This window comes from Ceratotherium simum, chromosome 14 (assembly GCF_057802395.1).
Source record: "Ceratotherium simum simum isolate JZ-2026a chromosome 14, ASM5780239v1, whole genome shotgun sequence".
NCBI classification, from domain to species: domain Eukaryota; kingdom Metazoa; phylum Chordata; class Mammalia; order Perissodactyla; family Rhinocerotidae; genus Ceratotherium; species Ceratotherium simum.
This window is the reverse complement of record NC_141913.1, coordinates 53,027,714-53,171,892: the sequence shown is the minus strand read 5'-3', so window position 1 is coordinate 53,171,892 and position 144,179 is coordinate 53,027,714. Positions and strand designations below refer to the sequence as shown.

The following is a 144,179-nucleotide window of genomic DNA, read 5'->3' as shown; positions in this document are numbered from 1 at the left end:
GGGCACTCCCACAGTCTGAGAAAGCATTTGTATGCACACTGGGCTGCTGTTGCCTCTTTTTACAGTCACCCTGAGGCATGTTTCCTCTTGCAGGTCCTTAGTGGTGTGGTGGGCACTCCCACAGGCCAGGAAAGCACTTGTGCATTTGCTCAGGGCTGCTACCACCTCTTCTTACACTTGCGCTGAGGTGCATTTCCTCTGGTGGGGCTGTGACAGGATGGTGGGTGCTCCCACAGACAAGGAAAGCATTTGCCTGTTGTCTGGGCTGTCCCTGTCTCCTTTTTGAGTAGCGCTTGCTGCTGTGAAAGGACCCACGACCTGGCTTACTGCTGCCAGAGAGGGGTAAGGGAATGGTCACCTATCCCCACTGCTTCTCAGGGACATAGTCCATCCACCTTCAGATGTATAGCTGCATGGGTCTTTCAGGCATCCTATTGTGCTGTTTGAGTATCCTGTGTTGGTCAATGAACGTCTATTTAGTTGTACTTCAGAGAGGAAGAGACAAAGGGAATAGCTCACTCTGCTATGTTGCTGATGTCCTAAATGCGGGATTTCTTATATGAAAAATTTGTAAAGACTCTGCATGTAGTTACCTTCCTGCAGGATAGATTTGACTGACAGGGAACTATAGTAGGGATGTGATATTGTGATTTGTAATAAGAAACATATATTTGGTCTTTGTCTAGTTTCTGGCGCAGATCTCCTACATCCCTTAGAATTTCCTAAATGACGAGAGCTATAAAAGTATCTTTTGTTATGTTACCGAGGTAACTTCTGGACCACACCCAAGGGTGGGGCTTGATTGCCAGTGGAGCCAACCATGTGATTAGAGGGTTGCAACATTCAGTCCTCCCCCTGCCCCAACCTGCAGGGAGGGGAGAGGGGCTTGAGATTGAGTTCAATCACCTGTGGCCAATTATTTAATCAATCATTGATCAATCAATCTTAATCAACCCCAAAATGACAGATTTGGAGAGCTTCTAAGTGAATATGTGGAGATCTGGGAGAGTGGTACTCTCAGAGAAGGTGTGGAAGATCCGTGCCCTTTTCCCATACCTTGTCTTATGCATCTCTTCCATCGGGCTGTTCTTGAATTATATCCTCTTATAATAAACGAGTAAATGTAAGTAAACTCTATTTCTGAGTTCTGTGAGTTGCTCTAGCAAATTAATTGAAGCTGGGGAGGGCATCTTGGGATCCTCTGATTTATAGCTAGTATGCTAGAGGTACTGGTAACAACCTGGGCTTGTGATTTGTATTCTGAGTTGAAGGGGGTGGTTGGAACCTCCAATCTGTAGCCAGTGGGTCAGAAGCACAGGCGATGACCTGGGCTTGCAACCAGTGTCTGAAGTGGAGGGCAATCTTGTGTAACTGGACCCTTAAACTATGGAATCTGATGCTATCTCTGGATAAATAGTGTCAAAATTGAGTTGAATTGTAGGACACACAGCTGGTGTCTGGAGAATTGCTTGGTGGTGGTGTAAGGAACCCCCCCAACATATACATTAGAATTGGGTCCAGAACCCAAATAGAGGGCTAATCTTCTCAGTTTACTTGGGGATTGAATTGATTCCAGGCTCATATGCAGTCTTTATACATCTAAAGATACCTCTGATTCACATTTACTCCAAAGTAAGAGCCCTCTCAGAGCACCAGTTGAGAATCTGGGACAATTATCAGTGTCCATCTTTACTAGAAGGTTCTGGATTCAAATTTATTTTTCAGCACTATTAAATTAGTAATGATTCTCTGTTGATTCTCAGTTCCTTTTCTGCTTGGCTGCTTAGCCCTTCTCCCTACAACTCCCTCCTAACAACTTAAGAATCTCAAATGCTTCCAGGATATCAAATGTCAAGATCAATTTTCTGAACCTCTCTCCTCTCCACATTCTTGCCATTTCAAACCCTACTTGTCTTGGAATCTGTGAACTCCAGGTGTTTATCACTATAGTTTGTGGGATTGCTGAAAGCTCTGCTAGTTTCTCTGCCCGTTGTAAATCACCATCTGACTGACTTTTCAGACTCTCTCCCTTTACAATAGTGTTAGAAAATACCCTGAAGAAAAAGAGATATACTGAATGCTGGGCTCACCTCAATGAGCTTACCTTCTCCCCAGAATCCTGATTCCTCAAGGGCTAAATGCCTTCCATCATGTTTATTTTTATTTGATGTATTTTAGTAGTTATCAGAGGAGCATGAGTATGCTACAAGCTACTCTGTCATAGCCAGTGTTACATTAGACTATAGAAATTTACCAGTGTTGTTCCTAAGGGCAGTATTAGCAAAATTCCTATCCTTCAATTGCTTTTTGAAGCAAATTTAAGTAGAAATACAAAATCAAATAATAGTAGCTGAATATAATCTTTAGATATAACTAACATTTATATCTGAACAGGTCATCTATATCTGATGTCTCCAAACTTCTAGGGTTATTGGAATTAAAGAACAAACATGCACCCTGTTTATGTCATCCCCAGGAGAGTTTACGAACAAATGATATGCAATGAGTTGACATAGTGTCACTTTAGTTTTCACCAACATGGAAAGTTCTACATGTGTATCAGTGAATGTGAGTTATAAAAAATTAGTCAGACCATTTTCAATAAGTGTTCCACAACTTTTATCTGTTTGAGATGGTTCATAAATACCAGACACCTATCAATCAAAAAGCTCCTTTGTAATGCCTTATTAAAATGAAGGAAGCTCCATCTGCACATGTGCGGGGGGCTGCAATTTTAACTTTCACTCAATGTCAATTTAATTTCAGTATCCTTCCCATACCCAGTTTATGGTTTGTACAAATTACAACATTGATGTGTTTGCTAGGGTAATGGTGATGATATGTCATTAATTCCCCAGAGCGTATCATATTTTCTGAACACATGGTGTAGGGAAGGTCACATTGAATTCATCCATTTTACACTCCTGAAAATAAGCCATCACCACTAAGCTACTATAATAGAGGAAGGATACAGAGCAAAACTGTGAGCGTGCTGTCATAATGAATATATTTATGTCTTCTATAACTTATCACAATTAGTTTGAGCTTAAATGATAACTTCACAGAATGTGGTTCTATTAAATTTTGATAATTAAAAAAAGTAGGAAAAAGAACAAAGAACATTGGCTAATAAACTTTTCTCAGTGTATTAACATACCTCTATACTTTGGTAAGAAAAAGACAAAGTGACCACTTGTGACGGGTTTTAAGTCTCAACAATAATAGGTTTCCTGCGATTTTCATAGAACTGCTAAGATTCTCTACTGGTCAGAGTCTAAATAGTGTATGCTTCAGAAATCTCTAGTACATCGCAACTCAGGATTTTGGAGGTCCTCGTTAGCTCAAACATAAGTCTAGTCTAAGCTCAATAAAGACAGTCTGTAAGGGATTATTCACATTAAGATGTCCCAAGGACATCATAAGTCAATATAATTCTTGCTAGGGGTCATACGTGTGCCCCTGCTTTCTCTAGTGATTATGTACTAAAATTCTTACTCAGATTTCCTGCCCAAGATTGAGGTGTGTGACCTTGAGATTACACTGTTTCTCACATCAGAAATCTCAGTCTCGGCCTCCAAGGTATTGCTTCCTTGCTCAGCTTCAGCCTTCAAGGAATTTCTGAAAATGGCAATGAATTCCAACCCCAATTTTTGAGAAAATGGAGTTAATTAGATGCAAGCAAATGAGGATGCAACAGGAGACCTATATTAGACGTGAGTGATGTCAGTAAAAACTACTTCTCTGTGACTGCTGTGATGAAGGTGGTGTCAGCATGGTGCTAGTGGCCACTAATATTCCTTTTGCTGTGTAGGTTTTCGCTTGTCATTATTTTTTCTGTATCTACCTTAATATGAGAAACCAGATGGTTAAATCAATGCAGCATTATTCTGCTGTTATCCGTGCTGTGTCACCACGGATAACTGTTTTCCAGGCCGTTAAGGCTTTGGCTGGGTCATGGGCGCTGTGGATGGGAACAATCCTTGGGCTCCGGTTTTGTGATGGCCAAGTTTTAGTTTTGTACTCAGAGTTGCCCTGTCTCAGCTTCAGCATTTCTTTTGACACTCAACCAAGGAAAGCCTGCCATTTACAGACAGAGACGCTGGTGCTGATGTCTCTTTGAGTGCCGAGGAGAGTTCCAAGATGACACAGAGGTGAAGGAAAGTGTCAGCTGAAACACAGAAGCCAAGGGCCAGGCATAAAAAAGAAATGATTGAAATGGTGGCTGACGTTTGGGAGAAAATAGAGTGACACGAGTAGGAATACAGTTTATTTCAGAAGCCCCCAGGTGGTGAGGTTATTTATCCCCCAGGTCCTAGTTTTGAGTCTGTGGTCAGGTATAGAGGATCAGGTGCTGGAGGGCATGGTTAGACTAAATCAGTGCTGGCTTTTAGGTTTTTTAGATGGGACCAAAACAGTTTTTAGTAAAGGTCTAAATACTAATAATGAGGCAATACCCTTCTGCATACTCTTCCCATGTCCCATGAGTTACAGGTTTTCCACTCTGACTGCTGGGGACACAATATATTCCCGGCCCTGTGTGAGCTTGTGTTCCTTGTGGGTGACTGTTTCTCTGGCAATAGGAAGTTTCCACTCACATACAATCTTACCAGTCCTCAGCTGAGATGTATGAGACCCTCCAGTCGGAAAATTGGGGCAATCATAGGGCTCGCCTCAGCTTCGCCTCTCTCTCAGGAATCTCTGTCCTGTTCTGCCTAACGCTTGATATCTGCAAACTCTTGTTACATAGATTTCTTCCTTATTTTTAGTTGTTGCGGATGTTACAAGAACCCAGCTCTTGTTGCCGTATCCTGGAAAATGCCATAGAACAGTTTAACATATTGCTATTTTGGCTCTAAAGCATTCAAACTTTCCACTTTCCCAGCTTTTAGTGATCTACATTATAAATATATCCAAGACCAAGACATATCATCTCTTTGAAAAAGAAATGGAAAATGTTATCTAAAAAATAATCTCTCTCTAAATCCTGCTTTTCAACATATATTTATTTACAATTCATTCATGTGATTTTAGGTTAGCTCATCCTCATTTGCTTTCTGAAATATACGAACGCATACATTTAATTTTTGACCAACGTTGTTTCCTTCTTTGTATTGCACGTAACATATACATCTACATTTCAATATAAATAATTCATATATCTAAATTAAATGGGTAGATAAAGCAATGAGTCCAAAACTATACATTTCTAAGCCTCTTTTAACTATCTAAAACATGGAATATCAATAAATGGGATCTTTAAATTATATGTTGTTTATATGAATCTTCTTTCCAGATTCATCACTCTACTATGTCTGTATCAATTTGTATATGAATAAAACACACATGGGAAACCTACGTCTCCGTTTTAGTTGCATAAATTTATTTTTCTGTATTATTTTTAGTATGCTGTATTTTCTTTCTTGATTATGCTCCTCAATAATATTATATCTTCCATTAAACATTTCATCTTATTCTTGAAAATAGTCTATTAAAATATCATACATGTGTGTATTTTCAAAGTTCCACCTAAAGGCAAAGAGAATACTGCTAATTGTTCAAATATTTAACTCCTAGTCTTTCTAAAAACAAAATATGTAACCATCTTATCCTTAGCATGATATATAAATGTAATTCCTTTTATAAAATCTTCATGTTCAAAGCCACTTACATTTACAAGATAAATCTCTTTGTAAACAGGGTATTTGAGTGATCAATTTTGAACTTTTCATACTGAACTTTTTTGTTTATTTAAGAAGTTGGGTTAAGTGGAATAACAATATATTGCTTATCTGTTTAAGAAATAACGTATACACTATATCATGAAGGAGATGTTACATCTCATCCTTCAGCCTGGAGCGGTGGCTCTTAAGCAGGAGTGATATTGCCTTGCAGAGGACATTTGCAATGTTCGGGGGCATATTTGGTTTTCATAACCAGAGAAGAGAGGATGCTACTGGCATCCGAACTAGTGGTGAGAGGGGCTGTTCAGCATTTGACAACACCCAGGGCAACTTCCACAAGAGAGACTTATTCAACCCCAAATGTCAAGAGCGCCGTGCTTGAGAACCCTAGCTTAGAACAAATAATTCTTAGTTCACAATCAGTTAGATATTTGATACCAAGTGACTAAGATAATTACTGTTTGCATGGAATTTACAGTTTAATAAATGCATTTAATATTCATTAATTTATGAATTTATCTTAGCCTTCTGAAGTAAATATTATATTGGTCTTTTACACTGAAGAAATATTACGGGAAACTGTATGCCAGTAAATTAAACACTTAGTTGAAAAGGAATAAGTCCTTGAGAAACACAAACCACAAAAATCAACTGAAGAAAAAATAAATAATTGAAATAGTTCTATATCTTTTAGAGAAATTTAATTCTTAGTTTAACTACTTCAAAGTATGAAAATTCTAGTACCATATAATTTCACAGGCAAATTCTGGTAATCAATTAATACAGAAATAAGCTAATTCTAAACAATCTTTTGCTGAATTTTGAAGAGGAAAGAACACTGATTTTATCTGATCATTATACTATTACTATAACTCAGTTGCATTATTTGAATGTTTTTTCAACATTTAAAAAAATTTCTCTTTGAATTTCTTTTTTAAATAGAGAGTAGTTTTAATCTTTTAAATAAATTTGTGGTTCCTATTTAATCATTGGAAAGCATCTAGATACAAGGTTTTAGTGAGTTGAATAATATTAACTGCCAAGCTTAAACTCACAACTTGGTCAAATTTAGAACAACATAACGAAATTAAACAAGTGATGAAAACATATTTGAATAAAAACGTTTTGTATGATCAATATTTTCACCATGTTTATTCTCATGTGTTTATGTATTTGATGTTGTAGCTCTTCAGCATCTGGGTTAATTTATAATTATATTATAGTTCTTGTGTGAAAAACATGGTCAAAAATTCTCTACATTTCCAATTTTTATTATAATGGGCACCAATAATGTTAAAGATAAAATACTGAAACCCAAAACTGTAAAACTCTGGTTTAAGATGAAATAGCTAACTGAAGAAAATTCCATACTAGAAACTTATTTCCTTAGATAACCTGAAACAACATTGATGACAACATTAATGAAAACACAAACAAGATCAACAATTCAGCCTTTTGGGTTTGTGAAAATTTATATCTTCTCAGCTACATTTGGAAAAATCTAAGTAATCTTCAGACTATTGTATTGGTTTTTGGTAACAGGCAAAGACAACTCTGCCCATTTATATAAAGTGATTTGATGTCACTCAATACAACTATTTTAATATGCATTCAATTTTAATCATTCTCTGAAAAAAATCTTTTTAGAATTTTGCTTACCACATGTATCCATCACAGTTGGAGTGGGAATGAGAAAATAAAGATACACAGCAATTTCAGGAAGTAGATTTAAGAAAGAACTGTGAGTGTACCTGTTGGCATGTGGATCTGACTAGATTCAAACAGAGCAGAGGTGAACTTGGTTTTTGAGAGAATTGAAATACCAAAATATCCACCACCACCACTTCCAAACCAACATAAACTGTGACTATTTCAGACTTAAAGTGTCCCTTTGGTCTCCAGGTGACTTGAAGCAGGAAATGGCCTGAGAAAGCTGCTTAGCCCCCATGAGAGTATATTCTCCAATTCCATTTAGACACGGTCAGGGAGAATAATGGATAAAAAGAAACTGCCAGAATGTGATGCCAACATCTGCAGAGAAAAATTGCCTGGTGATCCCCTCCTAGGGAGCAGAATTAAGACCTAACCTTGAGCATTTCCCACCTCCAGGGTAGGGACCCTTGCCATGCATGCATGGGAGAGTTCAGAATTGCTACATATCAGTGACAAGTCTGTGCATCTACTATTCTTTCCAAATCCAAGAGTGTATTGTGGGCTCTATACCTATTCCACCATTGCATATTGTTTGAGTTATGAGAAAACTTGTCTTTCTAATATGTAGGTCTCTAGACCAAGAGGAGCCACATCTGTGCATGATAAAAAAACAAAATCAGATATCACTCAAAGTTCCCAGAATTTGAGCTGGAACACAGTAACTGGATAGGAATTTTGCATTGTTCTCTAAAGGAATGAGCGAGTGTGTCTGCATATAGTAAGGAGAGGAACCCAGTACTTGGAGTACAAGCAGACATCCTGTGGTAGTCATTAGGGCTGTCCTCTAATATTACTGGGTTTCCTTCTAGGAACCTAATATGATTTCATTGCCCTGCTCCATTGAAGGCCCATAAAATGTGAGCAGAAGTGACATTTGTCAGGTCCAGGTGGAAATTTAAAGAACTAGTGGACAAACATCAGTCTTGCTTTACCTGGTCCTGACAGCAGGCATCAATTCAATATAGAATCTTCCCTGATAACTTGCGTTCTGGAGCAAATATACAGAAAGCAGAGTCCCAGCTAGAAAGAAATAATCATTTATTTTTAAGCCATTAAGGTTTTGCAATTTTTTTTTAATATTTTGTTTATTGCAGTAACATTGGTTTATAACATCGTAAGTTTTACAATTTTTTTAAACCACAGCCTGATTAAGTCTATCTTAACAGATGCAACCATTTACTGAAAATTACTCACATAACATAGAAAAAAACAAGTGTATATTTTTATATAACACTATTTTCCATGTTAATTAATTTAGGCATTAGTCATAGCCTATTAATAACTTTTTATCTAGAACATACCTCTTTAATTATCATTACATATAGAAGAAACTGTTAATGTATGACCCATTTTTTTTTTTTTTTGTAGTCCATATTAGGAAACATATAGTCAGAGTGAAGAAATTTTGTTAAATAAAAGAGGCAAATCATAGTGCACTGTGGACTCAAGTACAAAGAAGCAACCCTGGTCCTCTGTAAGGCAGTACAACTTTGCAAAAATGTTGAAACAATACATTTTGCATACTGTTTTCCCCAGTGACAGTGTTGTTTTTAGGCACAGAAACTACCTACATAGTGCATTTCCCATTTAAGTGTATTTCCCAGTGAGAAGCAATCAGTAAAGCAATTGTTATCCTGTTGCAAAATGCCTACCATGAGGTACAGAACAAAAAATATAGCTTGCATAGCAGCTATCAATTTTATTGGTGAAGAAAACAACTACTACTCATTGGTTTAGGTTAGAAATACTTTTGCTACAGAATTCCTTAACATGAAAATGTTCTTCTTGGGATTTTCTAGAGGATGTATTGAAATGGAAAAAAGTCAGTGCTCGGACATAAATTAGTCTCTACAAGTAGTTGCTTCCTAGGAACTGAATTTATTATTTATAATGTATAGTGAAAGCAAAAATTAATAAGACAGATCAAAACAGTGTTGATCAGTGAAGTTACATTTAGTTTATCAAGAGACTACGAGCTGTTTAATTAAAATGATTTTATACGTTTCTCTAATGAAATCATATGCCAAATAATATTTGAATTGACCAGATATTTAACATTAAAAACTCTTCAAATGCCCTTTGATTTAGTGTGTATTTATAATGGTTACATTTGAACGAGGTTGAGTTTCAGTAGCATTACATAAATTCATTCATATGAATGTAATTATATCTCAAATTTTAGTTTTTGCATAAACCAAACATCAATTTTATTTGAACATAAGTGAAAAATGTGCTTTGGTATTTTTTTCTCCACACCTTTGAAATAATTTTCTGGAGAATAATATTATTTTTGATCTTGTATCTTCACATTAGATGTAATGTTAATTTGGAAATAGTTAATAACAAGCCCAGAATGTTAGAAACCCTCAGAGCGCTTTATGTAGTATTATCCTGTACTGTTTCCTGGTGGGAATGCTCACATGGCCCCCTACCAACCTGATAAAGAGTAGCGTCATAGCTTGTTATACAGAACTGCCTTTATCATGTCTTATAAGCTTTCATATTTTTGATACTTTATTGAATATCCTGGATGCCATTAGAGCAATTTAATTCTTTATGCTGTCCAACTAAGTCAAGTGGCTCTTATTTAGTTGCAGAGTTCAAGTGCAAATATCCAAACTAATGAATTAAGACATTTATTCTCATATGCAGAAACTTTGCTTTGCATACCTTTGTGAAGTGCACTCTAATCATTTTAATATGAAGTGCAAGTTAAGTTGATAAAATTATCATTGACTGTCGAAAGAGTGCTTTTGACAATACTTGCCATCAAACAAAATTACAATAAATATACTTTTGTAGCATAGACAAAAACTTGGAAATAACAGAGCTGGGTCAGAAATGGAAGAAGCATAGGATGGCCTGCTTAGGAAAATCTAAGTGCTTGTCTCCCTAAGATTCAAGGAAAATTCCAAGTTTTTCAGATTCTCTAAGGTTATCATTTTTAAATTTTAATTCCATAGTAAAATTTCCCTTCAAATAAAGAGATATTCAGCTTATTCATCTGTTATTTTAGTCTTAAAGCAGGCTTAAGAGGCAACAGCCTTTACTACTTATTCTCCTCATGCTTCAGCAGAAAAAGAGTGTCACCCCAGCTGACACACGAGAGTTTTGGATGGACAGTGATGTTCAGCACCAGCAGAGAGCAAAGATAATAATGGTGGGAAGTCGCACTCTCTTAAGTGAGGATATATGTAAGATAGACAATGAAGAGAATACATTCTGATTACCCTTTTTTAGTCCATGCTGCTCTTATAATAAGTCAAATGATGATCAAGTCAATAACTTGATTTTACAAACATCAATATTATAAATACCAAAAATAATACTTGATAATTAATATTTATGATTCTCTGTACATTTTCGATAAGGCAAAAAGAAAAAAAAACAAAAAAAGGATAAAGGTCTTCCTGCAGATTATTTCAGTGTGATCATGATGGCCATGAGAATCCTCCATATAATCTCCCCCTGGTGAACATAGGTGACTGACGGTTCCTGCTAATACCCTCTGGAGTCTGGATTCACCACCACACTGGTGCCAAGTCCATGATGCCCTGAGGCTGCTCCCAGCCAGTGATTGACCATGACAGAGCTACCAGTACAGGCCCATTTTTATGAGACTCCGTTTACAGGCTGTTTTGAGTCAAAAACCCACCATGAGCTCAGCCAAAACTTTACCACAATGGTGCTGCAGTCTTAAATCTTTCCTATCCAGTCCTCCTTCCCTCCCAGTTTCCTTCACAGGCATCAGGCTTGCGTTGTGGTCTGACAGTTCTCCCTGGCTACTTCTAATTCCTCATGTTCCTCAGTCCTAGGCACTTCCCCCAATAAACTACTGCACATCTAGTCCCATCTTGTCATCTGCCTCTAAGAAGATGCAAACCAACACCATTACACATGTATATCCTCAGCAAACATCTGAAAGCTAACACCTTTCTTGACTTCTTATTAGCTACTGTTGATTCCAAATAATGCTAGCATAGATCAAAGCAAAGTGTTTGGTATATGATTGGTTTATTCACCGTAAAATATTTCAGTATACATAGTGTTATCTAAGTGTATGTTAGTTTCTTTATTCAATACTTCAACGATGTTTAGTTAAATTTTGAAATACCACTTCAGAAATCTATGCTTCAGACACGCTTAGTATCTAAAACAGCCTAAAAAGTAGCCCACACTCCAGAGATGGCCACAAACAGTGTTTTAAAAATTGCTATCAAAATCTGCACCAGAGGATTCCTTCATTAGCATGACAAAATTAAAGCACTATTTCAAAGGTTAAATGAGTTGGAAATGAATGGCATTCAAGATATGTGGTTTGCTAGGAGTATACAGCTATGTTGACCCTTGCAGGGACCAGATGTAAGATTGTTGTTAGCCCAGAAACTCAATGCCTTCTGAGAACTATTCCATGTTATAAGACTGTTCGGTCTCATGTACCACCACCCAAAAAATGTAATGGAAGGATCTCTCCTTATTTTACTGTAGTATTTCCTGGTTTTGCATTACAATATAATTGAGTTTGATTGGGTGTGAACCTTTCTTTCAGGTTATTACACGGCTTTTAAAGGGGAAAAGCCGTCTATGCAGATGCAACAGCAAATTCAAATGTGCTGAGGCAGCAGAGTGCCTGCAGTTGGCATGAAGAACAAGAGGGCAGTGGGGTTGGAGTGGAGTGAGCAAACAGGAATGTAGTAGATGAGGGGAAATAGTGTGTTTAAGTGGGTCATAGGTCCCTCTGGGGTCAAAGTTTGTTGGAATTAGGTAATGGAGAATTGTGAGATGGAAAGATAAATTGTGAAGTTTGGATAATGTAATGTTTGAAAATAACATCTTAAATAGGTAACAGTTATTGGTAATGGCAAATTCTAGGGTACAGTAAAAGGCTGACATACAGTGGAGAAGACTATTGGAGGAGAGGATTTCAAAGTACTAACATCATCTATGTAGAAATTATTAAAAATTGTGACATGAGTCTTCTTGAAGAAACCTGGGAAGTCTTGTTGGAGAGAGTAAAAGTCTAATAAGTTGAAATCTTCGAAATATGCGAAAAAGTGATCCAGGTTCTGTAGATGTAGTAAAGAGGATTAGTGCCTGGCATAGCTGAGGTCATAGGGTTAGACTGGCCTTGAGGAACAAGGAAGAGCTCATCCCTACTTGAGGCTTTCACTTCTAGAGGCGTAAGAAGAAAAAAGAATTGTCAAAGGCTACTTGGGAAGCAGTATGCTCAGGGAGAGCTCAGTTTAATTAGAGCAAGAAACTGAATAAAACGTTTATCGGATTTGGGGGAATTTTGCTGATGATTGGCTATTCGAGGAAGGACAATGGAAGGGGAGAGGTCTGTAGTGAAGAAAGTCAGGTAATAGGATCATCTGGGAGTCTTAGGGTTCTTATACTGTAAACAGGGTTCAATAGCAGTTGGGGTTAGACCTGATGACCCCCAGGCAGAGAGTGGTGCTGAGGTTGTCAGTGTGGTGGCAGGAAAATGAAGGGGTTGAGGTCTTTCCAAGCCATGTAGACATCTGGGATACCCTCTTCTTTCCTGACAATGGTCTTGTGGAGGCTGAAGGAGAGGCCTTCATCCAGAACATGAGATGTTCCAGGCTTTCTCTTCAGTCCTGCTATTGGAGACATAGAATCTAGGGTAGGAGTGGGCTTATTCATGTATCCCATACCCCCTCCTCTCACTGAAGGACATTTATAAAAAATAATCTCACGAAGTTTTAAAGCTAATTGGTTTGAATCAATTTACAACACCATTTAATCTTTCATAGCATTGGTAAGAAAAATATTTGCTTTTAGCAGAGGAAAAAGTGACAATTTGTAAGCATGAGCAAGGTGCCCGTAACAATTTTATTTATATTTTGTATTATAAATATATAGTTAATATTCACGTTATAAATATATAATAAATATTTATATGTTGAATATGTTGACATATTTGTGACAATTCTATCCATTTCACAGATAACAAAAACAATGAGGTGTCCTTAATTACATATCTTAAATGTGGAAGAACCACAGTTGAAATCTAATCATAACTTATTCCAATGCTTTTCTGCTCCTATATTTCAGAGATTGGTTAACCTACCTTTAGTCAATTCTCCAACTGTAGTTCTACATACTGACTTAGTCTTTAAATAGACAAAAAGCTGTTTTCAAGATAGTCATGGAAAAAGGCATGAATATATTCTTGAGGTTCTTTAGCTACTTGATGGGCAATGGACTTTATGTGAAAAATATTACTGACTCTCTTCCTTCACAAACATGGCGGTGATAAATGGCTTGCTTTTTTTTTTTTAAAGAAGAAAATATCCTAAAGAGAACTATTATAAGGGGAAAATGAAAGAAGGTCATAATGAGGTTCCTTGAAACACTTTAATATGTTACCACACTCTCACAGAACTACTGAAAATGATTTCTATGAAATACTTTTTGCAGGAGGCACTGATTTGTCAACTATTAATCAGTGCCCTAAGGACAGAAAGTTCCTTTGGTGAGTTATCTTGGATGGTCACTTTTGAAGGTTTACATTCCACATTATCATGTGAATGTTCTGAATTTTAACTTTTAGAACTAAACTTAAACATTTAAACTAAAATAACTGTTGTTGCACTTAGCAACATTTCCCTCTCAATCCTTAGTAATGTTTCCTCTAGTCTCTAAACCCCAATTTCACTCTGAATATTTTTTTTTCTTAAGATTAATTTAAAAGCAGTTGGAAAATATCAAGTTAAGAATTACTTTTAAAGTGCGTCTTGCCTCAGAAACACACTTGGCTGCTTTTTATGGCTGATCTTTAACATTGACTCCTTCAAGTCTGACTGACTACTGACTTCCACTAACCATACTACTATAACTTGGTCATATGATAAGAACCCAAAAGACAAAGTACCTTCTAGAAGAGAAATAATTTAAAAATATAGTCAATAGGGCATATGGTGGCATAGTGGTTAAGTTTGCGCACTCTGCTTCAGTGTCCTGGGGTTTGTGGGTTCAGATCCTGGGCACAGACTTACACGACTCATCAAGCCATGCTGTGGCAGCAACCCACATACAAAAATAGAGGAAGATTGGCATGGATGTCAGCACAGGGCCAATCTTCCTGACATTTATAAAGTTAACTAAAGATCTGAATAATCAATAGAATAGGGGTACATTTGAAATGAATTAAGAAATGCATTTTTTCATAGGTTTATCTTATATGCTTTAGTAGCAGTGTGACCATAATACATCTATAAGTGGCATAAATATAGTTGATTCCATGTAATAAACTTAATGTTTCATGTCATCACTTGGTTTTCATGTCATCACTTCCTAGGGTGTTATTGTCTTAGTTATCTTTATTGCACAATGCATTACTCCCAAAATTTGTGATTTAAAATAACCCACACCTATTATCTCACATTTCTGTGGGTCAGCAATCCAGGCATGATTTAGCTGGATGCTCTGCTTTAGGATCTCTTACAAGGCTGCAATTGAGGTGTTACCTGGAGCTGTGGTCTCATCTGAGGGCTTGATTAGGGAAGAGGCTCTTTTCAAGATGACTCATATGGTTGTTGGGAGGATTTAAGTCCTTAAGTACTGTTGAGCTGAGAGCTTCAGTTTTTCGCTGGCAGTTGGACAGAAGTTTCTCTCAAATCCGGCCACAGGAACCCCTCTAGTGTATTTCATCAGAGCATGCACACGAGGAGAGCCAGAGAGAGACTGCAAGCAAAAGAATGAGTGCTAGCAAGATGGAAACCACAGACTTTTGAAACCTAATAATGCAAGTAATATCCATTGCTTTTATCCTATTCTATTCATTAGAACTAGGTCACTGGGTCCAACCCACACCTAACAGGAGGAGATCACATGAAAGTGTGAATATCAAAATACTTGGCTCATTTGAAAGCTGCTTACCCCAGTTATCATCAAGGCACAAATATTTACTGAACATACTTCACTGTGTTACTGTTTCCTGACCCTTCAAAATGTAAGATCTAGTTAGATACAAATTAAAAGATATGTTACAATAAAAGGTAGTAGGTGATAATGCTATATGAGATACAAATAATAATCCCACTACTTCCAAACAGATGTTAGCTCAGGGCCAACCTTCCTCACACACACACACACACACACACAAAACAGAAAGTAAATGATCACCTTCAATACAATCAGAAAAAACAAATATTACTTTAACCAAGTCATATAGCAATATAGAATTAATAGATTCTTGTGAAGTGTATAAACTGTAGGTTATGTTGACTGGTTGGATCCAATAGTTCTTTTGAGATTTGAAGTCAATTTTCAGTTGGAGCTATAAGAATTTAGAGGATTTAGTCAAATCTTTTACAGTAGAGGATGTCATAGAAGCATGATTTATTATAAAAATTCTCCAGGTTCCATTAGGAGCATTTTTTGGCTCTATGTTCCAAGTAGAACCCATTACCGTCTCCTACAGCATGGCTTATTCTAGTGCTTGGTGCAGGTGTACATGGAACCTGTGTAGAATTTTGTGACTAAAGGCAAATTAGTTACCACAGGCAGTTGGATCTCTTGGGCCAGGGCTTATTCAGCACAGCTTTCCACTTTTCTTAAAATTCTTATAGCTGACTTGAAGTTCCTTGGGCATTCATAACTCTCCCCAAACGATCTTACACTTAGCCTCAGTGGATTTGGGCTATACTCAGTAGTTACAGAGCCAGGAACAGAGCCTCATGATAGGAAGACCAGTGAGGATTTTAGAAGAGAATATGAGTCTTAGCAACCATAGGACAATTATAAATCTTTAGAGACAGAGAGATGAGGTTTGAAATCTGTTGATGTCAATATACCAATTGTGTGATCTTGATCCATTTATTACCTTATCAAATTTCCAAGTTCACAAATAAAAAATAGGGGAAACTACCTGTGACATGACAAGGTGTGAATATGTAATGAAAACAATTTGTTGATTGTAAAGCCCTTAGTGTGGAGCCAGGCATATATTAAGTGCTAGATAGAAAGATAATTTATAATTAACATTGTTTTTGTCATTTTGTTGTTGTTAAATCCTCCACAGATGCACATGACAGCAATAACTTCTCCCATTTTACATGCTTTTCTTACATCGTGATGTCGTGTCACTTTGACACTCCTCCAATCAAGACTTGAGGGCCTGTGTTCAACTTCTTTGAATCTGAGCAAGTTTTTGACTTGGCAGAAAGGATGCTATGTGACCACTGATGCTAGTTCATAAAATGTGGTATATTTCTACCTTGATATTCTTGGATGTTTGCTCTTGGAACCCACTTGTCATACTGTGAGCTAGCCCAATCTAGAGCATGCAGAGAAATCACATGGAGAGACCATGTGTAAGTGTTACAGCAGACAGTCCAGATGTGTTTTAAGCTGAGAGCCAGCATCAACCATCAGATATGTAAGTGAGTGAGGATTGGAATAATTCCAGCCCCCAGCCATCCAGTCACCCTCAGCCTTTCTCACTGTGATCATTCTGAATTCCTGATCTACATAATCTGTGAGCATAATAAAATGATTGCTTTTTAAAACAACCTTTTAATCAACTCAAAATGGATTAAAGACTGGAATGTAAGACCTGAAACCACAAAACTCCTGGAAGAAAACATAGTGGGTAAGCTCCTTGACACCCGTCTTGGCAATGATTTTTTGGATTTGACACCAAAAGCAAAGGCAACAAAAGCAAAAATTTAAAAAGTGGGACTACATCAAATTAAAAAGCTTCTGCACAGCAGAGGAAACCATCAACAAAATGAAAAGGCAACCTACCAAATGGGAGAAAATATTTGAAAACTATAAATTAGATAAAAGGTTAATATATAAAATATATAAAACACTCAAAGAACTCAATAGCTAAAAAACAATCTGATTAAAAAATGGGCAAGGAATTAAACAGACATTTTTCCAAAGAAGACATATAAACGGCTGACTGTTACATGGAAAAGTGCTCGACTTGATTAGTCATCAGGGAAATGCAGATCAAAACCACAATGAGATATAACCTCACACCTGTTAGAATGGCTGTTATCAAAAAGACAAGAGATAATAAGTGTTGGTAAGGATGTGGAGAAGAAGGAACCCTTGTGCATAGTTGGTGAGAATATAAACTCGTGCAGCCCCTATGGAAAACAGTATGGAGATTCCTTGAAAAATTAAAAATAGAACTACTATATGATCCAGCAATCCTTCTTCTGTGCATTTATCCAAAGGATATGAAATCATTATCTCAAAACGATATCTGGACCCTAGTGTTCATTGCAGCATTATTTACAATAGCCAAAACATGGAAACAACCTAAATATCCCTTGAGAGATGAATGGATAAAAAAATGTGGTGTAGATATATATATATATATATATAGATATTCAGCTATAAAGAGAAAGAAATTCTGCCATTTGTGACATCATAGATGGACCTTGAAGGCATTATATGCTATGGGAAATAAGTCAGACAGAGAAAGACAAATACTGTATGATCTCATTTATATGAAGAATCTAAAAAAAACAAACTCATAGAAACAGAGAACAGATTGGTGGTTGCTAGAAGCAAGGATTGGGGGGTGAAGGAGTTCAAAATGTACAAACTTTCAGTTATAAGATAAATAAGTACTGGGGCTGTAGTGTACAGCATGATGACTATAGCTAACAATACTGTATTGTGTATTTGAAAGTTGCTAAATGAGTAGATCTTAAAAGTTCTCATCACAAGAAAAGTGTTCTTGAATAAAAATTGCTCCTCCTTGTGGTTGCCTCTGATTCGTGACAGCCGTCTATCGTTCAGTTTGTGTGCCATGCTTCAGATTTCCAAGTTCACGTGAGATCAGTGAGGACATGTGGCCTGACCTGTTAATACATCTTGTTCCTTTTCACTTACTACCCGATATAATGCCCAAATTAATTCAGTAATGGGAATAACATGCATTGGCTAGATGAGGCCTTCCCCTTTTCAGATTGTGTCTTATAGGATTTGTGAATTCCTCAAAGTACAAAAACGTCTTTGTTTCTCCATTTCTATTTACCATTGCAACCAACACCCACAGGGATGGTAGGAGGAAACAATTCTTGTAACTACCAGCCTCTATTCATTCTCTCCTGGTGCACTCAACACAGACAGGGGGATAAATGAAATATTACCCTAGTGTTCTAGTTACTTTTGCTGCATAAAAAAACACTCCACACTTAATGGCAGAAAACCTTTTTGTGTTTTTAAGAGAAAAAAACCAAAAAGACCCACAGTCCTCGTCACGCTAGCAAGTTTCCAAATTTCTTTGTTTAATTCTAGTTTCTGGCCATATGGCATGGCATTTTTACACAGTTTCAATCCAAGTGTAAATAGCATTTTCTAACCTAATAATATATCCTAAACATTTCCCTACGCTACTGCATAGGCTTCTCAGTGATAATTTTGAATGTCTCTAGAGCATTTTATTAAAAATATTATCATATAATACAGTAATCACATATTAAATCTAGAATACATAATTTCTCAGATACAAACAAAATATAATTCTAAAATCATGCTTTTACTCTTTTTCTTTCAACCCATTTTCTATTTCTTTTATGAAACTTTCTAAGTTAGGAGCAATAAAAAACTATTGTTTTGAAGTCATGTGGCTATATTTCAGGCTTTGAGTTTGGCTAAGTAAACAGAAATGCTGATATTTTCAGGACCCTTCAGGAAAACTAGCACTCTAGGTACACTGAATCTTCCATTCAACAAATATTGGTGTAAATCCTACAATCCAAAGATTTGGCTGACGTATTATAGAAGAGTAAAAAGTTAATTAGACATAGTCTTTCTCTTCCGGTTTGGCAGAAGTTAGTGTGGTATGAATTGACCACATCGTTTCCTCCTCCTAGGAATGCAGGGAGGCTACATTTCCCAGCCTCTCCTTCAACTATGTTGGCGCGGAGTAACAAAGTACTGACCAATGAATTTTGAGTGAAAGTGATATAAGCCACTTCCAGGCCTTGACCTTAAAAAAACAGTCCACAAAACAATCCATTTTCTCTTCCTTTTCTGCTATAAACTTAAGTCCTTGAAGTTTTCCAGAAAGCAGAGATACAAGATTGGAAGCAACCTGGATTCTTCAGTCAATGCCTGGAGAGCTGCTTAGGAGAGCTGTGTGAGAGCAAGAAGTAAAACCTCTATATGTAAAGGAGCCTAGTATTAAATACAATTACTGATAGATATTCTAATGCACTGCAGAATTGATGTGTAGCAATTCCTGTGTAGAAACAGAGCTGGAGAATTGGGAGCAGGGAGATTGCTCTTCAACATGGATATCAGATAAGGGTACCCGGAGAAGATGTCATTTGGGAGTGTATTTGGCAGATTTGGACACATAGAAATGGGATAAAAAGCATTGCAGATAGGTAACAGTATGAATAAAAACAGAATGTTGGAAAGCATGAGGCTTTTATTGAAGCTTCTAGGAGCTCAATCAGGCAATTGCAATGTGATATGTCTAGAAGTTGCAAATGTGGTATTGAATTTCAGAGTATATTTTTGTTTAGGATTTTCTAAACCTGAATGGGGTGCAATGAGAATTTTTAAGCAAGAGAGTGAATATATCAGAATTATAGTTAATGAAAATAATCTAATACCCCTGGGAGGAGTTACATAATTTGTGGGACCCAGTGAAAAATGAAAATATGGGGCCTTTTGTTCAAAGATTATTAAGAATTTAAAGATGACTACAGCAGAGCATTACACCAGGTATGGGGTCCTTCTAAGTAAAAGGCGCCTATGGGACTGCACAAGTCACTTGCTCAGGAAGCTGTGTCTGTATACCTTAGTCACTAGCTTTGGTGGGAAGGAGAATATGATGGGTTTAGGTGGAATTGCAACTAAGGGTAAAGTGTATAGATAGAAACTGCTCACAATGCTCAGAGAAAGAAGAGTGTTCGTTAGTGTGAAATTCTTTCATAAGTCACTAGGCATGGAAAATGCAGCCATCAATGTGAAAGGCAGTGTCTAAACATGAATGTTTCCTACTGGTGCAAAAGCATGTTTGTTTCCGATCCACACATAGGTCTTCTTCCTGTAGTTATTTATAGAATAAAACCCACAGCTTTAATACGAGGAAAAAAAGAAGAACCATATGCTGCAGGTATAATATAGAACCTATAATTTCAATATATTTGGATTTTGTATTGAATTACTTAGTTGATTGACAACGGAAATCCATTTCACTACTGTTTCACATACTCTTTTCAACTGTGTTCTAGTAAATTGGAAATTCTGTAACATTTATATGCAGGTCAGAATTTGTGAGAGGAGTTAGTTTATTCTATGGGATGTCCTCTAGATAACCCACTGGTGCCTCGGATAAAAGCCTCCATTATTTTCCCAGTGAGGCTGAATCTGTGAGGCTAGTCATCTTAACATCAAAATCTCCTTTTACTAAGAAAACAAAGTATTGAGAGGTTAACATACATGTCTATAAGAGTTTCTTTTGTGCTTTACGAGAGAATATTTAATTCATTTTTTGTTTCTTTCTATATTAGTCTTGCCATATTGTATTAAATGTGAATAATGCAAGAACTTAAAAATATAACTTGAGGTCAAATAAACATATAGTTCCTCCATATGTCCTCAATCAATCCTGAAAACAAATATGAGGTTGAGCATATAAATTGTTAAATGAACAGATGAGTTCAGAGGGAGCATGCTCTGGGCAGAGAAAAACATTATAAATATTAATATTTCGTATTGCCATATTGAAAACTCTTATGTTAGCAGATGGTCCCTTCTTTTTACATTTTAATTCAAAATATACTTAGAATACTTTTTTTGGTTGTCATGACATCTTTCATTTCTGTGTCAATCACTAATACACTCATTCTTTGATGGTGTCATGGTAGAATGAATAGAAAGAAATACAGAAACCGGAGGGCAGAATGATTTCCCTGTTTTTTACCGCAATACAAATTTTTTTTAATGTAAAAATAAAAGTCCCAGAAGCCTTGCATTTTATTAGAGTGGATTCAGGGGAACAATAACAGTGACATTTTTTCCTAGCATCTTGCAACATTGCTGAATATGATGATAAAACTGCCATGATAAGCAAAATGGTAGCCTTTTTGTCTTTTTATTCTTCAGTATGACAGGTTGACTTACAAATTTTTCTAATGCTACAGGTATGTGTACTCTCCATCAGTCTCTGACACGGCACATTTATCTCATCAAGATTGACAACAGTGTTATGTTTTGGTCAGCGATATTGAGACTTTTTGTTTGCTTTCTTTTTTTTCAAGACTCTTTTTTATAGCAGTTTTAGGTTCACAGCAAAATTGAGAGGAAGGTATAAACATTTCCCAGATAACCCCTGCACTCGCACATGCACAGCCTCCCCTGTTAGCAACATCCCCCACCAGACTAGTACATTTGTTACGATCGGTAAACCTACATTGACACATCATAATCACCCAAAGCCATAGTTTACATGAGGGTTCACTCTTGGTGTATCTTCTACGGGTTTGGACAAATGTATAGTGACATAGATCCATCATTATAATATCACAGAGTATTTTCATGCCCTAAAATTTTATTTGCTTTCTTAATGTGAATTAGAATAAATTCTGAAACTGAAGGCTATTTCTTCCTTATTTAGGATTTTCACTCTTTTTGTATTAACAAGAATATTGAGTATTTTCCTTTCAAAGTTAATTAGGAAAAAACATTGCTTTCTGTTCCTCTTCTACTCAGTTTTTTTTTTTTTTTTTTTTAACATTTAGGACATGGTTTTTTCACTGTTGTTACCAATATTTGCAATTAATTACAGCAGAATATTATCCTTTGCTATATTTGGAAGAACTGAGGATACTTTCCTATCTCACTGTATCCTCTCCACTTCTAGTGTCCTATTTTCGTAGTCCATTGTAAAAACACAAATGCTCCAGGGAGGAGTAGTACAAAAATGAATGAGTTCATTTATCCTTGAAAAAAGAGTTTTTTGTTCTCTTTGAAAGATGAGAATATACAAAGCATTGATGAGCTGGATGAGAAAGATTATATTAAAATCTAAGGAAATGCTCAAAAAAGAAGTTAGAAAGAGAACTAATGGCAACTGCTAATTGACAAGACTTGGGCCAGATGGTATGCTTGTAAAATTCTTATGCCAGACAGGATAGAACTGGGATTTATATTGTCAAATTAAAAATAATTCCAGACTTAGGTTAGGAGAGACTTTATTCAGAAGTAAGTCTATTGTAGTAGAAGTGTGCTCCGATTTCGGAAATATGCCACTGTCTCAAAATCAAATAGAAAAAGTCCTTTAAAAGAAAAAATTAAGTAAGAAGGGTTAAGGAAAGATTAGCAGATATTTTTCAGGAGAAGTTAGCCAGCTAATGGGTAACAACCAGTGGGGTCTGACAGGCAAAGCACCTTGCTGTAGTTAGCCAGTTTTTAGGAGAAGCTGACATGAGGTATGCTCCACTTTTTAGGTTTAGGGGCAAGCAGAGTCAGGGACCTGTAGGTAGGAGAGAAGTCCGACTGAAGTTTGGTCAAGACAAAATAGAGGGCAAGTGAGCAATTGTGAACACTTGGTCCATGCTTTTTCTTTATTTTAACAAAATCATTGTTTTTGAGAAAGGAAAATGCAAATTTTATGAGTTGAAGAGCTATCACTGCTTTGATAGTGTCACACAGTCCCCACTCTTGGCCACCTGGCTAGGCCTTTTAATCTCTAGGCCTGAAAAAAGGGACTGTGGTTGTGAGTCTCTTTGGAAATATTTTACATACTATAATTACAGTGTCTTCATCTGTTTTTTGTTTTCTGATTTTGGTTTAGTAAATAACCCAATCTTTCAAAATAGCCACACATGATGTGATTTTTAGAGGAAACTGTTAAAAAATAATTTGAATCGTGTTTGCTTATTTATGTTAAGGGCTGGAATTGGAATTTGACAGCATAGTACTCTACAAAGCCTCCAGGATACACACTCCAGAGGATTCTATTCACAGAATATTAACATGAAAGTGCTCCATGTAGTCAGTACTCAACCTGAAATACTGCATGCCGTAGTACTTTAGCTCTAATTGTAGCTACAATAGTGGGAGACTGTGTTTAAAGCAACAAAACTAGTTTCAGATCTAAGTAAATGGTACTTATTATCATTATTGTTATCGCTGTTCTAAAATTTACGTTATTAATATCTGTATCAAGATTTGTCTTCCATCTTTACTAAATAATTTACTAAAGATAATAATTTACTATTTTATAATAATTTACTAAAGAGAATCATTTGCAAGCAAACCACCTGTGTCTGTTCCATTTGCTCTTGCCTACTCATGCACATTTCTAACTCCTTATTCACCCTTTATAAAGTCTCCAAAGGTAGTAGATTAAGATTAAGGTACCTATATCATACTTACTGAGATTGAATTCTGATTTATCATCTACTCTTTGTACAACTTTGAGGAAGTTACTTGACCTCTCCAACCTGCAGACTACACAACCCTCACATGGGAAAGATACCTACCTAATGGGGCTGTTAAGAGGATTAGTTAAAATAATTATATGGAAGGAACATGGAAGAGTAGTTGAGGTAAAATAAACATTAGTTTATATTTTCCCTGTCTATAGGCTTGTATCATTTGCTGTATAAATATAGGCAAGTTTCAAGTGCCAGTAATTTAATCCAAGGTTAAATGGTTTGGCAAAATCTTCTGCAGATAACAATTATAAATTCTAAAATTAAAATATATATAGAATATAATACTATAATATATGTGTGTGTCCAATTTTTGTTATTGTGTATACATAATCTATTTAAAGCATGTGTGTGTGTGTGTGTGTGTGTGTGTGTGTGCCTGTGTGTGTAGCGATGTAAAGCTTTAAAATTCATTTGGTACAACACATTAGAAAATATTTTGAAATGAATGATAATACAAAACATGTCCAAATGAGTGGGAAATAGCTAAAGCAGAGCTTAGAGGAAAATTTATATTGCTTTAAATGTTCATATTGAAAAAGAATGAAAGTCTAAAATTAATGATGTAAATGGCCCTTTTAAGAAGCGCCCCTCCAAAAAACAGCAAATCCAACCCAAAGTCAGTAGAGAATAGTAAATAATAAAGATAAGAATGAAAATCAATGAAATAGAAACAATAGGGAAAATCAATGAAAACAAAGGCTGTTTTTTTTTAAGATTGGCAAAATTGATAAATCTATATCTATGATGAAGGAGACAAAGAGAGAGAAAATATAATTAATATTAATATTGGGTAATAAAAAGGGATCTCAGAAATTCTATAGATAGTAAATGAAAAATAAGGGTCTATTATGAAAAGCTCTATGCCAATAAATTTGACATCTTAAATGAACTGGACAAATTCCTCAAAGTATACAAATTATTCAATCTGAATCCAAAAGAAAGTATGAATAGTCTTATGTCCACTCACAGAATTTAATTCTTCATTTGACATTTACCCACAAAAAAAGTCATACCTATATAGGCACGAAATGACTGGTGATTTTTATCAAACATTTAGAAATAGATTGCGCCAAGCATAAACAAACTCTTTCAGAAAATAAAGAACGGTTAATCAATTGCCAACTCCTTATATTAGATCAGTATTACTCTGACAGCAAAACATAAAAAAATTACACAAGAAGAAAACTACATGGCATTAACATTGACAAAAATCCTTTACAAAATATTACCAAATGAAGTTTTAGTCCATATTGTACAAGCGGGGTTTGTCCTAGGTTTGCAAAGTTTGTTTTACATTGGAAAATTAATCAATGTAGCACATCATATTAAAAGAATAAAGGAAGATAATCATTTTATAATTTCAATAGAAGCGGGAAAAGTATCTGACAAGTTACACCATCCATTCATGATAAAAACTCTCTGCACATTAAGAATTGAAGGGAACATTTTCAACTTAATCTTGAAAAACTGAATGCTTTCCCCTTCGACAGTAACAGGTCAAGAATGTCCACTCATAACTTGTATTCCACTTTGCATTGAAATTCTTACCTAGTGCAATAGGGCATGGAAAAGAAATGAAGTAATCAAAGAGCTGAGGAGAAAAAATAAAATTCTCTTTACTCAAAAATTAACCATTTACATAGGAAATCCGAAGACATCTACAAAAAAAGTTACTATGCTTAATAAGTGAATTTAGCAAGGTTCCAATATATAATGTCAGAACTATGTAACCATTATAAATACAATCAACAACATATATTCAAGACCAAATTACAAAACATTGCTGAGATAAACTAAAGAAGTACAAATACATGGAGATTTATACCAAGTTCCAAGATTAGAAGATTTAGTGTTATATTTTCTATTATTCCCTTATTGATTATAAATTCAATGATACCCTTCCCTAAAAGACCATTCTCTTCTCTCCTTGTCTTTTTTGTTTTATTTTCTTCTCTTTCCATAAGCAAAACTTATTGCCCTCAACTGTCCTACTTCATTCTATTTCCTTTTGAATTGTGTCAGCCTTCTCACAATTGACCAATCAAGAAACTTGTGGAAAAACATTATACTTCTGTCTCTCATTTACCTACAATTAGTTAGCAAATCTCGAAGGACCTAAATAATAAATATCTTGACAAGTCATTTCCATGTGCTTTTCCACTGTCTTAATCCTGTATGTTTTACCATAATGCCTGTATGTTTTACCCATTTTGTGTGATAATTACTACAATAGACTCATAATTGCATATCCTGCCTTCACTCTTGAACATCACTCCTTTGCCAAAAATCACTTTCCTAAAATTCAGATATAGTCAAATTATCCTTTCTGAAAGACTTTAATGGATTCAGAATTAAAACAAACACGTCCATGAAATGAGTTATCAAGCCATGAGAAGATGTGGAGGGAACTTAAATTCATATTGCTGAGTGAAAGAGGCTGATCTGAAAAGGCTACATATTGTATGATTCCAACTATACAACATTCTGGGAAAGACAAAACCATAGAGACAGTAAAAAGATCAGTGGTTGCCAGGGGTAAAGGGGGAGAAAGGGATGAATAGGCAGAGAACAGAGGATTTTTAGGGCAGGGAAACTATTTTGTATGATACTGTAATGGTGGATACATGTCATTATACATTTGTCCAAATTCATAGAATGTACAACACCAAGAGTGAGCCCTAACGTAAACTATGGACTTTATGTGATAATGGGGTGTCCATGTAGGTTCATGGATTATAAGAAATGCACCACTCTGGTGAGGGATGTTGATAGTGGGAGAGCCCATGCATGTGTGGGGGCTGCAGGAATACAGGAACTATCTACTTTCTGCTGAATTTTCCTGTGAACCAAAAACAGCTCTAAGAAATAGTCTATTAAAAAAGATTTTGCACCTATATGTCTTCACATTTTTTTAAAATTTTTACTTCATTGTTAAGATACAAATTAGAAAACCTAGACACGCAATGAATGGTGTTTTATGGAAAAATATGCAGAGACCCATGCTGAGGATAGTATCTCAAACAAAATGTCTTGACGTCCTACATCAATATATATACATTAAATTAACTTGCATGTATATATTTAAGTAAATATACAATATTTAAGCTATCTTAAAAAAACCAATGTTTTATTCAACCATGTTAATTCATTGACCCACTGACAGACAAGATCATGCAGAATAAGATGATTTCTTCTGTGTAGATTTTTGTGTATTTATGTGTGTTTATACATGTATTTTTCTATTGATCAAATACATGTAATTTAATTTTCAAGTAATCTATGCTATAAATGTTAACTAAAAGTCGTTACATCGCATGAATATAAAGTACGAGTTGGTAAACTTCCTGTAAATGTCTGGATAGTAAATATTTTAGGTTTTGTAGGTCAACAGTCTTTGCGGAGCTACTCAACTCTGCCTTTATAACACGAAAGCAGCTACAGATAATTTGGACAATACATAAACAAATGAGAATGAGTAAGTTCCAATAAAATACTTTTTTTAAATAAAAACAGAAGGTGGGGTGGATCTGGCACATGGGCTTCTTGAGTTTGCAGATCCTGACGTTGAGAAAGATTGTCATTTAATTACTATTAAAACATTACCAATTTTCAATAACTAGTTTTCATTAATTTAAATATATACCATTTAAGAAGGGTTTTTCATTTTTATAGATATATGCAAAATCTTTCATAAAATGCAGAAATATCTTAAAGACAGCATTATTTTTCAGGGAACATTAGCAACATACAGAACATCTAGTTTTACCACACAGCTCACTCTGCAAATAAGCTGTTATGTTCTAAAATTCTCCCATGATAAGCTCTTGATTAATAACACATATTTCACATTTCATAACATACTCAGTGGAGGTTGACATTCCTCATTTCCCAAGTGATGCTACTGTTTGATGCTAAAAAGCTGTTCGTGCTTTTCATTTTCAAGAAATAGTTGGTCAGAGTCTTATTTGTCTTTGTTCAACTATAACCTCTAACACAATGTTTTGCAAAAATAAAGATGATAGATGATTGACTGATAAGTAGATCAAGAGCTAGGGGTCAAGAGTGAAAATTCTCCATTTCTGTGACTGTACTTCTGAATTCCAGTACTTTAAATAGTTTGCTTATGTATTGCCATTACTCAAATACATTTTTTTTTAGAACGAGGACTTTTGTTATTTATGTATTTTTTCACTGCCAATTTCCTCTATCATGGAGTTTATGCTGTAGTTTAATCAAACAGAATTATTGCTTGGATGCAGAGCTCTAGAGCAAGGTCTGCTCATACAAGAAAACAGTAACAAAACAAAACAAAAAGTAAAAGAAATTAAAAGAAGAAAATATTGATATATGTGAACAGATAAATTTTAATTATATCACACCAATGGCTGCTGCAACTAGAATTTAAAAGATAAATCTTCTAAGACCATACAAAATGTTGCCATATTCAATAGAATGTTTCTTTACTGGGAGCCAAGTTTTACTGATTTTGACAAAAAAGGATTTGCCATTGCTTGAAGTGTATGGATTAACTAGTGTTTTGTTTATTGTTGATTTTGTTTTCATTATGCATTTTATTTTCCCCTATTTATCATTGTGATATATGCTCACTCTTACAAAAAAGAAAATACAGCAAATAGGACTATTAGAAAGGAATAACAACTAAAGATCATCCATAGAGAAAATTATTATTTTTATTATCCGCTTTTAAAAGAGGTATTTTCACACATGTCTATAGTGAATACTGCTGATTACCAACTAGATTCAACTACCCCACCCTAGTTGGTGAAATTAATCTATTTCTCCATCTAGTACTCTTTACTCCCAAGTGCAGGAATGGCTTAGTGGGTCTAAGTTTTCTTCTTTGGCATAATTTGCTCAAATATGGACAAATAATTATTTTTGTCAATAAGACAAAAAGGGAGTGCTTTAGGGGCTCTTAGGAAAAAATTACTTACTCTTAAGCACAAGAAGAAAGCAAATGAACCTGGATAACTGATTGCAGTGTGAAGCCACTGGATCAACTCCTTTAACTCTCTATGCATGTGTCACATTTCTTCATTGTTTAAGCTGTTTTCTTGATTTTGTTTTGTTGTGTTGTCTGTATCATAGCCAAAAGGATCCTAATTGATACAGTGATATCATACAATTAATACATTTTCAAATTTTTCTGTCTTGATATATCATGAGTTTTTTTCAAAACCATTCATGAATATAATTTTAATTTGAGAACTAGTGTGGTGATGAGGATGTGACTGTAGGTCCCATCATCCTGACCACAGCGATTGGATTAAGCCTCTATATGTAATTGAAGGCAGCTGGATAGTCTATGTTGTGAACTATGTGGACCTGGACTTTCTCATTAAAGGTTTATCTTCAAGGTATGGGTTATCTGAAAAAAATTTGGCTTTCATCTTCTTCCTACTGTTAGATCTGACCTTCCTCAGCTTGTCCAGTCATCAGTGAGTCAATAGATTTACACTCCTTAATTGTCTGGTTTAAAAGAAGAAATCGGTGGCTCTTCAGAGCATCGATGAATTACAATATTTTAATTCAAATCTCTATTACCTTAATACAATGCTGGCTTGAATGCTTCTGAAACTTCAAGCTCCGTTCCTCTGCCTGCTGGCAGATGACATTTGCAGAATTCCCCCAGATTTCATGGGAAAGCTGACCACTGTTTACCAGAACGATTCTGTGTAGTTATGAAACAGCATCTATGTCTCAGGAATTGTCCACCCTCCTTCACGTTTATTCTATGGTGTGGAGACCTCCACTAACTCTTACTGTAATGGCTTTGACTCTCATATTCTCATATGAATAGTAGTGTACTTAATTCCAAGACTCTCCATTCTTACACAGTCATGTTTCATTCACTATTCAAAATTTCTTTTTCTTCCCATTCCTTGAAAAAAACTTCATGTACTTTTCTCCTGCTGTGAGGAAAATGCAGTAGAAGTAACCCCTAGGCTTATTTGATGACTAGTCCCCTCAGTCCAGCCAAGCCTACATTTTTGGTTGTGGCGTAGATGTACAGGCTTGCTGGGTTCCAGCCATCTGCTGTTAATCACTTCTCATCCCCCAGGGAGGACAAACATTTCTTAAGTAATTTAAACTACTTTGTGCCTATACTAAAATTAAATCTAGTTGGTCACTTTACATAAGTGTTTTATAACAGAGCGTCCATTTAATGAAATCATAAATTGCTGTTAATGGTATTCTATGTAAAACATATAGTTCCAAACTGTACATTCTTTAGAAAATTTAATCCTGTCTCAGCATAGTTTCTACAGTCTTGATTGTCCTTTTAGTAGCATTATAACAATCAATGTAGCAAATGCTGACCCTTGCTTGCTCTCTTATGACATAAAATAAGCCCTTGGGACATTATGTTGAACATGCACCCTCAGGTTGAAAAATGTAACAGCAATCCAAAGTGGAGCTGCATTGTGTTTTAAGGCAGGAAACAATATCCCATAAAATGTTAGAGTCTTACTTAAACACTAGAACGTGGATGAATCTAGAGGACATTATGTAAGAGAAGTTAGTCATTCACAGAAGGCTAAATACTGCATGATTCTCGTTAGACGTGGTATTTAAATTAGTCTAACTCATAGAAGCAGAGAGTAGAATGATGGTTGACAGGGCGTGGGGGGTGGGAGAAATGGTAGTTGTTGAAAAATAAGCATAAAGTTTTAAAGATGAGTATGTTCTACAAATCTGCTGCACAACATAGTGCCTACAGTTGACAATATGGTACTGTGCACTTCAGAATTTGTTGAGGGTAGATCTCATGTCAAATGTTCTTACTATGATTAAAAAGCAGCTGATGGGACAAAGCCCATTTTTTTTTTTTTTTTGGTTTTGTTGCATGTTACAGAGGCATCTGACATTTATTTAGCCAATGGTAATGAATAAAATTTGGTTTTCATGAAATCAAAAATGAAGTAAGCATACATCAGACATCACATAATCTATGTAGTTCTCACCAGCGTTAGTCATAATCCCTCTCCCACCATCCTTCCCTTGTTATGATAGGAAAGCCATGAACATGCATATAGTTCCAATACTATAGGACTCAAGTATATTTCTGAGATTTGAGGCTGTCTCTTCACTATAATTGCGCATGTAAATCTTAAAAATAATAAGTTTTAATGACATCAATCATAGTTTTAGACACTGTTGACATTTTTCTAACCTCTCTCTGATTAGGTTCAAAATGATTTTTAACTAAAAACAGCTTGAATAAACAGCATAGAGCTTAATATTATGTACTTTCTAATAAATAACAATAACTTCATAAAAAATCTAATTATAACTTTACTAAAATAAGTATATTTAGGTAATAAACAAATCATGGAAGAGAAGAGGATTATAATTTAGACATTGCCCTCTTTTTCTGTATTTTACTTGATTCCTAAGCAGCAAGACTGAATTAAGAAGCAGCCAGAAGGCAGAGACACACAGTGGAAAAGTGCTTCTCTTTTTAGTAACTTTTGTGCCCGCTTTAAATTGATCATTTGTTTCATCAGCTAATCTCCGAGCAGAGGGCATGTCCTCTCCACTTGCAGAATTCTCTTACATAAGCTGAATTCACTCCTTATCAACTCAAAGCCAATAAGTACTTTATTTTCTTTTGCTTGTAGTTAGGAAAAAGAAAAAAAAAAAGATAATGAGCTCATACTACTTGCCGGAGCTGCCTGCATTTTAATCCCAGACTATGAACGAACGTCAGAATGCCCTTATGATATTTTACACAAAAGACTCAGTGTTCAGGGCTCTGCTCAGAGAACCCGAAATAGCATTCAGTGAGCAGTGACATACTGAGTGTCATGGTACTAAAAGCGCAAGCTCCTGCAGCTCAGAGCAATGTGGCACATGCAAGGTTTGATGAGAAGCCTGTGAAGCAAAATAAGAACAGTCTCTGCTACTATTCCTCACGTGTTTGTCACCAATTTTGCATTTCAATTTTTGCAGAACTCGTAGAACTTGAAGATACACAGGTAAGATTGTGATCATCGGGCATCTATTGAATGATATAAATTATCTCAATGAATATAAGGCCAAAAAGTGCTTGAAAAGCTCTTTTCTAGTTTGTTTCATAAGAAAAAAAAATTCTGAAAGTTTTTAAACTGTGACATGTATGTTGAACTTTGTCTAAAACAAATATTTGTGAGAATAATTCACCATCTCTACAATTCAGATTGAGGAAATTAAAAGTTGCTTATATCTAGAACATTTAAAATGTTAAGCTTCTTGGCAGGAATGTATCACCACTGCATCTTTTCCTTCCCCAGGATTTCGTTTTTTAATTTATCACGTATTTACCTCTGTACTATGAGATGCTATGAACGATAAAGGTGTCAACCTTAAAGATGTGAGAAAAATATTTATTTTTAATATAATAAACTATTTGTTTCTCAGTAAATGATATTCAGTATGGAGCTTTCTGCATATGTGAATAAAACTAAATGCTTCTCTGAAAGATAATCTATTATCAAAGTTGGCATATAATTATTTTATTTTCTTCCTCGTTGCTAAGTTTTCTATCAAACTTTTTATTGAGATTTGAAAATTCTTAAAGTGAAAAAACTTAAATAATTAAGAATGTTATGGTAATAATACTAGTTGAGCTAGTAAACTATTGAGCATATTATGAAAACATACATATTCAAACATGTACATATTAATTTGCAATATTTTATATGTATTATATGTAATAAGAAGGCTAATTCATCAAATATGAAAGACGCAAATATGAAAGTGTAAATTAAGAAAATGCAAAATGTGAAAGACACAATTTTGTTTCACTTCTAAAATGTTACAAATAATTTTAATTGGGTTACTAATTTTAACAAAAATTTTCAGTGTAAGTTTGCCAAAGGGATTTAGTAAATCTGAAACTAGGATATAAAAAAAGAGCTAGCAACAAAAATATCTACATAGAATGGCAAATGTTTACTTAATACTATATAAATTTATATTTTAGCTTTATGAATATTTTTTGAATTAATATATCTGTAGAGAAGACTGTATTTATATGAAATATTTTCAAGTTTAGTAATATATATTTATATTTTGGATGTATTTGCCATATCAAGTAATGTAATAAAATAATATACATTTCTTTGATATTCTTCATTCCAAATTCTAAATACTTTAGATGTTTAAGTATCACAAGTATGCAAATATACATACCTATAATTTTTAATTTGAAAATATTTAAATTTCAATATAATGTTAACATTTCTGTTTACCAAATTTTGTAACCAATAAAAGTATTTCCAATAAAGAATAAACACTACAAAATTAAAAGACTAGAATTATTCAACTTTTTAAAATAACCAGTTTATGAAATCTAGAAATCAGCTGACCTCTTATTCTTTGTATGTGTTTTCTGATTTACCAAGGCTTTTTAACAATGACTGAAATGTATCAGATCATTATGTAAATTATATCTCCATTTTACAGTCTCAATTTTAGTAAGTTCTTTACTTGTGCCCTAATGAAATAGTTATACTTTTATGCTTAAACACATACACACACACACACACAAACACACACAATTTGTAAAAGTCTTAAGACATATATTATCTACTTATATTTTTTGTTTTGTTTTCTGCTTTGGAATCTTTCCAAGGTACTTATCCCCAGGAAATATGTCTTTTTTTAATTAAATCCATTCAATTATCATAAATTGAGGATGGTTTAAAATGATGTGCACAAATACCTCCCATGCATTCTTAAGAAACCTGACCCATCTTTAGGAATTTGTCATAATATAGCTACATAAAATTTGATAAATGATAATTTATAACTAGATATAAATTGATAACTGAAATTTTTGCCACTTCCGCTCTTAACATGAACCTTTTAAATATTATGTCATATTTAAAGTGTTATAGAGTAGTATTTAATATGTTATTGAGTAGTAATGCAATAGGAATAAATGTTTTACATGGTTTAAAAGACATATTGAGGGGCTGGCCTGGTGGTCTAGTGGTTAAATCTGAGTACTCTGCTTCAGCGGCCCGGGGTTCGCAGGTTCTGATCTCGGGTGCAGACATACGCACCACTTATCAAGTCATGCTGTGGCAGATGTCCCACATATAAAGTAGAGGAAGATGGGCATGGATGTTAGCCCAGGGCCAATCTTCCACAGCAAAAGGGGGAGGATTGGCAACAGATGTTAGCTCATGGCTAATCTTCCTCAGCAGAAAAAAAAGACATATTGGTCTTTTCAAATACCTTTCTTTAGAGCACCATGCTGATGAATATGAGAAAATGGAACTTTTATATTTTATTGTCATGACGATTTCCTTTAATATCCATGATCTTCCAATACCTGTATCTTTGCTTTGGCATAACATATTAAGGATGAAACATGAACAAATATGGAACTTAACAACACCATATGAATCCTTTCTCTCTGGCAATACTGGCTGACAGCTCACAGATTTGAGAAATGAGTTACTTTTGCCAAAGTGACCAGAAAGATGTTTGACACTTTTTTTGAAAACCCATACTATTAGAGAGTTTGTTACCAACTCTCATCACCATCCAATTCAGAGAATCCAGCTAAAATGCTCTAAAACCCACCTTTCCATAACTTACAACAAATTAATTTCATTTTGAAATGATGCATGCCCTCTTGAAAGTTCTGATATGACCCAGGAAGTGAATTCTTATCTCACTCTAAAAAGCAAAAACCAGTCTAGAATTCGTAAAGCAGAAATATTTTTGTCAGAAATTTGTCTCATTAATTACTGCATAAAAGACATTCAGAATCATCAAAGAATGTCTTAAAGTTAAAGCAAAGTATATAATTTTCAGAGACTCTGCTTTGGGTTATGAAGTCTAATTAGAAATGTTATTATAGGACAGTGACTTATCAACATACAGGATCAGTATATCCTCACTTGATCTGTTCCTTAATTCTAAAAACTTATGAAATAAATGAACTTACAAATAAATTTTCAGGATAGTATATTAAAGTGGGAATAATTTTGGCACATCAGTTACGGCTTAAAATAACCTAGGTAATTTTCTCTAAGTGCAAAATTTGAAAATGTCATTCCTGTGGAAATGAGCAAATTAGACATAAATCATAGGAAAGGAAACTGTCACCATTTTTCTGCCTTTAAGTTAGATTGTAGCTAAATTGTTTCTGAGAGTTTGCCATCTATTTTATTCTTAAAAATCTCTAGTTGAGAGTCTATGACCTCCTTTGATAAAGAGATACTACCAACAAATTCAGAGACAAACATAAAATATAGCTAGAACACTAAAAAAGATAAAGAGAAAAGGATATAGATGCATCTTTTTGAATTTTTAACAGTATTGTTGTTCGCTATTAAGCAAATACTTCTTGACGGTACTTGAAATTGCTCTTGCACTAGTAACGTAAAATATAACCCTTTCCCTTTAGTGTTAGATGAAAAATAAAGGCGCCGTAACATCACTTTCCAGTTGGATATAAATTCCCTGCTTCTAAATAAGACTTTTGTGTTTGGGGCTATATAGGACATTGGTTTCTCGATTTGACTTAAAATTTATTAGTAATAATTTATTACTAGTAAAAATTTTATTACTAGTAAAAATTTATTAGTAATAAATAAGCATATACATTTGCACACACACAGATACATATGTCTATATATTTGTCTGTATATTTGTATGTATATATATATGTCTATATATTTGTCTATGAACATTATTTCAAATTTATATATATACTCATTTGATAATTTTAAGACCACAAAATTATTAGTTAAAATGTTATGCTATTTTATTTCACAATGTGTGGATTTAATCAAGTCACTTATTATGAAATTTAAACTATTTTAAAGATATGAAACAATGTTGCCATTGTGTATGAATGTCTGTATATGTTTATGAATTTTTAAACTAATGTTTATAACATAGCTCTTAACTCATAAATATAATTTTTATGGGATGATGTGACATTGCATTATAATGATATCATTGAGCTTTGGTTGGAAAAAAAGGGACAAGCAATACACATTTAAAGCTGTATGTATGTGAGTTACATATTGCAAATCTTAGCAAGATATTAATTAGCTGCTTTCTACATATTATGAAAAAAAATAATGTTATAGTCGCCAGATTAAAAAAAAATAAGGTGAGGAATTATTTCATACAAGAACATCATCCCTTTCCACAGAATATATTAGGTCTCCCTACCCATTGACAAATTGCAGTGGCTCATAGTCCGCATAATTTAAATTTCTAGAAGAAAAGAGACATTTATTCACTCAATAATTCACTGTCATTCATCCAGATTATAATGAATGCTTCTACACTTAAGCAGTAAAAGAAAGCATGTTTATCTTCTCTGGTATCAATTACAAAGGAATCAAAAACTTAAAGAAGATAGCATATCTTACTTTCTAAATCCATTTTGTACCTCAAATTAACTATATTCATAATGGTTTTCCTTCCTTAAATCTCTCTATCTTTTTAACCCATCCCATCTCTTAGAGGTATACTTTTGCTGTTTTCTAGGTTTAACATCTCTGTTTTAATTTTTCCTGTAAACATTTTATTTGAAACTCAAGCAATGTACCCAAATTTCATATTTTGGGAATTATAGAGTAAGAATGTATTTACTCTATAAGCATGCCATTCACATTAAAGGGATTTAAAAATCTCTGTTATGAGACGTTTCCAATATTACCTTTACTAAAGTACATTACTTGGTCATTCTTTATACATAGCTAATAGCAGAAAATCATGAAATGATATCCCCAAAATGTAGAATAATTGCATTAAACAGTCTGTTGAACTAGTCCATCTGGTTTCAAATTTTATCTTTTAAATATTTTTATGACTACATACTCTGACTAAACTCAACAAAATAAACTTTAAAAATGAGGGCATAGTCATTTTGTTATTTTAACTTAGTATTCAGAAAAAACATAAAACAAGTGATGCAGATTTTTTGCTTTAATACTTTGTGTAAGAGAAACTAAAGAAACATTGAGTTTTATATTATACATTTTGAAGTTAAAATAATACATATTTTGGAGGATTATTTATTCAAAAATATTTTGTGTCCAAATAATAATATATTCTCATTTATTTTTTAAAACATGTCCTTCGAAATGTACATTCCATGCAAGGATCCAAAATTTATTATAATTTTACTCCAAAATTTTTGTAAGTAAATATTTTAATAGTAAAGTGAACTCTTTATGAATTCAATTTTTTCAGTTTTGGAATTGATTTGAGTATCATTTTAACACATGGAATGTTTTGAGAGATTATGATTTTAATTTTCTGAATTTATTTTTCACTCAAGTCATAGGGAAGCATAAGGACATAATGATAATTATATTATTATTATTTACTTATATACTATTATTATTATTCATGGTAAAAAACAGAATTTGTTGAGTGGTTATTTTGCTGCTTGGTTTATTATTTTCTTTGCAACAACATCTTTGCTTGTTATTGCTCATTTAATTGTCCTATAAATGAGCTCTCAAACACTGTATTTTCTATCTTAAAAAAATTCTTCATTTACTCTAACCCCCCAGTCCAGAGATCTCACATCTCTGCTTTCCCTCTGTTAGCAACTTCTTTGAATGAGTCATCTACCCTTGGAACTCAATTCTCAACCTCTAGTTGCTTTCAATCCACTCTCTTCTGATTCCTGAGAACGTTCCTAAACCTTCTCTTCAGCTATTCACCAAGATGTACTAGTTGTTTGTTTTTTTGTTTTTTTAATTGACAAATGGTCTAAGAAACCAAATCTGAGCAGTTAAGGTGCACATTAGTCCGGGTGATAAAGTTACCGCTGATATTTTGGTGGTCATTTTTAGTGACAGGTCAGGAAAAATATCTATTGTTATGTTCATTTGTTAACACTGATTTTTCTAATTAAATAAAACTCACTATGGAACTCTACTTTCCTGATTGCATGAGACTTGTCAACTACTAAGTCTTTCTACTACACAACTATCTATCATTGCATAATCCTGTCCACTTCTTTAACGTGTAATAGAGCGTATATGTCAAAAATTACTCAACTAGCTCCAACAATTAGGTTTCCAATTTTTTACAATAAAAAAATGCATTGGTAAATGTTTTCTTTTTGTACCAGAATTTTCTAAATATAAATTTATTTCTTTAGGATAGAGTATCATAAGTGAGTTTAGTAGAAATATGGTCTGAAATCTTTAATGCTCCTGAAACATATTTTCTAATTTCGTAATATCATTTCAATTCATTTTACTTGTTTGAGACACAATTCATAACAAGACATTGTGGATTAAGAACTTGGAGGTTATAGAAGGTAGTGTGTATATTTAAGAGACTTAAGAGGTAGAATAGACCATAGATGAAGCTTCAATATGTATGGGAGGTAAAGTGAAGAAAATATTAAAGGGGAGGTCCTTATACAAGTGAGAGTTTTTGAGTGGACGCTGGTTTTATTCAGTGAAAGAAAGAACATAGTGATGACATGGAACAGGGGATGAAAGATGATAATTTCTATGTGGGACGTGGATTTTGAAATGTCTCTTGGAAAGTAGATCTACAGATCAGGAAAGAGATAAATAAGGACTGTTGAGAATGCTTTGCAACGCTTCGGCATATAGGTATTAATTGAAGCCATAAAATCTGGAGGTAATATCCCATGTATACAATGAGCAAAAAATTTTTTATGAATGGAACTTCAGAATTTAAGAAATAGGACAGTAAAGAGGAACAGAGATTCACGAGGTGAAAGAAGAGGACAAATGTGTGGAGCTTTGCAAGCCAAAAAAGGGGGAATGTAAAAAGAGAATGGGATTATGGTGAAGGCAACAATGTGCCATACTACTCTGAAGTTGTTTTCAAAAAAGAGAGAAAAGTATTATTGAATTTTGTTAAAGAAATAAAAGGGATCCCTCTTGACCTTGATGGATTGGTTGCACTGTAGTATTGGGGGAAAAAACCAGACTGCATTTTTCTGTAGATTGAATGAGAGAATGTGGGGACAGTGGATGGACATTTATTCTGCAACAATATTTCCCTTCCATTTCTTTGAGATCTACTTATAGATGTTGTGCCTTTTGAATTAATCCTCTAATGTCCTGATCTTTTCTATCCTATTTTCTATATACATGCCTTGTTTTTCTATTTCTTAGAGATTTTCTCAAATTCATCTTTCAAAATCCCCTCTTGCCCCACCTTTTTAAAAAAAGAGTCAGGAGTTACATTTTCTGTTCTCTAACTAGTCTTCTTCAGAGCAAGCTATACTGCTTTCATGGAGAAATCTTCTCTTATTTCTCTAAGGAGTTTTGTTAATTTCTTTGGTTCTCTACCACTCCAGAAACATTTGTTTCTGCTTTTTATTTTTTTAGTTACGTTTATGCTTTGTATTTGTTTTGAACTTTTTCTTTCAACCGGAGTCCTTCCCCAAATGGAACTTCATTTATATATAAGAGTAAGAAACATAAAAATTGTTTAGAAAGTCTCTTTTTAGATGAGTGAGGAATGGAGTCTGAATATTGTTGGACTTTATCAGATATTTTTTCCATTACTGACTAAGGTGATTAATTGATTTAAAGATCCCTAAATATCATTTTGGCTTTTCACTTGACGATATATATTTCTTCATTAAAGAAAGTTGATAGGTAGGTAGGTAGATAGATAGATAGATAGATAGATAGATAGATAGATAGATAGATAGATAGATTGATTGATGGATAGATAGATACATAGATGGAAAGATTGATTTCAATTTACAAGTTGATAGAAATCAACTTTTTAAAATCTTTATTTAGTTATGACAATGGCAATATGTGGTAATAGTTTTAACTTTCTGACATCTCTAAAGTGTCTTAGGTCCTATAATTATTTTTTTTTTTATTTTACTGAGGTTACATTGGTTTATAACATTCTGTAAATTTCAGACATACATCATTATATTTTGGTTTGTGTATAGACTGCATCATATTCACCACCAAAAGTCTAGTTTTCATCTGTCACCATACATATGTGACATTTTATCCCTATTGCCCTCCTCCCTCCCCCTTCACTTCAGCTAACCACCAATCTGTTCCACTTATCTATATGTTTGTCCGTTTATCTTCCACATATGAGTGAAACTGTACAGTATTTCTTTGTCTATCTCTGACTTATTTCCATTAGCATTAATACTCTCAAGGTCTATCCATGTTGTCACAAACGGCACAATTTCATCTTTTTTATGGCTGAGTATTATTTCATTGTATATATATACACATATATACCCATTCATCCATTGATGTGCACTTGGGTTGCTTCCACTTCTTTGTTATTGTGAATAATACTGTAATGAACATAGGGATGCATATATCTTTTTGAATTACTGTTTTCATTTTCTTTGGATAAATACCCAGAAGTGGAATGCTGAATGATATCGTAGTTCTATTTTTAATTTTTTGAGATATCTCCTTCCTGTTTTCCATAGTTGCTGCATCAGTTTGCAATCCCACCAGTTTGCAGCATGTCAGGGTTCCCTTTTTTTCCACATCCTCCCCAATACTTATTATTTCTTGTCTTTTTGGTAATAGCCGTTCTGACCTGCGTGAGGTGATATCTCACTGTGATTTTGATTTGCATTTCCCTAATAATTAGGGAATAATTATGTCATGTGTTGACCATCTGTATATCTTCTTTGGGAAAAAATGTCTGTTCATATCCTCTGCCTATTTTTTGATCAGGTTGTCTGTTTTATGTCATTGAGTTGTATGAGTTCTTTATGTATTTTGGCTATTAATCCTTTATCGGATATATGATTTGCAAATAATTTCTCCCAGTTGGTGGGTTGTTTTTTCATTTTGTTGTTGGTTTCCATTGCTATGCAGAAGCTTTTTAGTTTGATGTAATTTTTGTAAACAAAAATTATTTGTTTATTATTTCCTTTGTTCCCTTGCCTAAGGAGACATTGTATTCAAAAAGATACTGTTAAGACCAATGTCAAAGAGCGTACTGCCTATGTTTTCTTTCAGGAGTTTTACGGTTTCGGGCCTTATATTCAAGTATTTAATCCATTTTGAGTTAATTTCTGTATGGTGTAAGATAATGGTCTACTTTCATTCTTCTGAATGTGGCTGTCCAGTTTTCCCAGCACGATTTATTCAAAAGACTTTCCTTTCTTCATTGTATGTTCTTGGCTTCTTTGTGGAAGATTAACTGTCCATAAGTGTGTGGTTTTATCTCTGGGGTCTCAATTCTATTCCATTATCTGTGTGTCTGTTTTTCTGCCAGTACCATGCTATTTTGGTTACTATAGCTTTGTAGTATATTTTGAAATCAGGGAGTGTGATACATCCAGCTTTGTTCTTTTTTCTCATGATTGCTTTAGCTATTTGGGGTCTTTTGTTGTTCCATATAAATTTTAGAATTCTTTATTCTATTTCTGTGAAAAACATCATTGGGATTCTGATTGGCATTGCATTAAATCTGTGCATTGCTCTAGGTAATATGGGCATCTTAACAATGATTGTTCTTTGAAACCATGAGCATGGAATATCTATCCATTTCTTTATGTTTTCAATTTTTTTCAATAATGTCTTACAGTTTTCAGTGTATAAGTCTTTCACCTCCTTCGTTAAATATATTCCTAGGTATTTTATTCTTTTTGTTGTAGTTGTAAATGGGATCATATTCTTGATTCCTCTTCCTGCTAGTTTTTTGTTAGTGTATAGAAGTACAACTGATTTTTTTACGTTGATTTTGTACCCTGCAACTTTACTATATTTATTAATTATTTCTAACAGTTTTTTGGTGGATTATTTAGGATTCTATCTATATATAATCATGTCATCCACAGACCTCTTCCTTTCCCATCTGGATACCATTTCTTTCTTTTTATTGCCTAATTGTTCTGGCGAGGACTTCCAATACCATGTTGAATAAGAGTGGCAAGAGTGGACATCCTTGTTTCTGTTCTTAGAGGAATAGCTTTCAGTTTTTCACCACTGAGAATGATGTTGGCTGTTGGTTTGTCATACATGACCCTTATTATGTTGAGGTACTTTCCTTGTATACCCAGTTTACTGAGAGTTTTTATGATAAATGGATGTTGGATCTTATCAAATGCTTTCTCTGTGTCTATTGAGATATTCATGTGATTTTTATTCTTCATTATGTGGTGTATCACATTGATTGATTTGTGGATGTTGAACCATCCCTGCATCCTTGGAATAAATCCCACTTGTTCATGGTGTATGATCCTTTTAGTGTATTGTTGTATTTGATTTGCTAATATTTTGTTAAGGATTTTTGCATCTATGTTCGTCAGTGATATTGACCTGTAATTTTCCTATTTTGTGTTGTCCTTGTCTGGTTTTGGTATCAGGGCAATGTTGGCTTTGTAAAATGAGTTAGGAAGCATCCCACACTCTTCAATTTTTTGGAAGAGTTTGAGAAGGATAGATATTAAATCTTTGATTGTTTGTTAGAATACACCAGAAAAGCCATCTGGTCCTGGACTTTTGGTTTTGGGGAAGTTTTTGATTAATTTTTCCATCCCTTTACTTGTGGTTGGTCTATTCAGATTCTCTGTTTCTTCTTCATTTAGTTTTGAGAGGTTACATCATTCGAAGAATTTATTCATTTCTTCTAGATTACCCGATTTGTTGGCATATAGCTTTTCATAGTATTCTCTTATAAGCCTTTGTATTTCTGTGGTGTCCATTGTAATTTCTGTTCTTTCATTTTTGATATTATTTATTTGAGCCTTCTCTCTTTTTTTCTAAGTGAGTTATCTAAGGGTTTGTCAATTTTAATTATCTTTTCAGAGAACCAGCTCTTGATTTCATTTATCCTTTCTATTGTTTGTTTACTCTCTATTTCATTTATTTCTGCTTTGATTTTTATTATTTCCTTCCTTCTACTGACTTTGGGCTTTGCTGTTCTTTTTCTATCTCTTTTAGATATAGTGTTAGATTGTTTATTTGAGATTTTTCTTACTTTTTTGAAGTAGGCCTGTATTGCTATAAACCTCTTTCTTAGTTTCGCTTTTGTTGCATCCCATAAGTTTTGTTATGTTGTGTTTCATTTTCATTTGTCTCCAGATATATTTTAATTTCTCCTTTGATTTCTCCATTGATTCTATAGTTGTTCGGTAGCATGTTCTTTAGTCTCCACATATTTGACACTTTCCTAGCTTTTTTATTGTAATTGATTTCTAGTTTCATAACATTATGGCCAGAAGAGATGTTTGATATGATAATAATCTTAAATTTTTCAAGGTTTACTTTCTTTCCCAGCATATGGTCTATCTTTGAGAATGTTCCATGTGCACTTGAGAAGAATGTGTATTCTGCTGGTTTTGGATGGAATGCTCTATATATATCTATTAAGTCCATTTGCTCTAGTGTTTCATTTAAGGCCGCTGTTTCCTTGTTGACTTTCTGTCTGGATGATGTACCTATTGACATAAGTAGGGTGTTAAGGTCCCCTACCTAATAATAAGTTGCCATCAATTTCTCCCTTTAGGTATGTTAATAGTTGCTTTATGTACTTTGTTGCTTCCATGTTAGGTGCATATATATTAATAAGTGTGTTCTTGGTGGAATGTCCTTTTTATTATTATATAATGTCCATCTTTGTCTTTTGTCATCTTTTTTGGCTTAAACTTTATTTTGTCTGATATGAGTGTGGCTACATCTGCTTACTTTTGGTTGCCTTTGCTTGGAGTATTGTCTTCCATCCCTTCACTCTGAGCCTATGTTTGTCTTTAAAGCTGAGATATGTCTCTTGGGGGCAATATACTGTTGGGTCTTGTTTTTTAATCCATCCAGTCACTCTATGTCTTTTGATTGGTGAATTCAATCCATTTGCATTTAGAGTGATTATTGACATATGAGGACTTACTACAGCCATTTTATCTTTTGTTTTATGGTTCTTCTATATTTCCATAGTTTCTTTTTCCTTGTATTTCTGTCTGCCATTTCAGTTTGGTGGTTTTCTGTGATGTTTTTCTCAGTTTCCTATTTATTTATGTTTTGTCACTCTGCTCTGATTTTTTGTTTAGTGGTTACCATGAGGTTTGTATAAAAGATCTCATAGATGTGATAGTCCTTTTTCTGCTGATAGCATCTTATCTCTGTTAGCCTATGCAAGATCCATCTTTTTTCCTCTTCCCCTTCTATGATTTTGTTGTTACAAATTAGCCTTTTTTGTCTTTTGAATTTGTGACCAAATTGAAGTGATTATAGTTATTTTAGATGCTTTCTTTCCCTTTAGCCTTTATGTTATAATTAAGTGTTTTTACTAACCTATTCTGATACAGAGTTGCAATCTTCTAATCTGTCTATCTATTTATCACCTTGTTCAAAGCTTTGTAAACCTTTGCCTTTTTTATTCAGGTAGGATGGCTCCTTTCAACATTTTTTATAAGGCAGTTCTAGTGGTAGTGAACTCCCTCAGCTTTTGTTTGTCTGGAGAAGGCTTTATTTCTTCTTCATATCTGAGGGATAACTTTGCTGGATACAGTATTCTTGGCTGATAGTTTTTGTCTTTCAATATTTTGAATATATCATTCCACTGTCTCCTAGTCTGTACAATTTCTGCTGAGAAATCCACTGATAGGCTGATGGGCCTTCCTTTATAAGTTGTTTTCTTCTCTCTGGCTGTTGTCTATGTTCTTTCTTTGCCATTGACTTTTGACAGTGTTAATGTAATGTGCCTTGTAGAAGGTCTTTTTACATTGAGATACTTAGGAGTTCTTTTGGCTTCATGTACTCATATAGCCAGTTCCTTTCCCGGGTTTGGGAAGTTCTCATCAATTATTTCTTTGAAAAAGCTCTCTGCTCCTTTCTCCCTCTCTTCTTCTTCTGGGATACCCATTATCCTTATGTTGCTTTTCCTAATTGAGTTGGATATTTCTTGTAGAATTTCTTCATTTTTTAAAAATCTTAGTTCTCTCTCCTCTTCCACCTGAATCATTTCTAGATTTCTATCTTTGAGCTTGCTATATCTTCTTGCTAATTCCATATGATCTGTTCTATTTTCAATGCTTTCTACTTTCTTTTTCATCTCATCAATTGTTTTCTTCATCTCCAGAATTTCCGTCTGGTTTTTTTTGTTTGTTTGTTTAGAGTTTCAATCTCTTTGGTGAAGTATTCTCCCTTAATTTTATTTCTGAGCTCACTGAACTGTATTTCTGAGTTTTCTTATAATTCTTTGAGTTCTTCATGACAGCTATTTTGAATTCTCTGTCATTTAGATTGTAATCTTGTGACTTCAAGTTTGGTTTCTGGAGACTTGTCATTTTGTTCTGATCTGCTGTGCTACTGTAGCTCTTCATGGTACTTGATGAGTTGATCCTCTGCCAGCACATTTGTGATTGTAAACACTTTTCTTTTTTAGTAAGGCTTTTGTTACTTTGGTTTTGAGCTGCTTCTGGTTTTATTTGAGTGCCTGCACTTTCCACCCTCCACTGCCTCTGCCAGAGGCATTGACCGTGCCCTTCTTTTGTTTCTTGTGCTTCTCATGTTGCTGGTGCCTTTCTGCTTGTGACGTCACTGCAGTCTCAGGTTTCACCACCAGGGTCACCAGTCTGCGAGCAATTCTGCTGCTCCTGGGGTCGCCTGGGTCTTGTTCCCCTACTGGCTCTCTATGGGTTCTCCCTGCCCTATGCACCACCTGTGCTTGTGTTCCTGGGTTGTCTGGACTACTGGCAGCACTGCTGCAAGGGCTGCTGAATTCATTGGTGTCGCTGTTGCTTCCAGGGGCCTGGTGTCCTATATGCAGCCCCTGCTGCTGGTAGATCCGATGTCAAGGGTGCCCCACTCCAGCCAGGAAAATCCACATTTTGGAAGCTGTCCTCACTGCTGGAAAGACCAGTGCCACTGCCAGGGGAAGGGAGGGAGCTGGGTCACTAGTTCTGCTTTGTGTCTTGAATCCTCAGGACTTGTGTGCCACTTGCCACTGTGGGGGCAGGGGAAGGGGCTAATCTTCATGTGTCATGTCTTCCCTTACAGCCTCTGTTCTCCAGCATGAGTGCCAGTGTGAGGATCTGTGTTTTGGATCACCACCACCAGAGGAGGGGGAGGGAGCTGTTCCTTTAGTTCCACTGCTTCCCAGATGTCCAGTCCACCCACGTTCAGATCTATAGATACGTGGATCTCTCAAGCATTGTGGCATGCTGTGCAGGGAGTCCTTTGTTGGTCAAGGAATGTCAGACTGGTTCTAACTTAGAGGAGAGAGATAAACAGAGCAACTCACTCTGCCATGATGTTGATCAGGTCTTATAACTATTTATGGCACATTTCTACTCTTGTCTTCTGCCAAATCCTGGCATTTCACATAATAGAAACTGTACAAATTAACCTTGAATGTATAAACCTGAAATCATTTGTAGACAGTCTGTTGCAAATATTTTTGATTTTCAGTTTCCCTGACTTGGAAGAAGCTCTTTTCTGCATGATTTAAACAGTATTCATGTTGATAGTTGATTTTGTTTGCTTTATGATTCTTGTAGCAATGGGGACTTACTAGTGATTCTATTATGCCCTCTAGGAACAGTTTAGAATTTTCCAAATAAATCTATTGTAAATATTTACATAAATGGCATGATTTTTTATTTATTCTTTATTTTTTTAATTTTTTTGTGAGGAAGATCAGCCCTGAGCTAACATCCATGCCAATCCTCCTCTTTTTGCTGAGGAAGACCGGCTCTGAGCTAACATCTATTGCCAATCCCCGTCTTTTTTTCTCCCCAAAGCCCCAGCAGATAGTTGTATGTCATAGTTGCACATCCTTCTAGTTGCTGTAGGTGGGACGCGGCCTCAGCATGGCCAGAGAAGAGGTGCATCTGTGCGCGCCCAGCATCCCAACCCAGGCCGCCAGTAGCGGAGTGTGAGCACTTAACCGCTAAGCCACGGGGCCAGCCCCAATGGCATGTTTTTATGGTATTATAATAATTAACTTTACTGAACATTTGCTATGTTCCAGGTATAGCTCCAGTTATTTTTATGTGACTTATCACCATGTACCTAGTTAGGCATGTTATCTCATTTTGCATTTGGGGAAACTCGATTGAGAGTGTTGATGTACTTTGACCAGAGTCATACAGCTATGATATTATAGAGGTACAAATCTTTAAATTTTATACAAATTCTTCTTAATGGTCAGCATTAATTTAATATTATTAGATGAGGATTTAAATAAGTAACATAGTTAAGAAAAAGAACCAGATGGAAATTATACAGTTCATTTAATTTAATTCTTTACTTCATGACATACCTTTGTCCACTATTACATATTATTGGTTTGTATTATTTATAATAATTATTTAGGATTATTATAAATGATTTGGCAGGTATAAAGGTCCTACTGCATAATCAGGTCTATAAAGTAAAAGTCAATCTGAGAATCAGTACAAGTTGTTCACTTGAAGAGAGAGAAAACAAGATAAGGTGGGAGATATGGACTTGGAATATCCAAAATGGCCATGTCCTGGTCCTCCAGCTTACAGAGCAGTCTCCATATATGTGTTTATGTAACACAAGGTGTGCACAAGACCAACTAAACTGTGGGAAAATATGATAAATTCTATTTATATTTATGTTTTACACCATTCTTTTGCATTTCAATTTTGAGTATGTTTTATAAAATATCTATATAGTGGCAAAAGTTGTAGAAGTAAATGATTAATGTATAAATACATATGCAAATATCAGTGTTCACCCTAACCTTTTTTTCTGATGGGAGTGTAAAATACGAAAATTTTGGAAAATACTGCTTTAGAAATAAACCCCAGCCAATATCCACATATATATTTCTTTTCCAAAATGGTATCCACGTTCCAGAAAATAGTTTCTGCAAAGACATGGGTGAAGGGGACTGACTCTGGAGAGAGCAAACTTCTCGGATTTAACTCCAATCTCACCAATTACTACATGGCTAAACAAAGCTGGTTAACTTCTATGTGCTCATTGTTTGCATTGATAAAATAGCAACAATAATAGAACATATACTATAGAATTGTTGTAAGACAAATTAATTAAAGAATGGCATACTTTTTGTACAGTAATAATCATGGAGTAAGCACTCAATATATGTTAGATAAGATGATAATGGTGGTGATGACGATGGTCTCCTTGGACTGCCTTAGAATTAGCTTTGGAGCTTGTCAAAAATACCTAACTGATGAATCAGAAGCTGAGGATTGGGGAATCCACATTTTATGCAGCTTTTCAGTCGATTCTAATGTAGAATAAGGTGTGTAAATTATTTCGCAGACATTGAGGAATTGAACTAATCAAGTTATTGTTTACTTTACACTTATTTAAAGATCAAGAGATTCTCCACATGCATAATAAAAATTTAAAAGTAGAGGAAAAATGTAATCGGCTCCAGCATTAAATAATAATATTGTCATGTTTGCTCGTATTTTAAAATAATAATTATTACTACTATCGTCACATAAAGTGCTTTTGCATGATGGCTGAAATGCTTTTAATACTTCACCCAGTTCGTCTGAACTAGATACTCTATGACTCTGTGATACTATTTTATGAATTTTTAAGTTTTGCATTGATTCCACACATATACAAACACACATTTGAAGAAAAATAAATTATTGTTGCAGGATTGGAATTGGAAAGAATTTTTGGATCCAGTGTTTGTTTATATCTAGAAGACTTATTGTCCTGTGAAGTAGAATGCATTTATCTGCATTTAGTTTGTTAATACCTGAAATGAATAAAAAGGGGAAATTGTGATTAAAAGCACACATACACACACACAAGCAAAATAGCAGAGTGTATAACTTTAAAAATGTTTCCATTCACTAAGATTTGGGTCTTTAAAAAAATCATGTTTATACTGTGCCGTTTTCAACAAAATTATATTTTCCACACCATTTGGCAGTGGTGCTTACTAAGTATTGCTTTTGATGGTAGAATAAATTTATAGATATTATAGTTATAAAAAATATGCACTGAAAACAATTGATAAAGAAAGGAACATTTGGATGATATATTTGAGTAGGTATTATGTAGCTACTAATACAACATCATCAAAAATTGTCAAATAAAGTAAAACTGTGTCTTTATTTACTATAGTAAACAGTGGCTAAAAAAGATTTTCAACAAGTAAAATATAAAATAATATCTTCACAATGGAAATTGAAGATAAAATAAATAAATGTTGTAATAAATCCTTGAGACAGCAGGATACATTGTTGGTAAGAAGAAAAATATTTTTTTCCTTTACCTTGGTCTCTATGGTGATATATAAGTTCAGTTAGCCAGATACTATTTATGGGATGAAAATAACTAACTGGTAATGCTTTAGGAGAAAAAATGCCTAACTTTAAATAATTTTATGATTGTGGAATTTCCCACTCTTTACATGTGGTAACTGATGGTTTTGTCAAACGGGCATGATTTATTTAATGGTTCATGAAATCTTCAAAAGTGTACCTTATTCATCAATCTTTAGTAAAAGTTTTTACTTTTCTAAATTGTTTTCTAGTTATTGTTAGCATTGAAAATCATTATTTGTTGGTTCTATACTATCTGAAAGCTGTGAATTCATTAAGATTAGACTGATAATGAAGGGAACCTGAGATATAGTTTCTAATCAGTGATTCAGTGGTATATCAACATGAATTTCACTTTAGTCTTCAACCTATGTGAATTTCATACACACACAAACACACGCAACACATGTCTGGAAATAAATACAATGTTCTATTTGTTTAGACATAATTTTTATTTGTGTATATAATGCAACTTTGGTTATATAATGCAACTTTGGTTACTTCTCTTCATAAAAATGAGTCAAATCCAACTAATTATAAAGATAAAATCTACTTGGGACCAATGAACAAATAAGTCCACTTTCATATAACGTAATACAATACAACATAATATCATGATCCAAATCGTGACAATTCCTCAATTCAATTTACGTAAATATGCTATCCCAATGCCAAACAAAGACAGTGTAGGGAAGAAATAGTAGAACAATTTTTCATCTAATATTAGCTTGAAATCATCATATGCTATATATCTTATCTTATATACTATATATCTTATAATGTATATTCTACATAGCATGTTTATACTATCTACAATAGATCATAACATATATACATAGATTATACTTTATGTATTATTAAGTTTTTATTATTTTTTTTATGTATATGTACAAAGTCGTGTGTATATATTAGGAATTCAAGAATGGCTCAGTATTATTGAATCTATTCACTCTATTTAGACTACATGTTATCAGATCAGATAAAAGAAAGAAACTACATCGTAACCTCAATTCATAATCTCAATTAAAAAGAGACACATATTCATAACAAAAATTCTTTGAAAACTAGGAACAGAAAGTAACTTATCTAGCCTAATAAAATATATATGACGAAACCCACTATATATCTTACTTAATGTGTAAACGCTGAAAGCCTTCCTATGTGAAGACAAAGAGAAAAGTGAGAATTTTGGAATTTTGTGTGTGTGTGTATGTATGCATGCATGTAATGTACTTTTAAATTATTTGTTATTTGGCATTGTTAAAAAAGGACAACCCTTGGCTGCTGCCCACCCATAATAATTCTACTCATTCTTCCTGAACCAAATAAGTTGAATTGAATCCATTAGTTAGGTAATCCTTGGGAGGTTATAATTTAGGAATTTGGGTTAGTGGGCAGGGGAGATGTGGTTAGAAAGGAAGAAATAGAGTTACTATTACTCATACAGAATCAAGGAACAATTAGAACTAATGGGAGAGTGATATACTGGATACAAGAAAATATACTGTATACAAGAAAAATGAAATAAATATATTATCATCAATCTTAAAAGTGTAATTGTTAAAATGGTGTAACCCAAAAAAGCAAAAGAAACTCTGAAGTATCAAGGAATGACTATCACATAAATGATCAAACCTGAATGAAAAATATAAAAGAAAAACCATATTGAAAGATGCTTTTTAAAACTGAATAAATGGAGAGATGCTCAAAAATCAAGAAAATATTCAACATGATAAAAATAGAGACAAATTTTCCCTTAATGAGTCTATAACATCAAGAAAATTCCAACCAAATATTCAGATTTTTTTTCATATAATCTTAGAAGCTGATGTTAAAATGTATACAAAATGTTAAAGAACCATAATAGCCAAAGAATTTTGAAGAAAAAAAAAAATGCTAGTAGATCTAGATAAATATAATAATAGTAATACATATACATATATAAATGTGGTAATTAAAATTGTGTCAGTCTACACAGAAAAGAGAGCCTTTAACTTTGTGTATAACAAATATGGCATTACAAATTTATTAGGAAATTATGGATTATCCAAAATAATGTTTTGAGAATTACTATTCATAGGGTCAAATGTAAAAGTGATTCCTTAAATCAAGCAAAAATAAATGTTTTCATGTGACTTGTTGGAGAAAGCACTAAGTTTCAGACACAAGACTGGAAATTTGTTCAGAAAAATAGAGTAGAATAGGTATATGATATTTGATTAGGAAAGGATTCCTTTAAAAAGGCACAGACATGACAACTGCTAAAGAAAATACCTGATAATTTAGATTTCTTTTACATTTAAAATTTTCTGCGTGAGAAACTCCAGCATAAAGTGAAAAAACAATCCCTAAAGTAGAAGAAATTTTCAACGTATGTGCCTAACGAGTAACTTTTTTCGGCATCTGTAAATAATGCCTAAAAATCAGTATGCAAAAGACAATTAAAAATTGGCAAAAATAAATGAGGTCATTCACAGAGGAAAAAAGAACTTAATGGTAATTATTATTAAAAGATGTTTAGTCTCACTAATTAAGGATATAGAAATTAAATTTTAAAATGATAATATTTAACTAATTCTCACATTGACATAATTGCATGATATTTACAATAGCATATCGATAATGGATATTGGCAAACTAAAACTCTTGGACATTGCTGGAAGAAATGAAAAGAGCTACGCAATTTGAAATTTATTTGAAAATACTTGGTAAATATGAATCAAAAATTACCTTATAATCCATCAGTTTAACTTCTTGGTGTCTTTGCTAGAGAAACTCACAAACACAGATGCAAGGAAACACGTACAAAGTTGTTTATTAAACACTGATGATAAATGAATAAAGAGAAAACAATGCACAGCTCCCTCCAAATTGTTCATATTGATTGTTTGACTCTTGGGACTTGCTATACAATATATAATTGAGAAGACTTCTTCATATATTTGTGCATTTAAAATAATTTTTGAGAATATTAGACCTGCCACTACTGCTTTATGAAAACGTGAATGTAGACTCATCTTTAGTTGTATATCTCTTTTTGTGTTTACTACTCTTAACTACCTTTCATCTTTGTAATCATATATAAAATAAAACGTCTTTACAGTAGAAATTTAACATCTACTTCTCTTATTTCAAACTACTAAGTCCTATTATTTTAAGAGTTAATTAACATCACAAACTAAAAACAGCTAACAAAAAATTATTTTCTGCTTGCTACCTCATGGAAATGCTACCAGCACTAATGTCTGTCTGTGTGTCTGTCTGTGTGTCTATCTATCTATCTTCAAGTACAACGTCAAAATGAAAAAAAATAATACCTCAACTAATTAACTGAAGAAGAAAAGAAACATGCTCTGCACCTCAGGGGAAAAAAGTCTAAAAGCAATTATTTTCCAGGAAATTTATCATCTTTATGTCCAGCTAATCTTAATTTTAAAAGTTGTTCATTATAACTCTGAGGATATGAAGATTTCTTTAAAGTTTTTATTTTTTAATGACATACCCAAAACCAACTTTAATTTTTCATATATCATAGGCACACATGTAAAATATCCTGGTGTTAAATGCTCAAGGAACGCAGCCAAATCTGAATGCACCAGACTAATGGGGAAATCACAGGGGAAAACAAAACTCAAGATGAAAGATTTTAAGCAGAAGAAATGACAGAAGAATTAATTCAATACCTTATATTTTGGAGAAAATATCCTAGAAAAATCAAAACTAGGCTGAACTAGAGAAACCAAGCCTTGACATATCAACAAGAAGGAATTAGCTGAATTATACAGGCTATGGAGATTTGTAGCCTATTTAATTACCCTGAATATCTTAACTTGGAAATGGCTTAACTTGAGCTGATGTCTGAAATAATGTTTTTGAAATTAATATGCACATATACTTGTCCCTAGGCACATCATAATTCTCCCCAACTCTGACCCTATTCAACTTCTTATATTCTTTCAGGTTAGCCATTTTTATCTCTTCTATTACTCTGACAAGCCTTTATTCCAGCTATTATCTATAGCTGGCCTCTGTGACTCCCTTTCTCTCATTAGTTTATATAAGCTCACTTTGATCTTATTTCTTCTCTTTTTAAATGGAGGTTAATAATTAGTATCTCATTGAATTACAAGGAAGATTAAAAGAGAATACATGAAATTTCTATTATGGTGCCAGGAATATAGTTGGTGATTTGATTAGGGTGCTAGGCTATGTAACTAACTCCCCAATTCTCAGCAACTTTATACCAGAAATATTTAATGGTTGTCAGTAGGGGTGCAGTATTCAGTTCCACAGTCACTCAGTGACCCGAGCTTGATTGAGGCTCCACCATCTCATAGCTACAGCATCTGAATGCAAAAGAAGGGAGAGATAAAGGTAAAGGAATTGTTCATAGACTTTTCACTGTTTCCGTTCTGAAGTGATAGACATCACTTCTATTACTTATGTTTCATTAGCAAAACTAGTCGCATAACCCTGCCCAATTGTAAGAGAGAGATTGGTTCACAATAGTATGTCTAAAACAGTGACTAAAAGATTTTAGTTACTTTTTTACTCTCTTATTTCATATCTCAGTCACAGACATTTCAGCTGACTAATCACCCAGAGGTTAGGGATAGTTTATGAAATCCTACAGAATTAAAGCTAAGGTTTTCTTAGAGCAATGGGGTGGAAGGGAGGATTTCACGGTGACAGTTATGGTTCTCTCTGAGTCTGGAATCATCAAGTGCCCACTTGGAATCTTCGCCTGTAATTTTTGCAGCTGTCTTAACCTCAGTATTTCCAACCTACCTTTGACACTCCCTACACGGGCAATCTCTCTTGAAATTCAATTGGCCATCAAGTTTTGTCAATTCCCTTTACATTTTATTCATTGGTTCTCTTACTCATGTTATCCCTTTCTGGGGACCATGATTAGTCTGAGTGCTGGGTTGAATTAGCACCTTCAAGTGACCAATAAATAGTCATGAATCCGGAGTGGTAGATGGGAGAAACAGAACAACCAATGTTTTGGAATTGCAAATGCTTTTAAGCATTGATTAGAAGATTCAAATTATTTCATTAAAAATTAATATCATATCACAATTAATGATTTACATGAAAATAAACTAAATATGAAGGTAGGCATTGATATGGGAAATAAGACAATAAGTAATACAGATTTCCCAAGATATTTCAACTGAAACAATCAATAACCTAACATTTTTCCATTACTAATATCGTTGTTTCTGTGTTCAAGTAGACAAGGCTTTAAATGGATTCAGACAAATAGAGAGTACCTTTTTTGAAATGAATATTGAGGCAGTGTCTATAATTTAAAAAAAAATTAGACTTCAAGGTATAGTCTATAACCTGCCACAACCATCCGTGTTACTACTCTATAAGGAATTATAAAGGTACTTTATGGAATAAAGGAGGATTCTTTATATATATTTCAAGGCCTTCATTTTTTTTTTCCTTTTATAAATAATCCCTCAAATTAAAAGAGAGAAAGGAAAAGAATCTCTAACTACTTCCCCTGTAGCACTCCGTTAGCACTCCAGCCCCAAGAGCCTTACTATTTGTTTCACACTGAAGTTTTATAGAATTTGCTTGCTTCACACATTTAGATCCCAATATAAGAAGTTAGACATGCTTCTTTAAATTGATGAAGAGAAACATTTTATCTTATATTTTAAGTAGCATTCTAGAAGCTATGATTTTAAGAGTTTTCCTATTTTTTTTAAGCCCTGAAACTTCCTGACCATTGCAAAGTATAAGTCTTTTGATTTATTATTTTAGCCAAGCCTACTCAATGGTTTTCTAAAGATGGAGACATTGTATTAATTGCCATCTGCTTTTCTCTATGAGAAACTGGCTTAGTTGAGCTTCGTTTCAGCTCTCACAAGCCTTCCAGAATACATTATATTTTTATAAGTTTTCACAGATGGAATAATTATCTTTACGTAACCAAGAAGAGGTCATAGAAAAGACAATTTCTAATTAGATTCAGCTACAAACTGTATAAGTGCATAGATTATAATGTTTTTCACCCCTTAAGTCGTAATTAGTCTTCTTTGAAAACATAATTGTTCTGAGTCACACTGGGATCATTTTCAGCCTATATATGTCCATGCAATATCCCATATTGCTTCAAGCGTGACAATGTTTATTTGTCATAGTCACTTAGCCATGCTTGAAAAAAAATAATGACATTCAAATCATTTGAAAATACATCTACAACACATACATTAGGGGCAATGTATCCTACACTATTTCTGCAACTCTCATTTATAAAGTTTTTATATGTGTGTCTATTATTTGCTGAAATAACAATGGCTGAATATTTCAAAGTTTAGAAATAAAGAAATCATTAGATCTTTATCACCTAATTATAGGTAGCTATTTTTATGTAGTTAGTTTAAAACACTTACATAGCACTTAATATATGTCAGCTAATATTCTGGGTGCATCAACTCATTTAATCAAGATAACTACCCTATGGATAGACGCTATTATTATCCTCATTTTTCACGTGAGACAACTGGGGCACCCAGAGGTTAAGCCATTTGTCCAAAGTCACACAGGTGTCAGGGCTGTTCTAGTCATTCAGTCATCCTTGCTCCACAGGTGGCATCTTCACTCCAAGCTGCCATTAAAACGTTTTATCTCAAAGTATTTGGGAGAATAACCCCAGAGTCAGTAAACAGTGATTTCTTGATCCTCACTATGGTGCTAAATAACCTTTATTTATGTAAAATGGTTTTATAATTTACTATAAAATTGTGTGTATATATATGTATTAGCTGAATAAATATTAAAACAGAAATACACATGAGGGAAATTTTAATCTATTTATAATTCCTCAATTCAGAGACGATTTCTCCCTGCATTTGAGGGCATAATCTTTCAGATTTTCTTCTCTGCATTTGTCTACATTCTTTTTTCTTGAATTAATGGAACCATTTTCTATATATTTAATTTCTTTCTTTCTTTCACTTAACAAAGTGTTACAGACATATTTCCATATCATTAAGTGACTTTACAGCACCACATTTAACAGCTCAATAACATTATGATAATTTTAATTTTGAAATTTGTTTTTATTTGTTTGTTTCTTTGTTACTGTGAGGTCAATTTTATGTATCTTCTCCAAATGAATAGATTTAGGGTAGTCAGGGAATTTGCAGTAGTTTTAAATATACAATGAAAATAAACTACAGACAAATATTGTGGGTTTCCTCCTGAAATAATGTAAGTGATATTAGAACACTTTTTTTTTGTTTTTAAGAAATGGAAGTTTATTTTAAAGATGAGATAATGATAGGGTGTTTATGTTAAAGAGTCTTTTTCTTACAGATACCAAATGTCTAGAATTTACTCTTTTTTTTTTTAGATTTTTTGTTTATTGTGGTAACATTGGTTTATAACATTGTATGAATTTCAGGTGTACATCATTATACTTCTATTTCTGCGTGGATTATATCATGTTGTCATGTTCACCATCCAAATACTAATTACAATCTGTCACCACACACATGGGCCTAATTATCCCTTTCGCCCTCCTCCCTACCCCTGTCCCCTCTGGTAACCACCAATCCAATCTCTGTCTCTATGTGTTTGTTTGTTGTTGTTATTATCTACTACTTATGAGTGAGATCCTACGGTATTTGACCTTCTCCCTCTGACTTATTTCACTTTGCATAATACCCTCAGTGTCCAGCCATGTTGTCACAAATGGCTGGATTTCATCCTTTCTTATGGCTGAGTAGTATTCCATTGTGTATATATACCACATTTTCTTTATCCATTCGTCCCTTGATGGGCACTTAGGTTGCTTCCAAGTCTTGGCTATTGTGAATAACACTGCAATGAACACAGGGGTGCGTGTATCTTTATGCATAGAATACTTTTTTAGATATTAGAAATAAAGCTTTACTTTATTTGTCCATGTTACATATTTTCACAAGATTGTTAAGAGAAAAAGATTTCAAAAAAAAATATTTTACAGGTTTGACTGCAGTCACATAGGAAAATAAATGTAAGAAACAGCCTATGGATAGGCAATTGCTAAATTAAAATCAGATTACAAAAATGGTAAAGACATAATCAAGTTTTATACATATTAATTGCGTTAGCAACATATACTGAGCAATACAGTCCAAAAGGAGTTTAGTAGAGAAGCATACAAAGATTCAGCCCTGAAATAAGGAGAAATCATGTTTTGGTAGCTTATAGAGGGGGAAAAAATGTGGGATACTGGATTTTTAAAAATGACATTTTGCCAGTTGTGTACTTCAACTGGAATCTGTCTCTTCTCATTCTAAAATATTTCGCGAAAAGTTTGGCATTCCAAATCTGGTGCTCATTAATCCGCAGCCCACCTCACTGCTCAGGAGCAGAGTTCACAATAGGCAGCCCCAGAATGGAATGGCACTCGATGCTCCATGTCTCAACATGACACAGAAAGTGAACGGGGAGGCTGGAATGTCAGAGCGCTGAGAGGCTCTCATTCATGCATTCTGAATCTATGTTGCTGTATCTGCAGCACATGGCTTTTTTTGGTGACAGTAAATATGTTTAATGAGAGTTCATAAATGCGATAAAGAAAGATCTTTTACATTCTAGGTCTATGGAGAAAGAGTTGGCACATGGCTTGTTATAATTTTTGATCCAGAAATATTGCTTCCTTCTCACTTATGTGTGCAAGCTATATCCACTCACATTTCTTTCTATATTTCTTATTAGTGGTTCTGGAAAAGCCATTTAAAACTCTTTATGTATAGTGTCATCCTTTGAGGCTGCCAAGTTTCCCTTGACTTTAAAAAGAACACAAATAGGATTATTTCTATATTTATCCCAGGTACATTTCCCCAGCTTCAACTTTTATCTTCCCACACACAGACACTAAATCCATCATTCTAACTTATTGTTCTCTTTCTTTTTTGACCTCAAGAATCCTTAGAACAAGGGGGAAAAAAGGTGTCCTAAAAGGAGATAATAGAACACATTCTATTATGTCTCATTTCAAGACTGGTCCAAACATTAAAATGTAATTTATAGATCTTTATTCAATTTAAATAAGGTGAACTATCAGTGACAGATGCCATGCGTCATGTTAGATATCTATGCATTTTCTTTCCTCCATTCAAGAAAGCACAGTGTATCTTGTCCACTCTATGCCCTCAGGATGAGGTGTCCAGTCCCGCCTCCACTGGTAAATAACTGTTTGGTACTGGGCAGGTCACTTAAAGTTTCTTGTATAAATTCCTTCACATGTGAATGTAATACATTAGATAAAATACACTTTTCAATACCAAAATCTTATGATTCTGTTTGGACATAATATGTTGATGCTTATGATAATAGTGTTATTCAAATATTAATAAAATTATTTTGTTATGTAATATTGTGTTACTATCAATGTCATTTTATTTTTATACATTATGTGTTTTGAAATATGCTGCATTCCACATTTTATTTTTAAATTAATTAAATTAAATATTCATAAATATACCCAGATATCATCAATGAAATTAAATCTAAACACACTAACATGAAACACCTTTCAGCGTGGTCTTTTTTTCCATGTTGAAATATTATGCAGGTTTTTATCCATATATTCAGCTGACTGGAAATATAACCAGGATTGCTGGTGTAGAGTGGAAATGCCACTGCTTGTTTCTCTAGGGCCCTTTTCAGACACACTAATTGATAGCATTTTTCCTTATTAGCCTTGACCCAACCCAGAGTATTTCTCAGTCTGGCATTGCTATCAGCTGCCAACACTCTTCAATCAGAAGTGGACCACTTTTTGAAACGTTTTTCCCTTGCCCTGAAATGTGTGACCACTATAGAAAATTTGGAATATAGAAGAATGTAAACAAAGCCACAATATTTCATCATTCACACATACCTACTGCTACCATTTCATTCTTGCATTTTTATATTAAGAGGTTCAAATGAAAGGGTATTCATATCTGTTTTATTATAATTTAGAATTATAAAATGATTATATTTCTAACTTTTAATTTGGATCTAACTGTAAAATATTTCACTGATACACAACCTGAAAATAATATAACATATGGTAGAAAAATCACCCAGATTTAATGACATATTTACTTTAGATTGTTTTAGACGGAGGAAAATGTGGCAGATATTTCTAAACTTCAGCCTTGAAACCAACTACTCTTCCTACTGTCATGATAATTACCATAAAAAATTTTGTGTGTTATATTTCTGTTCATAGACTTATTATTTACAAAATCTCTTCATGACAATAGTCTCATAGGGCATCATCTTGTAATTTTGAAACACTTCTATTATTGGTCATATAGTATCCTAAATTGAAATTTTTTTCATATATTTTTCCAATCAATCCAATTTACATTTGCCTCCTAGGGAACAAATTTGAAAGTTTCTCTAGATATAAGGCAATAAAAAAGTAACTGTTAGTTTATTGATTAAACTAACTTTTAAATATAGTAGATTTGGCCAAATTATTCTCCAAAATGGTTTTCCAAATCTTTAATTTCATCAGCATTATATAGGAATTCTGTTTCCTCTACATTCTTATCAATAGCTGATATTAAAATATTTAATGATTTTTGTCCATCATTGATTTTAAAAATACAAAATAAATTTTTATTTTTGTTGTCATTGTTTTAATATGTATACTTTAATCACAAGTGAAGAATAAAATAATAGCTATGCAAATATTCATGACCAAATTTCAAGAATTATTAATTATTAAGCTTTTGCCCCAATGGTTTTAGCTGTGCTACTATTGTTTCTGAAATGTTTTAAAGAAGATTCTAGACATGATGTTTCCAACACCAAAATGCTTCAATATTCATGACCAAAAATAGGGTATGTTTTATATAACCACAAAGAAACTTCCCTAACAAAAATAACAATGTTTCCTCTTCATTGTCAAATACTCTCTTCATATTAAATTTTCACAGATCTATAAAAATGTAAATATAAAAATAGGTTTGTACAAATCAGGATCCAATGTTCTCATTTTATACTTGTTCCTGTGTCTCTTAAATATCTTTTAATCTAGAACAATATCTCGCTAACATTCCTCACTTTTTTTTTTCAATTCAGTGACATGTTGAAGAAACTAGATCCGTTTTCTGATGGACAAGTGCCATTTAAAACTCAGTGTGCGTACAGATCTCACGCACAGTGTGGTAAAATGCAGACTCAGTGCAGTGTATCTGGAGTGGCTCAAGCTTTAACATTTTAAACAAGATGCTGCTGTTCCACAGATCACAGTGCGGGTAGAAAATCTGTAGAAAGACTCACAATTTGGATTTGTTTGGTGGTTTTGGTTTCATTTACTTTGCGGTCATATCACAGGCTAGTTTCCTGTAACCTGGAAATTAGCTTTCAACTTTTTTGACAGAAATACCTCATACATTGTGTTCTTTAAGTCATATCGTAACATATCAAGAGGCATCTATTATTTGTTGTACTGCAAATAGCTGTTTATTTTGTTCTGAGTTTTGACAAATCAAGTTTTTTAACAGCATTAATGAGGTATAATTGACAGAATAAACTGCACATGTTCAAACTGAATTGGTTTTTTTTTTTTTTTTGACATATTTATACTTCTGTGAGACCATCATCGCAACCAAGATAATGAACACAGCCATCACCCCTAAAGGTCCCTCATGTCCCTTGGTGGTCCCTCATGTCCCTTGATAGTCCCTCCTTCCAATTCCTCCCCCATCTCCATTCTCTCTCAACTACTAATCTGGTTTCCGTCACTGTGATAGCTTTTAATTTTCTAGAATTATATATAAGTGGAAACATAAACTCTGAATTCTCTTTTGTCAATCTTCTTTCACTCAGCATAATTAATTGAGATGTTATTGTGTGCATCAGTAGTTTATTTCTTTTTACTATTGAGTGTTGTTACATTGCACAGACATACCACACTTTGTTAATACATTAACTTGTCAATGGGCATTTGGATTGTATCCAGTTTTGGCTATTATAAATAAAGCTGTGCTAAACATACATGTAAATGTCTTTGTATGGACATCTGATTTGTTTCTCTGTAGTAAATATCTAGGAATGGAATGACTGGATCATATGGTAGGTATGTGTTTAAATTTTTAGCAAACTGCCAGTCTGTTTTCTACAATGGTTGTGCCGTGTTAGATTTCTACCATCAGTGCATGAAAAGAAACTATATTCCATTTGGTGCAGCAACCTACAAGTTTTAATTATTTTAACTTGGTTTATTGTACTATTTAAATTCTTGATATACTCGGTAATTTTTTTTTTTTTTGTCCTATTGGTATTTCAGTATAGGAGAACAGTCTTAATTACTCCACCATTATGACTTGGTCTACTTCTCCTTAGCTCTGGTTATTTTTGCTTCGTGTATTTTAAAGCTCTAATATTAAGTTCGCTCACATTTAAGACTGCTAGGTCTTTTTGATGAATTTACTTTTTTATCATTATAAAATGACCTTCTTATTTTAGGTAATATGGGAGGTCTTCTTTCTGAGATATTAATACAGCCATTTCAGCTAACATTATTTTTATGGTATGTCTTTTCCCATTGTTTTCCTTACAACCTATCTGTGTATTTGTAATTAAAGTGTTTCTCTTATAGAGAGCACATAGTTGGGTTAAGTTTTTAAATCCAAAACTGACAACTCTGCCTATTATTTGTAGTGTCTTATTAATTTATTTTAATGCAATGATTCATCTGGTTGAATTTACTATGCAGTCTTGAGTCTACTTCTTTCCCCATATTCTCATGTTTATTATTGTACTCATAAAAATAGAATTGTTTTAGAATCCCATTTTCCCTTTTAGTAACTTAATATGGCACTTTGTTTTTAGTGATTGCTGCAGTGATTTTGATGTGCATCCATCACTTGTCCCAGCAGTCTACTTGAATTGCTGTTATATCACTTTATCTGTAATGTAAGAAGTTGACTATCAGATGTTTTTGTTTCCCACATCCCATTGTTTGTGCCATTATCATCATGAATTTTACTTCTACATATGTTATATATCCCATCATACATTGTTATTAATGCATAAACAGTAAGTTATTTTAAAACGTTAATGGATACACAAAACTGACTTTTTATATTACCTATATAAGATTTCCATTTCATTTCATTATGTTAGGTAGATTCATATGTCCTTCATTCTGAAGATGTTCTCCTTAATATTTTTGTAGTGCAGTTATGCTGTTGATTAATTCCCCTGCTTTGCTTTATATTACCCTTGCTTTGAAGGCTGTGTAACTATAGGTTGAAAGTTTTCCTCTCAGAATTTTAAGTATATCATTCTATTGCCATCAGTCTTACACTATTTCTGATGAACATGAAATGGATATTCTTATTGTTTTCTTTTTCCTCTGATGAATTTTAATATTTTCTCTTTATATTTTATTTTTAGTAATTTTACAATAACAAGCTTAGAATTTTTTTGTTTGTTTTTGTCTTTCTTAGTGTTTGTTGAGAGTCTTTTTGGGTGTGATATTGTTGGGCAAATTTGAAAAACCATTGGTCATTATTGTTTTTTTAACCCAATCTCTCTCTCCTTTCTTTTTGGGACTGCAGTTATACATATGTTATCCTGCTTGAGATTGTCCAACAGTTATTGAAATTCTCTTCATTTTTTAAAATTATTTTTGCTACTGTTGTTATCTGTGCTTTAATTTGGATAATTTCTATTAAAAAATCTTCCAAGCCCATGATATTTTTTTTCGGTACTGTTCAATCTTTTGATAAAACCATTCTGTGATTTCGTTTTTTCGGTAATAATATTATTCAATTCTAGGAGTTTCATTTGTTTCTTTTTGAATTTCTATTTCTTCATTGTGTTTTACCACATGGTTATTGAAATATTCAATTTAGGCCATGACCATCAATAACTGGTAAAACTTTAAGAGAAAAAGTGACTAGAAAATTCATAATAAATAATCCAACTGACACTACATGAATCTACTAATGAATCTAAGAAACAAAAACAACTTCAACGTGAGAAAAAAATGTGATAAAACTAGTATTTTATGCCTCTAGACATCATGCGATAGAAACTACACAGCATCAGCTATGAATATTTTTGATAAATATTTAAAATAGCATCTAATCAAGTCTCTACTAGTTTATACGAAATAAAGAAACATATTAAATCACGCTATGGGGATGCAGTTAGCAAAATAAATAATGTGGGAAACTCTATAGGATAAATGACCTTGTTTGTCCAACACATAAATGGAAAGGAAAATTGAATTTAGAGTAATGAAACCTAAGGACTAAATGACACTTAAGGAATGTATCAACAAACCGCATTGTGTGGGCATAGTTGAATCCTGACTCAAAGATGTTTTAAGATTTTTATTGTGAATACTGGTTGGATATTTGATTAAAGACTTATTCTTAATTTTTAACATTCAATTTTGATTTTTAAAAGGGTACACACACTAATATATAGTATTTATGCTTGAGTGTGTGTGTATGTGTAATGAATGGTTAAAATGATATGATATTTGAAATTTGTTTTAATATCAGGTAATGGGTAGTATACAGATGAAACAATATTGGCCATGTCTTGATAATTTTGAAGCTGACTAATGATGTATAAGTGTTCATTATATTATCTTCTCTATTTTTAAATGTATGAAAATATCATAATATAAAGTAAACATGAATGTTATTTAACCAACATTAAAGGTGTACTTCATATCACTAATGATGGTTTTCCAAATTTATACAAAATATCTTCTCATAAAGAAAACTATACTTGTTCCACATGTTTTCATTATTAACTAGCTATCAAAAATATATGTTTCAGAAATTTCTAAACAAAGACATTATTTGAATTTCAACTAGTCAACAGAAGGATGAAATTCATCTTTATTTTCACCTCAGCTGAATTTCTTCATGACCTTCATTAAGTAAACTTATAACAAAAAATACATCTGCTTAAAGAAACTACAGAGGGACCGCAGAATTCCCATTTATGACAATGTGTTCTTTCTTAATTAGATGGTTTTTTAACAACTCTTCCTAACAAGAGCCAAAGACCTAAAAAAATCTCTCAGGGGACATTAATAAATACGTGAAGAAAATTCAAAACAAGATCATATATAAAACTTCTAACTGAAATAGAGACTGGCTTTTCTGTTGATTATGGCATTAAACTCCATTGTAAATCTGACAAAATTATTTTTCTTTGTGAGTTCCAAACCAACACATCCAGTTTGGTTATATGGAGGTGCTATATAGATGCAGAAAATGTAAAGCTATTCATTTCATAGAAGGGTGAGAATTACCAAACATTTCAAAGAGAGTTGGTTTGATCAGTGTCACGTAAACAGAAAGTTTTAAATGGAAAAGTCAGTAGTTTGAGGTTTTTTTTCTTTTAATATTTAAATAGTAGAAGATACTTTCATTTCCACCTTATATATTATAAACATTCAGCCATTTTTGCCCAGACACTATAATTTTTCATTTATTTTCTAAAAAGGGCATTATTTCTTTGTTAAGATGAAAAACACTTCACATATTTTGTAATATAAAATGGTAAATATCTTGCACAGGCTTTTTATCCACAGAATGTTTTATAACATCAATATAACTAGTTATTAAATCCTCCACATTTTAAGCTAAATTGTCATTTTGTCTATTTAATTAACTGTGTAGAATACCATAATTTGGGCAATTGGATCCAAAAATTTATTTTATTGAAAAAGAGGAGAAATATTATATTTTCCCCCTGGTTTGACTGTAGCTTTAATAGGATAGTTTTATTTTACTGAGATAGAAAGGAATAAGTATGCAGGTTAAATTAAAAAAAAAAAAATCTATGTCAATGTCAGCTATCAGTCAAGGAGATTACCACAGCAACTTATCACCCTTCAGGCAGATTTGTGACTACAGCTTGAAATGGACAGTGCCTGAGCAGAAATTTATAATTATTCCATTCAAACTATTGCTGAGCTACAAAAGATAACTAAGTAGCTTAATTGTAAGATAAATTAAATGTATACTTTTTGTTCCCTTTTTACAGATGCAAACATAGTATCCTTTAGCAATTATGTGAGAAAACGTTATTTTTAAAATGTCATATTTTGTTTTGTTTCCTGTTCTTTAGGAATATGAAAGATACTTGAGTTAAAAAGATTATAAAGCAACATAAGATTTTTGTTTGCAACACACTGTTTCCTCTGAAGAGTACAAGTTGGAATCCGAAGAGCAGGATGAATGGCTGCTTATTGCTACCTTCTTTGTTGGGACTTTCTCTCCTATGGCCTTGCCTTACAGCAACAGAAAACTCTAAAACAGAGAAAGTTAAGCACCCAGCAGGACCTCATTTGAGAGTGAAGCGTGGCTGGATGTGGAACCAGTTTTTTGTACCAGAGGAAATGAATAAGACTAGTTATCACATTGGCCAGGTACTGATTTTCTCTCAGTGTTGGAGGAAATAACACTGCATAAATCTAAATAAATGAGTTGAGGAAGTTCTGGTATTTGATACATTCTACGTTTTATCAGTGGAACCATTAGAAACTTCAAACACCAACATAATTAATTGTTTCAGATTTGCAAGCACCTAAAATAGCCACAAAAACATAAGGAAGAGGGAAAGCTCTGATTTTCAAATTTCACTTTAGTATTCCATATCTATGAAAACACAGTCTTGATTTATCAACATCTGGAAATTTGATGGTGTTATTTTTGGTAATGGATCACAGCAAACACACTGAGAATAATAACGCTTACCAACAGTATTTAGCCTGATTTTCTATTATACTAAGTAGGTGTTGATTTACCCCTCATTAATTTTTAATGAAACCAAATCCTTTTCAGTTAAGTAGCTTCAAGAACCTACACACTTCATTTGATGAGTAAAGTTGAAGTACAAAGAATAATTATTTTCACTTTCTTGTAAGAATATATTTTAAAAAAATGTCCTTAATGAGACAGAATATTTCCTATTTATATTTTTTGTTTGTATTGTTATTTGATTTTCTTTAAACAGAAGTAATTACAATATCATGTCCTTTTATGTACAGCTCTTTTTCTAGATGAATGAACTGAAGTAAGTTTAACTGCTAATTAACTGGCACTAAAATTTAATTGGGCCCAAAGTGTGAAGTATTCAAAATTCATTAACTCTCTTTTTCTAGCCTTTTCAGGAGAGCTGCAGTGTTGGTGTGATGTCTGGATTCCTTAGGAGTTCATTTATCCCACCAGCCAAATGGATATGAGTACATTCAACCGAAGGCTTAGATTAGGATATTAGGCAAACATTTCAAACATTGCGCGTGTGCGCGCGCATGCGCGTTTCTGCTACAAGGAATATTTCTCATCTCTTTTTATTTTCTAAGATGACTGCACGTAAATCACAGGCAGGATGCCTTAAATGAAGCCCACAGTTAAGTGTCTTCTAGTTAACCGAGTCTTTCTAGCCACATTTACAATGGGCTTCCTAAAGCACCATATGCTCTCCTATCAGTGAGTGGGATGACAGGCTAACATGGGCTGGTGACTTTTAGTGCATAAGAATCTGCAGGGACGTGCATCAGTGCAATCAGAACAGAGACTACCTCCCTGGCTAAATGTCACATCTTCTAGTTTTTATTTTTCTCCTCTCTACACAAATCTCCTGTTTCCTCCTTTCCCATGGTGATTGATTTCCTCTATTTTTTTAATTTTGTAAAAATATTTATCAAAATATTCTAACAGATGTTTTCCCTCCAAACTACCTCATTAGGCTTAAATAACATAGATAACTGGTTTAGAAGGAAGCAATACTGAATGTTTACGTGCTTATAATCAAAAAGCTGGTAAAAATTAAATATAGCTGATGTGTCCAAGAGGAATTTCTTTTTGATCCATTTGTTAAATGGGATTAAGCTCCGAAAGCACAATTAAGTAAGAATTTAAAATCATATTGATTTGCCAAGTTGATAGTAACTGCCTAATTGCAAAATATTTTTTGAATAGAAGTATAGAAAATTTCATAAGAATGAAATCAATAAAAATGAAATATGTTTAACTCATGAATTTTGTGACATTAAGAGGCAAACTTTCAAATAATTTTTTTGTTTGTTTAAGTCTGGGTCCCTAAAAATATCAAGCTCACTGATCTATGAAAATTATACTATGAATGCACTTGAAATAACTTATTCATTACTAAATTTCACTTATCTTCATTCTGATGAAGATAAATTCATTCTGAATCAAAATTTCAAGCTACATTAAAATGATATTTGAAAAACATGGGGCATGCATTGCTTTAATTTGATATATTTAGTAGAGAGTATATTTGTTTTCCTTGATTTCTTACCATTAGGACATGGAGACTTCATTATCTCATTGGTAATCTCATTTATCTCATTGGTAATGAAGGACTATCAAATTAAAAGTGTTATAACTAGAAGTCAATCTGGATATTATTCCCAATTTGTTTCTTTCATTATATAGCAGTGATACACAATGCATTATTAAGTTATTAAAATTAGCTGTTTTATATCTCTTCAGATATTCTCCTTAATCACATAGAAAAATTCATTAATTACTTCAGAATAATGCATTGTAACTTGAGTTAGCAGAAAAGTTAGGAATTTGTTTAAGATTATATTTCTTGGTTAACTTTGTAAATTTCAGAGAAGCTCTTACTTTGAAGAATGACATATTCATAAATGATGAATCAAAAAAACCATGGATTTACAACAATTAAGGGATTATGGCATGTTTCCTCTCTTTATATAAAAATAATTTAAATATGAAAAGACATACAACCAATGTTACCTATATTATAATAACCCTTGTTTTTATATATAAATTACAACTTCCAAATAATTCATCAATGCTATGAATAGTAAACAAATTTCCTTTATTTTTAACAATAAAAATAATGAGGGCACAAAACAAAGAGGTATATTTGAGAATTAAGTACAATATATTGAAAAGAAAGAGTTTAGATGTAATCTGATGTGCAGTCAGATTTGTTTGCAGGGGAGGATCTGGAATCAGACAGACCCGTCGTCTAAATCATAAAACTACACAAAAACCATGTGACTCCACATAAGTTTTTAAAATTTTTAGTTTCACTTTTCTTCTCTATAGAAGAGATTGATTATATCAATAATATGTATCTCATAATGTAGTTAGGAGGATTAATTGAGAAAACTAATATAAAGCAATTGGTAGGTTTTATGGCATATAATAAATACCCAATGGATGGTTGAGGTGATTATTATCTTCTCAACATGCTCCCTAATTTTCTTACTAATATTTCCTTGTATTCCGTGTATTTTTCTATACGTTTTTAGTCTAGAGACAGAATATCACTGTTTAAATTTATCTGAATTATTATCTTCCTTATCTCTAGGTCCCAACTTAATATAAATATTTGAGAGTAGGTTTTAGTGGCTAAGAAGGTAATCATAGAGCAAACTTGAACAAACTTTGTTGTGCATAATTTATGAGAAGAGTTTTGTTTTTCAATTATTATAGTTTCTAATTAGAATCATCTATTTAGAGTAATAAAAATTGTATCATTCCTTACATTGAAAATTCAAAGACTCTTTTCTCTGCTGGTGATAGATTTTACTCTTAAAATTAATGTTTTACTTTGTATAATATCACATGAGAATTATATGGAATTATTAACTTGGGGAATAATTAGTAAAACAAAATCATTAAAATTGATTTGTCCATTTTAGCATGTCTGGAAACTGAATTATCCCTCTTTGCACTTGCAGCTAAGATCTGATTTAGACAATGGAAACAATTCTTTCCAGTACAAGCTTTTGGGAGCTGAAGCTGGAACTATTTTTGTCATTGATGAAAGAACAGGTGACATATATGCCATACAGAAGCTTGACAGAGAGGAACGATCCCTCTACACTCTAAGAGCCCAGGTAATAGACACCACCACTGGAAGGGCCGTGGAGCCTGAGTCTGAGTTTGTCATCAGAGTTTCGGATATCAATGACAATGAACCAAAATTCCTAGATGAACCTTATGAGGCCATTGTACCAGAGATGTCTCCAGAAGGTATTGCATATTAATTTACATCAAAGATATATTAACAATGAAAACAGATTTAAAATTTCAAGCATGTGTTTTGGAAGGGAATTATTTAAAGTTCTATACTTATACTTTCTTCTACAAACGTGTTAGGTAAAATATTTGAAAAACTAGACTATTCATTAAAATTTTGTAAACTGGTGCTATATATTAATAAATTATTTGTCTTGTGAAAATATAATCTCAGTCTTCAAAGCAATAGAAAAAAGGTTAAACATGTTTATTTGAATGATTTATAAAATTGTTTAGCTTGTTCACTTACTAGTTTCCTCAATATAAGAATTTATTTTCCAAAACAAAATATGCTTTTGTATCTTAAAAGAGCACATAAGGTCATCCTGAAAGATATGCATGTAAAAATAGGAAAAGCCAATTTATAAGGCAAAAAAGTACCATATGCATCAAAACCATGGAACATGAAGACTAAAAACAAAACAGTCATTGAAAACCTCTGTGCGGCTGTATTCATTTTCAAGTTCTTTTCCAAACCTACTGTTATTTTTATGAATATTTTAAATATAGTACATGTAGAAGAGAGTTCTTTCCATAAGATATAAGAATTAGCTACCTTGGAAATCAGAAATGTCTGTCCAGTTGGGAGAAAATTATAGTATGGCTATGCAAAATTTGTTTACCTTTCATTCAGTCAGAAAATTTTGATACATAATAAAATTTAACTAATAAAATTTCCTTAAGTGATAAACTTAAATGCATCAATAATGGTCACTTTAAATTAAGCTAATGTGCTTTAAAACTGCTTTACCTAAACATTCGATTCATTAGCCAGCTAGTGTAAAAATGTATATTCCATTGTATATTTTCCTGATTCTTCATTTTTTAATATTCCAGGTAGCAATGTAAAGATGTCTTTCTACACGTGTTCAGAACATACGTCTTTAACTACAGCATAAAGAAATTTAGCTGTAATATGTGTCGAGACCAATTATCATTAGATGTAAATGACACATTGTTATTGTTCTATTTGGTAGCCAGGCAATGACACGGTTCTTCCCTCTCCATCCTCCTCCTCTTCGTAGTCCTCCTCCCCTCTCTCTTTCTCCTCTTTCTGCTCCTCCTCCCCTTCTTCTCCTTCTCCTTCTTCTTCTTTTTCTTCAACAAGCATATATTATGGACTTAACATGTTCTAGGAACTTTTCTTAGAAACTGAGGATTCAATTATAAAGGAGATATATGACAGCAACTAGAAGGATGTGCAACTATGACATACAACTATCAACTGTGGCTTTGGGGGAAAAAAATAAATAAATAAAATCTTTAAAAAAAAAAAAAAAAAAAAAAAAAAAAAAAAAAAAAAAAAGGAGATATATGAAGTGATTGCTAGTATGAAACTTATATTTTAGTTATAACATACAAACAGTAAATAACTATTTTAAATAAACAAGGTAATATTTGATACTGCATGTTATGGAAGTGTTAAGTATGGGTGAAGTATGACGATGAGTAATTGACTGGAGGAAGTGGGGATATTTTAGGAGGTGTTGTTTGAAGGGAATGGTACAAAGAGGCCAGTCATGCCACTTTCTAAAAAGAGATTCCCATGGCGAGATGATGAGGATTGCAGATATCAATATGGGAGTTATTGGCATATCGCAAACATGTAGAGCATGGCAATGGATGGGATACACTTGGCAGAGAATTTAGGTAGAGAGGAGAAAAGCATACAGAGTGACCAGATTGTTTAGCAAAGGGAGTTGGCTGGCAAATTAGAATGAATGGAATTGGCCAGTGATGTAGGAAGACATGAGAAGAGATCTTGCAAAAGAAGAGATCCTCCAACTGTGTGGAATGCTGCTGTGACGTTGAATAAAATCAAGACAGAATAGTGGTTTTTGATTTGGAAAGTTGATGGCTCCTAGTGATTTTGGTAATCGCAATTTGGTTGAATTTGTGCAACCGCAGTATGTTATAGATTATGCTACTGCATGAATGGAAGGAGAAGAGGAGGTGACAGAGAATTTAACTAACTTGAAAAGATGTTATGCCACAGGGAGAAAATAGAGACGCGAGACACTGGGTAGAGGGAGATGAAGATAAAGGGTATATTTTTTTGTTTATCATTGTTTAATCATTTATTAAGATGAGAAATTTAATAGTACAATTACATATTATATGGAATGATACAAGAGAAGAGTATTTTTTAAACAAAATAAAAGGGATATAACTACCAGAAAACTATTCTTGAAAGGGAGAGAGCCATTGAATCTAGGGCACTAGTAGAGGGCATGGATTCAGGCAGGTTAACACAATGGTTGGTAATAGACCAGTTAATGAGTGATTGTTTCTATTTTATCAGTGAAGTATGAGACAAAGGCAGGAATTGAGAGCAAAGGGGTGGAATTCTAGATAGAAAAGAAGAGGTACAAAATAGCCATTTTGCATAGTTGGAGAGTAAACCCACAAAGGGATTACATACGTACAACACAGTGTCTGTATCATGGCATCAATTGTAACTTCACTGTGGTTGATTCAATAGAGATCACGAAAAATTAGTTTGGTCTATACAATATTTGGCTACCACAGATCTCTTTGTGCTTCGCAATTAGAGTTTCATTACATATTAACCTATTCAATCTGTGTAACTCAATACACCCTGTGGGAGTGCCAGTCAGGGTTCAGGCTTTGTATGGAATCATACTAAAATCAATGAGCACTTCTTGTACCTTTCCATGGGATGAAGGGGCCAACAGAATGGTGGTCAACTGCTATCAGAAATGTTATCTAATATGGAAGTAGTGGAATATTCCTATTGCTCTCTCAAACATTTTGTCTATTGTTTCCCTCTGAAGCATTCCTACAATTATTGATTTTCCTTTGAAGAAACTAATTAACAATATTATGTGTGATTTCTGTTTCCCTCAATTTCAATAGTTAATTAATGAATAATGTGGATTCTTTTACTTGAATATATCCTTAATTCTTCACTTTTTTCCTTATCCATTGCCATTTAACAGGTTCTTGAGTGTTGATATTGCTTCCAAATTCCCTACCCACCTATTTTATCTTTTACAAAGCAACCAGTGCAAACATTTTATTCTCTGTTGTCTTTCTTAAGTATATTTGTGTTGTATTGGAGTCAACTTCCAATTATTATATTTGAATATGTACTTTGAACTTAGAATTTGGTGGACTTCTGAAGGGAATCTACATGAGGATGTCATCAGAAGAGAAAATTACAAACGATTGTTGCTTATTAAACACATTTATTTACAAATAGTGATGGACTTTTACTGATTATATTTGTTTGAAATGTAATTACTTTCAAACTAGAGCTATCAAGTAGAATTGAGATAAAATATTATGTTTTCTCATTTAGTCTGGATTTGTAAAGTTATTATCTTTCTTTCACACAAAAATATAAGATCTAACATGTCAGGAGCTACACAACACCTGAGGTTTGGGATGAAGAGTAAAAGAATGAGTGCATAGATGAAGGAAAATTCTACGTGTAAGTGATTAGACTGGTTTGGGAGGTGAATAGAGGGTATTAGTGGATGTAAAATCCAGGGAGACTTCAAGGGTGTGGGTCAAGGCACATAGTGATCCAAAGTGCTACAGGTGGTCTCTAAATAGTGATTCTTCAATTCTGAAATTTCCCAGTGTAGAATTCCTAGAAACATACCTAAATTCCTAGAAACATACAACCTACCAAGACTGAATCCTGGAGAAATAGAAAATCTACACAGATTAACTACTAGTAAGATTGAATCAGTAATCAAAAACCTCCCAAAATACAAAAGTCCAGGACCAGATGGCTTCACTGGTGAATTCTATCAAACATTTAAGGAAGAATTAATACCAATCTTTCTCAAATTTTTCCAAAAATTTGAAGAAGATGGAACATTCTCAAACTCATTTTACGAGTCCAGCATTACCTTGATACTAAAAGCAGATAAGGGCACCACAAGAAAACTACCAGCCAATATCCTTGATGAATATAGATGCAAAAATTTTCAATAAAATTCTTGCAAATCCAATTCAACAACACATTAAAAAGATCATATACTATGATCAAGAGAACATTATCTCTGGGAGGCAAGCATGGTTCAACATAAGCAAATCAAACATGATACATTACTTTAATAGAATAGAGGATGAAGATCATATGATCCTCTCAATGGATGCAGAAAAGCATTTGACAAAATTCAGCATTCTTTCACAAGGAAAGCTCTCAACAAATCGAGCATAGAGGTAGTATACATGAACATAATCAAGGCCATATGTGACAAACTCATAGCCACATAATACTCAATGGTGAAATGCTGAAAGCTTTTCCTGTAAGACCAGGAAAAGGACAAGGATGCCCACTCTCACTATATTTATTCAACATAGTACTGGAAGCCCTAGCCAGAGCAATACTCTAGAGCCAAGAATACTTAATGGGGAAAGGATGTCTTTTTAAAAAATTGTGTTGGGAAAACCAAATATTCACACTCAAAAGAATGAAACTGGACCCCCTGTCTTATGCTACTCATAAAATGAATTTGAATTAAAGACTTAACATAAGGCTTGAAATCATAAAACTCCTAGAAGAAACATCTCCTTGATATTAGTCTTAGCAATAATTTTGGGGGCATGACACCAAAAACAGAAGCAAGAAAAGCAAAAATAAAAAATCTGGACTCCACCAAACTAAAAAGCCTCTGCTCAGCGAAATAAACAATAAACAAAATGAAGAGGCAACATATGGAATGGGAGAAACTATTTCCAAACCTTCTATCAGATAAGGGGTTGATATCCAAAATATAGAAGGATTTCATACAAGTCAATAGCAAAAAAAAAAGAAAACCACAAAAATAATCTGATTAAAAAATGGGCAGAAGGCCTGAATAGACAATTTTCCAAAGAAGACATACACAAATGGCCAAGAGGTACATGAAAAGATCTTCAATAGCACTAATAATCAGGGAAATGCAAAGCAAAATCACAATGAGATACCACCTTACACTTGTTAGCATCACTATTATCAAAAAGACAAGAAATGCCAAGTGTTGGTGAGGCTCTGGAGAAAAGAGAGCGCTTGTGCACTGTTGTTGGGAATGTAAAATGGTGCAGCTACTATGGAAAACAATACGAGGTTCCTAAAAAAATTAAAACTAGAGCTACCAGCAATCTCACTTCTGGGTATATATCAAAGGAAATGAAATCACTATCTCAGAGAGATATCTGCTCTCCCATGTGCATTGCAGCGTTTTTTACAATAGCCAAGATTTGGAAACAACCTAAGGGTCTATCAACAGGTGAATGGATAAAGAAAATGTGGTATATTTATGTACAATGGAATATCATTCAGCCATAAAAAGCATGAAATCCTGCCATTGGTGACAACATGGATGGACCTTAAGGACATTATGCTAAGTGAAATAAATAAGACAGAAAAAGACAAATACTGTATGATTTCACTTATATGTGGGATTTGAAAAAAGTTGAACTCCTAGAAACAGAGAGTAGAGTGGTGATTGCCTGGGGCTGGGGGGTGGGAAGTTGGGAGATGTTGGTCAAAGGGTACAAACTTTCAGGTATCAGATGATTGAGTTCTGGGGATCTAACATATGGTATGATATTCTTAACAGTACTATATGATACACTTAAAAGTCCCTAAGAGAATAGATCTTAACTATTCTCACCACAAAAAAATAAAATTGTAATTATGTGAGATGATGGAGGTGTTAACTAACCTTATTGTGACAATAATTTCTCAATATATACATGTATCAATCATCACATTGTACACCTTAAACTTACATAATGTTATATTTCAACTATATCTCAATAAAGTTAGAAAAAAAGGAAAATTCAGTTTATTAATAATATTTATCATCAATATGGCACATGTGTCATAATGTAAAGCCAATATAAAAGAGATTAAATTCAATTTATGTAAAATACATACAGATTTAGGTAATTTCAGTTTTTTATTTCATACATGGTAATAAGCATCAACATGTAGCAGAGATTTCTCAGAAAAATAAATATCCTTTTCTAAGAAACACATCAAATTTGAAAATTAGATTCTGTGAAACTTATTTATGCCTTTGGACACATGAGTTGAAAGGAGTGAGATTGGGATGGCTTGCTCTTTGTATTCTCTCTGAATGTATTATTGTTTGCTTTCTTAAACGCAGTCCAATCTGTTTGACTTAAAGTCTTTCAGATTGTGAAAAGTAGAGGTGTTAAAAATACAACATAAGAATAATAAGAATGACTTAATTTTCAGGTGATTGTGAAGAGAAAAGCAAAAGTATTTGAAGAATGTTTTGCACTTTTAAGGTGACAAGTGGGAAAATATCATGTTTCTTGAGTTTCACTTGGTGTTTCTAGATTGTAAAGTAATTGCATCTCAAATATAAACACAGTAAAGATGGGCTAATCAGTCCTTGCAAATAAATAATAATTGTCATACCAACAAAATAATTTCTCAGTGTGAAGGAGCGAGCAGATGCACTGATTAAACAATTATTTCCATCATGAATTTGATTTCTGAAGATTATAATTTTACTTGATCATCTAATATCTTGCATCTGTTTTTATTGTCACCAGAATCACAGATTCAGAGTATAGGTCAAAATAATATTATTTAATTTGTGCCGCTTTAAATTTCATCATTAAACAACCCAACATCCTCTCAATAAATTTGTTTCAAATTAATCAGAGTACTTGTACTAAAACTGCATGTAAAAATGGCTTTCCTAATAGACAATTCATATCTTCGTTCTAAAAAAAGCCAATTAATCTTTTTACCACTGAACTTAAAAAAATTACATGCTAAAATAAATGAGTCATTTTGAAATCTACAGTTCAGATCTTGGCTTTCAAACTGTATGTTAAATGATGGCATGCTGTTTATTTAGTATTTTATAATAAAAACTGTACACACAAAATGTCCTGCCATAGGTTGCTGGCTACTCTATGGCTCACACAATCTCTAAATTAGTCTGCATATCAAAATTTATCTCCCTTTTATGTTTGGATTCCTCCCATAATCACTAGAAGACAAAGCATTCTGTGTGAAATATGAGAAAACATCATCTAATACATCTAACTAATTTGTTACTAATATTAAACAACATTTGTGTGAGAATCATTCAGTCCTCTGTAAGACTTCTGGTTAATACTAAAATCCATATAAATCAACATTGACAGAGTTATACTATTCTTACGTTAGGTTTTACTTTTGATGGGAGAATAGATCTAATGTGTTGAAAAATCATATTATTGATGCCGCCAATAATGCTTTCAATCTTCAAAAATTTTATGCCATTTTACAAGTTTTAGCTCTTATTAACATTGCCACTGAAAAAGTGTAATTTATATGTAATTTCTCATACATAATAAATATTTTATCTCATATTAATGTACATTTATCTCCTTATAATTTTCTGTCATAAGTGAAAAAATATATCAGCAAATGTAGATTCGAGAGACTACTAAACTATGATTTTTCTCTCAAACACTTGATTCATGTTTACTTCCTGTGCCACCTACATAACAATGAGTTTTTGCAATACAGTGTGTCTAATAAAATGTGCCAAGTCAAATATCATCTTAAATTTATTTTCATAAGGTCCTTTTGCAAAAGAGAGCTTTAAAGATTCAGAAGCTAGCTAGAAAGAGAAAACCAATTTTAAATTTGCATTTATGAAAAAGTCTCTCAAGGTTATTATAGGCAAACAATACCACCTATCCATGTAATAACAGAACCCAGAATTATTATATTAAATATTATATATGTATGTTTATTGTTAGAACAAGTAAACTGAGAAATTACTCATTAAAATATGATTCTGAATAATTTTTTGTAGTTAAACTTTTGTTCACTTAACAAGATAGATACAAATTGATTTAAGAGGATCTTTAGATTGTAAGTGTCCAATCATGTTGGCTCTTTGTGTTTCCAAACAATATGACCATCTCTGATCGAGCTATAGTGACTCAACTCAGAGATCTGTGATCCTTCAGCCTTTGATCCACTGGCCTTTGATCCTTCAGCCACCAAGAGGAGGCTTTTCACACACTGTGGTTTACATTCCTTGCTAATTCACTTTCAAGGATCTTGCCAATTTAAAATTTTAAGAATTTCCGTCAACTGCCCATTTCTAATTACAAGATGGAGGCATAAAGTGGAATAATAGAAGTTAAGGATGAAGCAACTCAATCTACACATATCTGTTCTGAGTTATTGTCATTTCCCTTTACATAACCCTTGGGGTCATTTTGCATTGTTACAGGTGTTCTAAAGTAGGGTCATCAGACCTCCAGTTTTACCCAGGACAATCCTGCTTCAGCCCTATTTTTCTCTTGTTCTGGAAGCATTTGACCCTGATTTTCTATGTTGTAAAGATTTATTACTAGGCACATTACAGTAAGCCACAGTGAATTTGTTAGACATCTCCTTTGTAGTCACAGCTTCTTTCATGGGGTGTGAGAAACAGTGTGTGAGACTTATCGGCAGTGAAGAAAGTTTTCCTTTTAAGACATGGTTAAATCTGAAAGAGGGCTAGTGATAACCCAGGGCACTCTATGATAAAACAAAGTTAAGCTAAGAAATTGATTAAATAATGCAAATACTTATGAAGAAGACCCTTCTGGTGATATATTTGATGATAAAATAATCTGTATAAAATATTTTTCATTAATGTACGTGTATATCATTTATCTTTTAGAAATAAATTTATTTCTAGTATAATTTAAAGGGAATTTAATTTTTTTTTTTTTTTTGGTGAGGAAGATTAGCCCTGAGCTAACCTCCGTTGCCAATTCTTCTCTTTTCCTGAGGAATATTGGCCCTGAGCTAACATCTGTTCCCATCTTCCTCTATTTTATATGAGGGATGCCTGCAACAGCATGGCTTGATGAGCAGTGCATATGTCTGCACCCAGGATCCAAACCTGCAAACCCCAGACCACTGAAGCAGAGTGCACGAACTTAATCACTAAGCCACTGGGCTGGTCCCAAAGAGAATTTAATTTTTGATCCATTAATGTAGTAAAAGCAACTTTGTCAGTTTTAGTGAGAGATGATAAAATGTTGATCAAATGAATGAAGAGAGGCTATATAGGTTAGATCATGTGTATGACAGACTAAAAGCAACCAATCTAGGCTGGGAAAGAGGAACAAATGAATATATCTAATCAGCAGAAACAGAGATTTGGACAATGAGATAACTATCAGATTCACCAAGAATAAATATATATGTCTTCTGATTAAGAAATTTTGGGGTTTTTTTTCTTTTTTTCCCTGGTGTTATACAGAAATTCCCTATTTTTTCTAGATGTTTTATTATTCTAATTCTTAGGTTCTTATTATTTACCTTTCACATTTATATCTACAATTCATTTTAAACTGATTTTTGTGAATGATGTAAAGCAAGTGCCAAATACTAGATCAATATATAGATGACAGATAGATGGATGTATAGATGGATAGAGATAGCCGATTGACCCTGCAGTGTTTATTGAAATGATTCTCCATTGCTCAGCTGCACCATCATTGTATAAATGAGTTCTCCATGTGTGTATGATTTTGTTTCTGAATCTCTAATTGGTTTTATCAGCTATTTTTTGCTCCAGGGGCCAAAATTATATTCTCTTAGTTGCTGTCATTGTATCATAAACCTGCTCTCTATTAGCACAAGTCCTCCAGACGTTCTTCTTCATCAAAATTGTCTTGGCCATACTTGGTCCTTTGCATTTCCATACATTTTATATAATCGTCTTTTCAACTTACTCATTAATACAATTTTCTAGGATTTTGATTAGGATAGCATTTACAGTATGGATCTATTTGTTGATATTTCTAACTACTTAGTCATCTAATTCATAAACCCAGTATTTTTGTCCACTTTTTTGCATCATTAATTTCTTTTTAGTTTCTTTGGAGAAGTCTTCAATAGTTTTGTTTTATATTCTTGGGAATTTTATTTCTTATCATATATATTACATTTAATTAAAATATTTTATATATATATATATTTCTGGTATAAATAAAATGGATTTTTGTATATCTTGTGTGTTCCTGTGACCTTAGTAATTTAATGATTTAATATTTTTCTGTAAACTATTTTATATGTATATTGTTTGATTTTCTAACAAAAATATTATTACCTACGAATAGTTATTATGGTTTTATTTTTTATTTTCCAAGGTCCATCTATCTATCTATCATCTATCTTCTATCTATCATCATCATCTATTTATCATTTAATTATACATACATAGTATTGTCTGGTATTATCTAGAACGTTCATTACAATGCTGAAAAAATAGCAGTGATAGTAAACATTTTTGCTTTTTAACTATTTCAGAGGGAAAAGTTTTAACATTTTACAGTTAAATATGATTGCTTCCAGTAAAAATGCCCTTTATGGGACTGCCCAGTGGCATAGTGGTTAAGTTCGCATGCTCCACTTCAGCAGCCCAGGGTTCCTGGGTTCAGTTCCCGGGTGCAGACCTATAGACTGCTCATCAAGTTATGCTGTGGTGGCATCCCACGTAGACAATAGAGGAAGATTGGCATAGAAGTTAGCTCAGCGACAATCTTCCTCACCAAAAAAAAAAAAAAAAAGCCCTTTATCATATTAAGAAAGTTGCCTTTTATTCCTTATTTTCTGAGTTAAGTTGAATATTTTCAGATGTCCTGTATATATCTAATGAAAATTTATTTTTTACGTTTTTCTTCTTTATTCTATTAATGCCACAAATTATATTGGTTCATTTACTAATGTTAATACAACCTTGAGTTTTTGTAATGAGCCCAACTGATCGTGTTCTATTATATTGTTGAATTGAATTATCACTTTATTTATGTGGAGTACTACTAGAATATTTTTTAGAATCCTAGCTAGGATCCCTTTCAATCGTTATCTAGATTTTTTCTCTTAGGAATTTATACAGAATCCATTTGATATATATAGTAAATTATACATTATATATAATAAGTTATATACTATATATAGTGAATTATATAATACACATAGTGAACTTTTTGTGTGTGTGTGTGAGAAGATCAGCCCTGTGCTAACATCTGCCAATCCTCCTCTTTTTTTTGCTGAGGAAGACTGGCCCTGGGCTAACATCCATGCCCATCTTCCTCCACTTTACATGGGATGCCACCACAGCATGGCTTGCCCAGCAGTGCGCCGGTGTGTGCCCGGGATCCGAACCGGCGAACCCTGGGCCGCCACAGTGGAGTGCACGCACTTAACTGCTTGCGCCACCTGGCCGGCCCCAAGATATTCACATAGTGAATTTTATATATAATATATAGGGAATTACATATAATATGTAATATATATAAAATATATATCCCATTCTTATAAATGTTATATATTCCAAATATTTGCTTGTGATTTAGATTTAAAAATGCAAAATACATTTTTCCATAGAAATAAAAATTTAAAAATAGTTCCATAAGTATGCTGACATGACCCTGTATAAACTATATCTTTATGTAGAATAGTACCCATTATAGTTTAGAATGCTACCTCAGTTCATAGCGATGGCTGAGTTGTTGCTAGGAAATGGTATGACCAGGAGATTGGAGGCACATTTCTCACAAACCTGTTCAAAGTGATTCTAACAATAAACCACGATCATGCCATAATAAACAGTAATTACATAAGCCGAGAAAGGCTGCTGTACTTGAAAAGAGCATTGCTGTGGTGTTCATTTTAGTTCAAACATGAATAATGCATTTGTGATATTACTGACAAATAAAGGAAGGATTACATACGTTTGTATAAAAGTGAGCATAGAAATTAAGCATTTATTTCCTCAACCACCAAGTATCTTTTTACCTATATTTAACTGGTGATATAAAGTAGGGGAGACTGTGAAACAACTATTGATTATTTCCATTGAAAGACTCATTATTGGCCACATAATGATTTTGTCAATTTTTTGTGTACTATATAACTAATTCCTAACTACAAGTAGGTGTATAGATTGATTCTCTTACAAATGACAAGTCCTCATGGAAAGCGTAAATATACAAAATATTATCAAATGTTTTTATATTTCTTGACTACTTTGATGTTTATTATTTTTACTATTTATTTATGTTACTTAACTATTTCTTGAAGATTTCTGCAGTATTTAAATTACTGATTAGGGAAATACATAGGCTTACTTCTCTGTGTTGACTTTTTTAGAAAATCCTTTTAGAAAATACCTAAGAGGGTTTAAAGTTACTTCTGTATTTAATGCATTGTGTTGTCAAAAACTAAAACAGTGAAAAAGAAAGCCAGAAACAACTAAAGATAATAAAACAAAATCAGATCATTAGAGAGACATAAGAATTGAACATTGCTAAGGTCCTTGTGAATTTTACAGATGATATTACAAATCATGAGTAAGAATTAAAAGCAAAACTATATGTAATGAATTTTTGGAAATTCTGCTGCATATTTTTATCATATTAATTTATTTTACATTTCTTTCTTTCGTGGTAAGTTTATAGTACTATACACACGTGCACGTATGCACACCTACACACATACACACACAAATATAGACTGAATCATTGAGTAGTCATTGTTGGTTCATTATCAAGCATCTAGTGCCATTGAAACACTGTAGAATTGTTTCAGTTCCATAGGTTTTGTACTTTCAATTTAAAAAGTGCCATAATTTTTATAAGAGAGACAACAATTTCCCCAGAAATTGAACTCCCTAACAAATTCACATGGGAGAGTTATTCAGAATATTTATAGTATATTGTTTTTATCCACTAAATTTCCTAAGAGTTTGACTTTTTGGGTTTTCCACACACTCAGAGATATTATTTTATGTGACTCTTTAGTATATTACATTGGGTTTTCCATTTAGTAGAGAACAAGGGACTGAGATATTAGGACATTGAAGAGGTATGTTTTGATTAGAAGTTGAAATGTGCTTTAAAAAGACTGAACTGGGAAAAACAACCTAACTCCATAACTTGTCTTTCTATAAATGAAGCAAGGGGTGATCTGTGAGTCAGTGCATCATTCTCGGTCTTCCTCGTTCTCACTTGTATAGTACTAGGTTAGCAAGGCTAAAGTCTTCATACTAAGAATTTCTTTTGGTCAACCACTAACCATACAACAATTTTGACTATCATTCCTGAAGCTAAACACAGGTAGTTTAGTTCTGGAAGCTAGGGACTGGAAACCCCTATGGAAAGAAATGAAATGGAAACATAATGAGAAAATTCAGGGGAAGTAAATGGATGTGTACACAGAAGGGTAGTTAAAAGAACAAGTCTTGTCCAATACAAACTGAATTGTTGGTCCCTAAGAAGACTTTTGTTAAAATAAGTCCTCATAATTACTACAGGAACACATTTATTATTTACTTATTTATTATTTCATTGAGATATAATTGATGTATAACACTGTGTAAGTTTAAGGTATACAATGTGTTTATTTGATAACATTTATATATTGCAATTCAATTACCACTGTAGCATTAGCAAGCATCTCCATCACGTCACATAATTATCATTTCTTTTTTGTGGTGATAACATTTAAGATCTAGTCTCTTAGCAACTTTGAAGTATATAATACAGTGTTGCTGACTATAATCACTATATTGTGCATTAGGCTCCAGAACTTACTCATCCTCTAACTGCAAGTCTGTACCCCTTGACCAACATCTCCCCAATTCCCCACCCCCAGCCCCTGGTAACCAGCAATCTACCCTGTTCCTGTGAGTTTAGCTTTTTCAGATTCCACATATAAGTGGTATCATTCGGTATTTGTCTTTTTCTGACTTAATCTTACTTAGTGTAATGCCCTATAGGCCCTTCCATATTGTCACAAATGGCAGGAATGTATTTTAAAACATCTGATATTAATGTGTCTTCATTTTGAGGGGTTGTACAGTATAAAACAAGAGTTGAATAACTAACATAAAAATACAAATCAAAACAGCAAATACTACTTATATACAACTGATGGCCATGGTAAAAGTTTCAACAATTTTATTACTGAAGAATAGAAAGGATTCCCATCAGAGTTTCTTGGTTTATAAAATTAGATTGTAACGAAAAATTTCCTGATGCTAGTTGTAAAGAAAATCACATAGCCTATTTGATTTTGTGCCATTCATTTTGCCATTCTTATTGACACAGAAAATAGTGTTTTAATAAATGCGGATTTCCAACGAGACCCATAATGCTAGACTCCATAAAGATATTAAAAAGCTTAATACTTTTAAAGAAATATTTTTAAGTTGAGCATTAATTTTAAATGTACAAATACTTGTTTTCCACGATTTATATTGATTGTTACTGAATTTTAATGAAACTGCTTACCTTATCAATATCTGGTAGATTTTCCTTTGCACTCTTTTTCATAAATATTCTTCAAACGAGTAAGTATTATATAGAAGGGAATTAAACAGGCAAAATAATTATACTCATTCTCAACTTGATACTATTTCAAGCTCATTTAAATAATATTTATTTATATTTTATCAAGATTTTACAATATTTTGAGGTACAGATCACAATATGGTTTTTGAAGAAAAGTGTTTTCAATTTATTTTTGATTCCTGCACTAGTAACACACCTTTTTAAAATCCTGAATTACACATTGTAATGGATTGTTTAATAGTTACATTTAATTATGTCATAGATCTACATGTTTAAAATTCTACATTCTATGTGGTAATTAAGAGCTGTTTTCAATGAGGTTATATTCTCTTGTCTTAACATAAAGATATTAGTTTTATAATTCAGAAGAAGGAGGTAGTCTTTCATTGTATATTATCATCTTGCTTGCTAAAGAAAGAATGCTTTATAGAACTGAATTCACGTTGTTCAATAAGACCACGGTCTTAATCTGTTGTAAATATTTATTTTCTTTTCAGGAACATTAGTCATCCGGGTGACAGCAAGTGATGCTGATGATCCTTCAAGTGGCAATAATGCTCGTCTCCTGTATAGCTTACTACAAGGCCAACCATATTTCTCCATTGAACCAACAACAGGTATTTCTGAATGAAAGTAAATGAAATTCAACGTGATTCTAAGTAGGCAAATGTCAGAGCAAAAATTCTCAGCTTACAAACATGTTGTACAGTAGATCCGATGTTATACAAATAAATAAATGGATTGTAATTTTAAACATTTAATTCTTTTTAGTCTTGTAGCTGATTTTTCTGAGGTTGAGAGACTGGATTTTCTACATTCATACTGTAAATGATTTGTATAAAGAGTATAAAACATATGCAAGGATTCTTATAAATCAATTAGAAAAAGACAACCCAGTTAAAAAATATAGGGAAAAGATATTTACAAGCAAGTGACAAAAAGCTGATACACAAAAAGCCTCCAAGAATTTTAAAAATGCTCAACTTCATTAATCATCATGGAAATAGAAACTAAAGCCACAATGACATCCACCTGCACACTCAGCCAGAAAGACTGAGGTTAAGCATAAGTTTATGTATGGGTGTAAGAACTGTATCAGGCATTCACTTTCAAAAAACTTAGTTCTGGGGCCGGCCCGGTGGCATGATGGTTAAGCTCCTGGGCTCCGCTTCCGCAGCTTGGGGTTCTCAGGTTCGGATCTCAGGCACGGACCTACGCACCACTCATCAAGCTATGCTGTGGTGACGTCCCATATACAAAATGGAGGAAGATGGGCACAGATGTTGGCTCCACAACAATCTTCGTCAGCAAAAAGAGGAAGATTGGCAATGGATATTAGCTCAGGGCCAATCTTCCTCACACACACAAAAATTGTAGTTCTGTATTTTATGTATTTTTTATTTGGATGAAAACAATATTTGAATTTTCTAAACTTGCTTCTCCAATTTCCATTAATCAATTTAATACTTTATAAAATAATTAGGACAAGATCTCTCTTCTTTTAAAAATGTCTATTGAATACATAAGAATTATATGACACTAATTCATTTAACAAATATTGATTGCCATGTTCAAAACAAAGATTAATCCCATATGAATTCAGCCTTTAAAGCTTATACTTTCTAAAGATGGGAAAAAAAAACCACATAAGCCCATAACTAACCACCAAGAATGTGGCAAGTGTCAAAAGAAGTAAAATTCTATGGTCGTTAATAAGAAGCAAATTCTTATTTCTATCTTGGTGACATGAAAACGTTAAAAGAATTAAAGCATTTTGCTGAACTTTTAAACATTTCTTATTGATTGATTCATTTAGCAAATATTAAATGTTTCAGCCTTTCTCAATCATGGTTTCTTGAGAGAATCAGATTCTGAAAAATATGATTTGAGTGATTATATTCTTAATTCTTCCAAGGATGTACCTAGCTTCTATTATTCTGGATGCATCAGACAAAAGTTATTTTAATACATGCAATGGATTAAAATATTAGGTTTTAATTCCCTCATACAATCTTGGTTGAGAAGGGTTGAAAATGTAACAGGCATTGTACAGCAGTCTGGGTTTACAGCAGTATAAAATTGTAACATTAAAAAAATAATAACAAAAACAAAAAAAACACAACATAGACTCTTCCCTCTTGGAACTTACAAGTAGATATTAAACATGTGAATATTAATGAATACAATATTGTGAAGTGAAACAAATAAGGTCCAGTAGGAAGAAAGAAAGTGAAGACTACTTTATATTGTGTGATCAAGGCAGAATATGTTGAAACTGAAATGCTGAGCTGAGCCTGTGGCCAGGGTGAAGAGAGAGTGGAAGGCATTCCGGGTTAGGGGGGAAATGTACGGGAAATTTCTGAGATGGGAGGGCGTTGAAGCTCCTAGACTAACTGCAGGCAAGTGGGCAAAAGTACAGAGAGGGAGAGTAGGAAGTGGGGTATCTGAGGAACAGACATGTGCTGGGTCGCATTGGAACTTCTCGACCATTTTAAGCACTGTCTTTTCCCCCAGTGCTCACTGACTTTTTAAATATATTGAGCAAGTCAGCTAAAGCTATGAAATGCATTGACGGAGGAGAGATGGAGTGGGCAGCAAGACAAATGAAGCCAAAAAACTGAAATGGTAAGTTTTGGGTTGTATAAGAGGAACTAGGAATATATATCATTTGTTCAGTCTAAAAGTGAGGAGAAAAGTTTAAAATAAAGTAGGCGAAGTAAATTGAAGCCACCATATTTGAAGAGCAAAAGTCTCTATTTTCCTCTCACTTACCTCTTGACTAATCTCTACACCTTTGGATATCATTCCAAAAGCTCTAATACTATTCTCCTTTGCTAATATGAAACACAATTCTCTCTTGAGTCACACGTAGGGAGATACTAGCAGCATCTGTTTAATATATTCAATGGTTTCCATACCGATGCATATAATAGATTATAATTGTGAAACATTCTAGTCCACAATTAAAATCTCATCACAATGTTGTCCAATTTATTATTATTTTTTTTACTGATATCACAATTTTTTTTTTCTTTTTTGGCAGAGAAAGAGTTATCCTGAGCCAACATCTGTTGCCAATCTTCCTCTTTTTTTGGCCTCCCCAAAGCCCCAGTGTATAGTTGTATATCCTAGTTGTAAGTCATTCTAGTTCTTCTATATGAGCTGCTGCCACAGCATGGCAACAGACAGGCAGGTGGTGTGGTTCCATGACTGGGAAATAACCTGGGCCACTGAAGCAGTGAGCGCTGAACTTTAACCACCAGGCCATCAGGGCTGGCTCCACAATTTTTTTGATGAACACTTTTTTCCAGACACATCTGAAGATTGTTCATTCTCTTTCTTATATTTTTGTTATGTGTTCCCAAAACCTTTAGGACTCAATCCCCTTGTCCTATGCCCTGTCTTAAATTATTCCTAGAGTTTTTTTCAGTGATAATTAATTTTTTACTAAATAATTTTATAGAAAGCAGACATTTGTTACAATATTTATCATGGTCTACTTTGAGTTTGAATATCTGTATATGTATTTATTTCTGTTGGTAGATTATGAATAACCGTGGGTCAAAAACCAATCCTTCTTCACATATCACGACTCAAAATAGACTTTAACATCACAGATGCATAGTATTTTTTTGCATAAGTTTGGTACTGTAATTTACACATTTACCCATAATTAACTAACTTCTTCCAAGTTTAGGGCAAAAGTTAATTGTAGCACGCTAATATTATGTCAGAGAAAGATAGCTGAAAACATGTTGAGGTAAAAATAAGACATCCCTCTTCTCTACCTGTGAATTCTCTTAACATAGTATTTTATTGAGGGTCTGCCAGTGTGCTTAGTATTGTGATGACCACACTAAACTCTAGGTAGAGTTGGTGTTTAATTTATTGTTATTACATTTTTTTCTCCAGAGCCATGTCTGGCACATTGTAGTGGTTTGAAATGTGTCAAAAGAATGATTATATGGTTGTATGCTTAAGAAATTAACTAGAAAGATGTCATGGTTAATAATGAAACAATAATTGGAGTTTTATTACATTTTTAAAGGAGTCATAAGAATATCTTCTAAAATGGATAGAGAACTGCAGGATGAGTATTGGGTAATTATTCAAGCCAAAGACATGATTGGTCTGCCTGGAGCACTGTCTGGAACAACGAGTGTATTAGTTAAACTTTCTGATGTTAATGACAATAAACCCATATTTAAAGAAAGTAAGTAGAAAGCATCTTGAATTTTTATTATAACGTAACTATAAGTATGTTGAATACATGCAGATGATAGACTTTGCATTCTAAAAGCACTGCAACAGCACTAAAATTATATAAAATAAATTTGTTAATTATTCTAAGGTATATTTCCATTACTGTGAAAAGTCAAACACAAATGAAAGTAATGTGTTATTTTTCAATTGTTTTTGCAACAAATTACCACAAACTTCATGTCTTAAAACAAATGTATTATCTTAAAGAAGTCTCGTATGTCGTCGGCAGGTTAAGATCAAGCAAGGTGTTCCTTTCTGTAGGCTCTAGGGGAGAATCCATTTCCTTGAATTTGGGTGTTGGGAGAATTCAGTTCCTTGAGTTTGTAGGATTAAGGTCTCTGTTTCCTTGATAGCTGTCTGCTTGGGGACAACCTCTTTCTGCTTCTTGTACTAAGCCTGCATATCTCAGATGCAGCCAAGGGTGTCCAATCCTTCTCCACTGCCGTCTCTCTGACCCACACTTTTGTCTCTTCTCCCACTTTTGAGGATGCATGTGATTAGATGGGGCCCATTTTGATAAACCAAGACAGTCCCCACATCTCAAGGTCAGCTGATTAGCAATCTTAACTCCATCTGCAGCCTTAATTACCTTTTGCCACTTTAGGTAACATATACATGAGTTCTGGGGTGTTAGGACAGGGCTGTCTTTGGGGAGTTGTTCTATCTACTATAAGCAATGATTTAAAATGACTATATTTTATTTTTCATTTTTGTAGCAAGAATAGGCCACACCTGCTCTGACAATTTAAGTAATAAATACAAGTTAAATCACGTAGTGTGCTTCAGAAGGAATTTCTTATGAAATTTCTAGGAGGAATTTCCTTCCTAAGGAGTTTCTTTGTCAGAGGATTCTGTCTTAGTTACAGAATTACATTTATAAGCATTCCCAGAAATCATGAACAATTATCACAATGGGAGGAAAATTTGTTAAGCATGGAGCTAAGAGAGAAGCAGATCAAACACACACACACACACACACACACACACACACACACACACTCCTAAATGATGCAGACACTATTCACTTCAACCAGTCTGTGCCAGGCCCAGGGTTATCAGATCTTCTGACTTTTCAAAAAATATTGAAAATCTGCATTTTCATTTCTGTGCTATCATCCAATTTTAAATTGTGTTAATTTACAAATGTGACCACTGTTTTTTTTTAATAAAAATTGTATATATTTAAGGTGTACAACATGGTGGTTTGATATACATATACATAGTGAAATCGTTACTGTAGTCAAACTAGTCAACATATCCATCTCCTCACACAGTTACATTTTCTGTGTGTGTGTGTGCGTGTGTGTGTGTGTGGTAAGAGTACCTGAGATCTACTCTCTTAGCAAATTTCCATTATATTATACAGTATTATTAACTTTAGTCAGCATGCTGTAAATTAGATTTCTAAAACTTATTCATTCTGCATGATTACAATTTTGTACCCTTTGAGCAACGTCTCCTCATTTCTTTGTGAGCCAATAAAACAGCTCCTCTTTGGACAGAATTTAGGCTACGAGGCAGTGGTTTGTGATCATCATCTCAATGTTGTGAACTGTATTATGTATATGATCTCTATAACCTAAATATGTCCTAAAGGCAAGAAGAGAATGTCTAATTAAATTTGACATACCCAGAACTGTATAAAATGGTTGACATGTAATAAATGTAGAAAAATAGCGGCTGAATTCATTGAATAAATCTAGTCTATGTTTTATTTACAATGCAAGTGAAACAGCAAGTTGGAGGTTTTAGAAGGCAGGACAACTCTCAAGGAAGCTTGTTGAGACAAAATGTCCTCGAAACTTCTGTTGCCTCGCACAGTTTCTTTTGATTTTTATCAACTTTATATAAGCTAGAACACTTAAAGTAGTTTTTTAAAATTTTCTTAGTTACCCAGAATCCTCATGAAAGATGACAGGATTACTAACTTTGGTCAAATTTGAGTGTGGGTGAACGTGATTCTAGGACCATAAAGTTACCTCATCTTTCAGAATGGTTCCTCTATTCCCTTCCCACACCACAATCATGTGGAAATGTGTGTATTGACCATTCTTCCAAAACAGAAGCGTGCTGGCTCGTTACTTGAGTTCAGACTGCTTTCCCTCATTGAAATCCCATTGCCCTCCTCTCAATCTCAATATTCAATACACATCTCCTCCTTTGTGCACAACATTCCCTGACCTCCCAATACAGGCGTCCCTCAAACAATCCTGCCCTCTCCCTTGTGTTACAAATTTTCCTCTCTGCTATTTCATTACTATTAGCATTCAAATATGTTGCTGTTGTTTTTCATCTTAAAAACAAAAGAAAATAAACACATTCTTGACTTCACTTCCATATCCAGCTAATCATGCTTCATTTTCTTTTCTTTCCCTTTAGAGAAAAAATTCTGAAAAGTGTTATCAACACTCAATGGTCTCAATTACGGTCCTTAAACTCTGGAACCCACTCCAATCAGATTTCATCCATGCTGCTTGATCAAACTGATCAATTTTATGCAACTAAGTCCAATCAGTTGTCAGTCCTAATATAGTTTGATTTCTCAGCAGGATTTGACAGTGCGCACTCCCTCCTTGAAACACTCAATGGGCCATTCTCATTTGCTTTTTCTTCTTCTCACTGCTCACTTATTTCAGTCTTCTTTGCTTCTCATTGGAGTATTTCTGCTATCAAACTTTGGATCTCATCTTTTTTCCTTCTACACTAACTCTTTGATGTTCTTATTCTAAATACCCACTCTGTGCTGACAACTTTGAAATACATATCTCCAGTCTGAACCTCTCCCATGAACTCCACACATGTATATCCACCTCTCTACTCAATATCTTCATTTATATACGTCACATACATTTAAAAGTTAAAATACATTTAATTGAGTTCCTGATCTTGCCTGCCCCTCCTTTAAACCTCCTCGTCCTACAGACTTTCCCATCTCAGTTATTAACAAATCCAGGCTTCATCTTGTTCAGGCCAAATTCTCACCCATTCATGTCAAATTCAATTCAGTTCAAATGATCCAACTCAGATTGCACTGGGACAAATCCAGGTCAATTCTAATTTTTAATTTTAGTCCAGACATAATCAACAATCAGTTCTGCACAATTTCTGCTAGTTCCAGATTCTCAATATTCTGTGAGCAAACACACACACACAACCTTCCTGATATAGAAAATCATTTTGTTTAAAGGTTTTGAATTCATCTTTCCCTCTGTTCTTTCTCTTATATCCAAAATTCAACCCTCTGCAGATCTTGTTGGCCCTGTCTTGAAAAATGTCCGTAATCTGAACATTTCTTACCAACTCCATTCTCCCACCTTGGATCATACCACCCTCTTAATTTGCCTCTATTTTCCCAATAGAATCTCACCTAGTTTCTCAGATTCCACCATTGTTCTGTTTTAGTCTATTTCCAAGACAGTTTTAGTGATCTTTTTAAAATGCAAGTCATGGAAGCAACCTAAGTGCCCTTCAAGGGACGAATGGATAAAGAAGATGTGGTATATATACACAATGGAATACTACTCAGCCATAAGAAATGATGAAATCCAGCCATTTGTGACAACATGGATGGACATTGAGGGTATAATGCAAAGTGAAATAAGTCAGAGGGAGAAGGTCAAATACCGTATGATTTCCTTCATTAAGTAGTAGATAATAGCAACAATAAACAAACACATAGGGACAGAGATTTGATTGGTGGTTACCAGAGGGGAAGTGGGGAGGGAGGAGGGTGAAAGGGATAATTCGGTACATGTGTGTGGTGATGGGTTGTAATTAGTATTTTGATGGTGAACATGATGTAATCTATGCAGAAATAGAAGTATAATGATGTGCACGTGAAATTTTTACAATGTTATAAACCAACATCACTGCAATAAACAAAAAATTAAAAAAATAAATTAAAATAAAATAAAATGCAAGTGAGATCATATCACTTAAATGTCTTACCATCTTACTGAGAGAAAAAGTCAAGGGCCTTAGTATAATACACATGGTCCTAAGTGATTTGCTGTCATCCGTCCTGTCCCGTTAGAGTTCTCGCTTTTGCTCACTGAAAGCCAACCAACACCAGGCAATTGACCTACACTCCGTTTTAGAACACTCCTGACACTCTGGCTTTGTGGATTTTTTGCTTGCTCTTTCCTCTTCCTGAGATTCTACTTCCTCAGATGTGCATTTCCTTACTTCAGTTCTTATCCATAAGTCACATCCACAATGAGGACTTTCTTCAGGTTACTGAAAATTTTAACACTACAACACTACCTTAGTACTTATCAGTATTGTATTTATTGTCGGCTTCATCCTCAAGAATACACGCTAGCCAAGGAAGCAGTTTTCTACACACAGTTTCTTGTGATACCCCAGCCTCTAGACAAGACCTTGTGAAACATTTGTATTCAAAAAATAGTTTTTGAGAGTATGGCAAACAGCACAAACTAAATGTTGATTTAGTGAAGTGTTTAAAGCATCTGCTTTCTGGTTTACAGTAGTGACGTTGTTTCTTCCAGACTAACTTGTTGGCAATTTTTAATTTGTGCAAATAGACAATTCTTTTAATTTTCCGACAATGAAAGAAACACTGCAGCATAGTTATATAGTTACTTCCTGAAAACAGTAAAATATTAGCAACTTGTAAGTAACATTTCTCCCGTTAAAAAAAAAACAAAATCACACAAGGCAGTCTGTGAGGTGGCTTGCTATATGCTTCTAAGGAAATTGCGAATCTTTTTAAAGAGAAATTATATTATATGTGCTCTTTTTCTAATTCTAGTAAGTTTCATTCCTTATAATATTAACATATACCATTTCCTACATTTTAGCATAAATTATAAATAATAATATACGAATGACTAGTTCTTTATCAGTTTTACGTGTTACTTATGAAAAATAAAGAAAAAAAGCCCAGTTATTTGTATTTCTATCTGTATATTTCAAATATAACTGGCATTATTTTCTCATGACCAAAACAATGCGTTCATCTAAATTCAACATGGTTTTTTTTACTACATCCACTTACCAGCTCTTGTGGATCCAACTTTCTTTTTCATTTCTATTATGGCTAATGCAATCTAGGCTCAGAGTTTCAAAATCAAACTATTATACTTAGAACTCAGCTGTTTGCTTTCAGTCGCTCCCATCTTTAATTTAAACTTACATTTATTGGTAACTTTAGATATCAGAGAATGCTTGAGTGAAATTGAAAAACTCTTTTCATCAAATTTAATTTGGAATGGCTGAAGGATACAATAAAAAGTAAATCCATGAATATTGAGAAGGTATGTACATGAATAGATATTTGAAAATAATATGTACTGGTGATAGGACTCCCTAAGATATATTTCAGAGACAATAACAGATGCTCAAATAGGATACTAAGGAAATGTTCAGATTGCAAAAATAAGGGGAGAAAGTACACATGCACAACACTCTCTATATATAGAGAGAAAAAGAGAGAGAGATTTAGAACAAGTAAGTTGTGTATAGGGTGGCTATGGGTTTTCCTACAGTCCATAAATAAAGGGTACTGTAATTGGGAGTTTCTTATGTTAATTATTTATGCAAAATATCTTGAATTTTGTTTTTAAAGGTTTATACCGATTGACTGTCTCTGAATCTGCACCCATTGGGACTTCTATAGGAAAAATCATGGCATATGATAATGACATAGGTGAGAATGCAGAAATGGATTACAGCATTGAAGAAGATGATTCACAAACATTTGACATCATTACTAACAATGAGACCCAAGAAGGAATAGTTATATTAAAAAAGGTAGATATATTAAAAATATTTGCTTTGCAGAATAATGCAAAATCCAATGAGAAATACATACAAGTATTTTGTGTCACCAGTTAGCTTTTGCTTCATTAAGTAATTGAAATGAGAACTTGTGATTTATGGTTTAGGGAGAAAAGGAGTTTAGAGATGATAGAGTTAGTTGTTACAGAACTTCTTGAATTATATGTAGAACAGTTTTTTTTTTTAAGATTTTTCAAATAGAGGGCAAACTTTTTGAAAAGATCTTAAATAACAGGAAATTAATTCTCAATTCCATAAGATATTTATACCCAGAAAAGTATAAAATACCCACAGATATTCACTGGTTAATGATAGTGTCAGAGGGATCCCAGTACGTAAAAAGTAAAACCTAACGGAAAAGCACCTGAGATAATTTAACAATTGAAACTTTTTTTCTAAGTAATTTCTTGAGTTACTGAAGCCATTTCTTCTGTGCACACTGCATTTCTTTGTAGAAAGTGGATTTTGAGCAGCAGAACCACTACGGTATTAGAGCAAAAGTTAAAAACCGCCATGTTGAGGAGAAGCTCATGAAATATCACACTGAAGCCTCCACCACTTTCCTTAAGGTCCAGGTGGAAGATGATGACGAACCTCCTGTTTTTCTCCTCCCATATTACATATTTGAAATCCTTGAAGGAAACCCACATGGATCGTTTGTTGGCGTGGTCTCTGCCGCAGATCCAGATCAGAGGAATTCTCCTATTGGGTATGTCTGGAAGGCCAGCTTTGCGTTAATAAATAAGTGAACAGAGACTAGCTTGAAAATAAAATTTCATACAAATGTAACAAGGATTTACCTATATTTCTTTATATGGTACCTATCAAATGAGCAACAATTTGAACAGGTCGAAATAGGGAGCCTCACTATCGGTTAAGATCAGTGGAATAAGCAATTGCAAAAGCAATCACCAACTAAAATTTGATGCAATCTATTCTCTACTAATTGGGGAGAGGAGATGAGGGAAAAGAAACCTTTGATTATGCCAAGTCAGAGCAGATACAAACCTGATCAAAATGGGGTTCATTTAATAATATTTAATTCAAATAATATTCAAAAATTGAGAAAGCTTTTTACAAGATACCACTTAAAGGAGTAAAAGTGAAATAAATTCAATTGGTTAGAAATAAATTCCTGTGTTACAATTCAACGATATTTGCCATCTATTAAACTAACCTATTATGTTCAGGTACTATATTTTCTTTTCTTTTTCTTTCTTTTTTTTTTTTTTTGATATTCGAATTGTAGGTCTAGTTAGACATAAAAACAAAACCTGTTGCATGTTTCCTTCCACCACCTTCCCTACTCATGTATGTTCCACATTTCACAGTCCAGAGAATTACACAAACTTCTATGTATTTATTAAAGTTCTGGCTACTGCATTGCTCTTTGGAGTGGCTACTGATATATAGAAGGAGCTTCTTTAAATTGAGGAGACAGAGGGATATTCCCACTTTTCCACTGTAATTCCTAATCATAAAATGATGCCTTCTAATATGCTGATATAGTTCCTCTTTAGTAACAGTAATTTTAGTAATAAATATATCATGAAAACTAAATTAAATTTATATGAAAATAGCCACTTGAGCACATTTCAGGAGGTTTCCTTTTTCTTTTTTTTTGGAAGGAAGGAAAAAAATTCAGAAAATGTTTGAAATCAAAATGTTAAACGATTTTGAGATTTAATTGATAATATGTCTTCCTTAATACTCACTCCACGATAAGACATACGGAAACCATTCCATTATGCCCTCAGGGATGTTCTATTGTTTTGTGTGAAAAACATTAACACATAGTAAACAACGTAAATTATACCTAATTTAAATAACTCATATTACTTAGCTTTTCCTTCTGAGTAAGAGTCACCTGATGTTTCCAAGAAGTGTGGAGCTTTCCAGGCTCAATTTCAGCAAGTCTTGGGTAACATAAATAAACTGTTTTAACAAAATGTTCCCGTCATTGTTATAGGCACTAAAGCTTGAGAAGTGAGATATGCCTTGATATGAACGATAATGATAAGCTATACGATAAATGTTTAAGAAAAACCAGGGTGCAAGTATGAAGGAAGAATGCAATATTTAGACCTGAATGTGAGATGGGACAAATGTTTTAAGGAGCCTAGTGTACTAGGAATTACAGTGCAGAAATTGTCTGTGATAGAAATTTAATCTTAAAATTATGAGGGACTTCATAAGGAATTTCCCTTAAGATTTTCTTTTTATCCCCACCATTATGTGTTACCATATTGTAGATATTCTAGATATAGAGAATATATACTTTTGCCACTACTGTGCATGATTCAGTCTTTGGATATTATTGAAATTTCCTTTTGAATTAAGCCTATAGTCAAATTTGAAATATTTTGTAAATATGAGAAAGATGGTGTATTCATTTCTGTTAGAAAAAGAAGAGCAAGTTAAATCCAAAGTAAGCAGAAAAAAAGGAATAAAAAATTAGAGCATAAGCAGTGAAATTGAAAACAATAGAGAAAGACAACAAAACCAAAAGTTGATTCTTTCAAAACAACAGTAAAATTGATCAATCTTTAACCAGACAACTAAGGAGCAAAAGAAGAGAGAACAGACAAAAATTATCATTATCAGAAATAAAAGAGGACACATAACTATGGATCCCATAGACATTAAACCACATTATAAGGAAATACTATGAACAACACTATGCCCATGAATTCAGACCAATTCCTTGAAAGAAAGAAACAACCAACATTCACATAAAAAGATAAATAACCTTAGTAATCAGGTGTACAAGAAACAGCCTAGCTTGTGAGCAGGATGCAGCATTCTGGGAAGTTCAAGAAGACAGGGATGGAGCCCCCAGTGGTGGCACCCCCAACACTGACTCTACCAGCAGTGGGGGCTGCATACAAGACCCAGGACCCCCAGCAGCCACAGTGACACCTGTGAACGCAGCACCCCTGGCAGTGGTACTGCCAGAACCCCCAGATAACCTGGGAGCAGCAGCACAAGTGATGCATGGAACAGCAGCATCTGAGCCCATGGAAAGCCCACAGAGAGACAGCAGGGAAACATGAGACCCAGATGACCTTGGAAGCAGCAGAAGTGCTAGTAGCCTGGTGACCTCAGTGGCAACACCTGTGACTGCAGTGACATCTTAAGGAGCAAGGCACCAGCAACCTCAGAAGCAGAAGCAGCCCAAGAATAGCACTGATGACACCACTGGCAGAGGCAGTGGAGGGTAAAAAGTGCCAGCTCTCAAATACAACCAAAAGCAGCCCAGCATCAAAGCAACTGAAGCCTTATCCAAATAAAAAAGGTGTTTACTAACAGAAATGTGCTGGCAGAGGATCAACTCATCAGGCAAAATTAAGAACTACAGTAAAATGGTAGAACAGAAAGAGAATGACAACTCTCCAAAGACCCAACTTGATGTCACAGAAGATTGTGATCTAACTGACAGAGAATTGAAAATAGCTATCATAAAGAAACTCAATGAGTTACAAAAAAACTCAGAAAGAGAGTTCAATGAGTTCAGGAATAAAATTAATGAACAGAAGGAATACTTAACCACAGAGATTGAAACTCTAAAAAAAAACAAAAACAAACAAAAATTCTGGAGGTGAAGAACACAATTAATCAGATGAAAAATAAAGTATAAATATTGTTAATAGAGTAGACAATATGGAAAAGGGAAATAGCAAGCTTGAAGATAGAAATCTAGAAATAATTCATGTAGAAGAGAAGAGAAAACTAAGATTTTTAAGAAATGAAGAAATTCTATGAGAAATATCCAACTCAGTTAGGAAAAGTAACATAGGGATAATGGGTATCCTAGAAGGAGAAAGAGGGAGAAAGGAGCACAGAGCTTATTCAAAGAAATAATAGCTGAGAACTTCCCAAACCTGAGAAAGGAACTAAATATACAAGTACATGAAGCTAATAGAACTCTTCATTATCTCAATGCAAAAAAGCCTTCTCCAAGGCACATTATATTAAAACTGTCATAAGTCAATGACAAAGAAAAAATATTAAGGGCAGCAGAGAGAAGAAAATAATTTACAAAGGAACTGCCATTGGGCTATCGGCAGATTTCTCAGCAGAAATGCTACAGGCTAGGGGAGAGTGGAGTAATATATTCAAAATATTGAAAGACAAAAACTATCAACCAAGAATATTCTATCTAGCAGTTATCCTTCAGATATGAAGGAGAAATAAAGGCTTTCCCAGACAAACAAAAGCTGAGGAAGTTCATCGCTGCTAGACTTGCCTTACAAGAAATGCTGAAAGTAGCCATCCTTCCTGAATCAAAAAGGCAAAGTTTTACAAAGCTTTGAGCAAAGTGATAAATAGACAGATTAGAAAATTGCAACTCTATATCAGAATAGGTTAGTAAGCACATAATTATAAGGGCTAAAGAGAAGGAAAGCATCAAAAATAACTATAATCAACTCAATTTGGTAACAAATGTACACCACAAAACAGGATAATTTGTGAGAATAAAAATGTAGAAAGGGAAGAGGAAAAAGATGGAGCCTGCACAGGCTAATGGAGATAAGATGCCATCAGCAGAAAAAGGACTGTCTCATCCATGAGATCTTTTATATAAACCTCATGGTATCCACAAAACAAAAAAATCAGAGCAGAGTCACAAAATATAAATAAATGGGAAACTGAGAAAAGCATCACAGAAAACCACCAAACTGAAATGGCAGACAGAAATACAAAGAAAAAGAAACAACAGGAATATAGAACAACCAGAAAACAAAAGATAAAATGGCAGTACTAAGCCCTCATATATCAACAATCGCTCTAAATGTAAATAGATTGAGTTCACCAATCAAATGACAGAATGGCTGGATGGATTATAAACAAGACCCAACAATACGCTTCCTCCAGGAGACCAAGCTCAGCTCTAAAGACAAACATAGGCTCAGAGTGAAGGGATGGAAGATAATATGCCAAGAAAATGGTAACCAAAAGAAAGCAACTGCAGCTATACTTAGATAAGACAAAATAGACTTCAAACCAAAAGAGATAACAGAGACAAAGATGGAAATTATATAATGATAAAAGAGACATTCCACCAAGAAGACATAACATTTGTTAATATATATGCATCTAACATAGAAGAACCAAAGTACATAAAACAACCATTAACAGACCTAAAGGGAGAAATTGACAGCAACTCAATAACAGTAGGGGACTTTAACACCCCACATACTTCGATGGATATGTCATCCAGACAGAAAGTCAAGAAAATATTAGCCTTACATGAAACACTAGACCAGCTGAACTTAATAGATAGATAGATATAGAACATTCCATCCAAAAGTAGCAGAATACATATTCTCAAGTGCACATGGAGCATTCTCAAAGATAGACCATGTGTTGGGAAAACGAAACAAGCCTCAATAAATTTAAGAAGATTGAGATCATATCAAGCATCTTTTCCAACTACACTGTATCACTAGAAATCAATTATAAGAAGAAAGGTGGAAAAGTCACAAATATGTGGAGACTAAACAACATGCTACTGAACAACTATTGAATAAGTGAAGAAATCAAAGGAGAAATAAAGAAATACCTGGAGACAAATGAAAATGAAAACACAACATGCCAAAACTTATGGGATGCAGCAAAAGTGATACTAAGAGAGAAGTGTATAGTAATACAGGCCTACCTCAAGAGACAAGAAAAATCTCAAATAAACAAGCTAACATTATACCTAAAGAACTAGAAAAAGAAGAACAAATGAAGCCCAAAGTCAGCAGAAGAAAGGAAATGATAAAAATCAGCACAGAAATAAATGAAATTGAGACTAAAAAGACAATAGAAAGGATCAATGAAACTAAGAGCTGATTCTTGGAAAAGATAAACAAAATTGACAAACCCTTAGCTAGACTCACTAAGAAAAAAAGAGAGAAGTCTCAAATAAATAAAATCAGAATGAAGGAAGAAAAATTGCAACAGATACCACAAAAATACAAAGGATTATAAGAGACTACTATGAAAAGCTATAGGCCAACAAATTGGATAACCTAGAAGAAATGGATAAATTCTTAGAATCATAAAACCTCCCAAAATGGAAGCAAGAAGAAATAGAGAATCTGAATAGGCCAAGCACAAATAAAGAGATTGAAACAGTCATCAAAAACCTCCCAAAAACCAAAAGTCCAGGACCAGACGGCTTCTCTGGTGAATTCCACCAAACATTCAAAGAAGATTTAATACTTACTCTTCTCAAACTCTTCCAAAAAATTGAAGAGGATGAGATGCTTCCTAACTCGTTCTATGAGGCCAACATTACCCTGATACTAAAACCAGACAAGGACCACACAAAATAGGAAAATTATAGGCCATTACCACTGATGAACATGGATGCAAAAATCCTCAACAGAATATTAGCAAATCAAATATGACAGTAAATTAAAAAGGTCATACACCATGATCAAGTGGGATTTATTCCAGGGACACAGGGATTGTTCAACTTCAGCAAATCAATTGATGGGATACACTATATAAACAAAATGAAGAATAAAAGTCATGTGATCATCTCAATAGATGCAGAGAAAACATTTGACAAGATTCAACATCCATTTATGATAAAAATTCTCATTATAATGGGTATAGAAGGAAAATACTTCAACATAATAAAGACCGTATATGACAAACCTGCAGCCAACATCATACCCAACAGGGAAAAACTGAAAGCTGTTCCTGTAAGAACAGGAACAAGACCAGGGTGCCCGCTCTTACCACCTTTATTCAGCATAACATTGGAAATCCTAGCCAGAGCAACTAGGCAAGAAAAAGAAATAACAGTGATCCAAACTGGAAAGGAAGAAGTAAAACTGTCGCTATTTGTGGGTGACATGATTTTATATACAGAAAACCCTAAAGAATACACCAAAAAATCTATTAGAAATAATTAACAAATACTGCAAAGTTGCAGGATACAAAATTGACATGCAAAAATAGGTTGCATTTCTATACACTAACAACAAACTGGCAGAAAGAGAAATCAAGAATACAATCCCATTTACAATCACAACAAAAAGGATAAAATACCAGGGCTTGCCCAGTGGCATAGCAGTTAAGTGCACACGCTCTGCTGGGGTGGCCCGGGGTTCACAGGTTAGGATCCAGGAGTGCACCGAAGCATTGCTCATCAAGCCATGCTGTGCCGGCGTCCCATATAGAGTAGAGGAAGATGGGCACAGATGATAGCCCAGGGCCAATCTTCCTCAGCAAAAGGAGGAGGATTGGCAATGGATGTTAGCTCAGGGCTGGTCTTCCTCACAAAAAAAAAAAAGAAAAAAAAGGATAATACCTAGGTAAATTTAACGAAGGAGGTGAAAGTCCTATACACTGAAATCTATAAGACATTATTGAAAGAAATTGAAAAAGATATAAACAAATGGAAATATAGTCCATGCTCATGGATTGGAAGAATAAACATTGTTAAAATGTCCATATTACTGAAAGCAATCTACAGATTCACTGCAATCCCAATCAGAATCCCAATGACGTTTTGCACAGAAATAAAACAAAGAATCCTAAAATTTATGTGCACCAACAAAAGACTCCAAATAGCCAAAGCAACCCTGAGAAAAAAAGAACAAAGCTGGAGGTACCACACTCCCTGATTTCAAAATATACTACAAAGCTATAGTGATCAGAACAGCATGGTACTGGCAGATAGACACAAAGATCCATGGAACAGAATTGAGAGACCAGAACTAAACCCACATGTCCATGGGCAGCTAATTTTTGACAAAGGAACCAAGAATATACAATGAAGAAAGGAAAGTCTCTTCAATAAATGAAGTTGAGAAAACTGGATAGCCACATGCGAAAAAATGAAAGTTGACTATTATCTTACACCATACACAAAAATTAACTCAAAATGGTTTAAAGACTTGAAAGTAAGACCTCAAATCATAAACTCCTAGAAGAAAACATAGGCAGTATTCTTTTTGAAATCAGTATTAGCAGTATCTTTTTGAATATCATGTCACCTCGGTCAAGGGAAAGAAAAGAAAAAATAAACCAATGGGGGTAGATCAAACTAAAAAGCTTCTGCATGGCAAAGGAAACCATCAACAAAGTGAAAAAGACAACCCACCAACTGGAAGTCAATATTTGCAAATCATATATCTGACAAAAGGTTAAAATATATAAAGAACTCATACAGCTCAACAACATAAAAAAATGAACAACCTGATCAAAAAATGGACAGAGGATATGAACAGACATTTTTCCAAAGAAGATATATAGATGGGCAACAGACACATGAAAAGATGTTCAACATCACTAATTATTAGGGAAATGTAAATCAAAACTACAATGAGATATCACCTCACACACGTCAGAAAGGCTATTATTAAAAAGACAAGAAATAACAAATGTTGGAGAGGATGTGGAGAAAAGGGAACCTCATACACTGCTGGTGGGAATGTAAATTGGTGCAACCTCTATGGAAAGCAGTATGGAGATTTCTCAAAAAATTAATAATAGAACTATCATATGATTCAGCTATTCCACTGCTGGGTATTTATACAAAGAACATGAAAACAGTAATTAAAAAAGATATATGCCCCCTTTTGTCTATTGCAGCAATATTCACAATAGCCAAGACTTGGAAGACATCAAGGGATGAATGGTTAAAGAAAAAGTGGTATACAAATACACAATGGAATACTGCTCAGCCATAAAAAAAGACAAAATCTTGCCATTTGCAACAACATGGATGGACCTTGAGGGTATTATGCTAAGCAAAATAAGTCAGAGGGAGAAAGACAATTACCAAATGACTTCACTCATATGTGGAAAATAATCAAACAAACACACACATGGATATGAAGAACAGATTGATGGTTACCAGAGGGGAAGTGGGCAGGGGGGGCGGATGCAGGTGAAAGGAGTAAACAGGCACGTATGTATGGTGATAGATGGAAACTAGACTTTTGGTGGTGAATAGGATGCAGTCTATACAGAAGTCAAAATATAATAATATACACTTGAAATTTACATAATTATAAACCAACGTGACCTCAATAAAAAAAAAGAATAACAGGGATGTCTTTCACCTGTGGAAGAGGCTGTCTTTAAACATCTTTCATCTGCATAAAAGGAAGCACCCCTTAAACTCTTTGAAAGACCTGGTGGAGCTGCACCCTACTTGGCAAGATCTAGCTTTTATATATGGGCTTGGCTTTTATGTGTCTCAGTTTCTTCTTCTGTGAAGTGGAAATAGACTTTTGTGGAGGCATGAGAGGATTAAGACAAGATGTATAGGCAATCTGGATGCACAGAAGCATCATTTGTTTATATCATTCTGGTAAGAACTGTTAGCAATGAGAAAACATTACACAGTCACATTTTATTCATTCAGTATTTTTAGAAAAATGAAGAGGTCTGTAAAAAGGAATTGTGAGGTGAACCAAAGATTAATCTTCTAAACATCAAAATTTCACGTTTTAAGTTTTTGAGGTCAAGTTCTTTCTAAAATGTATTGCACACATCTTTCCTTACAATGATGTGTATTGACTATTATTTAAAATGTTACTCATGATTCAAGGTCATAATTTAAAGAAAAAAAACTTTTACTTGGAAATAATCTCAAACTTTTGATGGTTTTCTTTGGAATGGTGTATTAGAGAAACAAGATATTCTAGATGTTTAGTACAAAATATTAACCGTTAAACTACTGTTTCAACAAATCTCTTAAGCAGACTACTGTGGATGTGACTACTTGTGGATATGTAAGTAAATTACTATAAAGGTTTAAAAATGAGTAGAGTAAGAACTGAATTCTTCTACGGCTTAATTCTTTGTAATTTCTATTTTAATTCTCCCCTGAACACCAAGCTACAAATTAATGTGATACTTTTAGAGACCTGTCAGTTCAAGATTAGATACTCTCATCTTTTGCCTCACAATTATGGCAACCTCATTGATGTCTCATCAAAGTCTCTGGGAATTTACGTGTAATGAGAAGCCATGATGCACTCTAGCTATTACTCTTCTTTAATTTTTATTATTAATCATATGCAAGAAGATAAGACATGCTGAGTACTTCAAAAGCTTCTTTCATTCTGGAGTTTAGATCATTTTCTAGGCTTTCACATGAAGAAATTTTATTATCTGGCTTCTTCTCATGAATGATCTTACAGCACATTAGATATACTATCCTTACTTTTGGGATATATATATATGCATATATATATAATTCTTAAATTAAATATTATAAAATTGTTTCCTTTAAACAAACAAGACCAAATATTTTCATATATCAGCAATCAAGTAATTCTAATGCGATGCACAGATTTAGCAAGCAACTTCGTGGTGGAGGAAAGAGATTCATAGCAGTCTAGGTTGAGGATATGTTTTACTTTGCTTCAAAAGGAAAAACAAGTGCTCATGAGCATTAATTTTTACCCCCATTTATGTGTACTTCTCTTCATTTTGCAAATGACATTTTGCCATTTCTTTTTAACCAAGTCATTCCTTATTAAAATTCTCTCTGGGAATGAGAATGAGTGATGTGTTTAGATTTAGCACACATCCATTTCAATCTGAGGTCATTTTAATGTTTTTTTTTTCTTTCCACTGAGTTGAATCTTAAATATATGAATGCACCTTTTGAGAATTGTTTAGCGTAAATTACCTATGTGGAGCATGCATTTAATAATTTGTCTTATTGCTTAAAAAGAGTGCTATGTATCACTGTTATACAGAGACAATAATAAAATTAGGGAATTCTTTTTTGGTGCAGGTATTCTATTACTGGAAGCAAAGTGTTCAGTATTGAGGACAATGGCACAATCATCACCTCCAACCCTCTTGATCGAGAGCTTAGTGCTTGGTACAACCTCAGCGTTACAGCCACAGAGAAGTGTAAGTACCGTTTGGGAACCACGCGTTGCTTCACCCTATTTTTTAAAACACTCAATAATCTCTAAACGTGGGGACAAAAGCTAGCTTAAAATTTTGTTGGAATTTGAGTTAAATGATATTTTATATGTCAATTCATACATGTATTTTATTATTTTAAATTAACAATGTCTGTCATTTCTATTACAGCTTATTTATATATTTACTACTAAATATCTTTTAAAATATTTTTTATTATGACAATAAATAATGTTTCATACAAGAAATGTCATGGAAAATTCAGAAAACCACAAGGAATAAAACAAAAATCACCTGAAATTCTAAAACCTTTTTATTATATAGTTATATGTTCTTAGGATATTTTCATGGATACATTTTCATATCAATTTAAAAAAATTGAATATAAATTTTGCACATTTTTTTTATAACTGGGCTGTATATATTCTGTATGGGTTCATTTTTAAGTTATGAGTTTAATGAAAACAGAAAGTCTTGTGTACATTCCAAAAAATCATATCCACTCATAAAAAATAGTTATGGGTAGAAAGAAGTTAGAATGGTTATTTCATTGGACTCTCTCCCTTAGAGCAAAATTTTTAATTTAGAGACACGTTTAACTAATGTTATACATTGTTTTACTACTATTTGTATAGTAGTAAAACTATTGAGTTAAAATTAAAATTTTAAATTTTAAATAATTTAAAATTGACCAGCAATGTTGTACCATTTAACCATGATCAGGTTAGACTGACTCTATTAGTTCATCAGGAGACTATTCTAGGAGTCAAACACAGAATGTCTGGGCCTTGTTCTATTTCCAGGATAAAATGTTAATGATAGTCTTCCACATTAGGGAAAGGGTGACACTCTAAGGTAGCCTTTTAAAACCTGCACATTTAAAAATAATCATATTTCAATGAAATTATGGGAAAGAATATGACAGTTTCAAATGACAAACATTCATTGGTTGTCTGTATGTCACAAAAATAATAATACATTTTCAAATTAAACTTTTAGTGTCAGCTGTGCTGATATCACATCTTCAATAATCAGTAGTGACCAGTTTTCTTCAGTGATAGGCAAATGATTCCATTTCCAGGTTGTAAAAAGTAGACAAGATCATCCTGATTTATCCCTTGGATGGTGTCTTCAAAATTATCAATCAATTTATCAGTTTAAATCAATCATATTAATTCAAGCTCAAAGGAATATGGGTATAACACAAAGGATATAACAATATAAAAATTTATCAAAATCATTCCCATTATTTAGTCAATGAATTTAATATAGTACAGTAAAGGATTAAATTTCTGAATATGAAATATTTTAGAAGGCGTCCTTTCATATAACTGATTTTGCATAGATTTTTAATAATCTTGTTTACTTTCTTGGCTTGTTTCTTTGAAAGCCTTTAACATATATCTCATTCCTCACTTTATTGAGCAGTTGGCTAGTGATACAGTGGAGTGGAAAGCCTCTCTTGCATATTTTTTGCATGCGTTGAATAGCTCTATGGAAACACTGCAGGAGGACTGGGTCTGGGTTTTGAATTTTCCCTTTAACTAAACAATAAAGGATGGGGAGGAAACATTACAAAGGAATAAATATCTGCTACAACATAAGAAATGCCAAGGCTTTTGGTGTCAGAAAACACAAAGATGCTTATTCTAAAAGCAAGAAGCTTTTATTCATTGGGTATTTCTGAGAGAACAAATTATTTATAATGTCACTGTTTACAAAATTATTGAGAAAAAGAATTCAAATCCGTTCAAGGAAAGAGTAGACATCTTTGAAAAAATGTGTTTCTCTATAAAATAGCTTTCAGCTATTAAATAATGTTTTCTAATGAATTTATATAAATGGTTATCCACTGTAAGCTTATTTTATATATGGGGGATATTTGTAAGAATATATCAACTTTTGTTAAATTAGTTGTACTACAGTGCGAGTTATTAGAAAGCAGAAACTTGAAAATTTATTGTGTATTCCTAGACACAAAACACTCAAATCTTTTATAAATGAATAGAAAAAATGATGAATGAATGATTGGTATGAAAAGTTTGCAAAATAATCTAATTATATCACATACCATTAATTACATGATTACTTTTTATCAGAGGGATGTCATGAAGATTTCTAGAGAAACATTTAAGTATTTTTCGTCTTTTTTTTTTAGATAGTGAAAGTAAATTGTAGCATCAAACAATGAAACACAACAGTAACACAAATCTTTGGGTTGCAAGATAGCTGCTGTCCATAAAATGATTAATCCAATGTATGTATCTATATTTACATATATGCCATAAACAAAGTCTATGCTCTAATAAATATTATAATGTCATTATATATTGTGTTCAAAGATGATATCCAAATATTTAGCGACCAGTACCACACAAGTAATCAAACTAGACTTCAGCTTTTAAGCTATACTGCTGCTTACCAGCTGATCAACAGCCTTCACAGTATTAAGGAAAATAATGGCTGCAAATGATCTACATAATGTACAGATATAGGTGTATGTGTGTGCATGTGTGTGTGTACACATACTATTCAGGAAACAGAACAGTTTCAATTCATAGTTTACAAGATTACTTATTTCATAGGCTTACACTTAAGACCATAGATATTATAATGGTGTATATGTCGGGGAAAATATACATACAACAACAATGATATAAAGATTGGGCATCATTTAGGATTCACCAGAAAAAAATCCTAGCTTTGTCTCTTCTTAATTGTATTTTCAGATATTTATTTATGAAGTATCTATTTTGCAAGGTGGTTGCAAGTATTGGTGAGTTTTGAGGAATTACATGTTATTAAATAGTTTCCTTTTATTGAATATAAAAATATATGTAATATACCTATGGCAACGCTTTGTGAAAAACTTTGCATAAAGCATTTTTAAGAATTTGAAGGAAATATTATTCCTATTTCACAGAAGAGAAATCTAAAACTTCTGCAATTTATTTGCCTAACCCCTAAATGATGAAGCCAGGGATCAATCAAGATCACATCTGATTCCGAAGCCTATGTCTTAATCCTATGCCACACTGTCTCTTATTAATTGAGAATGTGAAAAAGGGTACTTGCTCTCGCTTAGTGTTTTCTGAGTCAAATATATGCACAATAATCTTAATCAAGTTTCATTTTTCCATTTTTACTCATAAAAGACAATAAAGTTTAATTACAAAGTTATTTCAATTAATAACTCAAATGTAGGGTTTAAGTCAGTTCACATTGTACAACTTCCTCAAGGCCAGAGACTCAATGACCTCTGCCAGTAGGATAGCCAGACTCCCCTCTGACGCTTATTCTGACTCTGCGGTGAGGGCTGCTCATCTCCTTCTGAAGCTGTCGCTTCGTCTATGTTCCTCCGTCAGTGAAAGCATGTGTGGCTTGTAATGTTACAGTGAGCTAAGGAGACTTCAGGAGATGATTACATTTTTGTAATAGATTTTAAAGAATAGATTTTAAAGAATATGGGCCTGTTGTGTCCAAGTATGTTAAAAACATGTGTTTATTTTGAAAAATAAATTTGCTCTTGAAACAGTAAAGCCAGAATGTATTTGTATTACAATTATCGTTTTATATTTGAAGATGGTGAAACAAAATACATGTAACATTTAAAAAAATAAATTAATGGACTTGAAAACGTTTTAATTCTCTTGAGGAAAAGCAGGTAAATAAGCCTTCAAAGTGAAAAATTCCGGGGAAAAATAGAATAAAACAAGATTTTCAAAAAGTAGATATGTAATTTTAGATACAGAATTTCATAAGATGTGATTAGATCAACATTGAAGATGATCACTTGAAGCAAAAATTATCAATTTATTTAGTAAATTTATAAATTTACAATTTTGTGTATTATAGAATATTGTATTAAAACAAATAATTTATAAATAAAAGACAATTAAAAATACAGTCAAGGAAAAAAATTTAAATGCCCGTGAAAGGCAAATTGAATATAAACTGAATATATTTATTTATTTTACATAGAATTTAACACTTAGAAGTTAATCACTGTTTCAGAAAAAAAGTGATTAGAAATATTATCAAGTACAAGAATTATACAACTCATGCTGATCTGCTCCTGGTGCTATATAATCAGTATTCTAAAAGTTAAAAAAAAAAAAAATAAAAACAGATAAAGAGAAATTTGCTATTCCCATTGTTATTTTTATCATAGGGCTGAAAAGTTACAGAATGGGGAATGAAATTTCAAAATAAAATATAATTAGATAAATATTTTCAAAAACCCACAAAGTTAATACTCATTTAACTTACTTTTGAAGATATGTTACTGAAAATTTTTGTTTCATTTTAAGGGAAAATTGGTCAGAAAGCTTTTGTAGCACTGAGTAACCAATTTTCATGTATTTTTTCTCTCTCTCTCGAATTTTTTGCAATCTGCATCATTAAATTCATTTCAGAACAGTCTTGGAGAAAATATTTGTAAGTGCCAATTTCTTATTAATGTGTTATGAATATCAAAAATAATTGACCATTTAAATCTCTGTAGTGATATAAACAAACCACCTGAATAATGGAAAAGAGGGCATCAAAATTGTTATAAAAACACTTGCTGCATATGTGTGCTATATTGAAGCTCGCAACATAACAGTTTTGCTGATTATAGGAAAGAGATGTTCCATTTAACGTTTGTTTTTCCAGCAAATGAAGTTATTTCTGCTTAATCTGTTTCCTGGAAAGCTTCCTAAATTAAGCACCAAGCTATTTATCAGCATGCCAGCTAAGTGAATAAAATTACTAACTAGTTTAAAACGAAGCTGTGGAGATATATGTTTGCTTTGTACAGTCATGCCAAAGGTTTAATTTGGACTTAATTTTATACAGATTTTTCAAGAAAAAGATAAAAACTTTAAATGAATTTCTTACTAATTTTCTTTAAATTTATTTGTAACTGAAATACTTTTTCCAATTTACTTACTTAAGCAAAAAGTTCTTCTCTGGTGATACGTTAGTGTTTAAACCATAAAAAATATGAGCCTTAATTTTGAATAATTTCACTTTGAAGTATTTAGAAATATCTTTTCATATTTTAATGTTTCATTTATTTTCATCCTGAATATAATACAATACAGAAGAGTCTCAAAATGATAATTCCTAATGGTTTCTGTATTTCCTAAAGGCCATGATTTTTTTTGTTGTGCAATAAACCTTGCAAATTTTAATATTTAATTTGTTGAAAATTGCAATTTCTATCATAAGTGCAACTGTTATTTATTGGGAAAAGTAATTATAAACAAAATCTCATCCCACTCCAGAAACCCTCTCCACGAAGGTGAAATAGAGAGAAAATAGTTTTATAATTGAAAAGCATTAAACTAGAATGTAATGTGCATCACAGGAAATCGCTAAGACATTGCCAAGACAGAAGGAAATCTCGCCCTTTTATATAGCCAAGCAGATAAACCCATTGCATGCATCTTCTCAAGATAAACAATTATTAACCTTTGAGAACGAGGACTTAACCACAACATTAGCCGTAGATAGTTCATCCTAAATTGACTGGGCAGTTGGAGTGACCATCTGTATTTGCTAACTGGCTTTATTCAAATGAAAACTAAATATTTCACACCTTTATGACAAGAGGTAGTTTGCAACTTGGGTCAAGGCTTTTGCTGAAGTTAGGCTCCTACCCTTCCTTCCACAGAAACTGGGAGGAAGGGATGCTATCTTCTTTGATGGTCACATTTCAAAGAGAAGGTTCCCAGTACTTGAGAAGACAAGCCTGGGTTGTAAAGTTGGCAAGAAGTTTACTCAGCTTTTAAAAGATATACATACATTTCATAAGGATAGAGAAAGAACTTACAAGTTTTCTAAAGTAAGTATTCTAAGAAGAGGAAGGAGGGAAAGTCATTTCCCTTATTTTCAACAGGGAGAATTAAACCTCTTAAAAAAACAAACAAACAAACAGCTTGTATTTGCCCTGACAAACTACAATTGCAGATATAATTTTTCCATTAAGAGAATAACACATAGATTATAAATAAAGACATTAACACAAACAAAATAACTTCCCTCTTCCCACTCTTTAATTGGATGCACCTGTCCACAGCTTTTTTAAATAAAAAAAGAAAGATTTAAAATAATGAAATACACAATATTTTATGCTGCCACTTTTTTCTCATTTCACAAAATATCGTGTATATAACTTCTGATTAGTAGATAAAATAAAATAATATTTGATTGCTCACATTTGCTATGTAACCTTCTAGATGCTTTATATGTATCAATTGATTTAATCTCAAGTATTAGCTTTATAAGGTAGCCAGTCACCAGTATCATTTCCATTTACAGAAAACCAACTGAGACGCACAGTGGTTAAGCATTTTTCTCAAATTGAGAACCAAGATTAAAATCCAAGTAGTCCATTTTTAAAGCTCACAATATTAATAAATTTGTTACATTGACTCATTTATTTTTACTAAACACAAAATTTCATAGTATGGTTGTAATTTATTTTCCTCAATTCCGTCTTGGTATATACTTGGGTTATATCCAGTTATTTGGGTGTGATGCAAACAATTCTGGAATAAGTAAATTGGATCGCATACTTTTATGTACTGGTGCCTTGGACTGTAGCATAGGTCTCCCAAACTAATTACTGGGTCAAAGATATGTGTAATTTAACTTTTACTATTAATTGCCAGATTAGGGTCTAGAAAAGGTTTCTCTAGCATCACTGGCTCTGTTTTTCATCTTTAACAGAAATCACATGGACGAAATTATCAATCTCCTCACTTCTGGTGAGTGAGAGCCTTTGTGAATATTATGATAGAGCAACATGTCTCAGCTGCGGGCAGTTTTGCACATTTGACAATGTTGAGAGACAATTTTGGTCATCGCAACCAGGGTGGATGTTCTACTGAAACTAACTGCTAGAGGTCAGCGATGCTGCTCAGCATCCTACACTGCACAGGACAGCCCCCCAAAACAAGAATTATCCAGTCCAAAATATCAATAGTGACAAGGCTGAGAAAGCCTGTTAGAGATCATTTGAATTTTCTCACCTGTGAATTTCTAGTTTGTGATTTTTTTCCCCTGAATTGTCTTTTTCAAATCAGTTGTTAGGATTTTAACACTAGAACTGTTAGTATTTCATCTTGTGGTGCAAACATTTTTCCAGACCCCTGTTGTTTTGTTTTTGTTTTTCTTACTTTTTTTTGCCATGTAAAAAACGTATGTAACTATATCTTCCTATTCCTTTATGCTTTCCCTATTTCTTGGCTCACTTAGGAAAATCTTCCCAACTCAATGTATATATAAAATTACCTAGATTTTATGATAATTATTTTATTTTAAAATGTATTTAGATCATTATACCATGTCCATTTTTGTTTTTAAAAACTACACTGAACAATGCCATCGTTTAAGAGCGCTGACTGCTGGCTCCTTAACTGCCTTGTCCACGTCAGCTATGACTTTAGGCAAAGCATTGAACTGTAATTTGTAAAACTAATTGGTTTCTCGATGTTTTTATCAGTGAAGTTGGGGAGCAAAATAATACTTATAGTCATCAGGATTAAATGAGTTAATATAAACACATTCAATAGTTCCTGGATTCTAGAAAGTTATCCGTATACCTGACTTCTTCACTGCTTTTCCTCATCAGCTCATACAGTCTATGGCAGGTACAAGACACTCAATAAATATTGGTTGAATTGAATACATTGAGAACAATGTTTTTTTCCTAGGCTATATTGTTGATAAATATATGAATTATAGGAAGATACTGTCCTCAGATAGCTTTCATTCAAATAAAGTAAAAGTGTACCACACAAAGTGCAATTCTCATGACGTTTTTTTCCTAAAAACAGCGTTAACATTCTTTATTTTATTCTGTTTATTCAACCTGCAGACAATGTAGAACAGATTTCTGCAGTCGCTGTGTATGTTCAGGTTCTTAATATTAATGATCATGCTCCTGAGTTCTCTGAATACTATGAGACTTACGTTTGTGAAAATGCAGCCTCTGGTCAGGTAAGAATCCACAATAAATTGCTGATGTCTAAACATTGCCACATATTATGTATAATAACTTTTGCTATGTATTCCTCCCATTTTGAAATGATAAAAATAAGCTTTATTTAGCTACATTAATTACATACTTTTACGTTTATGTTGTAAGTTCTGTGTAATTTAAATTTCTTTTTCAAAAAATAAATGTTAACTTCAAGTTTTCCATTTCAAAATTCCTCAAATGTTTGAAAAATCCGCTTACACTAGGGATTCCATAGTAAATTCTTTACACTTTGTCAATACAATAAAGAAAAAAAATTCTTTTTGTAATGCTATAGAATAAATAATTGTAATTAATTTTTATCTTTTCATTCATCATGACAATAAAGATAAAATGATGTATAAGCATAAGTACATGTAAGGAAAGAGCTGGAATTTTTCTGTAGCTTATAACCACTATATCAGAGGCACTAACACAAATGAAATTCAATTTCAAATGTATTACTAAATATGTAAAGGCTTACGAGAGCATATTCACTTTGAAATACATCATCATTGCTTCACAATTTATTTCACACATTGTCTCATGTGAAACTCACTTTTTTCATCTGTAAAATGTAGAGTTTCAATTAGATTGTTCTTTGAATGTTTCTCAGTTCCAGTATACAATAACGTTACATTTTTCTTAGGTATCCTTTGAGAACGTAGAAGCCTATCAAATGTCATAGAACATTTTAAAAAATGTATAAACCAGTTTTCAGAATACTGAATAAGTGTATATATATATGCTATGAAATCAATTATTCTAAGTAGATTTGAATTTATCAATGAAGCTAGTTGGAGACAATTTGGATTTTACAAAAGTGAAAATTATAATTTTCTACCAATAAATCGCAGTAGCCCACATTATGTTTTATTTTCAGGTTCCTAATATGGTAAGAATTGGCATATCTTGAGAAATAAGTGTACCTTAATTGTTAGGATTATTCAACTATAACATGTTAGAAATCATCAATGATTCTTAACATGTCTTGTGAAATTTATTTGGTTATGTTTATGCTAAAATACATTTTATCCTGGAAATAATTCCAAAATCTTGCTTATAAGTATTTCTAAAAATATTTTTGAAAGTAATAATAAAATGATTAGAAATATACAAATGGGGGCCAGCCCAGTGGCATAGTAGTTAAGTTCCTGCATTCTGCTTCTGTGGCCCAAGTTTCGCTGGTTAGGATCCTGGGCACGGACTTACTGCTCATCAAGCCATGCTGAAGCAGCATCCCACATAGAAGAGCTACAACTCTACAACTATGATACACAACTATGTACTGGCGCTTTGGAGAGAAAAAAAGAAAAAGAGGAAGATTGGCGACAGATGTTAGCGCAGGGCCAATCTTCCTCAAAAAAAAAAAAAAGAAATAGACAAATGAGTTTAAACTTAAACTACTTATTTTGAATGGGTTAGGACCCAGGGTTATTGATAAACTGAAAGGTGAATATAAAACTTTCAGATACTCTCCTCCGTGCAGCCCTGACCCTGGATCCAAAAGCAAACTGATTTAGAAACCCATAGACCTACAATATAGGATAGAAAGAATCACAAAAGGAGAATGCAAATGAACTGGGACCCGTGGCTCCCGTAGAAACTAGGCTGAGACATTTCTTGAACTTGTTATTATAAATAGATTATATATTTAGAAATTTAACATATCTGATTTTCTCAAACATTTCAAACATATTTTGTGACCTGGACACATCAACAAATAAGTAACTTTTTAGAAAATCACTTAAATAATTCACATAAATCTAACAAATGATAATTTAAATGTAGTAAACCAATTTTCTTAAAATTCAAATAATTTTGGAAATAATTTACCCTACAAATTTCTAATCTATACATATAAATTTATATATTTTACATGAATTATATATTTATAATTATTATAAGTAGAATTACATTTATGGTTATAATTATATATGTCAAATTTAAAGTCTAAAACTTGTAAGGTATATTATTTTATGCAGTTTACATAAATATGAATGTATTCAGTGTATCCCATTGATTAGACAACCTATTTGCAAACTTAAAAAAATTGGCTTAATTTACTTCATCTTCTATACACTTATTTCTGTAAATGTCCTGGATGATAAGTCCACTTACCCAATCAAGTTGCATGTTCAGAGTTCTCAGCTGGACTGAGCTGGCAGAAGATTTGGGAAGGCAACACAATTTGTATGATAGGAGACTTGAGACCAGAGCTCTAGCCCTGGGTGATAAATACTTCTAGGATGATGCCACCTAACTCTCAAGATCACACTGGCCCTTTCTTCTAACTCCTCAATTGTTGTTTATAATAACAATTATTATAAGCAATGTTGTAATAACCTTTTTCCACTTTCGCATCATGTGAAAAGATGGTCATATACATTCCTAGTAGGAACTGGCTTCCTTCACTATTGCATTCGAGTCCATTCCTATCTTGACAGACTGAGTGGATCGTTCATTCTTTTCACAGATCTTGGCTCATAAGCAAGAACTCAGAAGGCAGTGTATTTGTAATATAGTGGAATATTCCCCTTGTTGAGAATGAATATTTGTTATTTCTACTCACTGCTTACCGGCAGTGACACCATGATCATAGAAGGCTTTGGGCATTAGGCACAGATGAATTGATAGCAGAGGGCAGAGCAGATGAAATTTCCTACAACACAACTTTCCGACTTCAATGCTCAACAACTTCAATAGCTTTCCCAACACCCGCACATAAAAGTGCAAAACTCCCTGGCCTGGTATTTAGCACTCTCTTTGATTTAGTCACAATTTTATCTATCTTGCTTAAAAAAAAAAAAGAAATCGCCTTCTTGTGCACACTCTGAACTGCTTGTTTTTCAAAACATAGATTCCACTTTCCACTTTATCAATTTTTTTATATGAATCTTTCTTTCTGAAATGCTTTTGTCTGTTCCTATGGAAATTTTAACAACATTGCACAGCTGAACTCAAATATCACATAAATAATCAAACCACTTTTAAGGAAATGTATAATGTTTACAGTGTTTACAGTTTTTGTCATGTTACAGTTACATGATTCTAGCAACATTCTGAACATTAACCCATTTCATTCTCAAAAAAATACGTGAGGAATATGTATTACATGCCTCATTTTACAGGTGGGGAAACTGAGGCTCAGAGAAGTTGTGACTACCTAAGGACAGACAGAAATATTTTAACCCAAGGGCTGGCATCAGAATCCATGCATGTAGCCATTATGTTCTGCAGCTTGTCCTACCCTAGTTTAAATAGATCTTATACATTTGTCAGATGAGTCATCTCTAGTTTTTCATGTTTTCTAGATTATAAGATACTTGTGAACAATGAGTGAGTTTATTTTAATATTCTTGATAATGTGCAGTGTGGCTCTCAATAATAAATGAATAAATGAACAGAGCATGAAGACAATATTTCTTGGAACAATGATAGAATATTTTTTCTATAATTCTCTGGAGATATTCATTTGAATTTGTCAGCCTTATACATGATTTTTAAAGCCTTGCAGAGTGATGAGATCACTCAAGGAGAAAATGTGGACAGAAGAAAGAATAAGTCTAAAGACTGAGACCTGGACTCCAATATTAAATGTTTGGGGGTTGAGGAGACACTAGAAAACAAAATTTGTAAGGAGCAAACCAGGCGGGTGTGGTAACCTAGAAACCAGATAAAGAAAGTGTTCCTTGGAGGATGAGGTTATTACCTGTTTTGTTGGCTGCTTACAGGTCAGGTAAAAGCAGAAAAGAAAAGATCCCATTGAATTTAACAATAGAGATTTTGGACTTGCTAGAGTATTTGTAGTTAACAAAGTACAAAATATCAACCGGGAATAAAATAAAAAGTGAGAATATGAAAAGACATAGGACAGAGCCTTTGGGAACAGCAATATTTAAGGATATGGTAAAGGAAGGGAAGATTGCAAAGGAGACTGAGTGGGTGTGACCAGTGACATAGGAAGGAAACAAGAAGATTTTTGATGTGGACATGCATGGAGGCCATAGTTTTTGAAGGAGGCAATGTCAATAGCCTTAATTCTCACTGTTCCAGGAAAAAAAATAGTTCTCACAGTTTACCCTATGATCAAATTTACTCTTTAAAAGTATGTAATTTTATAAATAATTCAGAGCTATGTAAATAAAGTGACAGTGCAAAACAACTTTATTAAACTGTGGCAAAGAGAAATTGCACTGGACATTTACTAAGAATGGCAAGAAAGCTGTGATTCACGATTATTGCAATAAAGGTCAAGGCTGTTGCAATAGGGGAGAGAGATGAAGTATGTTGAAAGAAAAGGCAGGAGAGTTTTTAAGCACTGGGGTGATCTAGTGAAAAAGGACTGGAGGACACATCAGGAGGGAGATTGGTCAACGTGATTATACCATCTGTGTCTGCTAATTGGCTCTTATGGAAGTTAGGTCCCTACCCTCCCACAGAGACTGGGACATAGGGACTCTACCTTTCTTGATGGTTACATTTCAAACACTTGGTTACTAGGTGCTAGAGAAAGACCATCCTGCATTATAAAATGGGAAGAGGCTAGGAGAAGATTTATCTAAATTACCAAGGGGAAGAGAAAGAATTTGTAATTACAAGTTTTCTAGTGTAAGCGTTCTAAGAAAATGCAGGTCAGGAGCCTTTAGTCAGGAGGAAACCTGTCTGAAATTGAGTCAAGCTGTGGGGAATGCTATGGCCTTCTTGGTCAAATGTTAATAAAATGTAAACATGGCAAATACATATTTGTCAATATGTAATACTTCCAGAAGTTTTAAAAATCTTTTACAGCTCATATTTTTGTTGAGGAAAGAATGGCTCTTTTCTTTACTCTATGATTACAAAACATTTAATCTTTAGATTTATAACAGCAAGTAGAATAATCAAACTTTAAAAAGATTCTATTGCATCTCCTTCCTTCCAGTCATATTTGGATATATTCTGCCTCCAGCAGTTTTCCATTTACAAGATGGATCAAGTAGATTTTGGTGCAAAAATTTTACAAAAGATGAAAAAATATTGTCACATTTATTTTTAGCAAAACAGAACAACCCAGATTCTTATCACAATAATTTGAAGTCCTTCCTTTTGAATGACTAAAAGGATGATTACTATATTTTCTCTTTATCCTTAGAACCATATTGTTCATTCATTGATTCTTTTTTTTTTTTTAATTTTTTGTTTATTGCAGTAACATTGGTTTATAACATTGTAACATTGATTCTTGATTTTGAGAAAATTCATCTGTTATATCTTCATCTGAAGACATATAGTCTGAAATTTTACTTGCATGATCAGTTTCACCATGAGTCTATAGTGCTGGTTTCTGCTTTTGGTATTCATCTCCTAATTCACCTCAAAACTATGAAATATCTTCCTCTGTCAATTTTATTTTCTTTATCCTTATGTGTGTAAAATGAAAAATTCTGAATTTTTAACTGTATTCAATGAAAAATAAAATCAGACAAAAAAGATAGTGTATCAGTTCTTTTATATCTTTTTGAACATTGATGTAATACTTTGAGCAACCATTTAAAAAAGAAGAGGAAGAAGAAGAATGATGCAATGCGGAAGATTTAGTTTTTTATTATATCATCCTTCTTGGATATTTATCATACAAGTTTCACATAAGTCTTTTAAAAGAACATTGGGAAAAATTTATGAGTAATGATGAAATAATTTGTAGGATAATAAAATAGCACAATGTTCAAGGCATTAAAAAGAATCATATCACTAAGTTACCATGATGTATCCTAGATTTATAAAAGTGTCCAATTCAGTAATTGAGGATAGGATTAGTTTCTTTATTTAAAAATATATAAATATTTCTTTATTATTTGGAACATGCCTAGGAATTTTAAAAAATGATATACTAACCTTCACAAACTACTCAAAAGGAAACTCAAATACTAAATTTTGGTACAATGAATTATAAAGATATACTGAGAGTCAAACTCTGCTGAGGAAGAAAAATATCCACTGGATGTAGTGGTATAGAGTTCTCTTGTGACCTGCTGAGAGTTTAAATGTAAAGCAATATGAAAAATCTATAAATAATATCTTTTTTATAATTTTACAGCTGTGTATATTATGCTTCAAAAAGTTTAGGTAGGTTTTTCAACATCGTATAGCTTATGAGCAATTGAGGGAAGATTATAATTTGTATTTATCTCCAAAAATGAAGCTGATTTTAACTATGCCCTGCTAATCAGAAAGACGAGCTATCCTTAGATTATTCGCATAACCCAAAAAGAAATAGGAAAATTGATTTTTCTCTTTCTGCACTCATAAAGAATTACATTTACAATTTAAAGGGCAAAAGTAAAAATAAGGTCAATTTGACTGATCCTTACCCCCTTCCCGGGGTATGCACTGCTCAAACTCAGAATGAGTCCCGTTGGTCAGCCCTATTTCCCAATCAGCTTCCTTTAAAGAGGGAGGCCAGAAATCATCAAATGATTCTTAGCGGGATCGTAGGCATCACTATCAAATCTAGAAGTTAGTCTCAGTTCTATAAGTATCTGAAAGAATGATACATGGCATGGCTGTTTATAATGTTCCTCCACTCAAATCCAAGGAGAATCCAAAAATTACCTCTCACTATGCTACATACACTATGGTTTATGAGCTGAAATAGAGGAACAGATGATTTGAGTGCTGACAATATATCCAACATTACCACAGATACCTTCTTCCTAACACACAATGCCTTATTTTAATAACATGGATGTTAGGGCTTTCATGGCTCCTGAATTGTCATTGTTTACACCATATGGTTCCTCAGATGTTATGTGTGGAATCAGACTGACGTGGCCTCAAATTTCTGGTTTGAAATTTACTGGGTAGGCTTCCTTCAAGTACAATTAAAACCAAGCACCTCATATCAATATATATCTCCCAAAGTGCCACTAAAAACTGAAAAGTGCTGTTAATCTCCTACTCATTCCTAAAAGTTAGATAGTAATGTATGACCATTAAAGCTAATGGAGTAAGATCTCTAAAAATATTTGCTTTAAAAGATAATAAAGTATATCTCCTGTAACTGAAATGGTTTTACTGCAGAAACCATGATCATTTTTAATTTAACACCTATATAAATAAGTTTTATAAAAAATTATTACAAAGTGTAGTAAAAGTTATGTAATTATGTTTGACATAATCTTGACAAGAAAACCAAATGGTTCTGATTAGCAAAATATTAAGAGCCTTCTGTTTAGAAGTTTTCAGAGGAAATGCATTTTACTCTGTTTAAAAATAAAGAATAATCTATCAATAAAATACAGAAGGGACTACATCATCACAAGACAAATTGTGAAACATACGTGACACGTAGCGCAGATGCTTGACTAAGCCAAGGAAAGATGCAGACTCAGTTCGCAAACAGGGAAGTTGGGTGATGAAAGCAGAGAGGAAAGGATCTCCCCTCTCCACTGCAAAGGGAGAAAGGGGATGCAGTGAAGATAAAGGAACACCTGCTGGGATACACCTCCACCTGAGATCCCTCCAAGTAAATTGCTAAAAAGAAGGATGGGGAAGAATAAAAGATGGAGGACATGTAACTTAGAAAATGTTGGAGTTGGAAAGACAAAACTTCTTAATAGCAAAATCTAAGGGGAGACTTTGGGCCAATAAAGAGAGACTTGGCGTGAATTTGTTTTTATTAAGATCCAGAAGTGAAGTTCACTGTTATTCCATGTGCTCTCCTTCCTCACATGACTCTTTAAAAAGAGCAGACTTTTGATGCTCAAAAAACCCAGCACCATAATAGTTTAAAGAATGTATACATGTTTGCATGCACGTGTACACACACATACACACAAAAATAAAAACAAAAGAATGTAAGCAATCTACATCACAAAAAGAATTACAAATCGATGAAGAATGTTAAGAAAAATAGATCCTCATATCAATTTCTGTCTACTTTAGACACGACCTATTAGTCTTTGATTACTTTCATCGTTTTTGGTACACCAATATGTTGTAGGCTCTGCCACTTATTAATTTATTGCTTCTTAGCTGCACATTCATCCTTCAATACCTGCTTCAAAAGTACCTGTGCTGTGATACCATAATAATGGATTGGCCCCTTTAGAGTATTTCTCTTTTGTCATGAGTGCAAAGTTGAGCCTTGTCAATAGAGGGCACTGAATGAACATTGCAGAAGGAAGAGGATTTCTCTTCCTGGTTCCCATGAGTGGGATATTTGCTTTTCCCTTTCTTACGCTGCACAGTCGTCCAGCTGACTAGAAATATCTGTAGTGCTTTGCAGAGCCACATGTATACTCCCCAACTTCCCAAATGTTCAGTCCCTTGGCAACCATATAACTCAACCTAGGCCAGATGAAATCTTTCAGCCCTCTCAAAGTGGACACTTGTGTGATCCAGGCGTCGCACCTGTGGTGGCCTTCCAGCATACTCTGCGTTTCCATCCACCAGCCCATTTGTACCCTGGAGGATGGTTCATGCTTGCCTGAGTAATGTGGACTAGCTCTGGCCCAGGCAACCCAGTGAACTCCTTTGCCCTGTACACAGGATACTGTAGCCACACCTTCTCCAAGGAGATATGAAGCTTGTCTTGGGGAGAGGCCCACCTTTCCACATTTGTCTGCCCTTGGATAGTTTCACTGAGCCCTGGAGTACCCTTGGGAGTTCTCATTAAATCTCAATAGTTTCTCTCCTTTTGTAGAATAATGATTCTTTGTATTAAACTTCCTCCATTTAAATTACTGTGTGGTTCCTGTCCCTTGATTGGACCCAGACTGATACATAGGCTCTTCTTTTATATTTCTTGTCCTAAATCTGGAGGTAGTTTTTCTCCAAGATTCTGTGATATTTTTAGTGGGAAATTGCTGAAAATACAGATGGAATGGTTAGTAAATAAAATTGGGAAACCTGTCCAAATAAACCAAGAAAAACCCTGCCGTCTTTCTCTCCTGCTCTCACTATCAAGCTCTCTTTTTCTCTTTCTCTTTTATTTTTAATAATGTTGAAGACCACTCTAAGGAAAACTCCATCTTGCTTTGTTATTTCTTGGTGAGTTTCTTTGTTTTCTTCAGTTTTTTACAATTAATATATTTTAGAAAAAGATATATATGATAATTTTTCAGAAGATTTCCTTTAATTAGAACTATTATAAATATTTAGAGATAAATAATTTTTTCCTCTAATTGCAAAAGACAATCCCACTTATAGTTCAGCTCTAGTTGGGATAGTTCTGCCATATATACGCATATGTGTACATACATATACATGTATATGTATAAAGCTATGGAAAGTTATGGCAAATAATTTGTTTTAGGCCAAAATACTTCATCTAAATGTCTCATAGAGACATGAATCCTAGAGGTAGTCCAGGACTCTCTAACTTTAAATGTAATAGAATTAATATGGAAAATATTAAAAGGTGACAATACCAAAAAGGGAAAAAATTATTTTATACATTAGAAGCTATCATACACTTAAAAGACAATGAATGAAGAAGAAAATCCTATAAAAAAATAAAATATTTGAAAGCAGTGTCAAATTTAGTAAATATTTTCAATTACAAATAACTATATTCACAAACTTTATACCTTATTAGTAGATTGATAAATTTTAATCAAAAATAAAGACAAAGGGGGGCCGGCCTGGTGGCATAGTGGTTAAGTTTGGCATGCTCTGCTTTGGCAGCCTGGGTTCGGGGGTTCAGATCCCCAGCGTGGACCTACACCACTCATCAAGCCATGCTGTGTTGGTGACCCACATACAAAATAGAGGAAGATGGGCACAGATGTTAGCTCAGGGCCACTTTTTCTCAAGCCAGAAGAGGAGGATTGGCAACAGGTGTTAGCTCAGGGCCAATCTTCCTCACCAAAAAAATTAAAAAAAATAAAGACAAAGATAGATGAGGAAATAATTATTTGCAAAAACTTGAAAAATTCATTCAGTCATTAATATACAAGAGGACTTGCTGGTGGATAAGAAATCATCTTGTTAAAAGCTGATTCCTTGGTACTGATAAAGTAAGTGACCTTTCAGAAATAACATGAGTGAGTTTGTCAATGAAGAAACATCCAAGTGCTTTGTATTCATTACAGATGACATATTAATTGTCAATGTGAATGGTTTTCCCATGATATGCTGGTCTCATCAAAGTTTATCCAAATCATTTTCTATAGTATGTATTCCTAGAAATTAATGTATTTTTTATTTTTCATCAGTCCAGAAACCACATTCTACTATATAGTCTTTTAAAATAGAATATCTACTATTAATATTCATAGGGAGTGAAAATTTTTAATAAATTGATTTATAGAAAACATATTTCATAAATTAATTATGTGTATAGAAATACCAGCAAAGTAAGTGAAAATGAGTACAAAATATAATTTAAGCATATAGATAATTTTTACTCAATTTAGGAATATAACCAAAGTCAAGGGTGTTTTGGGATGCCAAATACCAAATAAAGCACCTTCAACCCAATAAAAAGAAAAGCAATGTTTCAAATTGGCTCCTAGATTATTAGAACAATCGGATTAATGAGTTTTGAAGTAAAACAATTTTAGGCGGCTAGATTTCAGAACAATCAATAAGTCATCCTATAAAAGCAATATTTTCCATCTTTATTTTTATTTTGACATCAAGATTATCAGATTCTTAAAACTTGTATTCACAAGTAATTTGGGCAAAATGCTTTGAATTATGAAACTTGTGCTCTAAAAGCTTGTGATGTGACTATGTGTGTGAGACTTTATAAGATTGTCCACGAGCATTGCTGGTTCGTGTTTTATAATGTGAATCTACGAATAAGTGCGAGGGCAAAAGTGTAGCCTTTTAAAACAATTTAAAATTTTCCAAACACATTCCAATGAAGCTTTATGTGTCTTAAAACCATGTTCTGTTATATACAATAGTTTCTTGATTATTTGAAATAGGATTTTGCTTGTTTCCAAAAAATGGTAAATTTTTAACAGTGAACTTATTTTGGGATATCAGAGATTGCTTAACTGTGCTAGAACATCAGAAAACAAAACAATAAGCCATTTTCTTTCCAACTAGTTATCATTCTTGGCCCCAAGGTGACCAGAGAGTCAGAAAAAAGATAGAGGTTTATTATCTCAGGTTTCTCTTATTTTTTTTGAGAGGCAGTGTCTACTACATTTCTAGTTTGGTCCAAAGCAGTACTGAGGCACAGCCTTCCAATGATAACTGAGTGTATCTGGGTAAATTTGATGGATTTGTCTCTTTTGCCATTTGAGAAAAATGAACAAGATAGCAAAACAATATTTATTCCTTTTATTTATTATTTAAAAGTTGTCCTTTGTTTTTTGTTTATTTTGTTTTCTTCCATGTTTTTGAGAGACGAAGGGTCCTTTACAGAGGATCTCAATGAACGCTTGTTTTCTAGGGTTAATCTGGGGGCATTGTGTGGGCTGATTGGTATTCTTGTATGTAGGAAATCATGGGTTTTGATTCAAATGTTTCCCCTCATGTAGGAATGAAACATCAGAAACAGCGGTAAGCAACAATAAAAGATTGCCTGGTGCAAAAGCAAGGGGACTTTACTATCACTCACCCGCGCTTCCGGAATTAGATGATAATCTAACCATGCTGAATACCAATCTTCTCATTTGGAAAGAAATCTCTGTAAGGATTTAGTAAAGACAAAATACTGTTAAATGAGAAAATGGGTAGAAGTGGCCTTTGTTAAATTTTAAGTAATTTTGTTAATGTTAACAGTAACAGTTAAGAATAGTGTCATATGTTATAAGTTCTTAACATGGGCCCACTCCCTTCTACAGAGATTCTGATGAGCTGTAAGGTGTCTGTGTACACTTGATATTGCATAGAAGCAGCACTGTCGATGTGTTGCAGATAAGAGTGGGAGCAGGTTAATGTGTTTCATCAATACTTAAAGGAATTCTTTACTTATAAAAATAAAAAGTTACAAACTCCAATATAAACATATTATTGAGGTTGGTTTTGTTGTTTTATTGGAGTTATGATTTTGTCAGATTCTTGATTTACTTTGATTGGTTTGAAACAGGCTAAGTTGTTTTTTAAATCTCTGGAGCAATAATTCAATGAATTATATTTGCCATTTTTCTCTCTGAAGTAAATTAATACTTGTTTGTTTGTTGGCCAGATTATTTTATTTCAAAACTATTATTTGCAAGACAAGAAAAATGATAACTTTGAGTATGCAAATCACAATGAAAGAAAGAGTAATTAGATAAATAGGAGTAAAAAATTAAGCCCATATTTTCTAATACAATATTTGTGTGTTGTAATACATTTCAAAATCTGGATGATACGAGCAGCATTGAGAAGCAGATATATAGTTACATTTAAATTCTTCAATCTCTTCAACAAATTTAGCTGGAGCAATTGGACATTCATAGGGAGGAAATAGAAAACTCCACCTAAACTTCATACCATATACAAAAATTATTTCAAAATGTATCATAGATTTAAATGTAAACCTAAAACTACAAAAATTTTAAAAGTCAACACAGGAGAAAAATTTCTTCCCTGTGGCTGGGCAAAGAGTTCTATATATCACCAAAAGCCCAATCCATAAGTGAAAAATGTATTAATTTGACTTCATCAAAGTTAAAAGTATGAAAATCCCTGGTAAAAAAAAATTTTTAAGGGACAATCTGCAGCCTGGAAGAAAATATTTGAAAACCAAAGATTACTTAAAGGACTTGTATCTAGAATATACTGAGAACTATTAAAACTCAAAAATATAAAAAGAAACAATCCAATTATAAAATGGGCAGAAGACATGACCAGACATTTCATTGAGAGATTATACAGAAAGCAAAGAAGCCCATGAAAAGATATTGAATTTCATTAGCTATTTGGGAAAAGCAAATTAAAACCACAATGAGATATCACTACACCCCTACCAGAATGCCTAACATAATAAAAACCAGTGAGAACATCAAATGATGGGGAGGATATGAAAAAAATAACCTTGGTGGATATAAAAACTGAAAAATAATTTGGCAGTTTATTATAAAAGTAAGCATACACTTACTAATAATCACGCATTGGGGCAGAGTGTGGCACACGTCTACATCAGAGAAATAAATACTTATGTTCATACAAAAACATTTACACAAATGTTCATAGCAACTTTATTTATAGTAGCCAAAAACTGGAAATCATCCAAATGTCAGTCAACATACGAATGATTAAACAAAAAATGATACATTCATAACATAGAATACTACCCAGTAATAAAAAGGAACAAACTATTGATACATGCACAGCACAATGGACCTTAAAGGCAGCATACGTAGTGAAGAAAGTAAATCTCAAAGCCTTTCATGCTGTGTGATTCCATTCATACTACATCCTCCAAATGAGAAAACTGTACAGATGGAGAACAGGTTCGTGGTTGCCAGGAGACAAGGGAAGGAGTGGGGATGTGAGTGTGACTATAAAGGCGTAGAGTGAAAGAGTTCACATGTGGTGGTGGAACTCTTCTGTATCCTGATCGTGGTGTGGTGGCATCAACCTACACGTGGGATCAAATTGCATAGAACTACACACACATGTGTAACCCCACACACACACACACACACAGATATGAAAACCAGTGATAACTGGATAAATTCTGTAATCCATTTAGCAGTATTGTACCCACGTCAATTTCCTGGTATTGATATTGTACTACAGTTATGTAAGATGTAAGCACTGGGTTAGTGAATGAAGTATTTAAGAATGTGCACTGTTTTTACAATTTCCTGAGTGTCTACAATTATTTCAGAATACAAAGTTAAAAAATCATCGTGGTAGAATTAAAGAAAAAATACAAAAGAAATGATGTAAGAAAAATAAGAAAGGGGGTTAAAAGAGTAGTCATTAATATTATTGAGAATATTTTAGTCCAAGAGACCTGTAAAATTGGGTGATCTCAAATTATGTTACGACTAACCCCCATGCTGTATTAACTTTCCCAAAGCATTCAAAATTAGAGAAGCTCCCAAAGTTACTTTAAGTAGCTTTACTCAAAGCAAAAAAATGACAAAATTAAACACCTATACAGAAACTCAAACACAAAAAAGTTATTAAGCATATAGCCGTCAATATCATATGGAAATTATAATTAAAAGCAATTTCTAGAAGTATTAAAAGGTGATATCCAGGAAAACATAGCGTTTTTAGGAGGATAAAAAGTATTTTGAAGTTTATTAATATTTTCCATTATACCAGTATGTCAACGGAACAAATAGATATGCATAAACTTTTCATTTGATGAAGTGGGCTTTGACATGGGCTTCTTTGCTTTCCATATAACTTCTTAGTGAAATAAATGTTTGGTCATGTCTACTGCCCATTTTATAATTGGATTGTTTCTTTTTATATTGTTGAGTTATAAGAGTTCTTAGTATATTCTAGATACAAGTCCTTTAAGTAATCTTTGGTTTTCAAATATTTTCTTCCAGGCTGTCGATTGTCTTAAAAAAATTTTTAACAGGGATTTGCATAGTTTTTATGTCAAAAATGATGAAATTTTGCTAAGAAGCCCTTGGATAAAATTAAAATTAAATTCTGGGTTACAAATAAAACAAGTCAAAATGCACACATAATGAATATAGTAAGAACAAAATGATATAACTAGTACTCAAATCAACAGTCAAAATTTCACTTAATACTGAAACACATGGTAGCATACTTTAAAACAGTAATGAGAAAGAAATTCCTGCTTTCACACTATCATTTCATAGTGTTCTGAAGTCCAGGTCCACACAATATATAAAATACGTATGAAATAGAGTTATTGAAAAGAAGCAAATTTATTTGAGAAGATAAAATTATCTGGTGCAGTATTGCCAAATAAATATGACAGAATTTTAATTTTTATTCAAGCCACTTTTAAAAAGGTAAAAAAAATGGGAAGTTGCTATTCAACAGGTAAAAAGTTTCAGTTAAGCAAGATGAGTAAGTTCTAGAGATCTGCTATACAATATTGTGCCTGTAGTTGACAATACTGTATTGTACACTTAGTTTGTTAAGACAGTAGATCTCATGTTAAGAGTTAAGTTTTTAAAAATCTAAAAAAGAAACAGATGAAATTAATTTTAATGTATATTGACACAATATATACAAAATATTATTGTTTTCATGTGTAGTAAATTAAAACTCATTAAGGAACTATTTTATATATTTTTTTATACTATGAAGATCATTTTTGACCTCATTTCCCACAGGCTTAAACAGCTGGACAAAATGACAAGTTAAAAGGTATTCTATATTCTATATCATCTGCTTTGGCTAAATAATGCATTCATTACAAAAAATCAAAATGCCAGAATAGTTACACTCTATTCTAGAGGAAACTAGACATTTCCTTAATGACCTATGTGGGTAAACAGAATTTTTGTTTTTGTTCTTAATGTGTAAATGGCCAGGTTGGGGAGGAGAGGGGGGAGATAATTTTCAGTGGATTGCGAAGTATGAATATAATAAATGAGCTGACATTAGGGCAGTTTGCCTTTCCTGTTTGGTAGAAATAGTTATCATTTTTCAGATTAATGATTCTCATTATCTTGACTGATACCAAATTCTTTTCCAGAAGTAAAGTATAATATGAGTGGTTTTTAGATTCTTTCATATTGATATTCTGTCTAATGTAAAGATGTTTGCATTGTCTCCATGTAAACATTTTCTGTTACCTAAATTTCTAAGGTCCCCTGGTTTTCTTCTCATCTTCCTTTCTCTCTTGTGTCCTGTCCTTTTAATCCTTGTCATAGTCATTCTTTTTGCTTTCAACCATCTCTGCATCTCAATTAAAGTCCATATTCAAATGATTTCTAGTTTACACCAGTTCTGTCTTCTATATTTCATACTGTATGTCCAACTAACTAGAGAAAATTTCTACTCATATTTCTTAAGTTTACACCAAATTTGCTCCCAAGCCTTCCCTATTTTTTCAATACCCCTTGGAAAACTACTATAACTCACCAAGCTGTGCAAGAAAGACATGTGGACATCATCCTTAATTCATTCCGGTCTTTTATTCTCCACATCCAATCAATCATTAAGTTCTATTGATTCCATCCTCTAAATATCTCTGTAATCTGTCATTCTTACTCTATCCTTTCTACCCTAGCAGGGGACCTAACGTCTCTTCTGGAGTGAACTTTAGACAGTTCTGCTGAGGGGTGTTCCTGTAAAATCAAACTTCACATTATCCGATCTCAGAGCCCGTATGCAGGGATATATCACAGCTGGTGTTCATTGAGTGTCTTTATTAAGTAAACCTGTAGGCATGTAGACAGTATCCATGACCCTTTTTAGTGGCAGGGCAGTGCTCAGAAGAATACATTGTGTGGCCTCTTGGAAATGGTGAAGTGTTACTTTGGTGACATCAGCATACCCATCAGGAAATTTTGGGATGAGGAAACTGCATCTTCAACGGGGAGCATGTTGTACCATATTTGGTTTATGTAGACACTTCAGTAATTTCCATATAATTTCTCATGACAAATAACTTACACCCTATAAGTGTTATTGTTGTCATCTTTTTGTATATCACATCAGGAAGTTGTGATTACTAACCATTTGCTCCTTGGATCATGGCAACAGCTTGCTGACTAGGTTCTCCATTTCCAGACCCATGCAAAAGATGTCCTCAGAATGAGCATTCTGAAATGTAAATCTTTCCCAATGATTTAGGGTCATGGGATCCTAAATAAAAAATAAAATGATCATCTCTTTCCCAATTTAGAACTTGTGAGTGGACCTCAATATAAAGGCCAAATATTGTAATATGCCTTTCTAGAACATTCATGATATAGCTACTGCTCACTTCTGCAGGATAATTTTCTAATTTTAGTTTAGATGTCAGGTCCTCTGACCCCCAAATATTTAAGTATTATGTACTTTAGGCGTTTTATTATGTACTTTTATTCTGTACTTTAGGTATTATGTATTTTCTCAACACTCTTTAAGTTTGCAAATCTGCTTGTCCCTCTACTCCACTAGGATGTAAACAGTGGTAACAGAGACATTCTTGGTCCTAGCCACCATTACATCCCCAGGGCCTGAGATAGCTGGGTGTGTTCTAAGTGCTGATGAAATTTTTGTTAAATGGATATCTTTGGGATATTAATCAGATATTTTTATAATTTAATCTTTTTCTTTACATATGATGATTTTTATATGAATTTTTACAAAGTATACTTTAAAAATTAATTTAACAAAGGAAAATCAGGAAATATATACTGGGATAAAAGTCTAAGAATGTGTAATTTTTAACTGAATGCAGGTAAATATCTATAAGTTAACACCAAAGCATTACAACATCTATGGCATACAAAAACACACAATTTTGTGAAAAGTCCTTTTCCTTTTAGGAAATTTATAGCATCTCTGCTTCTGTCCAAGACCAAAATATTAGAATATCGTGAGCTTCTCAACATTTTTCTCCTAATAATGTGCAAACAAAGGGACTACGGTTTAGATTTTCTTGTTGGTTCTAACTCTATTATCTTATTAATTCGTACTTTGACTTTTGAACAGATATTCAACAACCTTTTTAAATCCTATGGATTTATTTTGTCAAAACAAGTCTAATTTGGAACCATTTTCTCAGTGGACTGGTATAAAAAGTGACAGTCTTGGTCATATTTATTGATAATAATTTATTGACAATGGGAGAAAGAGATTGTATGTATAGCTAGGTACAATATGCAAGGTACAATACCTAGAATAACTCGCTATAAGCAAGCAATGTAGATGAGATTTTTAAAAAATCCTTCTATGCATTCGCTTATTACAACTACCACTTTTTGTTTCACATTTTTGTATTGAGGAAAATTGTTTATTAAGCACGTTTCAAGGAGTTGATAATTTATATCAATTAATACCCAATACCTGTGTATTGATTTATAGTTTATAATTCAATTTATAGTTTATAATCTTATTCGAAAATTTATTCCTCAACTAATCCTGAAAGTAGGTTTCATTGATACCTGCTGTTTATGTAAGGAAACAGATTCAAAGGTGTTAAGTGTTTGCTCCACATCATAGTGTATAACACTTGTCTCTTGGACTAGCTATCAAAAAATTGTATGTTTAATAAAAGTCATACGTATAGTTTGTGGAGAAATGAGTATAGGACTGATTTGTTTTTAATCAGGATAATTAATCTGAGAATGACATTTTAGTAAGCTGGTCTTCTTTTTTAGAAAAAAAGTCGTAGTGCAAAGGAGTTGATAGAGGGAAAATGATTATATTTCTCTCCTTGATTAGCTTTAAAGTCATATATTTATAGTTCCATAAAATGATTAAGTTGAAATTTATGAAACTGCCAATATTTAACATACAAAATATTAATTTCATTTATTTCTATCTAATATATGATCTTTCTGTATTCATGGTTTTCATATGCTGTTCTTTTGTCTGGATCACATTTTCCCCATTAATTCATACTTTTTACTCAAGTATTAGCTCATTTACTTACTCCCACTTTGGAAAATCATCCCTTCTCCCATATCAAAAATCAGATTATTTTCTTCTCCCTTTTTTTTTAATTGTTATTTTTGGCCTATAACTATTCTATAGCAATTATACTACTTATATTTTTCTATTTCTCTGTCTTTTATGAGAGTAGGTTTTGTTCGCTTCTTCTATGCCACATCTTTTATAGTATCTTTCTGTATGCACATCTGCCTGGAAAGAACAGGTCTAGGGCTTGAGCAATGTGCTCTAGGGGAGTAGAAAAGTAGTTCCAGGGGCTGGGGGTGGGGGAATAGCGACAGGTGGTTAAAAGGCACAAACTTTCAGTTATTAGATGAACGAGATCTGAGCACCTAATGTATAACATGGTGACTATAGTTGATAACACTCTTTGTATAATTGAAATTGCTAAAAGAGTAGAACTTAGTCTCACCAAAAAAAAGAAAGACGAATATGTGAGGTAATGGATGTGATAATTAACTAGACGGGAGAATCCTTTCACAACATGTATGTACATCAAATCATCACAACGTACACTTTAAATTTCTTATAATTTTATTTGTTTTGATAAAGCTGAAAATAATGTGCTCTGGGGGCCACATTTCACAACAGCTGTAGCATCAGCTGGCTTTCAAATGCTGACCCAGCCATTTTACCTACCTAAGATACTACGATATCTTAAGTGTAAGAAAGTGTCGTCAGAGACCAAGGCCGAGAATATCCACAACTTAGTGTTCCCAATTACTATGCCCAGGTGCGAAAGCTGGACAGGGAAGAATGCCAACAGGGAAAAAAATGATTTATTTGAAATATGGTGTTGGAGGAGAGCTTTAAGGATATCATGGACCAACAGAAAGATGAACAAGTGGATCCTAGAGCAAATTAAGCCTGAACTCTGGCTGGAGGAAAAATTATAATACTAAGACTGTCCTACTTTGGGCACATCATAAGAAGGCAGGATTCTGCTGGGGAAAGCAGAAGGCAGCAAGGAAAAAGGAGGCCCAAGTATGAGATGGATTCACTCCATAAAGGAAGCCATAGGCATGAGTCTACAGAAGCTCAGTAGGGCTGTTGAGGACGAAACATTGTGGACATCACTTATTCATAGGGTCACCAGGAGTCAGAGCTGACTTGATGTCATGTAACAACAACAAAGATACTTAGCTGACTTGAAGCTTAAGACAAATAAATATAAAATGGGGACAATAATAGGATTTATTTCATAGGATCACTGTGATGATTAGCTATGGTAATATATAGAACAATCCCTGGCCCATAGGTAAGTTCCCATTGAAAGGTGGTTATTTTTACATTCTCTAGGCTGGCACCATATATTTCCATCTAGACTTCAAAGTGCTATAAATAGGAAATCACACATATTGGGTCAGAAAGAAATTGAACAAAATTCAACCCAGAAAACAAAGAGAAATTAAAAAAGTTTACTCTCAGAATTTGTCATAACATGGCTGTTCTTTGTATGCACTTTGATGTTGGTCTTTGCTTCTCTCGTAGATGTACATAAGGCCAGCGACAGGCCCCAGGAAAGTAGATAAAAGTAACTGGTTTAGAAATCTAAACTATGCAACAAATAGGGATTTTTCTTAGAATTTTATTTGAAAATTAAAACAAAAACCTTTCCATTTTTGAATTAAAGGGAAAATGAACATCTCCGCTGAAGACTCATGGGTTCATTAACGTTGGCCCTTTTATAGAGATTTGTGATTTCAAGAAAAGTGTACATGGTCAAGGTTAGTTCAACAGAATTAATGATACCCGCTATGTGACTCATTCTATTATGTCAGTGGCTTCCTATTCATGTAAAGTGGTGGAACGCAATAAAACACATGGAAGCCCAATTTACAAAGCAAATATAAGTGGAGGTATGTTCATTGAAAAGAGGGTAGAGTGTTGAAACTTACACATGTTCATTATACCTATACATATGTAGAGGGTAGTTTGATTATTAAAAGTATTTTAAAATATATGCAGAGTCAAAATTTCTCTAGTGGTCTTAAGCCTTCATACACAAAGGAGAGGCATTTTCAACATTAAGTCAGACATGTGGTTTTAAACAGAAAGTCAGGTAGTAAGATAAATGATTCCTTGTCTAAAAATCAAGACTGCATATGCCAACAAGATAAACATGAATTTTTACAATTTTCTATCAATCTATTTGAACAAATATGCATATAATGAGATTACTCACAATATTCAGGTCACTATCCTATGCAAATCCCAACAAGACAGTGTTTTAATTTAGAAAACAAATAATAGACATGTACTGGTTGTACAACAAGCATGTTGACAAACTAAGACATATAATCCTAAACATAAATCCTAAAAGTTAACTATTAGTATCTCCATTTTTTAAGCTTAGAAAACAGGTAAGTGGCAAAGCCAGGATTCAGAATTTCAGAGTTTCAAGCCCCTGTCTTTCACCCTGGCTATAGAACATGTATGATAATCCAAAATAAAAGCATTACCCTGATATGGTGCACATTTATTATTGTAGGCATGGATTGAATAAAAATATGTTTTCTTTTATTAGCTTATTTAACTAACACTATATAATTATGATTTAATTAGGAATGTGTTATGAAGAAAAACATAAATCAATGTAGAGAAATAATATACAAATTGCATTAGTTTCACAAGGCTCTTTATGCATGTGGAGAGATATCTATTCTTTGAAGTATAACATGATAAATTTTGGGTCTGTCATCCTGCAACTAAAGATATTTTTGTTTGACACATTATTAATAGCACTTTAATTCTAGAGAATTCAAAACAATAACTCCTATAATCAATTTACTTTAATTTCCAAAATTAATCACAATCTCACTGTGTGATCTTGACAGCATATCTCTTTTTTGACAATAATGAACTACTTGACTGACACATTCATGTCTTGAAAGAAAAGAATTAATTGAGACCTGATTTGTTCATAACTGCATCACTTCCAGTTTTTTATGATCTGAGATAGAGAAAGGAACTTACTTGATGTGGAATACTTTTCCTATAATCTTTATGGGTCAAAGGAAATCGTATACATTGCCCCTAATCTTTAAATGCATTATTTCCTCAAATCAATTAAAAAACTCATTACTTTAGCTAATACTTTAGTAAGACAATAATTTTAACACAATTATGCTCTCAATATAAGCAGGAAATATATAACTTCAGCAAATCATAACAGCTAGTATTCAGATAAGGAAGGGAGAAGGGAGGAAGGAAGGGAGAAATCGAGGCAGGAAGGATGAGAGAGGAAGTCTTGCTTTATAGCAGGAGTGCTTTAAGAACTTCTAACAAATTTAGCTTATGGAAACCATCTGATCCATCGAGAATGTATTTATTATATAATATCAAAACCCTCTATAGCAAGGGGCAAGTAAACACATTTTTAACCTTAGAAGATATTTTAATATTCTCTACCCATTTGACACTTCTCTCTGCAATGTTCATAAAGATTTTGGTAAAGCAATTTTAATAAAAGCTAATGATAATAATAATAATGATAGAAGCAGTGATCTTTTTCCTGAATCCAAGAAAAATACAAAAGACAAAAAAACCTGCCCTTAATTTTTTCTAGGTAATTCAGACCATCAGTGCAGTGGATAGAGATGAATCCATAGAAGATCACCATTTTTACTTTAATCTGTCTGTGGAAGACATAAAGAATTCAAGTTTTACAATCATAGATAATCAAGGTAATGCCATTCACTCATAATGGCTTTTGATCCATTTTTCGAGATTTGTCTTTGATTTTAAAGGAATTTATAGCATTGCTTTTTATACTATTCCTGCAACATGATAATGTTGAGAAATAGAGTAAGGAGTGGCAATGAAAATAGGAAACAAAACCCAAAACCAAGTTCTAAAAATGCTAGTGCCGTTTCTCACTGGCTTTCTTTAAATCAGAAGCACTTTTTCAAGTCATCAGTGGCTATCAGCCCTTGTAAAGTCTGAATGACCCTGCAAATATAATTGCGGTTCTGACACGAGGGTTCCTTTCATGTCCTCACATCACTCAAGCTTCAATCTATGGGGAAGAAAATGATGTACAACTTGAAGTCAGGTTAGCCTGATTGATTCAAGGATATTTGGAGTCATCAATTAGGAGCCATAAATATATGAAATTGGTTCAAGACTATTCTTTTTCCTGCAAAACGAAATGATTGTATCAGTCTAAGGACAAAATGTTCTAAAAGATTTTGTGTGGAGAGACAGAATTTCTTTTCCTGCCATATAGAATTATATTAACTTTATACAAAGCCACTCTGTTCTTTGCTTCCCCACTTCAGTAAAAGATTTTTTGTCATCATATGGATTTCTACTTTAATTTTTCTTTATATCTCAAAGATATGAAACACCATAGGATTTGTTACTCAAGCATCCATAACCAAATACCTGCAGCTGTCTGTCCTTACAGCTGAGTTTAAGCTTCCATCTAGGGGAGTCTTTTGCGGGAGAAAAGATTCAGACATAGTCTCTCCTTTTGCCCTTGTCAAATTCCCCAGTGAAGGAAACGCAAATAGACTTAGGATGAAAAATGCAAATATCAATATAAGAAATAAACTGTAGCTTAGATTTGTTTATATTAATGTAAAATAAGTTGCAAGGGCAAAATAAATATATTAAGACAGAGAAAATAATTGATTTGGTTTAATGATTGTGGTTACAAATAATTTAACAAAATATACATTGAAAAAATGTAAAGTGTCTCACCTCTTAAATCTGCCTGGTAACTAAAATCACACGAGTTTTGTAGACTTCAAGAGCATGATGGAGAATTTATTTAAAAATGATGATTTGGGAAAAGTCATAAATAGACATACATTTCAAAAGACTTCCCTTTATTTGCAGTTCACTGTTCGTGTCTTCTAAAGTTTGTCTGATTGCTACAGAAAATATTTTGGGGGATGGCAATACACACAAAAAAAGGGAAAACAGTACTGAGCCACAAGAAATTGCAATGAAAATGGTTATTTAGAATATTTTTCAAGGATTCAGGGAAACAACATTTCAAATGTGTTGAAGTATGTATATTGTTAATTTTTGTTAATTTTTTGAATGCCCTGTCTAGATGAATGAATCAATACTACTAAGGTTTAATGATTCCATGACTTTTAAATAGAAAATGAGTTAATAATGTCAAAGTGAAGTGAAGAATCCTAATAGAATCTTTCCTACCAAGTAAAATGAATCCTTTTGTCTCATTAGTAAATACATTATTTGAGATCACTTGCTGTGATAGGTAGATGACTCTGAAAATCTTATGTATTTATAATATTTGGGAAAATAATGCGTTCCTATTAGAAAAAGGACTTTGTCATGAATAAAGAACCCAAATGAAACTGATACTGTCATCATAAATTTAATGCCAGGAGCCTCTATGAAATATTGGTATCTGATTACAAAGTTGTTTTCTATATTCCACATATATGTTTCCTATCTTTATCAAAAGACATTTGCAACTGATTCATATAATTCATCTAATCACTAATTAAGGTTTAGGAAATGTCAAAATCAATAATGACTTTTTATGTGGATTTTTTAAATTGTCTTTTTATCAGAAATTTCCTCTTCCTTTTATTTGAACTTATTTGATATCTCTATACTATTGCCTCTAGTACATATGACTGGTATGGATTTCTTTTGTAGTATTGAAAATATTATGCACATGGATTTTTGTTTTAGATAACACAGCTGTAATTTTGACTAGTAGAACTGGTTTTAGCCTTCAAGAAGAGCCTGTCTTCTACATATCCGTCTTAATTGCCGACAATGGAATCCCATCACTTACAAGTACAAACACCCTAACCATATATGTCTGTGACTGTGATGACAATGGCAGTACACAGACCTGCAGTAATAAGGATCTTATGCTTTCCATGGGATTCAGGACAGAAGTCATCCTTGCTATTCTGATATGCATTATGATCATATTTGGTAAGTAGTGCTGAACTGAACATATCTTCATTTATTGAAAATTACATGATAAATATAGAAAACAGTTAATCTCATTATCACAGTATTGTGTGGGTTTGGGTCTGTGTGTGTGTATGTGTTTAATTGCTCTTCTGAATGTACTACAATTTTTAAACCAAGTGGAGTAAATGCAAATAGAGTGAATATGCATTTTAAGGTGAAAGTCAGTGATCCTTGAATTCTATGAGTATGTGAGTATGTGGGTTTTTGACACATACACATTGCAATACATACAGTTATATAAAAATTAGTAATAATAACGATGAGCTGCTGTTGAGTGCCTGTTACACCTCAGGAGACTGTCTTAAGTGCCTTACGTGCTTTATGCAATTTGATCCTCAAAATAACCTTAAGAAGTAGCAACTATTATCACCTGTATTGCATAGATGAAGAAAGTGAAACTCAAAGAGTTATGAGCTTTACAAAGGGTCATGCAGCTAGTACATGATGTGCCGAGATTCCATAACCAAAACATACCTCTATTCAACCCTGTACTGCAACTCACTAGAACCCAGGAGCACTGAGAAAGCAAGGGAATGTTAGGATGGAGGAATGTAAAAGAGAGAGTCTTACTTAATCAAAGTGCTAAACATGAAAGAAACCTCAGTAAATAACTCCGTTCATTTTGTTTGTTATTGTTGTTATTGTTTTCAAAAGCAGATAAGTTATACGTATTTTACAGATGCGGCAAATAAACCCCAAAATGTTTTAGTCAGGCTTTCAAGACTACAAATGATTCACCTGGAGTAGCCTTTTCCCTTTCTTTAGTACACCAGTACATATAATGTAACCCTTCTTTTGCTTTCCTCATAACTTCACATCAAAAGCCAACACAACTTTATTGAGTGTTGAAAGCAATTATATCAGCCACTGGTTCTGGAATTCCAAACTCACTGCTCAAACTGATGTACGATATGTGTCAGGATTTGCTTTATCTTTGCTCTCCTCATCTTTCTCAAAGCTTCAAAAACCATGCATTCCTTTTTTACCATCCAACATTACCATTCTTTTTTGCCTAAGTTAAGTTTTTCAAGTTTTTAAGGATTTTTGATCACGAAACTGAACTTAGAGCTACACAGCAAGATATCAGAAGCAAGAAGCAAAAAAAGCCAGCGTAGCGTTTGAGGGATGGCAAGTACTGAATTACTCACAGGTAAAGACAGACCTAAACCAAGTCCTGAAACCCTACAAGTAAACCCAGGACAACCGCACAGTCAAAGGCATGCACAATATTTAGAGAGTGAGAAGTATGGGTCAGCTAATAGTCAGTAGTTCCTTTGAAAGTTTCATGAATACTCTTTCCAATTCACAGAATAAAAAATTATTTGTTAGACACCTTTCTATTTCAACCATATATCTCAGATGAGTTTTCAAGTGCAGTACCTGAATTCAAATACGATGACCTTATTTAATTCGAGAGCACTATTTCAATGTTTTTAAATGCCAGTTTTACATAAAATATTGCCTAATGTATTTCTCTTTGTGATATATTCATAACATTGCTGCCTGTTCGTTTCAAGTCCTATATATGAAATTCTGGACAGCTACACAAGATCCATGGTTGAAGAAGAGTTAGCTGTCCTTGATACACACACTCACAGATACAGTTTTCTTTAAAATAAAAATAAAATGTTCTGAAGTTGTTCCATTTCTACATGATGTTAAAATTATATAATGTGATAAATATTGATTATGGACATACCAGTGTCGTGATGAAAAAACCCGATAGTTTGGAATTTCCAAAATTAACACGGTATCACAGAGCACAGGTTTTGAACCAGCTGTCTGGTTTTGAATGCCAGCTTTCTGTTTCCTAGCTGTGTGACTCTGAGCATGTGACTTAATGTCTCTGTGCTTTGGTTTTCCCATGTTTAACAGAGAATGATAATATATATGAATATCATAACAATTAAATCAATGAATAAATGTAAAGCTTTTGGAAAAATGCCTGGTACATACTTTGTAGTCAATAAAGATTAACTTAGAAAATAATTATGCCACAAATTTGCCTCAGTGGGAATTATCAAACTGGTCCATTGTGCTCAACTTCTATTAACATGGATCATTGGATATTAAGATTGACAAGTGCACATAGATTGGAAAATATTCCCTTATTCTGCTTTGTTCTATTTTTAATACATAAGAAAAAATAAAATTTTAAATTGGTCATCATCAGAAATAGTACACTATGTTTTTATATAATTTTTTCTATTCTAAATCGTCAGATGGAAAGATTATTACTCCTCCTTATATCATTTCACAAGTCCCTTTTGTAAATTTTCAACAGCGAATATATCTTTTTGTCTTATAATCGTAAAATCACAGCTTCTGTCTTGAGCTTGTAACAAAAGCAAGGATTATAAAGTTATTAATATTATCCATACTATTATAATATAAACATATAATGATATATTATGTACATATAATAATATACTGTGATATAAATATATAATAATGTATTATTTGCATATAGTATAATATGTGTGCTAATATTTTGGTATGCTTTCTTTGCCAGGGTTTATCTTTTTGATCCTAGGGCTGAAACAACAAAGAAAACAGACTCTATTTCCGGAGAAAGGTGAAGACTTTAGGGAGAATATATTCAGATATGATGATGAAGGGGGAGGAGAAGAAGATACAGAGGCCTTTGATATTGCACAGCTGCGGAGCAGCACCGTCATGAGGGAACGTAAGGCGCGGAGAGCCACCTCTGCAGAGATCAGGAGCCTGTACAGGCAGTCTTTGCAGGTTGGCCCAGACAGTGCCATATTCAGGAAATTCATTCTAGAAAAGCTCGAAGAAGCTAATACTGATCCTTGTGCCCCTCCGTTTGATTCCCTGCAGACCTACGCTTTTGAGGGAACAGGGTCCTTAGCTGGATCCCTGAGCTCCTTAGGATCAGCAGTCTCTGACCAGGATGAAAATTATGATTACCTTAATGAATTGGGACCTCGCTTTAAAAGATTAGCATGCATGTTTGGTTCTGCTATGCAGTCAAATAATTAGGGCTTTTTTATTATTAAAATTTAAAAAATGCTAATGTGTGTTTGGGCAAACTGGTAGTCTCTTGGTAAAGAGTTGTGTGCTCCAGTTCTCTGGGGAGAAAAAAAGTAAAAGAACCAATTTACAGTGTTTTCTGATTTCCTCGGTGTAAATACCCCATGGTTATTTCAAGCTACCCACATATTGTCACTGAGTGCAGATATGGGAAGAGATGTTAATCAGCTCTGGGCTGCCAATGCAAGCCAACTCTAGCATACCACTGAAATATTCCTCTAGCATTGTTTTTAATACCATCCAACACAAATTCTCAACATTTTTGAATGTTTAATTTGAGAAAGGCACTGAACTAGATCATCTTAATATTATTTCATTTATCCATTTTTTAAATCTTACAAAGTAAGAAAGTGTTTATGTGTGTTAAGTTCCTGATACTATAAAGAGATAAACTTAAGAAACTAGCAGAATCTCGATGATTATATAAAACTTTTAAAAATTATTTCTTTTTTATGAATCAGAAAGTTTCTGACTGAGATTCTATGATTCATTTTAGGTTGAAATTTTAAAATGGTGAAGACCACACTTTAAAACTGATTTCAAATTTAGACAGATATTTGGTATATGTTAATTAAAGACATGGTGTAAATTTGTATTGTTTTTGATACTGTAGCTTTGTATAAAAAAGGGACATAAAATATGTTTCGGAGTTTTTGTAAATTAATTTCATGTATAACCAAAATACATCTTGATCATGTCACAATCCAATGACAAAATACATGTCAACATTTACTCAACGTCAAATTTAAACTTTGTGAAAATGGTGGAAAGCGTGGAAAAATTTTAAGTATATTTTTATTGCTACTAAAAATAATAGAGATAAATGAAAGGAGTACTGGATTGAAACTTGAATTAATATTCATCTTAAATGTTACGATCAACTGCACTGACTCTTACCATGCAGAGAATAAAAACATGATAAAATTTTCAGCATTTCCTTTTTTATTAAGAACTTAGAATACAATTTATTCTTGTGTCATTTTTTTATTATGAAATATAAAATTAGGTGCAATAGTTACTTTTATTGTAACATTATGAAGGAAGCATGCTGAGCTTCTGGACATAGAGCTTTATGGTAACACTGGACAACAAGATAATAAAATACTTTAATTTTAGTCATCCTTTTAAGAACGATCCTTATTATTCTATCCAAATCAAGGCAGAATTCAAAATCCATAGTTTGAACAGAAAGTAGTGAATACAATGTTCTCCAAATTGGATTATATGTTCATTTTTTACTAATAACATGTGAAACTAAGCTGAACATAATTGCCTATATACGTTTAAATCAAATACTTCAAAAAGTTTTGAGCTAAAGTTAGAGTAGTTGACTAGCTATAGTATTATTTTCTGTGTACTTTGAAATATAAACACTCATACCATGTAATAGAAGAGAGTTTTTCATCAATATCAATCAGGTACCATTATGTTGGCGACACAGATATTATCACTTTACATAAGCCTGAGAAAATCAGACTTAAAATGCAATAATTTAGGAAGATATTAAAAGTAGATAAGAGGACATAAGCTGTAGTAAATCCTTATGCATTCGTATCATTGTTTACTTAGGGAAGAATAAGAATACTAAACCAAAGAAAATTTAAAAAGAGTAAAAACTTGCAAGAAAATAGAAATATATGAGTTGAGAGACCATTTGTATTTCTATCACACTGATGTGAAAATTGAAAGAGTATAGTTAGGAAAATTTTCATGAATTATTCCATTAAGGATTGTTCGCTGTATTTAAAAAATAATGGTCTGTAATCTTGGTTGAAGAACTGGAAAGTATGATAAACAACAGATGAAGCAATCTGTGAAAAATGGATTAGAAAAAAGAAATAGGGCCTTCTGGGGATCTCCGTAGGTATTGTCATCGGTGAAAGCCTTGGAAACCTCTTATAAATTCAGATGAACAACTTATAAAAATGCAATATCTGCATCAGCGAGGTTGGTGTCCAGTGGCATTAAGCAATTGTGTTAAAATAAATTCTGGTTTAATTAATGATAGGATTGTCAATCTTAGGAGACATCGGAAAAGAGCGTACATGGTTCCATATCTATTTGCTACTCTAAAAAGTGTCCCTTTAAATTATATCAAAAATACTATCTGATTCTAGCAGAGAAGTTGCAATTTCCTAGAAATTATACTGGGTAATATTTCAATAGTTATTTTAGTCCTATTCTCGTCACATGGGTGTTGCAAGAACATAGTTAGCTGTATCCTAAGCTAAAGATATGACATTAAGGTTTCATTTTCGTAAATTTTAATAAAGGCTAAATCAATGCAGATATTTATAAAAATAGCACAGCTTCACATTAATACCTGCAGTGCTTAAATATCACCCTTAGTTAACTTACAGGTTTATGTGTAAGCCTTAAGTTACTAATGCGTTGAAACAGGAAAATATTTAAAGTTCTTATAGGAATCTGAAAATGTTAGCAATAATAGTAGTTCACTCAGCACATGGGCCTGAACCTCACGGATCTGAGTGTGAATTAGTTCACTCTTATTGAAATAACTGTGTGGACTTTGTCGACCTGCCTATCCTTTCCAGATCTGAGTTTGTAATTTGTGAAATGAGTGCCAATCTCCCTATTTCACACGACTATTGTGAAGAATGGGGAGAGCAAACAGCACAGCAGGACCTGACCAACGCGAGGGCTCAGTGAGTGACGGCGCCGCATCGTAACAGCTGATGTTATTTTCCTGGAACACACAGATCGCTTTCTTCTCTAGCACTAATTGATCCCACTGGCTGGACAGCATCTTTGAAATATAAATCAGTGCCCTGGTCCGACACATATGGCTGTGTATTTCCTTGTCCCTGTTTATTTCTGCAGTCTCTTAACTCTTCCAATCTCACGTTCTAGGCCTGAAACAATCTTTCTCCAAACACTTCTATTTTTCATTCTCTCGCTTCATTCAGGTCTGCGATCAACTGCAACATCCTCAGAGAGGCTTACCTGACCACTGTCCCCCACTTAGGCCTTGTTCTGCCTTTTCCTCGAATCACTTAACCACCAAGTGTTATATTGTGTACATTTTACTTGTTATTGTCTTTATTCCTTATTAGAATATAAACCGAAAGTGGGTAAGGAATTGTCTGTCTTGTTCATTTGTTATTGTCTAAAATTGTTTCTAGCACACAGAAAGTGACCAATAAATACTTCTTAAATGAATGTAGTAATGAATCCCAATCTATTTTACTTGGTCATATGTAGATGCCGTGTTGACTTTTGTTGAATATTAATGTGGAATTAATGTATTTCTCAAAATAGGTTAGCACTGGAGAGTTCTTGGGTACAATAAAATCTTTCAAAATCTTTCTAGAGATTATGAGTTTGGATTTGAACTTGTTTGACTTACTGATATTACTCTCAAGGGAAAAAAGATAATGACATTATACTTTCAGTCAAAACATGTCCTTTGATGACTGTTGTAGGAATTCTAATGTGAATGAGTTCCCATGAAGTATGATGAATATGGAAACATGTGTGATGCATGAGAATTCTGCTTCACATTTGAGAATACAACTTGGTAACAAATGCATTAAGCTTACAGGGCTACAAAACCTACAAGGTATCTTTATGTTTTTTTATATTGATATAAAAGGGCATTAGATATCAAATACACTAAAGTCTAGGAGACAAATTAGAGAAATACATGGAGAAAAGGAATGGCTTTTTACATATCCATTTATGTCTGTCTATCTATCATCTATCTATCATCTATCATCGATCATCTATCTATCTATTGAGAGAAATTGTGATTTCCTGGAGGAGGGGAGACTAGCATTTCAATCACAAAGTAAATCCTTGGAACCTGTTAAAATTTGTTGCTGCCTTTTTTTTCTAGAGAGCTCTGAGGATGGGAGGCTGACTGGTCTGAAATGGCAGAGAAAGAGAAAGGGCCGTAGCTGGGCAAAACGCAGTTCCTAGCCTTTGACAAGGCAAAGCTGCATGAATTTCCCATAGGTTAAGTGGTTGCAGCTGTAGAAATTTTGTACAAAAGGTAGAAGCGGAGAGAGAGCTTAAATCAGTCATCCAAAGAATATGTCACGCAGGCTAAGGACAAACAGGGACCTCAAGTCCTTAAATGTCTCTGAATACCCCATGCATGCGCCCCAGGATAGAGTGCCAGCAGTTGGATGCCTGTCATCACACAGGACTCTGGCTGTGAGATTA

General features: G+C 33.4%; 1 protein-coding gene across 1 annotated transcript; it reads left to right on the top strand.

Moving 5' to 3' along the window:
- Positions 1–65,310: 65,310 nt before the first annotated feature.
- Positions 65,311–139,943, top strand: CDH19 (cadherin 19). Its single transcript, XM_004422625.3, has 11 exons — positions 65,311–65,517; positions 68,836–69,130; positions 84,028–84,147; positions 87,579–87,743; positions 93,381–93,565; positions 94,048–94,301; positions 104,349–104,470; positions 112,353–112,474; positions 134,539–134,656; positions 136,647–136,898; positions 139,453–139,943. The coding sequence occupies exons 1-11, from the start codon at positions 65,323–65,325 to the stop codon at positions 139,941–139,943; spliced, it is 2,319 nt and encodes a 772-aa protein (XP_004422682.2). The 5' UTR covers positions 65,311–65,322.
- The last annotated feature ends 4,236 nt before the right edge of the window (positions 139,944–144,179 follow it).

Coding starts and splice junctions, on each gene's coding strand:
- CDH19 (XM_004422625.3), top strand. CDS start 65,323: ATGAATGGCTGCTTATTGCTACCTTCTTTGTTGGGACTTTCTCTCCTA. Junction 93,566..94,047: donor GAATAGTTATATTAAAAAAG/GTAGATATATTA, acceptor ATTTCTTTGTAG/AAAGTGGATTTTGAGCAGCA. Junction 112,475..134,538: donor AAAATGCAGCCTCTGGTCAG/GTAAGAATCCAC, acceptor AATTTTTTCTAG/GTAATTCAGACCATCAGTGC.